Source organism: Protomyctophum bolini (assembly GCF_963924005.1).
Source record: "Protomyctophum bolini genome assembly, chromosome: 14".
NCBI lineage: Eukaryota > Metazoa > Chordata > Actinopteri > Myctophiformes > Myctophidae > Protomyctophum > Protomyctophum bolini.
In genome coordinates, this window is record NC_137875.1 from 36,165,348 (window position 1) to 36,284,582 (window position 119,235).

At 43.5% G+C, this 119,235-nt stretch overlaps 2 protein-coding genes across 5 annotated transcripts; one reads left to right on the forward strand and one right to left on the reverse strand.

Moving 5' to 3' along the window:
- Positions 1-4,354: 4,354 nt before the first annotated feature.
- Positions 4,355-68,153, reverse strand: ptpn20 (protein tyrosine phosphatase non-receptor type 20; the record flags this gene model as incomplete). The annotated part of the gene is made up of 47 exons (XM_080782984.1): positions 4,355-4,465; positions 4,834-4,896; positions 5,633-5,848; positions 6,527-6,861; positions 10,056-10,146; positions 10,993-11,141; positions 12,411-12,550; positions 14,547-14,632; positions 15,944-16,053; positions 17,071-17,620; positions 18,953-19,114; positions 20,697-20,758; positions 22,421-22,501; positions 23,078-23,115; positions 24,414-24,624; positions 25,639-25,813; positions 26,214-26,384; positions 31,730-31,891; positions 32,804-33,299; positions 34,234-34,910; positions 35,551-35,646; positions 36,175-36,389; positions 37,619-37,760; positions 38,652-38,737; positions 40,203-40,296; positions 41,391-41,498; positions 42,317-42,528; positions 43,256-43,372; positions 43,943-44,050; positions 44,649-44,726; positions 45,162-45,241; positions 45,792-46,116; positions 46,865-47,030; positions 47,763-47,948; positions 48,337-48,489; positions 49,078-49,216; positions 49,501-49,636; positions 50,719-50,893; positions 53,157-53,228; positions 53,664-53,826; positions 55,012-55,087; positions 55,282-55,371; positions 58,425-58,509; positions 59,784-59,963; positions 61,336-61,401; positions 65,970-66,133; positions 68,030-68,153. 47 exons carry the CDS (start codon positions 68,151-68,153, stop codon positions 4,355-4,357), a joined length of 7,722 nt encoding a protein of 2,573 aa, XP_080639110.1.
- A 17,933-nt stretch (positions 68,154-86,086) lies between these two features.
- On the forward strand, positions 86,087-117,564 carry mapk8a (mitogen-activated protein kinase 8a). 4 transcript variants are annotated; one of them, XR_013965302.1, is made up of 13 exons: positions 86,087-86,392; positions 92,809-92,981; positions 94,055-94,184; positions 94,634-94,692; positions 94,894-95,032; positions 100,880-101,045; positions 103,862-103,933; positions 106,688-106,885; positions 110,025-110,149; positions 110,532-110,595; positions 111,326-111,403; positions 112,349-115,997; positions 116,037-117,564. XR_013965302.1 is itself a non-coding variant. In XM_080782357.1 (12 exons), exons 1-12 carry the CDS (start codon positions 86,384-86,386, stop codon positions 112,555-112,557), a joined length of 1,422 nt encoding a protein of 473 aa, XP_080638483.1. In that variant the 5' UTR covers positions 86,087-86,383; the 3' UTR covers positions 112,558-117,564. The 4 variants fall into 4 exon arrangements, 3 of the variants coding, with proteins under 3 accessions (XP_080638483.1, XP_080638484.1, XP_080638485.1); XM_080782357.1 differs by having other exon boundaries at positions 112,349-117,564; XM_080782358.1 differs by having other exon boundaries at positions 106,688-106,870; positions 112,349-117,564.
- Positions 117,565-119,235: the final 1,671 nt, after the last annotated feature.

Here is a 119,235-nt window from a genome sequence, read left to right on the forward strand (position 1 = left end):
TACACAGGCTTTAAGTGGCAGAAAAGAAAAACAAACAATCACCTTGGGACAGATGGAACATCATGTTGTTGGTATTTGTAGTTTTTGTGATTTTCATTTATACAATCACATACTTATATTCATGCAATCCATATGTACACATTTGTAGTGTTACATGTGTCTTACGTCTGCTGTACAGTATGCTTGAATGTAAAGTGGAATGTAAAGTGTAATAATGTGTGCGAACTGAAGCGTGTGAATTTGTATGCACTGGATTGTTTCATTTATGTTTTCCATTCATATATATTTTTTATGTGGACTGTAATGTTTAATGTATAAATGCATTTGTTAATATTGTTTTAAGACTGGAGGACAGGAAGACTGCGGATCATAACAAATGACAAACTTTGCGGCTGTGAGAGATTTTAACAATAGCGTGGCGATATCACATTTTTCATCAAGTTATTCAATAACCCATCCATCCTGTCGCTGGAGACTTCGAAAGCGAAATGACACATCCTATAAAAACAAATTCAAGGAAATGACATAGTTATCGTTGAGCGATTAGGAGAATACTTGACAATTGAGGTCCACGGCCTGCTGTCATCGCAATAAATAGCCTATGCTGCTGACAGGCCACGCACACACGCACGCACTGCACACACGCACGCACGTACGCAAACACGCACGCACACAAACGCGTTTGTATTACTATACTTTTGAGGCCATCGACATTTTAGAACATAACATTTTATAAATGCCATAGAAAAGGTGCACAGGGGCAGGGGTGAGCAGAGAGAGAAGGAAGGAGGAAGAGTGAATGGGAGAAAGAGTAAATCTGCCCCGTGGTTTTCCCCAGCGTCGGGTTCGTGTGTGTGTGTGCGTGCGTGCGGAGCGGCGTGTTTCCTGGGGTTTCCATGCTGTCACACAAAGACCCCTGTGAGACCGGCTTATTTACCCTGCAGTAAAAACCCGAGAGGGAGTATACCCCGTAGTAAAAAAAAAAGTGGAGTGGGGGGCTCCTCTAGTGGAACTAGATTTAGGGCCGTGTCCGGCGCTCTGCTCTGTGCCATGCCGTCAGGGAAAACCCTACGGAATAAGAGCAGCACGCTCCTCCTCTGTTATGCAGCCTACAATTGGTTTGTACGGCGAGCTGTACTGTAACGTGTCACGTTTTTCCCCTCTATAGAAAAGAATATAGAAAAAGATTATTCTATATGTTTTTTTTTCTCCGTGACCCCCAATCTACTACAGTGTTTATTTAACCTGGAACCAACGCTGAGAACGAGTGGTTTAAAATAAATTGGTTCTCAAAGTGGGGTCCGGGGACCCTCAGGGGTCCTAGGGGGTCCACAGGTTAATTAGTTAATATAGTGTCACAATCATTGTGACCACGTTATTTTTTTTTAACTAAAATCTTTGCTTCTGGAGGTCCCCGGCAGAAAGTTCACTTTTATATGGGGGTCCGTGGCCAAATATATATATCAATTTGCGGATCCTTGGCCCAAAACAGTTTGAGAACCACTGGTTTAAATTCTGCTTAATTCTGTATAGGTGAAGAATTATACGCCAGTCTATCTTGTGTTCTGTTCACTATCAGAGCCTTCTAAAATGCTATTGCTTTCGACAAAAAGTAAATATATTTCAGAATAGTTTTTAATTAAAGAGAGAGAGGTATTACATTGTTCTCAGTCATCGGTTACATGGTCGCTATAGTACAGTGACGAGATATGAATTCAGCATAAAGGAGAGGTTGTGCAATTCAGCGTCGTTACATTTCAACTCCCGTTTATTGTATTAAGCACTTGTCAAGACTGTACAAGAATGAGCTTTTTTTCACAGGTGAATGCAAAGTGTGCGTCATAACTTTTGTGCGCGTCATCATTTTTGTCACAAAGAAAACCCATATCCTTGACCCACAGGATCAAACCAACATCTTCAGCGGGATCTCGAGTGGCTCTTTTTTTTAGACCAGGAAGGTCAACCACAGAACCTGTTCATAATGACCCGAAACTCTCCAGAACCTGCAACGTTCTGTGATGGTTTTGTGTTTTATGCACCCATTCGTATAACCAGAGGAACCACCGCTGACAGGACGACAGGTATACGTACTGTAATGCGAAAATAGACAATCTCATGCTTTGTATGTATATATGCTTGTAGATCGGCTATTTTCGCAATTTTAGAAAAAAAAAGGAAGAAAAACAAAAGACACAAGTATAAGATCTAAGTTTATAAGGGTTCCCAGAATTCAGGGTTCTTACCACCTCCTGAGCAGGGCCTGAATTATATGTTCTGAGAACCTTATCCGAAACCGAGCCCTAAGTGTATACGGAAACAAATAAAGATCCCGAGAAACATGTTGCACGGCACGCGGCGCGGCGCGGTCCGGTCCGCTTTAGGTCTTACGTAGTCAAAAAAGAGCCAAAGGAGAGCTCCTATACGGACCATTTGGAAGAGGAAGAAGAAGAAAAAGAAGAAGATGTGCTGGAAACCAATTGAGCTGAAAAGTGGTTTCATTTCATACACAGTACAGTACAGAGGCAGATGGCTGTACATTGGCCATAACACATGGCAAAGATAGACTCTTACTAGCATATCACAAACAGAGGTACCGTTATTACGAACATGTCATTGGGCAAAAGGCTCTCATTCTGAACCCCCCACCCAACCGTCCCGGAAAGCGGTGGAGAGTATTGCTTTGTTACATTCCACAGCTTGATCATGTCCAAATGTGCGACGTCTACAGTCATTAAGGAAATAAACTCCATGGCTAAAGGATAATCGTACTTTGAAAGACTGCATGCAGTAGCAGAAGAACGATGCAGCGGCACATTAGCAGCTAAAAAGTGTGCGTCTAAAGCCTGAGGTTGAAATCAGCAGCAGCAAATTTTCAATCTGTTCAGTCGGTAGATACATTATAGTACGCAGCTCTATCAATTTGTACATCATATACATACATATATACAGTGGCAATGACAAGATTGTGAGCCCCTTGCTGTTGTTTGTTTGTGCTCTTCACTGTGCTATACAGAAAGGTTGATGCAAAAAAAAAAAAAGAGAGGAAAAAAAAGTGACATCTTAACTAACCTCGCAATTATTTCGAGAGACCGGTTAAAGAGATTATCCCCCCGAAAATTGTGCTTGCCAACACGCCGTCTCCCGACTGGAAAAAATCTCCACTAGACCTTTGATCAAATCACAAAATTGTGCATTTTTGTAAATATTTGCTGTTGTACCACATCATCTGTATTACGACAGAATCGTCTAATAACAGATGTTTTAGTTTTTGTGCTATGGCGTTGTTGTGCGATATGATGATCGTCGTGTCTTACGGAAAAGGAAATGCAAGCGAAAGACAACTGGCAGCGATGGGGGTCACAACGTTGACATTGCCGCCGTTTACAAACAACTTATTACAGCAAGTAAAGTGAGAATCAATATTCCTCTGGCTCTGGTGGTCAATAAAAACTTGACCTTGTTTTAAAGTCTCCACCAAACAAGACCTCAGCTAAAAGCTGTGCATACCATCTAACCCAACTGGTTCCTACTCTCGAATCGGTTCCGTGGCCCACCTCCTCCGCCCCTCCTCCCCCCCCGGTGAAAGCGAGCCAGGGGTTACGTTCGGAGCCAGAGGTGCAACAAGTCTTTCCAAGGCACTTGATTCACTGTTCACTTCCATAGGTGACCGAAAATAAACGACAGTATCCTTTTGATTCCTTAATGCCCTTAATTATCTCCAGCGTATGAATGCACTTATTCTTAATGACATGTCGACACATGCTTCATCAAATCCCACTCATCGTCGTGTACTGAAACAGATTCGCGCTGTCGGTTTGCGATCCGTTTATGCTTGTGCACTTTGATGAGCGAGGTGACATTATTGCCCGATAAAAGATGCCCGCTGGTAAATATATATATTCTTTTTTTTTTTCCTTTTTTTTTATGATTACCAGTTTTTAAGATTTCATGCAATGTAGGTTGTTAAGAAATAAATACATCTTGCAAATGAAAAGACGGTGGAGAGTGGTAAAATAGATACATTTAAATAGAAACATAAATTATATATAAAAAAAAAGAGAAAGAAAGAAAAATGCTCGAAACAGAAGGCAAAGTCACTCAGCCCGAAAAGGCAACAAACTCAGTGATCTAAGTAAAATCGTTAACACAATCACAGCACTATAAATGATACGATAAGTGAATTCAGAATCCTGCTTCTTTCGCATGTCATTACGGATCCTGTGGATAACAGGGTGATAACACTGTCCATACTATAGCCCGGTCGACCTATTACCAACCCATGCAGTCATAGGGTTGACCACTGCGGCGTCACCACAGCCTGCAGTCCTTTAGTCTGTGCTGGAGCTGCGAACACTCACACTACTTTGTGGTCTCGGGGACTGTCCGGTTGCCATTGGTTTCCATGAAGCTGTAAAATCCCCTGTAAAACCTCCAACCAGACTTTGTAGCAGAAGAGGTACTGTTCCTGAAAGGACACGAGAGAAACAACGGCCGTTGTCTTACATCGTAATACGACGACGTCGCGAGAAAATAGCGGATCTATAAGCGCACATCGCGTCTTCGTTGCGACACAATTTACAATTTAGGCATTTAGCAGACGCTCTTAATCCAGAGTGATTTAAGAAGGAACAACATAATTATGGTAACAGATCAAATACATAGAAATAGCCATCAAGGATCATAAGGACACGTATAAGAATCTGTCTAACAGTAGAATATCTGTAAAATGGAAACTATGACGCGTTGTGAGCTTGTAGGTCTCCTATTTTACACTTGCCAAGGGTTGCATTTTATTTAAAAAAAAAGTGAAACAGTGCTGTGGCCGGTACTCACCTTGGTCTGAATCATCCCGTACCTCTGAAGTCTCATCTGTTTCACAATGTCAATCACGTTAATCTGGGGACACAGATGTATATATGTATGTTATGTACTGTATGTACATACGTACGTATTTATGCATGTACAGTATGTATACCACCCACCCCTCCCGAGCATGACATAAGAGAGAGCATGACGTATCTAAATGACCGTGAGTAACGGTCAGATCACACTCATGCAACGGACATATTTGAGGGGCGCTAGCCCTACAGGTTAAATGTTTGTTTTTAGTTCAATGTTTGTTTTAAAAACGCCATTGACAATGAAGGGACAATTTACATCATATTGTCCCTCATTACATCATAAATGATTGTCTCTTTATTGTTAATGGCATTTAATGTTTGTGTTGGCACCGTTTGTATTACATCACCATTACCATCACCTAATCAACATGAGTTAGACTTTAATACATTAGCGGCCCTCACTTCACACGGGTGTGATTTTGTATTATATACATCGTCTCTGTCGGGTGGAAATATATGCCCCAAAAGACTTTACTTTTCAGGATTCAAATACAAACAATATCCAAAATAGCAGATCGACAAGCCGAAAACCCTTTTTTTCCGAGCTTGTAGATCTGCTATTTCGGATACTTCCGTGTGACGCCCGTAGTATGATTAAGTATGGCGCTAACTTACCGTACGTAAAGGAAGAAAGAATAACCACACATACATAAAAAAATAGAATATGGAGATAAGAGGTTTCCTGGCCCACAGCGACACAGACAAGACACACATATGGCTCTCGCACTCACAGGCAAGTCGTTCTCGATGAGGCTGAGGATGATGTCGGTGCAGATGAGCACTCCGGCGCGTCCGATGCCGGCGCTGCAGTGCACGGTGACGGGGCCCTTGTGGTGCACGGCGCGCAGGTAGCGGATGAAGCGCACCAGCTGCTCCGAGCAGCGCGGCACGCCGTGGTCGGGCCAGCGCGTGAACTTCAGGTGACGCACAAAGTGGGTCTCGCCCGTCTGAAAAGGTTGAGAAAGAGCAAGTCGCTGGCTGGTACTTTTAACCCATTGAGGCCTGATACCACATTCTTCAAAATGTCTTCTAAATAACAGTTTTCTGAAAAACCTGACACAAATTCTGACCTGATGGGGGTGAATCTGGGGTAGAAGAGGAACGTTACATAGTGTAGCTTTAGTGTATTTATCAATTTCTACCTTTTGAGCTAATAGAGCCTGCCTGCTTGCTCATGGGATAAATGTAATCTTGCATGACCAGCAGAGACATTTAAAATGGCCAAAGCTTAGGACGACTTGCCACCATTTTTGCCACCATTATTTCCACTTTCCTCAGAAACTCGACTTCTAGTGACATCATCGATGGGGAATCCAACCTAATAGAAACTGCAGGCTTTCTATTCCTGAAAAGTTAACAATTCTATAATGGAAGCCATCGTTCTGACGATAATAAAAATAAAAATATATATATATTTTTAATCTTGTTTTTTTCCCTTGTTTTTCTGCCTGTGATGCTGTCACTGTGTTTCTGACCTTCCCACAGCCCTCCTATGAGACACAGACCGAGTAGATTTGTCTTCTTTTTTTTGCTATTTTATCATGAACAACAGTGAGGACCAATGATATGAAGACGGGTTGCAAAATGGTGAAGTGGTTCTAAAGGGCGATGCTTGTATGTCTCACCTCGGTCTCCACCATGCGTATGCTCTTGATGTAGAAGTACTCCAGACACTGGTGGTTGTCCAGGTGCAGCTTGTAGCGGCCCACCGTCAGCGGCGCGCTCATCCTCTCGGGCCAGTACTTGTGACACTTGACCCGGCCGCGCTCCACCTCCTGGGTCATCATGGCGATGACGTCCGACTTGTTCTCCCACACCATCTGCCAGAAGGCGGGCACGGTGGCGGGCAGCGGGCCCTGGCACGAGATGTAGGAGAACTCCTCGCCGCCCACCGGCATGCGGATGTAGCTGGCGTTGATGTAGTCCTGGCTCTCGCCCAGGGGAACGCGGGTCTTGTCGTCTGTTGCAAGCGGGAAATGCAAAGAGAGAGAGCAATGAGACCTGAGGTGGGGTCGATTCCACAAATGTCTTCTTATAAATCCTAACTTCCTAAGTGGTGCTCAAAGATGTTCATGTCAAGGACTGACAACATTGTAGGCTATGTATTAGCCGGCCGACCCCCATTTCCATATGTCGTTCTGGGGGGACCCCCCGCCCCCCAGAAGCAAAGATATGAGTTCAAAACGTTCGCTGTTAAAGGATATACATTCAAAGATTAGATTTTAACACATTGTCTCGATTTTTCAAATATAGCAGATCTACAAGCTCATAGAGCTTATATTATCCGCTCTTTTTCAATAGCCAAAGTTTAAACTAATGGTTAAAAGAGGGAAGGTAGACAGGAGAAAGAAAGAAAGAAAGAAAGAAAGACAAAACATTTACTGTATATGCTAAACGCGCAGGACAAAAATGTGTGCATTAGATTAAACCATGAAATGGAAGTAAACACATTTTTTATTTTTTTACTATAGAGAGGTTTCATATGTTTCTTAGAGGTTTCAAAATACACGATTTGGCGCATCTGTTAATCATAAACAAACCTCACAGGCAGACAATTGTTGCCCTGTTGTTGTTTGGCCCACAACAAGCTCAGCCATTCAACAGTACATGGTAAATAAAGCCAAGTCAACAAGCCTGGAGGAGCCGGGCAAAACAAGCTGGCGCAGTACAGAGGCTTGTTGACGAAGAGAGAGAGACAGAGAGAGAGAAAGAGACAGAGAGAGAGAGAGAGAGAGAGAGAGAGAGAGAGAGAGAGAGAGAGAGAGTCAGAGAGAGAGAGAGAGGTGATGCACTGAGGGAGGCCAGGAATGTTTTTCGGGGGGGGGGGGGAGTCTTCCTGCCCGCCGCATTTTGCGAGGTCAAAACAACACGCGTTCGGAAATGCTCCGTGGAAAATGAAGTAGTCAGGCGCTAATACGAATGGATCGCTGCGCTACTCCCAACACAGTGGACGCTGCTTCCTCCTGAAAGCACATGCACGCTCAAGGCGTTCTCTGGGGGAGCAGCCGAAAGGCATGCCGAGCAGATGGAGAGGTGTGTGTGGTGGGGCATTCTCTCTAGGGGACACTATCTTTGTCATCGCCCTATAGTCCATCTCAACTCTCTGACTCCCTCTCTCTGCCCAACAAGGAGCACTTAAAATGTTACGTAAGTTTGTGTGAATATAGTATACACATGTAGTATAGTAGTGGTGGAAAGTAGCTCGGGCCAGTATGGTGGTGGTATGTAAATAAGAACATTTACATAAGTGCAGTATTAACTACAATCTTGAGTTATCCGAGGACTTTCAATTTTCCAATTTGATACGAGGCAAATGTTGTACTTCTTACGCCACTATACAATTATTTGACACGTTTGGTTACTAGTCACGTTGCAAATTTAGAATATAAATACAAAACGCACATAAACCACAGTCCCTCAGGTCTTCTGTTTTCTGTTATCCCTACAAAACGGTAACCTGACTCTGCCAGATGGTGGCGGTACTGAGTACCGCCACGGCGGAGTCAGGTTAACACAACGGATTCTGGGGTTTAAGTGGTTAAGTGATAAATTATTATGAATTATTGTATCGTAAACTATACCCAGCATGCAGCACATACAGTACAGTAATTAAAATCAGCCCCACCTTAAAGTGATGAATGCATGACTAGTAATTATACAATCCAATAATATGATTATGAAACGGGCCATTCTGCATAATGAGCACTTTTACGTTTGGTACTCAAAGTATAGTATGATGCCAATACGTTTGTATTTGTATTTTTTTTTCTTTTTCTACTCAAGTCAAATTTTGAATGCAGGAGTATTTCTACATTGTGGTACTGCTACTATTAATTCAGTAAAAAAAAAAAACACCATTGTGTGTATGCAATGTGCATTACTGTATGTACACACTGTATGTAATTCTTATTTAACACGCACACACGCACACACGCACACATGCATGCACACACGAATCTCTACACATCCCATGTAATGTAAAGCCCATGTGTGTGTCAGTGATTACAGTAGTGCGTGCTTGTTCTTTCATGCTGCCAGGCTGTGGTGTCTCTGTTTACTCTTCTAGAAGCTGATCTGCAGACCTCTTATTAAACCGTAACAGAGCCTGCAATTAGCTTCCCAGACTACCGTATTTAGTGCCGTGGTAATGACCTGATAATTACGGCATAATGCTAACAGATGACACCATCGCACATTAACTAAAGGCGCGGGGCGGAATTATGAGCTATTGGTACATGGTAAATAAATGCTTGGCGCTACTGTTGGGGCATTGTTTGGTGTAAAATGAAAAAAATAAAAAAGTATTCTTGAAAATACCGTGAGTATTAAATCCTCGTATTCCTGTAAACAACAGAAACTAAGCCAGGTTAACCTGGCCATGCCAAGAAAAGTGTTTACAAAGGTACGGGCCCTATAAATGCCAGGTCTGTGAGTTTACGGCTTTTTACGAGCTCAAGAACAGCGGCCAAATACAAAGCAGTAGGGAAACATGTATTAAAGTATGGGTGCTAAAAGGCAGTGGTTCTCAAATTGGGGTCCGGGAATCCCCAGGGGGGGGTGGGGGAGCTCACAGCGCGCAATGTGAGCTTGTACACAATACATTTTTCAGATGGGGGTCAACAATACACATCAACTTAGGGGTCCTTGACATGAAAATGAAAATGTTTGAGAACCACTGTGAAACCTGTCCTGATATCACTCCCACTACTACTACCACTTGGGTCGTGGAAGTATTACATCTATTGAACATACCCATCTGTATTCCAAAAAGAAACAGCGATTCGGTCATGTACAGAATACGACTCTGTTTCGTTTATGATATTGAGTTACATTTGATAACATCTGTGGTTGGATTTGTACTTCTTCACCATCAGCTGATGCTTCATCAGCTATTGGTACATGGTGGTACAGATGAGTAACATCGTCCGGCCGATTTATTTGTTTATTTTTGGAACACAGTTCTTATATGACGCGATCTAAGATTTCTCTATTGGGACTCTTCTCAACAGAGTGTACATAACTCTGTGACGCAGGGCGTTGTCAGACTGCGGTGCTCTATAACATACACGGCCCGGCCGGGCCACATTGCGGACCCCACTTTCACTTTAAATGCAATGGAAGTTGAAACTGGACGGCAGATGGAATGACACTCACATGGTAGGATGTCCCTGTAGCGGTTCTTGTCTCTGTTCTCCGGGGCTTTGCCCACCAAACAGTTGTCAGCGGGTTTCAGATGTTCCAGAGCCTGCAACACACACACATTACATCATCATCCAACGCTCATTATACCACCCTTTCACAGGATATAGAGCAGTGGTTCCCATTGGTTTTTGCCCCGTGACACGCAAACTAGTGAAAATAGCAGATGTACAGTACAAGCCTTGTAGACCTGCTATTTTCACTACTTTGTAAACATTTGTTTTTTATTTTATGGATTTTGTTTGTGTGTTCATTCATGAAATTACTGTAAAAAAAAAGAGTTAAAAAAAAGAGATATAGTTTAACATGGTTTAATGTCGTTTACTGTAATCAGAATTGGATGTACATTGGATGTACAGTATGGGCTGTCAATGCCAGAAAGTAGTTTAGTAGGCGTTCCCGCGTAACTTCTGGGTATGTTGATGATGTCACGCGCATACCCTCAATTCCTTAGTTTCACAAACACAGGATATGATGTTATTACCCAAAGTGCCATATTGGTATCACTTTTTAATGTTAATGTTAGAACATTATCACTAAAAGATGTAATATTAACACAGAAGCGCTGCGCTAGAAGAGCCTGCAACAAAACATGACCTCATCATCACTCATCACAGCTGGTTTCAGATGAGACTGTCGCTGTGATGTAAGACAGATCATTTGACTCAATGTGTGTGTGTGTGTGTGTGTGTGTGTGTGTGTGTGCGTGCGTGCGTTGTGTGTGCAATGCCCCTACAACTATAGAATGTGACAAATGCACATTGGCGAGGACCATTAGCCGATCTTCAAGGTTGCGACACGTTGTGGCGTTCGCTTGTCGATCTGGTATTTAAAAAAAACAAACATCACTGTCCTAAAAAGCAGAATAAGGGGTCAGAGAGTATAGACCCACCATGAAGTCTTTGACCAGCTCCTGCTGGTCCAGCTGATGCTGCAGGATCTGGATGAGAGCCTTGACCCTGGAGCCTGAGTACTGGCTGCTCTTACACGGAGCGATCAGAGCCAGCGAGGCCAGCTCCTCCTCCGACACGATGGGAGGACCTGAGAGACAAGACCAAAAAGAACTCAGCCTGACACGTCTGACACTAGAGAGGAAAAATTTATATATATATATCGTCGATGTCGGGCGGGAAACCTCTTATCTCTGTATTGTAACTTTGTTGTGTGATTTCCGTAAATGAACGCCCTACTTGGATCATAGTGCGTCACAGAAAGTGCAGCAGACGTGCAAGCTCGAAAACGCAAGCGGGAAGCGACGCGTATTGAGCTTCTCGATCTGCTACTATTGCCGTTTTTTAATTTGTTTTTTTTAAATATATTTTTTATCCCACGATTTTGTAACCCATTTTTCACCCCTGTGTCAATCATCTACTGTGATCCTGGGCTCTACACACCCTCCGCCAACCTGGGGAGAGCAACGGACTTAACTCATGCTTCCTTCATGCTTGTGTCCAAGTTGCTCCTTTACACCTGACAGGGGGGAGTTTCCCTGGTTGGACGTAGCGCGTGGAAGGAACACGTTATTCCAACCAGTTCCTTTCCCCTCCATCAGGCGCCCCGGCTGGCCAGGGGGAGGCAGTTTAGAGACCAGGATTACTGCATGTTTTTGTGAGGGTACCTACCCTAGGGGACACGGGGAGAACATGCAAACTCCACACAGAAAGGCCCTTTCGCCGTTTTTTAATTTGAATCCTGAAAATCAACAGTTTTGGACATATGAGGCTTCCACCCCGACAGAGACAGAGAAATATTATACACAGTAGTATAAATATATACACTATTATACCACAGGTCGTTTCGCGGAAGCAATCTGATTGGTTGAAACAGCCTTCTAGCCGTGGGTTAAACCAGCACCATTCACCACCTAATCAAAACAAAGAATTCAGCTGCTTTGTTCTCCCAGAGCGCTAGCAAACTTGGTGGCTAGGCTAGCTAGTTTCTTGGGACATTAATTTGTGGTCGTAGTGACTACATCTGTCATTAAAAATATATATTTTTTCAGCGATTTTCTTAGTTTTAAGGGTAACTGTTGTATAATTGCAATATTACACTCGAGGGTGTGGTTTAACGTGATTATTGCCACTTCAGTGATGCTTGCAGAATTCGACTTCGTCTCGTTCCTGACCACCTCACTGTCGTGGCAATAATCACGCTAACCCACACCCTCTCGTGTAATATTGCTTAAGTATACTGGCATAGCAGAGTGGTGTAAAGACAGTGGTGACAACTCTGTTCACTCCAGTAGACCCCGTTTTATTACAGCAATTTCTGGGAAAAGATTCTGAAAAGATTGCACGCCAATAACTCTACCTGTCGGGGGCGTGCTCGTCTCCTGACCGTTGGGTTCGAAGGCGTCGTCGTCCTCGTCGCTGCTCCAGCCGTCAGACTGGTGGTTCCTAATGTCTTTGGGGGTTGGGGGCGGGTCCAAAAGCGTGGTCACAAACTGTTTCCTGGGGGATTCAGGGGGGCAGGGGGGTGAGACCTTCATGTGTGGGGAGAGGGGTTGATGATATCATGCAAGGCAGGGCTTCCATTCCCTGCGACCTTTCCACCTAAAATGCAGTATAGACGACAAGAAGCTAAGATAATCTGTGTGCTATTATAATCCTACCGTTTCTCGACGTCGTTGGGGGGCCGCCCGTGGGCCCAAATGGACCCTATGACTCTTGACAGTGTTCATTTAAGTTCCATTGTACACAGAGTAGGACCACAACACCACTTTTCAACCTATCCTCATATAATTGGTCCTCACTAATGTTCACCGATACTTGGTCTGTGTCTCACAGGGGGGCTGTGGGCAGTTCAGAAACCCGTCCACCAGATATTTTTTAAACAACATACAAACAATATTTCTTTAGGAATAGAAAGCCTGCATTTTCTATTAGCTTGGATCCCCCACCGATGATGTCACTGGTGAACGGGTTTCTGAATTTCCCACAGCCCTCCTATGAGACACAGACTGAGTAGAAAGAAATTGTGCTATTTTATCATTAGTGAGTTAGTTGAAAAGTGGTGAAGTGGTCCTTTAACACTGAGGATTTAATAGTGTAGATTGGGGTGCCAGAAAAGGGGGTCTGTGGCCTAATCCCTAATGCATGCCAAACTACGAGATCTTGAAATAAACGATACTGGGGGGACCCTACTCGACACTGAAATCCTCAGTGGTAATTTAACCGAGTTACAGATCTATTTGGACCCCTTGGTGGTCCCCGAACCAGACGTTGAGAACCAGTGTGCTAATGTCAAACTGTTGGCTAGCTAGCTACTGCTACAGCACGGCACTTCCTATGCTGTGGTGGAAAGTAACTCACTACATTTACTTAAGTACTGTACTTATAAGTACAACTTTGAGGTATTTGTACTTTACTTGATTGAGTATTTCCAATTTCCCTTGGAAATTTCACTTCTACTCCACTTTACATCTCAGAGCCAAGTATTATACTTTTACTAGTTACTTTGGAGATTTAGATTTGGATTAAAAAAAATACACTTCAACTCTATATACAATTTGGCCATTTGAAAAAAATATATATATGTACAAACTTGTATATTGGCTATTTTCAAACGAGTTCTTACACATTTCAACGTGTGAAATGGGGCATTCTGCAATATGAGTACTTTTAGTACTTTAAGTACATTTTGAATACATCTAAATTGCAGCATTGATACTATTACTTAAGTAAAACATTTGAGTACTTTTTCCACCACTGTTCCTACAGTATGTCGATGTGTGTTGGAGGAGGGTTCATAATAAACATAGCGTCACAAGAGAAAGACTGGTGTTTCATGTATGACTCTCTCATGCCCTCTGCTGGTACAAGGTGGTCTAAGTGCTATTTTTGGGGAGTTAGAATCAAAAGTAAGTAAAGTTCTATATTCTGATAATAATCATTGCTATAGAGCGTTTGTTTGTCTCCCCCATCACTTTAATAAACAAAATCCATTAAATTTCAGGTGGTGGGTAGGGTAGCCAATTTCATACAATCAAGGGAGAAAGAACCCATTTATCAGCCTTTTATAGTGTTCCAGTTTTGTCGGCTCATTTTCATCATCTCCAGTTTCACTCGTTTATTCTGTATCCTGTTTAAGTTCTCTCTCCTGAAAAGTAACGTTCTACTTATCAAAAGAGCTGGAGAGAGCAACCCCTCTCTATAGCAGCGATTACTGTAGCTATTTAACATTTATTTTAAGGTCACGTTCAACAATAGACTGAACCAAAACAAAGACAGACGGCAAGGAAGAGACTTGATTCATCCATCGTCGTGCGTCGGCACGTACCGCGCAACAGAAATAGCCGGCCTTACAAGCTCACAATGCGTCGCGTGGAGCTTGTAGATCGGCTATTTCCGGCACACACGACACTGGCGTCACGCGACGGGAGTATAAATTAAGCATAAGACAGGGAGGAGGAGGAGGAGGAGGAGGAGAGGAAAAAGGAGCTACTACCTGTCCGAAGCTCCATGCAATATGTCAGTGACACTGAGGGAAGGGCAGCAAGCTGGATGCGAGGGCGTGCTGTTGCAACTGGACGTCTAGTAGTTCACGGAAAGGCAAGGGAGAAGGAAGGAAAGCAGGGGGACACAGATAGACAGCAAGGGGTTAAAAGAGAAGAGGCAAGGAGCGGTTAGCATTTCTTGTACAAGGACAAGTTCAGTGTTATCCCACGTCGAGTTTCTGTTTTGTGTGTGTTGTGTAGTGGTGTGTGTGTGTGTGTGTGTGTGTGTGTGTGTGTGTGTGTGTGTGTGTGTGTGTGTGTGTGTACTTGTATGACTATAGCAGGGAGGGCCAAATGTCCCCAAGTATAGTGACCAAGTATATGACATTGGGCCAGATTCAATAAGGCTATATAAACCCATATTTTGCGCGCAAAGGAATTGTCCAAACTTCCCACGTTAGTAGTCTGATTCAGTAATGTTTTTGTACGTGCATTTTTCTTTCTCAAGTTGCAGACTTACATGGGACCACAGCTTGCTGTATGTCATTAGAATGCCTTATTCTAGACTACTAACGTGGGAAGTCTGTTAAATTCCTTTACACCCCATATATGGGTGTAAACGGCTTAGTGAATCAGGCCCATTGTAAGGACCATTTTCCTGGACCTCACCTGACACCAGAGTAATGGTTGTTATAGAGGGCATGCATAAAGTGAGTGGCACATCGAGTGGCAAGGTGAGTTCAACGTTGTTTAACGTCATTTAATGCAAAAAATGTTTGCCACTCAGTAGGCGTTCCTGCATAACTTCCTGGATATGATGATGATGTCACATGCATACCCTACCCGCTATTACATTTTTATCATATATTAGGAATATTACATATTTTATTCATTTTTTTTAAATTATTTTGAGTGAGGCTTAATATTAAGCAGAGCTTCAGCTTGGGGTAAGGAGTCGGACTAAGCATCTACAGTTTAGGTTTAGGGGTTGATGTTAAAGATGGAGTGCCGTGATTTTTGTGTTTTCTTCTCCCCAGTTTGTGTTTATGAGGTGACGGTAAACCCCTTGATGTGGTTTTATTTAGGGTTTCTTCCTGGAGGCTGAAACCTTGACAGTCAAAGAAAACAGTGATATAGTGACGTCACAATATCAGCTGTGGGCGAGGCTTCAGTTCAGGTGGATCACCACCCATCACCACCCACCAGGCAAACCAGTCACAGTGTACTTAAGGAACTGGTGGCGTGTCCACATAAAAACAACATTGAACAAATACTGTACACATTTTTGGAAAAAGATCTTCCTCCTTCTATAATAATATTACTAATACCTGATGATCATGTTTTAGGGTGGAAAAAAACGACCCTAATGTGTGTGTGTGTGTGTATAATGTGTGTGTCTGTGCGTTACCTGGTCGATGACACTCTCGTCCCTAACGACAGCCAGTCTGTGTCTGGGATGCGGGGCGGAGACCAGGAACACATCGTCCCCTGCGTTGATCCCATGGTCCGCGGTGGTATCTGGGCCAACGACATGGTGTGTGACATACAGTTATATTTCAGCACTATAATCTATCACATGAGAGCGTTATGCTGTCGGCGCAGAAACCTCGTATCTCGTATTCTAACTTTTGGTGGGTTTTTCATAAATTATTATATCATACAAAAGCATACTTTTTTTATCATAAGAAAAAAATCACCGTTCTGGACATAAAAGTTTTCCATCCGACAGCGATGATATGTTTATACCGTCTATAAATGTTTGCATTTCACATGGTTCAAGTACATAATGATCCTACCTTCAAAGCATGGGTAGTTAGATTGACCCACCAGTTTTGAAAATGAGACTAAATTAGCATTATTTTGATGTAAAAATCAAACCTCTGCATGTTAAATGCAGTGATTCAAAGTTCCACATGGGACTATACCTTTCTATCCCATGGACCACTGTATTTTTGCGTGAATGGTGTTAAATTCCTTCCTTTGTGTCCACCTGGACTCTCAATAATATACCACAGTAGAGATTAATGTTTTCTCTGTGCTGATTTAGCACTAATGTTAGTTTTGCTTATTTCTGTGATAGTTTTACCGTCTATTTTTAGCCTGGTGTAACCTTGTGATTAATGTTTTTTGTCTATTTTTGCTTTGTTCATGGTGTTTGTTTTGTGAGTATATTTTTGTCTTCATATTTTAGGACTAATGTTTCTTGTGTACTCCGGGAAGTACTCGAGCCTGATTTATACTAAGTTACTTGCGTGATGCTGCGCGCACACACGGAAATTACAATGCATCAACGTACGCTAGGGTTACGTAAATATTAATCATTTGAGTACTTGATTCCACCACTGATTATTGTCAGTAGTCAACAAGTCATTGTACTGCAGTCCTCTCAAAAAAGTAATACATGGGCTTCCATGTGAGCTATATAAGGCTTTTGCGGACATTCTTGCACCATATATGCTTAAAATGTATACTCTAGCTCTCAAAGATGGATCGCTGCCCCAGACACTTAAAAAAGTAATACATGGAGGCTCTCACCGTGGGGCCGCTCAACCGGATAGATCAGCAGCGCATCGGTCGAGGAGGATTCGGGGACGTGGTGTGGCGGCTGGTCGGCCATGATGCCACCGGAGGGGTAGGGGTAGGCCGTCATGTCTGTGGTGGCGGGGTAGGGGTAGGCCTGCGTGGTGTCTGCGCCCGCAGGGTAGGGGTAGGACTGCGTGGTGTCTGCGCCCGCTGGGTACGGGTAGGACTGCGTGGTGTCTGCGCCCGCTGGGTACGGGTAGGACTGCGTGGTGTCTGCGCCCGCTGGGTAGGGGTAAGACTGCGTGGTGTCTGCGCCCGCTGGGTAGGGGTAGGACTGCGTGGTGTCTGCGCCCGCTGGGTACGGGTAGGACTGCGTGGGGTCTGCGCCCGCAGGGTAGGGGTAGGCCTCCGTGGCGTCTTCGGCGCCCCCGGGGGGTTCCGAGTCGTAGCACGGGGGCTGCAGGATGTCCCTGCAGATGGTCAGCTGCACCGTGCCCTCGGCCTTACGCAGGATGTCCACCACCTTGCTGTGGCTCAGCCCCGACACGATCACTCCGTTCACCTGGCACGCACACACGCACGCACACACACACACACACACACACGCACACACACACACATCCACGATGAGGCTCTCGTGGGAACTGCCCATAAGTCTGACATCCCGTTAGTCCGACCTATGAGGTTGCCCATGTTGGTGCCTGATGCAACCTATACCTATTGATGCCTGTTGCAACCTATACATTGTTCTGCCTTTGACGCCGGTGCACTCTCTGTGTCTCATCAGCTATTGCTATACATGTAGCAACATAACTATTTAAAAAAAAGAATTAATCAGAATTTGAACGTTTTCAGAAACCTTAGGTCAGGCCCTTAGTGTGTCGCGGAGCTTTGGTGTGCCGTTTGATGTGTCCAGGTGTGCCGCCTGATTTGACCGAAATTAACACTATCCCTCCCCCGAAAACAATAGCTACTGAGCTGCAGGCTTCCTATTGTTGCGTCGTTGTTGTTGTAACACGTCTAATTAGACGTGTGACAACAACAACGGCGGAACAATAGACTCTGATGCAGTAAGCGTCGTTAACTTTATTAAAGCAAGACCACTGAAAAGCCGGCTGTTCGCCACACTGCGAGGAAATGGAGGCGGAACATCAAACTCTGCTGTTGCACACCGAAGTTCGATGGCTTTCAAGGGGAAAAGTTTTGTCGCGTGTATATGAACTGAGGGAGGAATTAAAGTGCTTTCTGTCCGCAGAGCAATCCAAATATGCCGAACTGTTTGCAAATGAGTACTGGTGTGCAAGATTAGCATACATGGCGGATATTTTATATTATTTTATTTTTTATTTATTTACAACAAGAAAATGCAAGGGTGAAATGAGAATATTCTTACAAGCACGGCAAAACTGAACACATTTCGGGAGAAACTCGCCATCTGGCGGCAGGCTGCAGGCAAGGGAAAGCTAGACATGTTTCCTTGCAGCAACGCTGGATACAAAGACAATCGTGAATTGTGTGGGGTCATTTCTGAGCATCTGGAAACTTTTTTCCAGATGCTCTGTCAAAAGTATTTTACTCTTTAATATATATATATATATATATATATATATATATATATATATATATATATATATATATATATATAATATACACCCCCCCCCCCGTATATCTAGGTGTGCCCCGAGATTTTTAGGCTATGAAAAGTGTTCCCTGGGACAAAAAAGGTTGGGAAACACTGCCCTAGAAGGCCTTCCCAGATTCGGCCCAATGGGTTAGGAAATATTGACCGAATGAAAAGTATTAAAAAGCGCTTCGACAAAAAAACCTCCTAACTCCACTTGAGCTAAATGTTTCTTTGGATTTTGGAGTTAGGTGTACTGTGGACTATAGTTACCTCCAGCAGAATGTCTCCTACTCTCAGCCTCCCGTCCAGCTGTGCCGCTCCACCGGAGCAGATCTCGTTGACACGGAGCATGCTGCCGTTGGTGCCTCCGACCAGAGAGAAGCCCAGGCCCCCTCCCTCTGCCTTGGTGAACTCCACCTGCATGATGCAACTCTGCAGTCGGAGGATTACAATTCAGCTTTGTTGTCACATCACAAAACAAAAGTGGGTGAAATTATTTTTTTGTGTGTCATTCTTTTCAAGACAAAAAAAAAGAAAGGGAAGAAGAGAGGCTGGAGGGGGGGAGGGGTGGTAACTTAAGGAAATGAAAGCAGGAAAGAATAACGTTTGAGCGCTTTAAGCGTTTGAACGAGGAAAGGGAATGAGAGGAATCATTTTGGGGGTTTGGAAGGGCTTAGCGTGTATGTCTGTAATGGAGACACATCCAAAAGTACAGTTTTTTCCCCTGCGATTAATATAACTAAATTATTAAGTGCTGTAATTATATATATATTTTAGAACAAGGACAATTTCTCACTGCAAATAAAATCATCAACCTGTTATGAATGAGGCATCACCAATTTAATAGTGATGTGTAATACTCGCAGGTGCATTTTCAAATAATTTATTTATTATTTGTCACAGTCTTAACATCTGAAAGTCTTGCACTTTTTGCATTTTTGTTTTTTCCAATGGGAAAAAGTGACACCTACTAGGCTAGTACCTATTATTTTTGTATTACCTCTGTCAAGCAACTGCATGGCCTATTGTATTTCTCATGTAAAAAGTCACAGAAACTGTACAGGTGACATAGAGATAGTTTTTCCAGGCAGCATTAGTGTTAACTGTAAATGCTAAGGCTGCCTGGTAAATGATCTCTACTTAACATTAGCTTTAACCATTGCATTGTTTGTCAGTATTCAATACGCAGAGATGGATGTAGATAGCCAGCTACATTGCTGGGGGTCCTAACCTATCTGTAGCGGAAAACAAAGTCATAAAATGAGTCCAGTCGCGTTGCCATGCAATGGAAAAGCTCCATCACACCAACACTCTCTCAATATTAGTTATTATTCAGCCCGTCCAGGCAGTAAACTGTATTCCAATAAATCCATAAATTCATAAATGAAGTGTAAAATAGTTCATTTGTAAACAGACAGGCACACATTAACCATGTCCAGCGATCTGCACGGACGCACACATGCACGCACGCACACACGGTTGCATGCACGCACGCACGCACGCACGCACGCGCACACACAATGACCCCCAGCTGAGAATGCAGGCGCAGATTGACACACGGTGTACAGACTCGAGTTACAGTGCGTTGTCATCAGAGAGTTCAAAGACAAAACAGTAGAAAAAAAAGCTAAGTGGGACAGACAGGGGAACTGGAGCCAAAAAAAAAGAAAAGAAGATCATCTCTATCGGGTGGAAACCTCATATGTACGTCTAAAAGTGTTACTTTTCAGGATTCACATCGAGAAATAGCAAAGAACAACAATTCCACAAGCTCCAAATGCCTCGTGTTGTGGATCTGCTACTTCGCATTGCTTTCGCGTGACGGCGTAGTGTGATCAAGTAGTAGTAGGGCGTTAATTTAATAAAACATTTTCAAATACGTACATAATATGTAGATAAGAGGTTTCTGGCCCCGATGGCGACGATATACAGTACAGTGTATAAAAAGAAAGAAGCCGTCGGGAGAGGTTGAAGTGTCAGAACAGAAAAACTGTGTTCCGACACTGTGACTTACGTCCTGTTCCGTGGCAGAGAGACGCTGTCTGAAAGTCCCCACGCTCCGACTCACCGCTTCAGCTGGAAAAAGAAAAGAAACAAACGGAGAGAGAGAGAGAGAGGATAGGTCATCAGCTGTGTTGTACAAAGTCTATACCGTTGCTGTCGGGCAGGCATCTCTTATCTCCATGTCTATCCATGTACTCAAGTATTTGTTACCGTCCACAAGCATTCAACACGTCACATCACTCAAACCCTTACACCTCATTTATTCAGCCCCGAAAACAGCCCGTTTACAAGCTCACCACACAAAAACAGCCGATCTACGCAACGTGTCGCACCTAATATAACTGGGAGATCTGCTATGTTTGGTGAAGCTGAAATGGGCTACAAATCAAGGAGGCTATAAAGAAAATAGCTGATCGACAGTAGCTCGTAGAATGGCTATTTTCAGCCCACGCAGGCCCCGCGTGCAACCAAGCATAACCTCTGGCTTTTTCTCCAACCCATCCGAAGAGGCAGACTGCTACTAAACAACGGCTCCCCGCGTTGAAGGCAGCGAGCGACATCTTTCCATACATCTAAAAAATATCCGTCGATGCATGCATGGCGGTCGCTGTCGTCGTCGACGTCGTCAGCCAATGGAAACTCACACTGACGTCCCTCCATTTGGGACAGAGACGACAGAGCGTTGTTGACGTGCGGCGGGCCTCTGCTGTGACAGCTGAACAACGCTGCTCTTTTCAGACAGACACTGTCCTACACGGCTTCGGCTGCCACCTAACTCGTACCTTCAATGTCACTAGGCAACTGACCTGCCTGACCCTATGCATGGACTACTGGTCGTACACCTGTGGACCGGTGCGCGCGCGTGTGTGTGTCTGTGTGTGTGTGTGTGTGTGTGTGTGTGTGTGTGTGTCTGTGTCTGTGTCTGTGTGTGTGTGTGTGTGTGTGTGTGTGTGTGCGTGCGCGTGTGGTTGATGCCATGCAGTCCAATACACCAGTGGAGGGCGGAAGGCTTGCTAATTATTAATCCCGCACAGAGACGAGACGAGAAGCGTCTGTCAGCGAACAGATCACACACATACACGGCCACGCACGCACACACACACACACACACACACGCTCTCTCTCTCAGATAGTACACAGCTGCAAAGAGATAGAGAGCCATCTTTCTTTCAGCACTCGGGTACAATTAAGTTCACACGGATGAAAGGCACGACAGAGGAAAAGGGAAGGGAGACCAGATCCTCCTCCTCCTCACCCCCCAGTGTTGTTTTTGGCAGCACATTTATTTCTATTTTAGTTTGGTCCTAGTCTTTGAAATGAAACTTCATTTAGTCATATTTTAGTCACCTGGAATGTTTTAGTGTTAGTCTAGTTTCAGTCGAGTAATTATCATAAGATTTTAGTCGTCGAATGTATTTTGGCTGGCCTTGATGCCGTCATAATGACCAATTTTTACACTTGCTGAAAATAGCCGATCTCACAACGCGTCGCAGTGAGCTTGTAGATTGGGTATTTTCAGCATGCAACTAATTGTAAAATGACTTATACTGGATCGCTTGTCCATTTGTCCCTTCCTAACATTTTAGTCTAGTTTTTATTTGTTGACGAAATCGTCAATATATTTAGTCTCAGTTTTAGTCATCACAGCTTCGTTTCCATGTAGTTTTCGTCAGTGAAAAAAGGTAGTCGACATTTTTCGTCTTAGTTTTAGTCGACGAAAACAACACTGCTCACCCCGCTCTGCTTCCTTCCCTGGATTGCTGCTGTCCTCGAAGCGAGTGAAGAACTTCCTGTCCTTCTTCCAATCGAACAAGCCTAGGGGAAAACACAACAAAAGGATGGTTTGACATATAAATGCCTTATTTATTGGCCATTTAAAATGATTCTTTCACGTTACAGGTGCAGATGGTGAACGAAATATGACCAACCGTCAACCGTCACACAAATGTGATCCGATCAAGAGCTGAAGGACATTTTCGGAATTCTTCAGTCAATGATTAAACGACTGTTATCACCCATTACCTATTATGACTCATTATTTTCGCATCCTTGACCATAAATAACTTGGTTGCCTGGCAGTCCACCAGTGCAACCAACAACAATGAGAGGTGGTTATATTGAACTAAAACGAACAAACTAACACAAACTAATTGTAATAATTATTTATGTATTATTATTATTAATAATAATAACAATAATAATACTACTACTAATAATAATACTAATAATACTAGTAATAATAATAATAAAAAATAAAAAAACAATGATGATGATGAAGATGATAATGGTACCGAAACAGTATTGTTTAAAGTGATCACGCGGCCTATAGTCGCTAGATTTCAAACATTTCTCTCACAAAATCTGGCAACACAACATGGGCGACACACTTACCATTCCACTTGGCCTTGGGGGTGACTGGCTGGTCCTCCCTGTCAGAAAGGAGGACACAACACATCAGCTGTAAACAGTCACATCCCCACCCCACATGTAACCCTTAAAGACCAGCTGAAAAGGACACTCTGTGTGTTAATATACAGTAGCTTCTCTTCTGTGGGTACATGTTGAACCCCGATTCGGGGTTACAGTAACAACCTCACTCAGCAGTGGCACTTGCCTTGTTGCCGTGCACGGTACGCGTGGCACTGCGAGGTGCGAGCACGGTGGTGTCAAAGCCCTTGCTGTGAGAACAGCTGAACAGGCTGTACTTTACTTCAGAACAGCAGGTAAAACACTCTGGCCTTTTGCACTTGCTTTGACATTTCGGAGCTTTCTTTAAAATTCTGAGCTTTCTTTAAAACGGCTTTGAAATTTCTGAGCCTTCTTTTTAAAACTGCTTTAGCCTTTTTGTCCTTTTTGCTCTAGTTATTTTTTTCTTTAGTATCTAGTTCTGTTTTTCCAGACCTTTTCTTGGAAAGGTTTGCTTTCATCCCCCCAAACGGTCCCACAGGGATCCCCCCCCCCCCCCCCCCCCGCTCGCTCACTTCAGCCAACACAGAGAGGCTGGCAGAACCTTCACTAAAACAGCCGGGACAACGCTCCACATGTCCCAGACTCTTCTCCCTTCTGGCTCCAAAGCCATGGAATGAACTTCCCACTGCAATCAGAACTGCAGACTCACTCCCAGCCTCCCGCTGTAGTCTGAAAACTCACCTCTTCAGACTGCATTTTAGCCCATAGCACTTGCCGTAGCACTTGCACTAGCTTCGACGACCTTACAGGCGTATTGCAAAGGCTAAACTTATGTAATTTAGATAACATTATAATGTAGACAAAGCACTCTATAGTGTATACTCAGAGTTTCATTGTACAGATATTCCACTGTTAGACGGATGTTGATATATTACCATGTGTTGTTCTTGCTTACTGTAAGTAAGTCTGGATTAACCCATTTTGGGCGGGAACCCCTTTTGGTGTTAGCATTATGTTATTCTTTAGCTATTGAAAAATAGCAGATCTACAAGCTCATAACAGGCCACCGAGTGGCGCGCTACGAGCTTGTCTGCTATTTTTGAAAAATCGAACGACTGACATAGAAACATGGCTTTTTCAGAAAACTGTCATTTTCAAACAGACATTTTTAGAATCTGATCTCAGGTCAAAATGGGTAAAATGGGTAAATTGTAAATTGAGTTTAAACCCTGAGGGGACGTCGGCACGGCATGCGGTCACGCTATGGTCGCAAGAAGCCATTTTTTGACGGCCTTTGACGTTGGGCCATATTATATACCTGAGGACTTTAAGCTTGACTTTGCGCGGGGCGATCTCGCAGGCTTTGACGGCGTCCTCCAGGGTCATGCCCAGCGTGCAGCGGCCACAGATGTACAGGATCTTGTCGTTGGGCCGGACGCTGCCTTCCTCGCTGGCCGGTGAGCCCGGGACCACCTCCAGACAGTAGATGCCCTGCCACTTGCTGCCTATGCCCCCCGTCAGCTTTATACCTACACACACACACGTATACGCACACGCATATGGATACACACACACACGCATGCACGCACACACGCACGCGCACGCACGCATGCACGCACACACGGACACAAACACACACGCGCACGCACGCCAAAGTAATCAAGAAATAAGGTAAATGGGGGAAACTGAAACTAAAGGTAAAAAAACTAAAATAACAAACAAACTTAAACTAACTAAAAAATGACGAACTAAACTCAAACTAAAACTAACTAAAATGACATAGAATTGCATGTAATATCATCATAGACTCATCTCACACCAGGCATTATTTCATCCTTATAGCTTATTTTCTATAAATCGAGGCTTTCCTCATAATACCTGAACAACTAAAAACTTCATACCAGAACTTGTCAATTCCTAAAACAGAAACGTCTGATGCACTTAGAAACTTAGAATAGGCACGCTGTGGTTCAAGGGGTTAAAACCAAGACTTCTCGTGCACTCATAGAACTAACACAAACTAAACAGAAACTAAATGAAGTCTCGAACGAATGAATATTTATATAATATATAAATACAATATAATACATATTATGTATTAGCTCCATCACACAGAGTATAAATGCGTCTAAAGCCATTAAGACCCGGAACGCTTCTGTGTCGCTTAAGCTTTTAACCACTTTAACAATAGCAGATCTACAAGCTCATAGTAAATCTGCTTTTTTTTTATCGTGAAAACGTGTGCAAATCTTTGAATATACTGTATATCCTTTCACAGCAAATGTTTTAACTCAAATCTTTTTCCTGGAACAACATATTTTCAGATGGGGTTCCGTGGCCAAATATATATATATAATTCTAGGGGTTCTTGACATGAAAAAGTTTGAGCACCACTGATGGTCTCAGGTCTTAGAGGGTCAAAGCAGCCGTGTGTAGTGGCGTGTGTGTGTGTGTGTGTGTGTGTGTGTGTGTGTGTGTGTGTGTGTGTGTATGTGTGTGTGTGTGTGTGTGTGTGTGCGTGACGCCTGGAACAGTGTGTATACCCAGCTGTCCTGAAGGGGTCTTGTACAGAACGATGTCGGGGAGGCTGTCACACGTGGGCCGCGCCACCAGGTTGGTGACCGCCCTGCCCAGGGTCATGCTCAGCCTCCTGGGAGACGAGCGCAGCACGGACATGGCCACGTCGTCCGTCACGTTGGTGACGTCGTGGCCATTTACCTGGAGACAGACAGACAGACAGACAGACAGACAGACAGACAGACAGACAGACAGACAGACAGACAGACAGACAGACAGAGACAGAGACAGAGAAAGACACACACACACACACACACACTTTGAAAGTATAATGTCTTTTTGAAAATGTTAATAAATATGTCAGTAATGCTATTTGTCATATCTGCACATATCTTCACAATCCTAAAAGCCGAACAGAAATAGAATGTGCCAGTCAAAGTGAGCAACGACAGGAACACAAATAAAGGGCACTATAAAGGCACTCGGGTAATCCCTTACTGTAAATCGCTCCGGATTAAGAGCATCAGAACACATTTGCCAAAAACTGTGTAATTTAATTGCACGATATTGAAAAACTGTGTGGTTTGTGCCGTGTGCGTACCATTATGAGCCTGTCTCCCGCCCGGATGCGTCCGTCCGTCTTGGCCGGGTTGTCCAGCACCTCCTGGATGTAGTAGCAGTTGTCCAGCTTGCTGCGCGTGATGGTGAAGCCGAAGCTGCCACTCCGGGACTTGTTCAGAACCACAGACAGTTCGAACTCCTTGATCAGTCCCTGCCAGTTGACGGAACAAACACAATCAATTAGCGACGCGCCGCCGTCACTGTACTCGTCGTCGTAGTCCTTAGTCGCCTCGTCCAGGATCATGTCGGACGTCAGGAGCTTGTAAATGAGCTGGCTGTAATCCTCGTCTAGCTCGTTGCTCAGATAGTCGGACCGGACCTCTCGTGCGCGAGGGGGAGGAGGCGCGCGACTTTTCTACGGTAGTCAGAGACAAGGGGTGGGGGTGGGGGGGGGGGGGGGGGAGGGGAGGGGGAGGTTGTTACGGCGGGGGTTGTGTGGGGTTGAGAACCACCGTCCTGTTCCGGTCAGAACAACCTCCTTTAATCCTTAGTCCCCTGTCGGGTGAACAAACAGACACAGTACAATTAGGGAGGCACCAAGGTTATTATAGTTCAACTGAGACTGACAAAGTAACAACAAAAAAAAAAAAAACTGAAAATACACGTGAGAAAACGTTTTTTTTTGTGAACTGAAATTTAAACGAGACATTGAAAAGAATGTAAATAACCAAAACGAAAACTATCGTATCTTTTTGTGTGTTTTCAAAACGAACTGCAACAAACTAAATCGTATACAGAGAAAATGTTCTCTTATGTGTTTTCATCTTATGTCACTGATGTCATACTGTACATAACCCTAGTTTTGTGGGTGGATATGAACGTTTTAACAGTTAACAGTTGTTTTAATGGTATGTTGTTTCATAAGTTGTATTACACAATAATACAAATACCCTATATTATATTATATTGAATTATAAAAAAAAACACAAAAACAAACAAAAAATAAGCCTAGAAAAATCTTTCAAACTGAACTGAAAGTGAAAACAAAATGGGGTGCTCTGTGGAGAGCCAGGTCAGTCATGGGCTGCAGGGGGCAGAAGGGGACTGTCTTTTAGAGGGGGCGCTATAGAGGCCCCTCAACATGCCATTCCAATTTGGGGTCGATTGGACAGTCAGTGCAGTCATGATATGGCATCCTTTCTATGAAATAGGCCCCGCCCACTCCACCAGAGTTTGGTGAAATACTGTAATCATAGTTCTACAAACAAACTGCTCGGTGTTGTGTAACACTCTTATCGCCCCAGACGGAGGTCTCCGCCTTATTAAATAATTATACGGCCATCGCCCAGGACGGAGATTCATCAAAATACGGAACATTACACCAGTCTACAGGCCGGGAGTGTCTATTGGGCAACATTCGATTCGTGTCGATTCAAAGTGGTCCAGCTCCATTTTAATGGATGGGATTAAAAATCTTAAAAACGTGAATAACTCTGAATCTAAATCAATCCTTCCAATTCTAACAAAAGATTGTTTGTGACGGCCCATCGCGGTGCCGTCGCTTGTCACGTTACAAGTAACCATACATCCGGTGGCTGTGGATCCTCTCGGGGGTCTTTATGGCTACATGCTATTATTTCCTATAGCACAACCAAGATGTCGTGTCACTTTGAAATGGGCTCTGAAGCTGCAAATCGCTGGGCGTACTGATTAATGGTTCCAAATGACGCGCTGGGCGAAAAGAGTGTTAAAATTAGGGGGCAGTCGGACAATGTGCTCATGTTTTTTTTCTTTGCTTCCCACACAAGATTTGGAAGCAAATTGTAGCCAATTGGTATGGAATATCAAAATCGGTCGAGCACATGACACCAGAAGTGTAGTGATTTTGTCTGAATTTTCCAGGATCTGTAGTGGAAAAAGTGTTTTGAAGAAATTGCAATTATGGCAGTTAGGCAGAAATGGGCGGGACCTATATGAGGAATTGCCTTATCATCCATGGAATCCAATTTTGATTGTACAATCTACAATTCAAATACCAAACGCAAAGCGGGCTGGTATAGCGCCACCATGAGGCCAAATTGAGACATTTGGGATGGGGCGTCATCCTTTCGCCTAACAAAATGTTGGCCGCTGATTAGTACAAGATTAGCTCTGGACAGACAGACAGACAGACATACAGAGTTTACAGACACACAGACAGACACACAGGGGCGAAAACATAAAACACAGTCAAAAGTAGGTCTACGCCGAATGCCATCACAATCACATGCGTAGGGGCACAGAGCCAAGTTATACATCATCACACGGCCCAGGGCTAATCATCTCTGTAGGCCATCTTATGCACCACACAAACAAACAAACATTATCCTTGTGCATTGCATTAGCGGTCGAGGACCATTCTCTCAAACACAACATCCCATAGCTCAGACAGTGACACGCAAGCTCACCAAACCCAATAAACTGTAGGCCTCGAAAGGCACCAAATTGGCTAGACAACACATCGAACACGCAAGGACAACCAAGGCAACAGTCTAAACACAGCAGTGAAGGTGAAGGTGTCAGCTGTCCGTTCATTTTGTGTTCTGCAAGCAGGCGGCGCTGCTCAAACCACTGTGCAACATTCAATGAAGGCCAGGCAGGCATTATACACAAGTACACGCAGGCTATATAAATATTAAATATAAATGGACGCTGTAAGCCATTATAGCCCATTTTACTTAGCAGCTAGCAATGCTGATTCAGCTGATTCAGCCAGGCTTATCATTTTTTGCCTAAGGGAGAAAAGAAAAGTCCTGCAACTTCACTCCGTAGTTGTCACATTCCAAAAAAAAAAGAGAGAAAAAACCCAGATTTGCAAGCTATCACAGCGTTGCGATGCAACGCATTGATAGTTTGTAGATCTGTCACCATTGCACGATGGAGTGAGTAAAATTAAACTTAATGTCACAGCAAACAAACACAGTTGTTGGTTCATAGAAATATGCAAGACAGCATTGGTGAAATAAACAGCATAGTATGCAACATTCAATGAAGGCCAGGCATCAAACACAAGTACACGCAGGCTATACAAATATAGATTAACACTGTAAGCCATACTGTATAGCCTATTTGACTTACCATTGCTGATATTATAAGTGCTTTCTCCTGCTTTTCTTGAAGGCAAAGTTCTTTATAAAGTCATTAAATCCAACTGACGCAACAGCTCATATTCAATGGACATGAAAGTTAACCCTCATTCATACTCCTTAAAATAGCAGATCTACAAGCTCGTAGCGTGCCACTCGGTGCCGCGCTACGAGCTTGTAGATCTGCTGCTGATGACAGTGTCACTCGCCGAAAATAATGGATCCACGTTGACCCGTCTTTACTTTTTACGTTGATCTTTTTCTTTTTTTTTCAGCAAGAGACACTCTCGTACGCCGGAGTAGGTAGAAACAAGCACCGGGTGGTTGTCATCAATGAAGTGAGCAATGCTGATCACGGATTCACGCTTATTTATTTTTTTGCCAAAGGGGAGAAAAAAAAAGTCCTGCAACTTCACACCGTAGTTGTTGCGAAAATTGTTTCCAAAAAGAACTGATCTATGAGCTATCACTGTGTCGTGGTGCAACCCGTTGACAGCTTGTAGATCTGTCCTTTTTTGGCAAGCAACACCGTTGCGCGACAGAGTGTAACTTATAAGCTCAACGATACAGCAAAACAAAACCAATCGATAGGTATATGTGCAAGAAAACATTTTTTTGTGAAATAAACATCATTGGGGAAGAGCCATCTTGATATACAAAGATAGGAGCCTCTGTAATTCCACATGCGTCATGTGTTTACTTCTGCCTGGGGTTAGTGACCTTAGCTATGCTACGAGGGCATAGCAAGAGTCAATGATACATATACTCCATACACTGAGCTGTATGTGTAGGCGACAGAAGCACGTCCGTATGACATCCGGCGATTTACCAGGCCTCTCTTTCTTCCTGTGAAGAAAGGTGCAATCCGGAAGGACGTTCGGACGGAGGTATAAATGCATGCACAAAAAAAGAAGAAGAAGGAAAGAAAAGAAAAAAATAGGTAGTTGTCGTTCACGGATTAGAGAAAAAAAAAGGAATGTCTTCCTCGTTCTACTGGCAGCGTGCACAAAACGGTTTGGCGCCCGATAGGTCCAGTGATTTTTTTTTTTGCGCGGTTAGCTCCGGAATCACGCACTCACTCAGACACACTCACACAAACACACACACACACACAGGGGCGAAAACAATCTAATGAGAAATGCAAAACTATAATAACCTTGGGATGCATCGATATATCGGCCGTACATTGTATCGGCCGATATTCGCCTTGTTGACTGCCATCGGCCTATATCGTAACAATAAGATGACATTCACAGGGGGGGGGGGGCAGTGCCGATGTGTAGGTAGTTGTATAAGCAGGCTTTGTCATGTGAAAGGTTATATTAAAGGTTGCTTCGTAAATTTGTATGGTTGGACTTGTGCACATTCAAAGATAGTGTGATGAATGGCTGAAAGGCATTCGTTATACAACGGTGTCACACAAAAATAGTGAAAATAGCCCATCTATAAGCTCACAATGCATCACATTGCGCCGTGTTGCAATGTTGTACAGCAGGTCTGCTAATTCCACTATTTTTGAAACTTATTGAAAATATTTGACATTTAATTTCCTCCTTTTTATTTTTTTCCCTTTTTTTTGCGATAATGACATGCCCAAATTGGGAATACCAGGATGAAGTGGTTAAAGGTGCTGTGAGTGATATTCTTTTGTTAAAATAAGTGTTAAATAATAGCCCTATATTCCGATAAAGAGTGTTTTGTTCAGTAACTGTGGTCTAGCTGTCCCTATCTCTCCAAACTAAACGGGACAAAAAATAAAATCAGTTTGGGATACCAATTTCATCCAATCAGTAGAGAGAAACATCCAAAATATATATATATATAGTTTATATGATATATGATATAGGAAAAACTATTGAAATTGGAAGTGAATTATTTATACATTTTAAAACCTGTGACTACACCAATAAAAACAAGTTTCTTATAATAAGCAGACTTGGCAATATATAAATAAAAAAGATAGATCGTTATAAATTTGCAGTAGACCACTTGAAGCTGATAGGCTATATTAGCGGGAGGGAGGGACCCTTTGTTTACTGAAAAAAAACACTCTTACTATCGGAATAAAAATAGAGCCAGAACACCTTTTGTCTTAAAAAATCTAAATCAAAAACACCACTAACAGCACCTTTAAATCGCTGGGTGGGAACCTCATTATGTCCAAAACTCTTACTTTCCAGGATTTAAATTCAAAAGCATAAAAAGTAGCAGATCCACGAGCTCAAACGGCTCTGCTTGGCGCAGCGTTTGGAGCTCGTGGATCTGCTACTTTCGATGCTTTTGTGGGGGGGGGGGGGGGGGGGGAATAACTCAAAAAGTAATAGAATATGGAGATGAGAGGTTTCCGACTCCGACGCGACAGCGACAAAATGCCATTGGGAAAAAAAATGCAGACAGGAAAAGGGACAATTTTAAACCTCGCGCAACTCGCCTTTCTGCGCTCCTCCTCCTCGTCTTCGTCGTCGTCGTAGTCCCTGTAGGTGATGGACTTCCTCGGTGGCTCCGGGGGCGGGGGCCGGTGGTTTTGGGTCAGGGGGGACGGCTGTGCCGGGGCGCGGGGGATGCTGCTGCAGTGGGTCCCCGAGGAGCTGACCTGTGTGGGTCACAGACAGAGAGTACACAATGGGCTCTATGCACACAGAATAACTCTTCCTACTTCCGGGACCGCTTCCCTATATACTTCCTTCACAGGTGTTACCAATGATACTAATTAAGGCTCTGTTCCATTTAGTGTGCAGTGGGTGTCAAACTTTTTTAATTTCAAGGACCCCCATAAATCACACATGTACACCCCCATTTGTACACTCTCACAGTGTTTTCACAGTGAGCCAATATGCCCAACAGGCAGCACTGACTCTGTTTGAACAGAATGGAACAGAGCCTTCAATAGTATCAGTGGTAGTAACACCTTTGAAGGAAGTAGGGAAGATGCACGTGTGTATATAGCCCGATTCTAATTATTTGACATAATCGCAAAAGAATATTTTTGCATAGATAGAGATGATAAATTCATCTGTTGAGAAAGATAGCTCACAACAGGCGACGCGTTGGGTTTGAGCTTGTAAATCGGCCATCACCCATACAAAGTATAATGCTATTAACTACCGTACATTGCCTGTTTTGACCATATCAGTACATTGATTTTGATCATTGCCTGTCATTTCTATGTATAAGTTATTGTCATATCTGCCCTACTGTGCAATTATTGTTTACAAAGCCTAAAAGGCAAAGAGACATTTTGATTATCATCTCAAATCTTGAAAAAAATCAAAAGTAACAAAAGTAGCAGATCTACATGCTCAAAGCGAGTCGCTTTACGCCGTGTTTCCAGCTTGTGGATCTGTTACTGTTAGTACTGGTGTGTGATGCTGTAGACCTGTAGTATGATGAAGTACAGTAGGAGATCAGTTTACCAAAACACAGAAAGTTTGAATATGGAGACAAGAGGTTAATGGACGACCGCCATGTTCAACGCCACGGTAAAAACCAACGAAAGGCAGCCTACCTGGGTGGTGATGATGGGTGGAGGAGGAGGCGGAGAAGGTGGCGGAGGCTTGCTGGCCTTGAAGACGGGCGAGTACTGGCCATACTGCTGGGCCTTGGGCGGCTGGGTGGTCAGAGCCAGAGGAGGCTGGGCTTTGGGGGGCGCCGCCATGGAGGGCCGCGGGTGCCCCAGGATCAGGGTGTCGGAGGAGAAGCTGGGGGGCATGAAGCCGGTGCGGCGGTGCGCGGGCGGCGTGAGCATGTGCCCGTGGAAGGAGTGACTGGGGCCTATGGTCGCGGCCGCCACGCCCGCGCAGTTGGGGGTGCGGGGAGGCGGGGTGGAGGAGGGGGCGTGGCCCAGCAGGTGACGAGGTCGTGTGGTGGTGGAGGTGGGCGGGGCGCTGTACGGAGGCTCCAGTGTGGAGCTGATGGTCATGTACTCCTCGTCGGCCAGGATGGTCAGCCCGTTTCCCATCAGGCAGTAGGTCAGACTGCCGTCCGCCTCCTCTCGGACGCCGCTGCAGGGAAGATTTCAAAAACCTTTTCATGTCAAGGTCCATTATTACTTACGTACTACTTAAGTACTGCGATCGGCTGGGTATGTACTATGTATGTACAGTATGTCGGTGTACTTTACTGGCCAATAAGGGACCACTGTTCTTGATGATGTTACTAAAGTACATTTCAAGGTATGTGTATGTATCTAGGACAGTCGTACCCAGACAGCAGCAGAGAGCTTTAGAACGTCAGGGCGCGCTCTGCTTGTGCACAAGTAGGCCATACATGGCCTCAAGGCTACATGGAAGAGTCAGCCGGCTCTTCCTAGATTAGACAATTTTGACTAGATTTTCAGGCTGCTATGTGGTCTTCAAATCCAGTAATATATACACTATCAGAGCAGTGGTCACCGAGTTATGGCCCTGTGAAGTGTTAAACACTGCTGTCACACTGCTGTAGTGCCCAAAATGTATGTGCAATTTAGGACTTTTGGTGTGACTATTCTCATGGAGCAATGTAGCCTGACACTCAGTCTGAGCAGTTTATGGGATGGCCGTTGTCAAAGCGGCGATTGGTTCATACTTCATACCAACAAATCAGAATAGTAGGAAAGCAGATGACGTTGTTGTCAATCATGAGGCTCTGGCTAACCCGTTTGCTAACCAAACAAACCACAGCCAACGAGCGCAACTAGCATGTAAACAAAAGCGGTAAAATATGTCGGATGATGATGTTTATAAAACATTTCTGTAAAGAAACTATTTATCATACACCGATTTAATAGCCAGATTGATACGGAAAAGTATTAGAAGGTGGTCTGGTGAATTATGAAAACGGTAGATATATGCGCTGTATTGTGCACGAGAGTGTGTTATGTCAAATACTTCAAACATCAGTGCAACCCCAGTGTAGTTAGCATTGTGAAATGTCCTCACGTGTGTGTGCGTGCATTACCTGGTGTACATAGGCTTCGCACCGGTCGTCGAGTTCGGACAGCCGTCCAAAAAATCAGCCGTGGTAGAGTACGCCGACCTGTTGAACTGCTCCCCTCCTCCTCCTCCTCCCCCCGTGACGTCGCTTCCTTCCTCCGGCGGCTCCCCCCCCACCCGGGCGACGCAGTGGTGGGGCGGGGTCATCAACGAGGTGGGCGGGGTCATCAACGAGGTGGGCGGGGTCATGGAAAAGCCCGACGGCGGCGCCGGGAGCATGGAAAAGGCGGACACCGGGGGCGTCGAACACGTCGAAGTAGGGGAGGCGGCGGGCGACACCGGCGACATGGGGGACGGCGGCGAGGGGGGAGGCGAGACGGGCGACGGGGGGGGCAGGCGAGGGGGGGACGGGGGAGCCCCCGGCGCAGGGGGGGGAGGGGGAGGAGGAGTGGCCCGGTCCACGTCCAGACGGAGGCGGAGGCACCCGGCCAGGGGCTTGGGGGGGGGGAGGTTGGGGGGTTTGGGGGGGGGCTGGACCACCGGCACCCAGTCGTCCTCGTCGTCCTCGTCCTCGTCCTCGTTGGCCAGGGAGTCGTTCAGGATGACGTCCTTCGTCATCAGCTTGAACAGCAGCTGGCTGTAGTCCTCGTCCAGGACGATGTCCAGAGACCGGGAGCGCAGCTCTCTGTTGGGACAGGGACTCTGCACGACAGCACGCACGCACACACACACAGACAGGCACACACACACACACACACACACACACAGGCACACACACAGACAGGCACACACACACACACACACACACACACACACAGACAGGCACACACACACACACACACACACACACACACCAGGGCATCTGGGTTAAGACTCAGTTATACTTGTCGACGTGTCGGTGTCGTTCTCAGTAAAACAGCAGATCTACAAGCTTGTATATCTGCTGTTCACAACATCCTATTGAGCCATTACTTAGTCTATTGATTGCTTATTGAAAAAATGCTTCAAAAGAAGCACGTTTTTAGGAGATTATTACTTGCGCAAGCAAAGCGTGCAAGTACTGCGATCGGCTGGGTATGTATGTTGGTCAATGGGTATGTGTGTATGACGGTGTCGTCCATCGGCCAATAAGGGACCACCATTGTTGATGACGTAACTATAGGTACGTTTGGCTGGGTATGACAGGCCCAGTTGGCTGGTCAGTTAAGCACAGTAATGCGACATCTGCGTTACACGTCTGAAAAGACCTTTAAACTGAAAGTCCAAATAAACAAATTAAGATATGCGTTTCTGCGTGCGTGCGCGCGCGCGCGTGTGTGTGTGCGTGCGTGCGTGCGCTCACCAGCAAGTCATCTAAATTGCCCAGTGATCTGGCACCTGGTCTACAGATGAGCAGGTGGACTTCAGATGGAGCGCCCCGGAGAAGAGTCAAGACCCTCTGAGACAACGACAACAAGACAGCAACAAAACAAGACAACGATACAACAATAAGACAGCAACGCCACAATAAGACACCACTACGATAAAGACAGTGAGACTGCGATAAGACAGTAAAACAATAAGAACACAGGAAAGACAATAATAAGACAGTCGTTTGACGGTATGAGAAAATGAAAAGATAGTAAGTCACAGTGAGTGTCCTGTTCCCATGTTTCTAGCTTTAAAAAAATGAAACAAGTCATGTATACATACTACAGTATATCTCTGCTGTCGGGCAGAAACCAACCATGTATTCTTTTTAAACAATACTGCCTCATTAACGTTGGTACAGTGACTTTAGACATTGTCAGAGACTTGCATGTGTCCTGACTCCTGATATTATCAGGGGGTGGGACTGCGACGCTCTATAGCACTGATTTATTAAAGAACCAGTGAACACCCTCTTGGAGTGAGTAATAGTGGCGCTCTCCATCTTCAAAGTTTCCCACCCCTGACTTACCCTACCTAAAACAGCACAGCTGTTTACCTGGTAGGAGAGGTCCCTGACGGCCTCTCCGTTGACAGAGATGATGATGTCTCCCTCTTGCAGGAGGCCGCTCTCGGCCGCCGGCTGGCCTTCGAACAGCCGCTTGATGCGGACCACGGTGCCGGTGTCCGGCCCCGACGTGATGTCAGAGATGTAGAAACTGAAGCCCAGTCCGGACGTTGGACTCTTAAACAGAACCACCTCCATGGTGTTTTCTAGAGATTAAAAACAAACAAACGACAAGCAGTGTTCAAAGACTGAAAGACTAAAGGACTAAGGTCAGAAGACCAAATAGGACTAAGACTAAATAGCGTGTTATTCAAAAGACTAAACTAAGGCTAAATTAACATTGCAATAAGACTAAGATGTTGATATTTAGTCGACATAAAGACTAGGACTAAGACTAAATGGTTATTCAAAAGACAAAGATTAAGACTAAATCAAAATCTGCTGAAAGTGTTTACACTGCAACAAAGTTGCATTGACAACTGCAAAAAGCTGTATCCGGCGGCGGAGATTTTTTGGGGGGGGATTGATTTCCCATTGCGGTCCCAATTAAGGCTCCAATCAGTGAAACAAATGGAAACAAAGTGGGCAGACAATGATTGTGTTTGTTTTTAGGTCTAGGTGACCGACTCCGATAGATCGCTGATTCTCAGACTTTGAAATTTCAAGGGAGTTTGATGTTGTCCCTGTGTCGGGCAGATGCCTCTTATCTCCATTTTGTTTTTTCAAATTAAAGGATCACTTCACCACTTTTCAACCCATCTTCATTGGTCCTCACTAATACCACCATTTCTTTCTACTCGGTCTGTGTCTCATGGGAGGCAGTTCAGAAACCCGTCTTCCAGTGTCATCATCGTTAGGCAGATAGATTGGTGAACCAATAAGAAGTCCCCCGCCGGCTGTCTCAGCCAGGAGATGGTTCCGCCGCCTCTATGCCCAGGAAAATCTCTCTTTCAGGCTATACTGAAGCCCTAACAGGTTGGTTTCCTCCGCTGTCACAGTGTGTGAAATACACTGCAAAGCAAGTCACCATATAATCCTTTTTACTGTACATAGATATAGGCCAAAGCATCTGTTGTGAACAAAGCTTCCTGGAGGAATGTACACAGCGAGGTACTGTATAGTCACATTGTTTGCATGAGGGTGTCTTCAGTGTCACCCTCCGACAGACTGGGCCAGTAAAGACACAGTGGATTTGTTAAGGGGGACACGCAGAGAGCTGAGACAGTCAACGGGGGCTGGCTCAAGTCCTCAAGGCTTCTCAGGGGGGAGAGAGAGGGAGGGACAGTGGGACACCGCACCAATCTGACAGCAACCACAGTGTAACTGTCACAAGACTCACGATCACCTCCGGGCAGTGTTTGTGTGTCTGTGTGTGTGTGTGTGTGTGTGTGTGTGTGTGTGTGCGGTGTGTGTGTGCGTGCGCGTGTGTACTTACCCTCATTCGCGAAGCTGTAGTCCTTGGATCTGGCACTCAAGGTCGTATCTATGGAGACCCTGGGCCTGGTGGGCTGCGATGGGGAGTCGGCCCCGGGCTCCAAGACCACCATGGGGTCCCTCTCAAGCAGCAAACTCACAACCTACAGGCACGCGCACGCACGCACACACACACACACACACACACACACACACACGCACGCACGCACGCAAAGACCGTGTATATAGATTCCCCAGCAAGTATTTTGCATCAATATATTCATACTATAGTTGACACTTCAACACAAGCTCGAGCTTTGAGCTCGTAGATCTGCTTCTAATGCATTTGAATTATGAAAAGTTTGAACAGTTTTGGACATATGAGGTTTACACCCGACAGAGACTATATATTTATGGTCTCGGACTGACTGACACTTTTAGCTTTCAACCCTGCTTCTGTGATTCTTTTGTATTTATTTTATTTACGCTGTCTGAATGTACTGTTTTTGTATATGTTCCAAATACAAAAATGTTGGGGTCCTTGACATGAAATAGTTTTTATGATTTATGAGTATTGAGTACAGTATGTGCTCGTGTGTATACTGTATGTGTACTGTATATACAGTAGTAGGTCATCCGGGAAAGGTCTGCTTTCTGCCCCTAAAACCCAAAAATAAACACAGGGAAGTAGCATTTTGTTATTATTATGCAGATATCTGGAACAGACTTCCAGGTCTGCTGCCACTCTTGTTTCTTCTGAAACACAACCAAAGCTGTGTCTGTTTGCTGTTACCTTTCTTTTTTTCCTTTATCTTCTGCACTGTAACTGTGTCCGATATTTTTTACTAATTTTGTTTCTGTGCCGTAATGTAATTGCGTTTCATTTGCTTGGTGTTCAATTCAAATGGTCTTTCCTTGCCTATACAGTAAGTGCATTGTGTCAATGTACTGCATGTGTATACAGTACATAGTGTTTTTCTGTGCATCTGTGTGCCTGTCAGTCTTTGTGTGTGTGTGTGTGTGTGTGTGTGTGTGTGTGTGTGCATGCGTGTTACCTCCCCAGTCTTCTTCAGGCATTCCACAGCCTGCTTGTGAGTCACGCCCCTCAGGTTGGATCCGTCAACCTCCAGCAGTCTGTCACCTGTCACGCAAGCACACACACACACACACACACACACACACACACACACACACACACACACACACACGCACACACACACACACACACACACACACACAATAATGTAACGTTATTAAATGCGATGCAATATGGTGCCTCCTTTTGCTTTGCCGTTCTTATTGGAGTTCAGAATAGCACTTCCTGTCAATTCAGTTCAATTCCAATGAGCTTTATTGGCATGAGAAAAACATATACAGCGATTGTATGCCTGTGCACATGTGCTTAAAATGACAGACATCAACAGACTTTGCTGCTCACATAAGCATACATGCCAATAGCTACACCAGAGCTCATAGTGTCTATAAGTATCTACCTGTAGTATGTTGTAGGCTATGCATATTATGGTTTAAGGCTGTAAACAATAAAAGGGTCATTTTGTGGTGAACCCCAAGGGGAAAATGTCTTCTCCAAGGGAGCAGTTTCGTTAGTGACGTACTCAGGGACACTTAAACCATGCGACACAAAGCCTGGAGGTGTCAGATGTGCGGGGCAGGAAGGTAGGACCCAAGTGCAAGACACTAAGACAGATAGGCGGAGGCAAAGGAGCTCAAATGCAAGAGAGTTTAATGACCAAAACTCACAAAAGTCCAGGACCAAACACGAAGAAAACACACTAGGAGAATACTCGGAACAAAGGAACAAGACTAAGAGCTTCACACTATGAACTGAACACTGGTGACTCACAACAATGACCTGACAAGGGAAAAGACAAAACCAGTATAAATACACAAAGACACAGGTGAACTCAACAGATAATTATCACAATGATTGGCTAAAAGGACTAACAAGACAAGGTGGAAACACTAGGGTAATCAAGGTACTGGTGAGACAACACAGTTAACATGAGCAACACAGGAAACACTAACAGACTGCAAAATAAAAGCACACAAGTGTAGAGTAAAACCAAAACCAAGAACCAGGAACATAACAAAAACACAACACATGTCACGGACCGTGACAGGAGGAGCCGAGGATCCAACCAGAGGCCTTCTGATTACCAGACAGCCTCCTCTCTAACTCCAGAGTCACCACCACCCCAATGTCACTATAGCAGAATATTAGCTGAACCATCTCTCTCTCTCTCTTCATCTCTCACAGAATAACTTTCGGGTGGAAACCTCATATGTCCAAGCTCAAAACGCGGCTGCACTTAGTAAGTCTCTCTGGATTGGACAGACTGCTTAAAAGCCTAAATTGTAAATTGTAGGTATAGCCTACAAAAGATGTCCGTGACTGTTTTCAAATTGCGTTGAGCCTGACTCTTCTTATACAGCTGACCAGATGTCAACGAGGGTTGTCACCCATACAGACTGTCATTTTTTTCAACATGTTTATTGATTTTTCTTTACGACAGTGTTCTCAAAAACAATAATTCACTTATATTTTTCCCATACAGACTGTTGATGATAAGTCATTAAAAGATTACCAATCTGAATGCGTCCAGTTTGCTCGGCTGCACCCCCAGACACCAGACTCTTGATGTAGATACCTCCGTAACGGACACTGGTGTTTATTCCTCCCTTTTAGAGAGAAACATTACAGCATGTCAGAAATTATTACTTTAACGTACATTACCTTTAAGTACTTACTGACGGGGGTTGGGGGGGGCACGGCCCACCAATGGTCCCCCGGCCCACAGGTTTAGAACCACTGCTTTTTAGACCAGTGGTTCTCAAAGTGGGGTCCGGGGACCCCCAGGGGTCCTTGGGGCGGTTCCACAAACAAAAACTAAAAGCAGGATCACAATCAGTTCAAATTGTATACGTTGAGTATTAAAAAAAATACTGCATTGTATTTACTTTTTCTCTTGTTTTTGAATGTCTGATTCTTGTATTTATATTTTTCGTTCATCTCCTATATTTCTGTGTTCAATTTGCAAAAAAAAGGAACAAACATTGAGTCATAAAAAATAGCTCATCTGCAAGCTCACACCGTGTCACTTTGTGCCACGCTGTGAGCTTGTACACCTGCTATTTTCTTTTCTTTTTCTTTTTGAGGGGCGCTATCCCCTCCTATGCCCAGCCTTGAGGCTTGAGGCTATGCCCAGCCTTGAGGCTGGGCATAGGATCGGCTGATGATTGACTGATCACCCCATAGCGATGATTCGATTGGCTGAGCAAAGTACATATTGAGGGCAGAATAGTGAATTAGATACGAAAAGCGATTGGCCCGGAATGACATTTGTTTTGCTTTGATTGGCTGTATGATGATAAGAGCGCCCCTCACTTCACACGGATGTGATTTTTTTTTTTATTCACCTTGAAATAATTTGGATACTTTTTTTTATGACTGAGAAAGGAGAGCTCAGCTCGTAGTCACGATGCCATAGAAAAAAAGGAAAATAAATGTGACTACAAGCTGTGCGACCTCTCTCCTTTCTCAGTCATAGTTTTATCTCCTGCGGTCAGCACCTCCCCACTTCTCGTGTGCGCTCCTACCTTTCTGTTTGTTCGGATACTTTTTTTAAAATATAAATCTTCTACTCTGGGGGGTCCCTCCCTGGCACAAAACATTTCCAGAGGGGAGGTCCGCGGCCAAAAACTTGCTGCTTTGAGCAGCACTGAGTCACAGTGATGATGACAAGGCTCTTTGGGTGAATTGTTCAGTGACTCACAGCGACGCTGATGCCCAGGCTGCCGTTGGCCTTCTTCAGCTCCACTTCTATCTGCTCCCCCGCTCGCTGCAGACTGCAGATGGAGGGAGACCTCGAACTGAATGGATCCTAAAAAACAGGAAAAAACAGCGTGCGTGTGTGTGTGTGTGCATGCGTACTCATTTCATGACGTATGCTCCAATAAAGACATTTTTAATTGAACAATAGTGATAGCAATTTGTCAGTTAACTGATTAGTTTAAAATATAGAAACAACAAATATCGTTGCTTCAACTATGAGGCGACATCCTTTCTGCATTTGCTTCTGTGGTGTTATCGCCTGTGGGGACCAGTAGTTAAATAGCATCACAATCATTTTAACCACTTTATTGATTTATACGTTGGCTATTGTAAAGCAGCAGATGTACAAGCAGTCAAGCACACAGTGAGCTTGTACATCTGCTTTTCTTTTCTATTTTTTTATATATATATGTTCTCTTCTGAGGGTCCCTGGCACAAAACATTGACACGAAAAAGTTTAAGAACCACTGCTTTAGAGAACATTAACCCATTTAGGCCTGACGTCGAAATATTTTTTTTCTTCTGAAAAACAGATGTTTCTATATCAGTGGTTCTCAATATTTCATGTCAAGGACCACAAAAATTATATGTAATAATGCCGCCGACCCCCCCACCTGAAAATATGTTGTTCAGGGACCCTCCAAAGCAAAGATTTGAGTTAAAAACTGAAACTCTTAAAATAATATATATTCAAAGATCTGAGGCACATTTTCACGATTTTTCAAAAATAGCTGTAGATCTGCTATTTTTCAATAGCTAAAGTATAACATAATGCTTCAAACACCAAAAGGGCTTCCCGGCCGCCCAGAATGGATACTTTTTTTTATTTTTTAAAGCACACGACACCGCGTGCGTAGCGTCTCTGACCTGCGCGTCCAGTATCCGCACCACGGGGATGTGCAGCCTCTTGCCGTGCTTGGGCGTGGCCATGTTGGAGAGCGCCAGGGCCTCCTCCAGCTCCTCCATGGCGGGACGGTACTCGGTGCCGCTCAGCGTGGTCTGAGAGCCGAAGCCCCTCTCCAGCGCCACGCCCAGGGTGCTCTGGCTCAGCAGAGACGACCTGCTGTCCCTGAAAGACTCTGAGATATGGGGGGGGGGGAATACTTAGTTTAGAGTACTAGTCATTGGTTAGACATGGGTTAAGGTTAGGTTTAGGTGTGCTGCTGCCCCGTGGGAGGTTAGGTTTAGGGTGAGGGTTTGAGATAGGTTGTAGTTGTATAGGACTAATGACTGGTCTAAACCAATGACTAGTCTAAACCAAAAGCTGTGTGCTTTGAGGACGAGGAGGAGGACTTCCAGTTCGATTCCGTTTTCAGAACTCGTATACTATACTCGTATTGGGGTTTTACTTCAGTAAGAATATCAATGCTGTGATATAGAAATACTCTGTTACAAGTTAAAAGTCCGGAATTCAAAATGGACTTGAGTAAGAGTGCAAAAGTATTGGCATCAAAATGTATTTAAAGTACCAAAAGTAGAAAGTACTCACTATGCGTGAGTGTTTTCAATGTATACTTTCTTTTTGGAAAATACCAGATCAACAAGCTCACAATGCGACACATTGTGAGCTTGTAGATCGGCTATTTTCAAACGGCCCAAATGTAGGGCCAGAAGTGGTTAGTGTATGTTTTGTAATCATAATAAAAAATCTACAAAGTAGCCTTTTTGCCGGCGACCACTCATCGCCATAGCATAGAGTAGACAATACATTGAAACCAACAGTTTTTCTAGGCTTTTGTATAAGCCTAGATCAGTGAGAAAGCAACAAGGAGCGGGGCCATACTCTACTCCACTGTGTGTACATACGTTTGGGTTGGGACACGATGAGCTCTATTTCGTCAGGGCTCTGCTGCAAGATGGCGGCCGCGTCGCTGAACGTCACCCCCTCCAGGCTGATCTTGTTGAGGGAGATCAGACGGCCACCTGGGAAATGAACCCATCGACACACAGACGTTTCAGTTAAAAAAAAAAGGACAAAATCTCCAGCAGGGGATTTCACTTAATAAAATAAAACACATTGAAGTCACCCTTTATGGTGCTTCTGTTGCGAGCAATATTTTTGGTTCTACAAGGCTGTGAAGCGTTATGCCTAATTTATGGTCAGTCGCGGGACCGCGTTGCATTGCCGGGAATAGCCGACCTACAAGGTGACGACAGCGCGTCATTTCCGCGCCACATCGTCAGCTTGTAGGCCGGCTTGTAGGCCGTACTTGTAAGTACGAATCTGGCTTCAAGGAGCCGGTAACAAACAAGCGTCTGTTTGCAATGGGCTATATGCATACACACCATTTTGGAAAGAATTTGGGCCACTTCCCTACTTCCTTCACAGGTGTTAGAGATGGTACTAATTAGTAATGAAGGCTCTGTTAACCGTTTTGGTAGCAGGGTGCTGCTATTGTGCATGTTGGCTCACTTTCCAGTGAGCCAACATGTAGAAGGAAGTATGAAAGCGGCCCGGAAGTAGGACGAGTTATTCTGTGTGTATCTCTGCACCTGGTCTGATTCGGCCATCTATGTACGCAGGCCCGTCAGGCACGATGGAGGCTATGAAGATCCCCAGGTCCAGCTTCCCCGTGTTGTCCTCTCCCACGATGATGAACCCTGAGAGAGAGGGAAGAAGACCCAACCAGGTGGTGAAAAAAAGCTCTCAATTGTTTTACTTATGTAAAAGCATCAACACTGCAATATAGAATAGAATACAAGTAAAAGTCCGGAATTCAAAATGTACTTGAGTAAAAGTATTGTCATCAAAATGTACTTAAAGTACTAAAAGTAAAAAGTACTCATTGTCCAGAATGTCTCATTTCAAGTTTTCAAAATGTATACACATAAACACACAATAAATTAAGTGGCTAATGTATGTTTTGTAATAATAATCCAAATCTACAAAGTAACTCGTAGTAACTAAAGTGTTCAAATAAATGTAGCGTAAAGTAAAAGTACAATATGTGGATCCCAGGTGTAGTGGAGTAGAAGTAAAAGTATTGGAAATTGGAAAGTACAAATACCTCATATTGTACAGTAAATAAGTAAATGCGTAAGTTACTTTAGACCACTCCTGTGCAGAAAGAAAAGGCTCCATACTACGTTTTTACTATATGCTTATTGTAAATCGCTCTGGATTTTTAAAAAGTGTCTGCTAAATGCCTTAAATTGTAACCAAAAAGTCACACAGATCTCAACCTCCATACATACGTACCAAAGCCTAATTTGGGGTCCTTCTTCAAGGTCACGCAGATTATCTCTCTCTCCGGCGAGGTCCTGGTCGGGGTGTCGACTGCGAGAGGCAGATGTTTCACATTTATGGCCGGTCCTATTTAATGTGCCGCTCTCTATCAAACACTTGTGATCACTTTAATGCACACCCCCCTCCACCCCCTGTTGGCTCATCTTGGGGACGAGCCAAAGTGCACAGCACAGTAAATCACTTTAAGGAAGGAAGGCTTGCAACTCACTTTTAATGCTGTGTATACTATAAATGTTTTTTTTTGTATACACAGTGAGTTGCGAGCCTTCTTTTCTTCAACTGCCTTCCATTAAAAGACAATCATATTACATTAAGACATCTATAGTTATGGGCGTTTCTATCTAGGAGAAAGGAAACGCATTACACTTAAATGATAGACAAAACAACTACGTACGGTCATAATACTTGTGTTCTGGAGATGACAAGCTATATCAGACGGTGGACCGACAGAGTACGTATACTCACTCCGAATGGAGGAGGAGGCCTCAGAGTCCTGCTTCTGTAGCGACACGCTGGACAGGATTCTAGGAATGGCCTCTGGAGTGCTACACCACATAACAACGATACAGAATTAACCAAACGCATGAGTTGCACCAAACATACAGCATGGAATCCATACTTTTTTTAGCTCAAGACCCAGAAGAGAAATCTGATGTATCCCTGGCCGTTATTCAAACTAGTCCCACTTATTGTGGCCAAAATAATTGCCATTAACGAAATGATCGCGACTAAATAAGCCTACAACTCTGGGGAGGAACATTAGCCAAAGTTGTAGATGTACTAGCTCTAACTTGTTGTGGGCTTCATAAGGAGAAGAGACTGGAGCAGCACGGACATTTAGGGCCTTTTATTTAGGTGCTAAGTATACAAACGACTAACGTTTCGACCTTGCGGTCTTCATCAGAGTCATTGTTGTGAGCTTGTTTACTATTTTTGGCAACGAGCAGTCCAAGTACAGAGCCAACTCATGACAATTCCACGATAAAGTAAAATCTCTGTGACGTGATCATCGTGAGCTTTCTTTGTTCGCTTAAACCACCATAATGCTTATCGTCCTGTCATGTCTCCTACTATAGCCTACATATTATGGACTACCTCCAACATGGCCCGTCCTTAGCCTCCGGGGGGTCTCCCGGGAGGCTGGCGCCGTCCAGCTCCGTGTCTTTGCTGGACAAGACGCGCTCCCGGCTGTGCTCCCTCCTCAGCTCCCTCTGCTGGCGGAGGCGCGCCTCCAGCTTGGCGGGCAGGTCGGTGCAGGACTTGGAGAGCGAGTCCTGGTGGGCGGCGACCCCCGCGCCCACGCCCGGCGCCAGGCCCGCCATGTTCAGCATGCCGTCTGAGCACGACAGGCGCTTCATCAGGCTGCTGTTCCGAGACTGGTAGAGGGCCATGTAGTTCATGCTGTCCATGTTGTTTTCATCTGCGACATCAAAGACCCAAAGCCAGGGAGAGGTCAGGGTAAGGTTTTCTTTCATTTCTAACTTGCCTGCATCTTCCACATCAAAGCAGCACTGTATAACTTTCTTTTATGTGTAATAATACAAATATATATGTCCAACCTGTAAGGTATAATATGCACTGCCAAGAATATTTAACCAAAATAGCCCTTTCATATTTACTTTATTTTTTTAATACAATATCACTTATACAATTGGGGGGTTGTGTTTTGTACTCCCTGCTCTTCTATTGCGAAATGTAGATCGTTTCAAATGTCATGTCTCGCCTAGACAGTCAGGATCTGACACATTTTTTTCCCTGATAGTCAGGATTCAATTTATCCCCTGAGCAAGAAGGGCAGGAGGCAGAGGCTCTATTAGCTCAATGGTAAAAATATCAGCACTTGTCTGCTGTGGTTGGATGGCACTTACACCCGTCTTTAAATGAGACCGTACAAGATAATATCTCGTCCGTACAAGATATTATCTTGTCCGTACAAGATAATAATTATCTTACAGACAAGATAAAATATATTTTGAATGCATGGCCATAGCAATGCATTTGATTCCTTTATTTATTTTTGTAATAAAAAAACCCCCAAAAAGAACCAACGGCGGGTGTTTTCAGAATAACAGAAAACAGAAAAGACACTATAGCATAGAGCCCTAGAGGGCTCCGCTCACCCATAATGGGGTTTAAATAAAGTGCCTGAGTGGTTAAATCTTTGGCACCTTGTTGGACCACGCTGTGGTTGAGCTGTCGCGACGTCATCTCGCTGTGGAACTTGTGCTGCGCCGAGCAGAGGCTGAGGATGTACTGTGCTATCTTAGAGCTCTCTGTCATGAAGCTGTGCTTCTTGCCGCTGGGCCCGCCGCTCTCGATGGTCACCTTACGCCGCTGCATTGGCAGGAGGGGCACACACACACACACACACACACACACACACACCAAGACAATTTACTCAGTTGTGTGAAGTAGCTAAGTACATTTACGTTAAGTACAGTAGGCCTACTTAAGTACAATTAGATACAATCAGGTCTATAGCAGTGAAGGTCTTAAGTACAATCGGGTCTATAGCAGTGAAGGTCTTAAGTACAATCAGGTCTATAGCAGTAAAGACTGTGTGATGGTTTGGACCTTGGTGGACATGGAGTCGGTCTATAGCAGGTTGTAGAATGGTTTTACCCTGGTGGACATGGAGTCAGTCTATAGCAGGTTGTAGAGTGGTTTTACCCTGGTGGATATGGAGTAGGGCATTAAGCAACTACCGGTAGTCGACAAGTTTACTAGTCGACTAGTTTACTAGTCAACTAGTAAATCCACTAGTCGACCTTGTTGGTACTAAAAAAAAGTGTTTTTTCCCCCCCGATTTTGTAGGCCTCAAGATCAGGTAGATTATAGTCACCAATGTACACAGTTTTCTTAAATGTACAAATATTTATAAAATAAATAAAAAAAATGTTTTTCTTTTTTTTTTACATAATACGGTAGGTAGTTCAACAACTAGTCGACTAGTAAACTAGGCAACTAGTCAGCTAGTAAAAATGACTAGAAGTGAATGCCCTAATATGGAGTCATAATATCAGAATCTATAGCAGTATAAAGCTTGTAGAATGTGTTTTTTTTTACCCCGGTAGATATGGAGTCCGTCTCCCTCCAGAGGAAGCGCCTGTTGACCACGCGGCCGTGGTTCTTCACCTCACACACCACGATGCCCTTGGCACAGATCCCCAGGAGCAGCTCTCCTATGACCGTCCTCTTCTCCCGGCCCACGCGGTGGAACATCACTCCGTACTCCGGTAACTGCTGGACAATCTACAGGAGGCAGGAGGACCATTATGCCAAAACATTTACGGTATAAGGAGTATTATGTGCATAACTATTGTTTATACGTGGGGTGGAAAGACCCGCGTGCCAAAAACTGTTACTTTGAAAGGATTCAAATCCGCGCCGCTCTTCGAGCGTGCAGATCTGCTATTTGTGATGCTTTAGTGTAGTATGATCAAGTAAGGGTGTGAATTTACAAAAAAATAAAACACAAAAAGTTATGGACATAAGAGGTTTCTGCCCGACAGCAACTATATGTGGCTGTTTGTGTATGTGTGTGTGTGTGTGTGTGTGTGTGTGTGTGTGTGTGTGTGTGTGTGTGTGTGTGTGTGTGTGTGTGTGTGTGTGTGTGTGCGTGCGTGCGTGCGCAGGCTACCTTTAGGAACTCTAGCTCGGCCTCCTCAGGAAGCATCTGGGCGTGACAGGCGTGTAGTCTTGGCAGTTCGTCCTTCAGGTTGGGGATGGCCATCCTCTCCAGCATCCTCCGGGACACGTAATGCTCCGCCTGGTAGTAGTTCTTACCGTACAGCTACACACAGGAACATAAATATAGCCTTTCATTTTTGATGCCATGGCGTTTGAACATTACAGCTTCATTGTCCTCTGCCTCCTCGTCTCTCACACCTAACGTCATGTCCTCTTTCACTACATCCAGTCTTACTCTATAGGCCTCCTGCTTGGCAGTTCCAACCCTCAACATCCTTCTACCGATATACTCACTATCCCCTCCTCTGTACTTGTCCAAACCATCTCAGTCTGGCCTCTCTGGCCTTATCTCCAAAACATCTGACATTTAAGTCTCTGCTACCTCCAGCTCTGCTTCCTGTCTTTTCCTCAGTGCGACTGTCTCTAAAACATACAACATAGCTGGTCTCACCACCGTCTTGTACTGTAACACCTTCCCTTTCATTCTTGCTGATACTTTCTTATCACACATCACACCTGGCACTTTTCTCCACCCACTCCAACCTATACTTGCACTCATTTCTTCACCTCTAAACAATAAACTTCTAATAAATGTCACCTCTAATTAATGACAAACAAATAAATACACAAATAAATAAATACTATTTTTTTTATTACTGCTGTATGTAATAATCAGTATACTGTACAGTACCTCAGGCATGTAATCCCCAAACTCGGCTTGCAGTGCGAGTGCGCCCATGAACAGACCCGTCTCGTCATTGCAGTGAATTCTGTCCTCCATGATATCCCTGCGCAGCTGTAAGTAATACTGGTGGCGAGTCAGTCTGTGTCTGGGAGACAGAAAGTTACATTTAGTCATGTTTTATCTTCTTTTGTCTAAATTAATGGTACAATTATGGTAGTTGTCGGGCAAAGGTAGCGACAATAGCCACTGTGAGCTTGTGGAGCTGCTATTTTTGCTCATTTCTTTTAATTTCAGAAGATTTCCCTTGTAATAGCAAGCCCAAAATAGGGGCGGCAGGTTGAAAGTTTTTCTGTGTGTTACCTATGATAATATTGTCGTTATTATTATGAAAACTAAAAAACTAAACAAAAAATAACTGTCACCACTTACAAAATTAAGGAAATGTCATCGACAAAGAATTTGACTCGTAGAAACAGCATAAACGGGGACATGTGCTCTTTTTTCCAACTGTCAGGAGCCACTTTGGAGATTTTGGTCTCATGGTCCAAAAAGAAATATTCATCATCTGTGAAATGACAACACAGAACACATTTCAGTTCAAAAATAAATATTCATCATCTGTGATATGACACCACAGAACACATTTCAGTCAAAAGCAAGACTTTTAAAAAGGCCGCTGCAGCTGCTGCTGAGTGGGTGGCATTCTAGGAAGGAGGGGTCATTAAAACCCTCATGCACACACAGAACGTATGAAGTTTTAAAACACCTGTGCGTATAATGTGCATACGATGACAAGCACAAATCAGGAGGGAGGGCAAGCTCCAAAAGTGGTATTTGGCATTTTGGTAGAGTGGCATTAGCCTGGCTCCAGCCCTGAATTGCTACCATTAAAAAAATATGTTCTGGTGATTCAGGTCTGGTGACGCTCCCTACGGCTACGTCAGTCTCCATCGAAAATCTGATCGCAGCAGCTGATTGGCCATCAGCCCCGTCACTCAACAGCGTCAAAGAACAAACATGGCTCCCCCCCACTGCAGGTAACTCGCGACCGTATCAATATGGCTATTAAATCGACCTATGATAAATAGTTTCTTTACAGAAACGATTTTAGGTTTTATAAACATCATCCTTCCGACATATTTTACCGCTTTTGTTTACATGCTAGTAGCGCTCGTTGGCTGTGTTTGTTTGGTTAGCAACCGGGTTAGCCATATAGCCACGTGATTGACAACAACGTCATCTGCTTTCATACTATTCTGATTTCCTTGGGTTTGAACCAATCGCCGAAGACTGCCGCTTTGACAACGCCCATCCCATAAACTGCTGCCGTGGGGAGGGCTTTCAGTCTGAATAATGAAGTGAAACGAAATGAAAAGTCAAACTGAGTGTCAGGCCAGAGTGGCATGCCAAAAATACCACTTTCAGTGCTTGCCCTTTATGGAAAACAGGTTTGGAGGTGGGTAAATAAAATGATCAAATGGAGAAGATGCAATAAGAAAGACTATAAATCAAACCAAGAGCAGCATACAGTACAGTACAGTAAAGAGTACAGTATATGCTCCTATACCGCCTAGAAAGGCTATAAAACAAACCAAAGCAGCACAGTACAGTACAGTACAGTACAGTACAGTACAGAGTATCTCCTACCGTCTAGAAAGGCAAGGCCAAAGTAGAAGTGCTCCACCAGGTTGGCGTGGGCGACCACCATGTCGAAGACGTCCCGCCCCCGGGAGGTGATGTCACAGCGCACCACCACCGTCTGTCCGGTGAGCAGCATGACGTTGATTTCCCGCTGAGCGGCGCCCGAACGCCCCTTCTTGGACTGTGGACACACCCAGAGACAGCCGCACATTGCAGTCCAGTCAGACAGTCAACCGTCTGCCACCAGTAAGGGCTGGCCTAGTACACACTACGTACTACAATCAATGGAACCCGGCTGCGGCGTGCAGGTTGTGCGTATAAGCTCTGTGCATTGTCCTCTGTGAGGACAAAAATACTGTAAATACGGAACTCCCCGCGGGACGGAAGAATTGCCGGTGCAGCCGACAGCTGCGTACGGTTCCGGTCCGTCCCCAGTGTAGCCCCCCCCCCCCCCCCCCGTGAGGACAGTTCCTTTGCTGTGTTGGCACCGAAGTTATGGATAATATGTACAGTAGCTCGTGGTGCAGAGGTGTGGCATTATTACTCAGCATGGAGACCACCACAGGGGGTGTGGTTACTCATATATACCTGGCAGTGGGTGATTGTGGCCAGGTGCGCAATGGGGAAAAGCCACACAGTTTTTCATGTGCTGTGCAGGTCGGTGTATAGTGTTATTTAGTTTAAAGAGTTTTCGTATATATTTATAACTATATATATAACTCAACCCAGTTGCCCATCGTAGTTAGCCTTGAACATTAAACCTGCCCCCAACCCTATAGGAACTATTAAAAAGCATTCTAAAAGACCCACCTTTTCACTGTAGATAAATCCTAGCTTCACTTGTAGTTCTGTGGGTTGTGTGTGTGTGTGTGTGTGTGTGTGTGTGTGTGTGTGTGTGTGTGTGTGTGTGTGTGTGTGTGTGTGTGTGTGTGTGTGTGTGTGTGTGTGTGTGTGTGTGTGTGTGTGTTTGGTTAGTTTCTTTAGTGGGGAAGCAGCATTTAGTTTTCAATATGTGCCACATATCTGGAACAAACTTCCTAGAAAACTGCAGGTCTGCTGCTACCACTCATTTTCACGTATTACTTTTAAAACATAACTAAATAACCTTTCTGTTTGCCGCTGCCTTTGATTGAGTTACTTTTCCTTTTCTTTTTCTCCTTTTGTTTTTTTGCATCCTAATGTCATTGCATAATTGTGTTTCCTTTGCTTGATGTTCAGTGTAAAGTGCATTGAATTGCCTTGTCGTTGAGATGTGCTATACGAATACAATGTCCATGCTTTGCCTTTCCTTCTACTGCCTCCTGTTGTGACTGAGTGGCCGCAGTTACAGTACATGCCGGCTGATCATTCCGAATAAATACTTCAGAATAAAATACTTCCGAAGTAATGTTTTTTGCTGCGAGTTTACATGGGAAATGGTCATTCCGAATGAGTGTTTACATGGACGGTGTCGTTGGTGTGATATAAGCCATGGCACATGTTATTTCACATGAAACTACACCATCTGTTGGACACATACAATATAGGCAGTTCATTCAGTAGAGTAGCCTATGTCGAAAGACCATACTTTGAAATCCCATCATTTCATTCTGCAGCAGCTTTGGGGCTGCTGGTTGGATAGGGGCGGGCATGTTATGTTTACCGTCTTTACGTTTTCACCCCCTGCGCGTCCCCTCGCTTTGTACTTTATTATCTACAGCACGGCCAGGGCACGCAAGACGCTGATTATTATTGTATCAAGGGTCGCTCGTTATTTTTGCGCGCCTCACAAGGCTATTGGATTCATTTGTGCTTCGTCTTTGCACAATGCACGTACATTGTGTAAGTAAGAGCTGATCTACAGGTTGACTAACGTGTCCCATCTGTGGTCTTGTACCTACATCACATAATGTATAACTTATCTGCACAATACACCATCGCTGCATCATCATGGCATGGCATTATATTCCGGCCGAAGTACTGTAGGCTACCAGAGAATACATTGGGTGTTTAATACTAGATTGATTGCAGCTGCTCATCAATGCAATTAAACTGCAAAGCCGTTATGTTTCATGACGTTTTGGTTGCAACTTATTGGAATAGACAAGTTATATAGCCTATAAAAGTTTAAGGGGATAGGATGGACATAATAGCGATAATAGCGTATTCTTGGGACTGTGACATCGGAAAGGTTTTTAAATCACATTGAGCATTTTCATTCGGATTGAAGTTTTTGTAGATGTTTACATGACAACGTTTAATAGGATTTAACTTCTATTCGGAATTAAGAGGGGGTTTCAGACCTCATGTAAACGTACTCACTGACAGCGTTTCTTGTTGCCAAAGTTGTTCTTTTGCTCTTCCCTTGGGCTGCGCCCCTGGATCAGTCTAATAACTGGATGCACTATGAATACAGAACCTTTGAACTCGTTTTGCATGGAAAAAGGTAATTTAACACATTTTACCACAAGCGATCCTGGGAGCTCCAGAATGACGGGCGGTTCTTCCGACATCCTGATGAACTCGGGACCCAAAGCCTGAGAACCAACGACAGAGATTCCAAGTTTAAAGTTTTCAAATAATTGCTGTGGCGTAAAGTGGAAGTAAAAAGTACTCAAAATTGGAAATACTCCAGTAAAGTAAAAGCACCTCAAAATTGTACTCAAGTAAAGTACTTGAGTAAATGTACTTCACACCACTCTTCCATCGCGACGCATTGTGAGCTTGCAGATCGGCTATTCTCAAATGGCCGAAACGTGCATATAGGCTTGAAGTGGTCAATGTATGTTTTGCAATACTAAATCAAAATCTGCAAACTAAAGTTTTCAAATAATTGTAGTGGAGTAAAAGTACAATATTTGCCTCTGAAATGTAGTGAAGTAGAAGTAAAAGTACAAAAATGTGAAGTACACAAATATCTCAAAATTGTACTCAAGTAAAGTACTTGAGTGAATGCACTTAGTTACTCTTACCTTGGCTTTCCTCTGGCTCAGGCTGAGCGAGGACTCGCTGAACGTGATGGAGGGACTCTGGGAGCGTCCGCTGGCCTTGGGGGACATGTCGTGGTGGTGGGGGCTCCGGCCCACCCAGCTGCTGCAGGTGCTGTCCCTGTGTGACCGCAGGTCACGAGGGAGTCTGGACGTCACCGAGGAGAGAGAGAGAGAGAGAGAGAGAGAGAGAGAGAGCTGGCGTGAGGTCATCGGTGGAACGATATTGATCATCTAGACCGGCGCCACCGTTCTCAAACATTTATGTTCTATGTACGTCATGACAGACCTCTTAAATTGATGCAGTGTTTGGGCCACAGACGACCTATTTGAGACAATTTGCGTTGTTAGATTAGATTTAGTGCACAGCTGCGTAATGCGGTGCAGAGGTAACAGTGGAGAGAGTGAAACAGTATGCTTTTCATATACAGTATGAGGTATATTCTCTTATTGAGCAAATTATAACTTCTATACAGAGGAATATTACAGTGAAATTAAACTGTTCCCCATTTTGCTGTGGACCCCCTGGGCCCCCTCAAAGGACCGCTGGGGGTCCCCGGACCCCACTTTGAGAACCACTGATTTATTAGGCAGCGTCACTTCCTCTCAGATCCTGACTTGACAAACGCAACGCACTCTCTCTCTCTCTCTCTCTCTCTCTCTCTCTCTCACACACATGCACGTAAGTGCGCATGCACAGCCACACAGCCACACAGCCACACACACACACACACACACACACACACACACACACACAGACACCACTGAAGATGTACTTGCTCAGCAAACAGCGAAGTGTACATCAATGATGCAGAGCATTGAGAGCAACCTCCTAGCACCAGATTATGTGGCTACGAATAGCATTTACACGGGTCTGATGGATGGCGTTACGAATGGTGTGTGTGTGTGTGTGTGTGTGTGTGTGTGTGTGTGTGTGTGTGTGTGTGTGTGTGTGTGTGTGTGTGCGTGTGTGCGAGTGAGTCCAGATTTGTATTGTTACATCTTCTATAGTACGAGCACACGAGAGGAAACATTCTTTTGGTTTTGTTTCCACAACATATCAGCAGCAGCAGGAGCAACGATAACAACAATAACAAAGAAATCCTGGTGAATTGCAGTAACAGAAAAGCAATTTTTGTGTTTTTGCTTTTGTAAATTAACGCCCTACTAGATTCACAATGAAGTAACACTACAGTTTTGGACATATGATGTTTCCACCTGACAGAGACGATAGTGTGGCACGTGCACGCATGCACTCGCACACACCCACATACCCATGCACGCACGCACACACACACACACACACACCGTGACACACGCACAGCACACGTACCTGTCTGAAGCAGTCGAGTATAAAGCTGAGGTAGAGCTCCTTGTTCTTTGTCTCCAAGGTCTCTGAGGTAAACTCCCTGCAAGAAACAAACACAGAAATACCCAAGCCTCTACAACTGTACGAACAAGAATAGAAAAGACTGCAGAAATACAGCGCACAAATAGAGCCTTTTATAAGAAGGTGGTTGAAAGAAATTGTTAAACGATGGTGAATTTTATGTATAGCCGAACCAGAAATCACTCAAACAATTATGGAGGACCGCCTGCTTACCTGACTTTGAGTCAGAGTCTGTGGAGTATCTTCTCCCTTCAGCTGCGCTCCCGCATCCCTCGCTGAACTCGGACAATGGCCCTCTCTTTCCTGTCAAACGGACAGAAGACTTTAGCTGAGGACGTCTCACAAACTCCTCTCTGTCCCCCTCTAGTGACCATGCATAGACATATAAGCCGTCTCAAAGAAATAGCAACCCATCCATATTATACGTCCTCCGTGACAAATGTCCAAAGGTCCCGATATAAGTATCCTGGTCCTGGTATAAGAATAACCACGCTTGATTGTACACGAACCTGCTCCATGAGGCTTGAGACAACGCTAGTGCTACACAGCTGTGATTAATTCCATCAGATTACTGAGCAGTTCAGTTGACAGTATTATGGAGCATGAAGGTGTTCTTAAGAAGTTTGTTTCGGATGTTGGAAGGTGATAGTCCATTTGGTTCCTAGAGTTCTGGGTCTGTGGCACAATGCATGCCAAACGGGGTCCTCGGGAAAAAATAAATAAATAAAAAAGAACCACTACCCTAAATGTTTGATGCGTGTTTCCTGTGCAGTTTGAGACTTTCCCCCGGCCTCCTTGCCACCACAGTATCAAGGGCAACACCACCAGGTTCATGAACGGCATGATGGTGGTTCCTTGAGGAACTGCTTTCTTGTTTTTTCTCGCACCTTAACTAATGTCCATATAACATATCACGTACAGTATATATCGCTATATGCTCCATACGCACCATTATGACTCACCTCTGAAACACACTGAATAGATATACAGTACAGTAACAACAAGTAACAAGTAACGGTAACAATCTACATATGTATTTACATATGTAAATATGTAGATAATTTATTGTCCCCCGTCTTCTTCCATTTCTCTTATGGAAATGCAAACGATCAATCGGCTGTTTTCAAATGGCCGAAAGGTATATAGTAGGGCTGAGGTGGTTAATGTATGTTTTCCTTTAAAATAAAATCTTTAAAATTGTACTTAAGTACAGTACTTAAGTAAATGTACTTAAGTACTTTCCACCACTGAGAAAGCCTTTTTGTTTTTACTGGCTCTCAGAGGAGTTTAATCCTGGCCTGGCTTGTATTGGGTTAAGACCTTATCCTAGTAACCTGTGCCTAGTCCAGACAAGAAGAAACAATGGTTTGAACTATTGGGGGTTGACACACTCTTCGAGGTCAGAAAATGTGGCAAAAAAACCCCAAAAAAAACAAGCAACTGCACTCAATCTGTATAGAATCTGCATAGGAGCTGCTCAAAATGTTACTTGCACAAATGTAGGCAGACAAGTAGAATAGAAAAGTGAAATTGATTCGTACGCCTTCTGCCTTCTGTGCAAATCGTTTCTAACGATCCTCCACCGTCCTTATTCGGCACATTCCCTATTGCTGCTAAAGAGATTCTATCATACCCACACTGCCCTGGCCGGTACTTTAACTAAATGTTTCATCTTATCTTATGTATTTTTCCCCCTCATGACATCCACTGTTATCATTATAATAATTATTATATTGGTATGATCCCATTTTCACCCAGTGCCAATGCCGCCCTAAGCTGTAATCCTGGGGCGCTACACTCACTCTGCCAACCTGGGGAGAGCCCCGAACAGAGATCATGCTTCCTTCAATGCATGAAGAGTGAGCAGGCCGCTTCTCATCACCTAACAGGAGGGGGAGTTTTCCCCGGGAGGACGTAGCGAGTGGAAGGAAGACGTTATTCCATTCCCCTCCATCAGGCTGACCGGGGGGTAGTATAGAGACATGGATCACTGCATGTTTTTTTTGTGAGGGTACCTTCCCTAGGGGACATGGGGAGAACATGCAAAGGCGACACAGAAAGGGCCTTTCTGGCCTGGGCCATGGCTCAGTGGTCCAGGCACCTTGGCTGGTAATCCAGTCTGGCAGTGTGCTGCGGGTTCTACTCCCGATCCCGACGGCCTTTACTGCATGTCTTCCCCCCCATCTCTCTCCTCATTTCCTGTCAGCCTACTGTCTGTCCCTCCATAAAAATATAAAATAAAGGCGAAAGAAAAAAAAAGGTTAAAAAAAAAAGAAGGGCCTTTCTGCCAACCCCACCCAGGGTATAGGCGCTGATGACGCAGAGGAGAGAACACGGCGCAATTCACACCGCGTCCCTGGTGGGAATCGAACCAAGGGCCTAGTGAGGCGACAGCGCTACCGACTGTGCCACCGTGCCCCTATTATTCATATCATTCATATATATTATTATCATTGTTATTATTATGATGTTATTATATTGTCGGGCAGAAATCTCAAATCTCTTGTATGATGAAGTAGGGGACATTCATTTAAGTTTGATATCATTTCGTTAAATCGTTAAATTCAGGGTTGGATTTTCTTTTGTCATCTTATACCGGTGGGGATAATGTTGCTCTTATGTTCATATTCTAACAGTTTTTTCTAACCATCTATAAATGCACCATGTAATGTAATGCACGTAACTCGAGAACCGCCCGCACCCCGTGGTGTCATGCTCGTAGAACGCAGTACCACGCCGTGGTACCAGTCATTTTTTGACGTGCGCGCGCAGGGACGGAACGGAAATGGTGCATGTGCGTGCACCCTAGAGCGCGTCATCCTAGGTTCAAGAGAAGACGCACCTAATCAACCTCGCGTCACCAGACTTTCCAAGACGCACCAAGTACCCAGTGGTCTAGGTCAATGACATTAAATCGCATGTTTGAATAAGTAAAGTAATCCACGGTGACTCACACCGTTGAGTCCACACAGAGGTTTGATGCGCGTACTCTCGGCTTTCACTTTAACTGATAAACTGCGCTGCAGTATCCTAATCTGATCCCTGGTCAGCCAGTCACAGCAGCACTTGATAATTTCTAGCAGTCAGAGAGAGCTCCGCGGGCATCTGCTGTTTTCACACCTACTGCAGCCAGCAAACGATGATTTGTTGTGTCTTAGCTTGTCTTGACAGCGTGATTGAGTTGAGAGAACAACTGCAGAATGGTCATTGCGGCGAGAGGCAAGCATGGCAGCCAATACGCAATGACGATTGCGCAATCGTCACGCGACGTCACATGCTCCATCCCTGATGATGTCATGTGATGTCACGTTGCACGATAGCTGTGTTGAATGTAAACATGCCATGTGAGCTCTTACCGTGTCCATGTAGTCTCTCTCTGATCATCTGGCTCCTGCCACTCAGATGAACATTGTTGTTGTCTGGAAGAGAGCCGGCTTCCATCTACCAGGAAGAAAGTCTCAATCAGTTTCATTGTCACTTTCGGCCGACACAGCCTGAATTTTCATTTCGTTTTACTTCATTATGCAGACTGAAAGCCATCCTCACGGCAGCCGTTTCTGCGATGGACGTGTCTTTGGCGATTGGTTCACACCAAACAATCAAAATAGTAACAAAGCAGATGACGTCGTTGTCAATGCGGATAACCCATAGACTAGAGTATTAAAAGGATAGAGACTGAACCGGAACGATAGCCACGCCAATTAACACCGCCATAGACATGAATGGCCAGAACATGTCCCTTCCATGATATATACTTGGCATACAAGGGAGCAAGTCAACATACCATTCTCCACAACTCATGGTTGTGCTTGTCACATTTTTTTTTAAACAGACACGTTAAAAAGAGGCAAAAGAAAAAAAGAAGTAGGGCATACAAATAGGGCATAATACAGACAGGACAGAAAGACATGCAGACAAACAGACAGCCAGAAAGCTGGGCATGAAAAAAAAAGGCCTGGAGATAATGCTCAATTCGTACGAGAGTGACGCTTGGCTAAAATAGCAGATCTACAAGCTCACAAATCACACAAATGCTTCATCAACACCCATTATGAGGAGGATTCCATGTTGTAATGAGTGTGAAAGGAGTGTGAAATGAGTGAGTTGAAAACGGCAGTGTTTTCAACTAATAATTGGTCCGCCCGATGGCAAAGTGCTTGTTCTTGATGCTATCGCTGAGCGAATGAAAGAAATGCCAAACCAACTTTAACCACTTTAACCCCATTATGGTCAATTATGGCGTCCACCTCAGGGCTCTATAGGCCTACTACTGGTGTCTTGTCTGTGTTCTATATTGTGGGGTCCCCAGATGACAGTAGAGTCATCATTTAAGGGACTTTTAAGACCGCTTTAAAACCTAAAAGACAAATAATTGCAAAAAGTATTTCTGCATCAAACGTAATCAACAAATGGACAAACACTGACCAAATTGTCAAATAATATAAGAAAGGGGTGAAACAGCCGATCTACAAGCTCACAACACCTCACGCGTTGAGTTCTTGTAGAGCTTGTAGATCTGCTATTTTCACAATATTTATCTGTGGAACCGAGTCAAACTAAAATGTCCCTAGTTCAAATAGGATTATTTTGAGGGCGTCACGGCCTGAAAAGGTTGAGAACCACAGAAGTAGGCTATACATGCAGACTACACAGACGGACAGACGGACGGACGGACAGACAGACAGACAGACAGACAGACAGACAGACAGACTCACAGACTCATGGAAGACCTCCTCCACCAGTTGCCTGATGACTTTGGTCGGGGACGGCAGGAGCGAGGCCTTGTGCTGCGACTCGCACGCCTCCAGGAGGTTGCCCAGGCTGACCCGGCGGTGGGCCTGGTCTTCACACATGCTCAGCAGCAGGCTGTTCAAGTGGTCACTCAGCTGCACTGGCTTTAATTAAGAGCGGGGGGGGGGTCAAAAGTCAAAAGTGGTGGCGGCGGTGTCGTTGACAATGGCCGTGGCAAGCAAATGCAGTTGATCTCTATACGAATCGATGTAATTGATCGTGGAAAGAAATCTGAGAATAATCCAAGATTTTGAGGAGAAAGTGATTTTTCCATCATTTAGAAAGATAGTGAAAATAGCCAATCTCACAATGCATCGTGAACTTGTACATTCATTATTTTCATTCATCACATTGCACGCTTTAGTTGATAATTACAAAGAAATCTATATAATTGTTTTGGTGTCGATTTGTTTTACACAGGTTTAATGTTTGTCTTTAGTTCAATATTTGACGCATGAAGGCAAAATGTACTTCATAATAAGTCATTTAGGTCAATTGTCTCTTTATTGTAAATGGCGTTTTATGTTTGTGTTTGCACCCTTTGTTTTACATCACCATTACATCACCATATCATGGCGAAAGCCCCCACCCCCACTCAGAAACGTGCCTGCACAGCCAAGTATTATCATTTGTTTTACACAGGTTTAATGTTTGTCTTTAGTTCAATATTTGACGCATGAAGGCAAAATGTACTTCATAATAAGTCATTTAGGTCAATTGTCTCTTTATTGTAAATGGCGTTTTATGTTTGTGTTTGCACCCTTTGTTTTACATCACCATTACATCACCATATCATGGCCCAAGCCCCCACCCCCACTCAGAAACGTGCCTGCACAGCCAAGTATTATCAATCTTACTTGTGATGTGATGTCTTCTTAACCCCCCCCCCCCCCCCCCCCCCCCCCACCTCTCTTTTCTTTTTCTTTGATGTTGCAAGAAAGATGTATTGGCGCTGCACTGCGGCGACATGGGCATAAGGGCTATGCTTGCATGTGGGCCCTTTTGTCTAAGACACATTTCTTCCTTGGGAGAATAATAATAAAGAACCTTGAACCTTGATGAGTTAGACTTTAATATATTAGCGCCCCTCACTTCACACGGGTGTGATTTATTTTAGTTCAATTTGTTTTAAAAATGCCATTGACAACGAAGGGAACATTTACATCATCTTGTCCCTAACACAAACTAATTAAATGCCATTAACAATAAAGATAATGTAATGCGAGTTCAGAAGAATCAGAATCAGAAGCCTTTATTTGCCATGCATGTAAACATGTTAGGGATTTGTTTTGGCAGTACAGTTACAGAATGCAGCGCAGTTACCACAGCTGCCAAGGACGGCGCTATATTGGATGGCATGTGTGTGTGTGTGTGTGTGTGTGTGTGTGTGTGTGTGTGTGTGGTGTGTGTGGTGTGTGTGTGTGTGTGTGTGTGTGTGTGTGTGTGTGTGAGAGCACGTGCATGCGCAGCACCTACCTGGTTCTGAGGTAGGTGGTAGTCAACCGACCAGTAGAGAGTCATCCCCAGTGAATACACTAGCATCTGAAGAGCAAAACAATGAAAACATTACATAATTACATTAATCCTGTAAAAACCGGATTAATTTCTACTTGCAAAAAAACCCGATTTGAACCTTACTACTACTTTTTACTACTAAAACTTATCAGAGGAAATTATGTAAAACAAATTATATATATATATATATATATTTATTTATTTATTTTGCAAATTGTGTAATATGTATAATATGCAAATGTATAATACTTATTAAAATAATAATAATAAATTAATAATTTACATTTGGGGGATATCTTTCACAATAATGAATAAAACATGTTCTAGTCATTCTAATGATCACAAAAAAACATATTACAGTTATTTTACTTACTTTTATTAGGTTTAAAGGTCAAAGGTCATAGGTTCAAAAGTCCAGAGATTTTTTATTTGTGTGAATTTCAGCCTCTGTGGGGGGTATTTATATGCAAATATCATGACCAATGGCATTGCAATGGTATTGCAATGAACATCAATGATGACATTTAGGTGAAAAATGTTGTAGTATTGCAACGCTGGGTGTTACAGGGTTAATTAAGTCGAATTAAATGCACTTTAGCTGTTTTTTATATTTCTTAACATGCTGCTCAGTTTTAATGCACTACACTTTAGGATTTTATGCTTATTCTTCTTTTATTGATAGGTTTTATATACACTGCTGGTCCTGAGTACGATTTTCATTTTATATGTGTGCAAAACAATGACAAATAAAGTGAACCTTGATCTTATATGTTTTAACTTATTAACCCATTCTGACCGGGAACCCATTTTGGTGTTAGCATCATGTTATGCTTTAGATATTGAAAAATAGCAGATCTACAAGCTCATAGCGCGCCACTGAGTGGCGCGCTACGAGCTTGTAGGTCTGCTATTTTTGAAAAATCGAAGAACGACTGACATTTTTAGAATCTGATCTCAGGTCAGAATGGGTTAATCAGACCCAGTGTGTGTCCAGTGGAAACCTCGTATGAATCTGATCTCAGGTCAGAATGGGTTAACTTATGAAAACGTGTCGCTTCTCTCTGCGTTTCGATCCGCTACTTCTGAGGCTTTCGTGTGACGCTCTAGGATGATCTAGTTTGTGTCCGGGTGGCTCAGTCAGTCGGTAGAAGAGCTCTCGCCTTTGGATCGCGAGATCATGGGTTCGATCACGGTCACCGCCAACTCAGCGTATGAGTAGCACAGTTTGGGTGCGGCAAGTCGTGCGGGAAGTACTGGGAGCTGATGCTAGGTGTGGCGCTCCATCCACAGCATTCCATCTCCCAGGGGTCTAGCGCATTGTTACGCCGTGTTACCGGCTGAAACCGACAATAAGCCACTCCTGACCTTCTTCTAATTCTTCTTCTTCTAGTATGATCAAGTAGGGCATTCATTTTACGAAAAAACACAAAAAGTTTAAACATGGAGATTAGGGGTTTCTGCCCGACAGCAACGACGTTCAAAGAAAAGAAAAAATTACAAACATAGCCGTTTAACGTCCGTATTCTAGGGCAAACATTTGACCCGGTCCTAAAAAAAAAACGATCTACAAGCTCTCAAGGAGGTACGGGGAGGTTGTGCATGCATTTGTGGATCAGCTATTTTGAGCTTGTACAAGAGATTTGGTGCAGAGGGAAAAAGGGAGGGGACCGAGTAGGGAACCCTGTGGGACCTCGGTCAATTAAGTATATATAGGGTTTAAATCGTTAAGTTGTTAAGGAACTACTAAGTAATGCATGGATGCATTTATTTGAGTTTAAAGTGAGGAAACGCGTGTGAGACATCACAGTTTCAATCATTTCCAATAGCACTTTAAGCCTACCATTTACAATGACAACAATTTAGGTATTTTGCAGAGGCTCTTATCCAGAGCAAGGTAAACTCATATATCAAATGCATAGAGACAGCGTAGTGCCTCCGTAAACTAGGATCACTGGTCAACCGAGAACCTATAGCGTCAGTACTATCAAACAAATTATTACTATTCATATAATGAAAATATAGGATACCAGGTAGATAATGAACCTAGCATACGTCTCTGTCTAATAACATGCCATCAAAATTATTATTAGCAAATGACCATGGAAATATCTGAATGATCGTCACACCCAAAGATTCACAGCCCTATACGGTACGGTACAGTACAGTACAGTCTGGTACGGTACAGTATGGTACAGCACAGTACCGTATGATACCGCACAGTACAGTATGGTCATTGGTTCAGTATGAGTAGAACTGTACAGTACAGTACAGTATACACTTCAATGCACAGCAATGGGTGCCCCTATGTATGTCTCCATGCATGTCTGTCCACTTCAGTACAGTATGACCATTGCAGCAGCAATCTCTCTACAGTACAGTACAGCCATTGACCACTGCGGCAGCAATGTTACAGACAATAAACCATGTCGTTAAACAAAAGAAATGCCACCTTATTTCCAACTACTTCCCGTCTGCATTTACACCCCATTATCCATGTGACATCAATCACACTCATTACTCACACCCTTGCTCACTACAAATAGCAGTGCAACATCGCAAGGGTGACAACATCGCGGGGGAGCCAACGACACATGGCGCTAGCATTGTAGTCTTCGCGATGGAAAAACAAATAGAGCTCAAGTGGTTAATACAGTTCAGCAGAGTGGTTCTCAAAGTGGGACCCCTGTCCTTTGGGGGGTTCCAGGGGGTCCCTATTAAAAGCACAAAACAGTATGAGAACCACTGCCCTATCAGCCGTGGTGGAAAGCAACGAATTACATTTACTACTAAGTACTGTACTTATGTACAATTTAGAGGTATTTGTTCTTTACTTGAGTATGTTGCATTTTCAGTACTTTTACTTCTACTCCACTACATCCCAGAGGCAAATATTGTACTTTTACTCTTTATTTGACAACTTTAGTTAATAGTTACTTTGTACATTTTGATTATTATTACAAAACATGCATTAACCACTTCAGCCCTATACACATTTTGGCCATTTGAAAATAGCCAATCTACAAGCTCACAAGCTTGGAATGGGACATTCTACATAATGAGTACTTTGTGCATTTGGTACTTATTTTTTAAGAGTATCTCCACATTGCAGTATTGATACTTTTACTTAAGTAACAAATGTGAGTACTTTTTCCCACCACTGTCCTATCAGCCCTTCAACTAGTCTCGTGTTGCCAGACTGTTGCCTCTCGCACTTTTTAAATGCTTCCGTCATACAGTCTGGAGCAACGGAAGCTTTATCATGAGTCAAATATAAAGCGGAAGTGGAGCATCCTCCTCCCAACTTCCGTTTCGTCTTTACAGTTGCGCAAATTTATCCTAGTATATAAATAGAAATCATCTAAGCATATATAGCTTGCTGCTTAGCAGATATGGAAATAAATAAAATATAAGCTCTGAAGATATTTTAATTTAAAATATATCTGTGTGAACGGAAATGACAAACAGATTACTCAGCTTTGGGGAGGTGCAGTTCCAGACTCCATATAGCATTCGGGAGATTGTGGAAGTGGAATAGTTGTCTGGCTACGCGAGACTACACCTCAACTAAACCCTCTACACTGCAGCAGCATGCAGGGTAGTAATTACTTCACTCAACCACCGGGTGGCATTGTTACACTTCTTAGGTACATCCTTTTAACTCTTGAGAACGTCCTCCTGGGAATTTCAAACATGGGCTAGCCTGCAGTCTGCAGTGCTTCTCCTCTCTGCAAACACACACTGGCAATAATGCACACTGGAAACAGCCTCGTTGCAACTACGTCCATGCTGTTACGTTTGGTCGTAATATGCCTTTGTCTGTTCTTGATACATGTGTGAGTCGGAGCCATCGAGCAGCGTGTGTATGTCTATGTTGTTGCTTCTAGAATATGTCAACAAAGCAAGAAGGGTTTGTTTTATGTTTTACACTGTTAGTGCAGTGGTTTCCCGGACGTTTCCAGGCTCGAGACCCAGTAGAGATGTCTCCCCCCCCGGGACCCCAAAAACATACACAAATACATCACGAATTAACCACTTAAGCCCTATAGTGAATAAATCTACAAGCTCACAATGTGTTGCAATGCTTAATACATCTGCTATTATAGATCTGCTATTTCCACTATATTTATTTATTTAATGACAGTATTTTGATATCTTTTTTATAATGTTTTGTTTATCAGGCTATAATAAAACAAATTGTATGGACAAAAATAAACATATTTACTTACTAAAAACGGGTCCTGAGGTGGTGGGTTTAGTTTAGTATGCACTGACCCTCTCTATGGCAGGTTCGGTTGAGTTGTTTTAGTATAGTATAGTATAGTATAGTATAGTATGCACTGACCCTCTCTATGGCAGGTTTGGTAGTTGTTTTAGTTTAGTGTAGTATAGTTTAGTATGCACTGACCCTCTCTATGGCAGGTTCGGTTGAGTTGTTTTAGTATAGTATAGTATAGTATGCACTGACCCTCTCTATGGTAGGTTTGGTAGAGTTGTTTTAGTTTAGTGTAGTATAGTTTAGTATGCACTGACCCTCTCTATGGCAGGTTTGGTAGTGTTGTTTTAGTTTAGTGTAGTATAGTTTAGTATGCACTGACCCTCTCTATGGCAGGTTTGGTTGAGTTGGCACGGCCCTGCAGCATCTCCGGAGCGGTGAAGGTGGACACGTCGTTGGATAGGGCACAGTTCTTAAACGCTAAGGTACCAGTGGCTGACAGCAGCAGGGAGGCGGGGCTTATGATGTTGTACATACTGTTGTGACCTATAAACAAACAAACAAACAAACAAAACAGGAAGTATTTAATTATTTCTTGACTTGCTTGACTTTCTTCTATAGCAACATCACGTTCTGTGAGACAAGATTGTGTATTGGGGATGCTCGTGTGGTGTTGATGAATTGAATACACTAGCCCTTACCCGTTGTGAGATATTGCCCCCCAGGGGGGCACTGCGCCCTGGGTGCGTTTTCGCATTTTTTATTCACTAATAAATGCATTATTAATTTATAATGTGTTAAATTGGTCTTCGTTAAGACCTCCATATTATTATGGTCAATGCCTGTGTGAAAAGTGGGAGCGATTGGTGCAGGCGGTGAGGAGCTACGGCAGTGTTTCTGACACACATTCAGACAGACAGACATTCAGACAGACATTGACTGAATCATAGTATGAGATTATAGTATGAGATTATAGTATGAGATGATGATGATGATGATGATGATGATGTCCCCAGGACTTGTTTGTATTATCCCTTTAGCCTTAATGTCTGACTGTACTACGTGCTGTTTACATTTCTGACTGATAAAGAATTCAATCCAATCAATCAAATCATTCCATCATATTATTTGTGTGCCGATATGATCCTGTAGCTTCTGTTAATGTAACACTATGTTAACTACATAGTGTATAAGGGTTGGCTATTGCCTACAATTTACGCCATACGATAGCCACCACTATACAGAGGCCACGATACGATTCACATCGCGATATGCGTTGATTTCAAATGATGACCGTGTCCTACTGAATTTACTACAAGAACTCTTCTTTATTATTTTCTTTAAGAGCAAAGTAAAATATTTACGTGTTGCCCACATTGAAGCACTTACACTTTAGGCCCACAGAGATTTTAGGATTAAAATAAAGATTAGGTATGTACTCCCAGAGTTCTAATTAATGAATGCAAATAAAATATTATCTTTTTTTATTTTTCGGCTTAAGTCTCACACACACAAACACATTATTTAGCAAAGCTGTATCACACACAGCCTATCCCGCTGTATCAATATGGTAGCCTCTGTATCGATATGCATATCGGCAAGGAATACGATACAGTGATAATATTTCTGTATTGATGTTGTTTTGGAGCACAGCCTTAATAGTGTATTGGGCCCTACTGTATAGCAAAGTGTGTTAATAAAAGGTCAAAATCAGTTTGCAAGCTCACAACTATGGAAGCATTCCAATGCTTCCATACACGTTGCATATTGAAGGGGGGGAAAAAAGAAATGTGGTATGATCAAGTAGGGCGTTGATTTAGGGGGTAAAAAACTAAAAGTTAGAACATGGAGAGGTTTCTGCCCGGCAGCGATGATAAGACGCTGTAGATACATAACTACACAGTGCATTGTGTCCAGGGGTTGACAGTTGACACTAAGGTCTCAGAGGATTGCCCATCAGGCAAGTACACTAACAGGTCATGTTCTACTTTCCCAAAGGCCATGCCCACTTGCCCGAAAAGTCAATCGTCCAAATTATAGGTAAAATTTGAATTATTGTTCAATTTCACACCTACATAGCTATGAACCACACTTGTTATTTTATAGTTTTAAGTGTAGCAATAGATGTAAACAAACATTCCACAGACCAGAAGACGCTCTGGCCACGTTCAGCTACGTGTTTAGACAGATATCTCTGGTTGTGTTTATAGACGGTTGCGTCCCCTCTCAGACGAGCAATTGCCCAGTCGGTCAGGCAACCTGAAAGCAAACTCCCAAATGTTTTTATTTACCTGCCAGGGGCAGGCGGGCAACCCTTAGTGTCAACGCCTGAGTGTCCTGGCTCTATAAGACGCCGTAGAAACATAACCACACACAGTGCATTGTGTCCTGGCTCTATGGTACGATGGTGTAAACATGGGTTTGGGACATGACATGAGTTACCCCTATAGGAGACGTCCACCAGAGTCTCTGCAGTACCCAGCAGTAAGGACCAGATCTCGTCCTCCACTAGAGGTCCCCCCCGAGCCTCCAAGACTTCTGCTAATGTCACGAATGTGCTGCTCATTCTGCGCACGCTCCACGCACACACCTATAAAGGATGGACAGACAGACAGACAGACAGACAGAGAGACAGAGAGAGAAGTTGAACTACAATTATTTGCTTTGCTCAGAATGGGATTCAGTTGTCTTTTATCGTGTATGAAAAGCAGGAGAGGAAACTATTTCACTTAGGCCTCACTCACACGCCTATACATCTAGCATACAACAATGTTGCATGGTAGATGTAAACAAAGGGTAAGTGTCATGGCCGCAGCAATGCATTTCCAATGGAAGTCACATGGTTTGACACAACATTTTTGTTGTACGGCTTTCGGCTGTGTTTCAACCGCCCCCCTCCCCTTCATACAACAAAAATGTTGTGTCAAACCATGTGACTCCCATTGGAAATTAATTGCGAGCTTGCAACAGTAAACAAGTCTCATGCATCAGCTATACAACAATCTGTTGTGACCGTGTGAGTGAAGCCTTAGCCTACTGTATTATGACACCACATCATTGCTTCATCGTGCATCACAATCAGTAAGGCGACTATTCAAGCTCAAATCCGTAAACCTGTGTCCTACACCTGGGATCCAGGGCCTGCAGATCTCTTAACGCCTGCCACTTAACCAAGAGGGAAAGTATAATTATTTGAGCTTCAGGCAGTACTACCTGCCAACCAGTAGGTGTCCGACTCCTACATGCCTCAAAGGAAGAGCAGGGAGACCCTGGTTGTGGGTTCAAATTCACCCTGGTGCTTTGTCTGGCGACTATGTGAACACAATGGGCTCTATGCACACAGAGTAACTCTTCCTACTTCCGGACAAGGAAGCTCTGAGAAGGAAGGGAAGTGGACTGGTCACGTGACTGGGCTGCGCCATGACACTTTCATGGACACTTTCATGGGAGCCAAACTCACACCGGAAGTGCAATGAATACATGGCAGTGAATGGAGCCGGCTGGACCAGCTCATAACAAACATAATCAAGACATATCACAGGTTGTTTTCTAATCACTTACTTTTCGATGTGCACAGAGTGCACAGTATATCATTTTATCTGAGGAGCTAAACAGCAGCAGGTATCGTTTCTGGCTCTGAAGTATCGCGATATTTGGCTGCCAGACAGGAAACAGTCACGTGACCACTTCACTTCCTTCTCAGAGCTTCCTTGCTTCCGGACTAGGGAAAATAAAGAGGAAGGTGCACGGAGGTGTGGCCCGGTCTCCTGCGGGAGGTTTGCACATGTGCAGTGTAAACAGGAACTGCGATGATGGAGTGTTCCAGCAGAGGTGCTAGATAGAAAGCTCAAACCTTGTGATGTAAATAATGAGATTCAGAACAGTTGAGAATTAAACAGCAGTCACCCTTCCCTGACTGAGTCAGAGCTCCAAAATTGGTGGGAAAAAACTAGACCTATATTAAATTGTTTATAGGATAAATACAAGTAAATTAATACATTTCATATTTTTGATTATTTTGCATATTTTCCTACATAATGCCTCATTTGCATAAAAGGGGCCTTTGAGACCCACTGGTGTAGCAACATTTTTACAGTGAGCCAACATGAACAATAGCAGCAGCAGCCTGATTCGGTTTGACAAGAATGGAACTCAGCTGTTCCATTCTTGTGCCTTGCCTTCGTTAGTATAAGCGGTAACACCTGTGAAGGAAGTAGGGAAGTGGCCCAAGTTCTTTCCAAAATGGCATGAGTGGGAGGAAAAGGGGGTACACAATAATTGGCTACTAACCACTGCTGTATATGGCGGAAACCTCTTATCTCATACTGTATTTTAACTTTTTGCGTTTTTTTCTTTTGTAAATTAACACCCTACATGGAAAAATTAAAAAATTAAAAAAAATTGAATCCTGAAAAGTAACAGTTTTTGGACATATGAGGTTTCCACCCGGCAAGAGACAATATGCAAATTCACAGTGACAAATATACCGCAAAGGAGTGCACGGACCAAATTAATTATTAATTAATAGTTATATTGCATTTACATAATCTCCCGTAGGCCTACGGACTGGCTATGATCATCTTTTATTCATTCAAGTAAGTTACCGGATTGCAGCTTTATATTTTTTTTGAAATAAATAAATACAAATAAATCTCTGTTTGCTGGAGACCATGCTTATGCAACACTCTCTTCTCAAGTCTCTCCCCTTTCTCTTCATTCAAATCAACACTTTTTAGGCCCCGGCCCGGGCAGTAAAGGATCTCTTGTTTCTGCCATCTTTAGTGCAACAACAACCCCATTAGGAGTAATCTGTATTCACGGCAGTTTTCGCAAAGCGGTACTTCTGAGAAATCTCTCTGAAAAAGCCCCGGCTAGATTGGATTCACCTTATGTTCAATAAGTGTGTCTCCCTCCCACTCACACGCCTCTCACACATGATCTCCTAATAGGCTTTCCTTCTCTGACCCAGTGAGATCCAACTGTAACAGTCCTGCGCGCCTCAAGCGTGACTCTGGGCTGTATAGCCACCGCTACTGGCGTCATGATCCCATAGTCTATACGCTGTGATGTAATCTTTGTTCATTTGACTCTGAATGTATATTTCGTCGCTGCCGGGCAGAAACCTCCTATCTCCGTAATTCTGTCTAACTATTTGTGTTTTTTCATAAATCAATGCCCTACTACTTGATCACACTACAGCGTCACAGGAAAGCATCAAAAGTAGCACGCTTCAAGCTTGTCGATATGCTACTTTGGTTGTTTTTGAATATTTAATCCTGTGAAAAGTGTGATTAGTAAAGTTCTGGACAACATGACGTTTCCACCCAACAGAGACGATATATTTGATACATTTTGGATACACTCAGAGTGATATTAACCCTGAGCATTTTTCAGTGTATCCTATTCATTCAATATGTGCACTATTACATGGTTTACTATTGCATTGTTATTGCAGCATTAATAGGAATCATTCTTGGTACAATGCAACATTGCCGTTAGCCAATGACTTTGGTATGAACTATGAATACGTGTTTGTTTGTCTGTCATAAACCATTTGCCTAATGAAGACCTACGGAACATTGCCCTTGTAGTAATAAAAGGTTGTTGTTTTTGGTAACTATAACTCAACCTGCTGATATTTCACCTTTCTCTGATTTCTATATCTTTATCCAGCACCTGTCCTAAAGTAGGTATACGATTGTTTCTTTTTTTCTTCTTTAGTTTTTTGCACGATAAAAGCAAAAAGTAACAGTATTAAAAGACAAAAATAAACGTAAGACATGGCAAACATGTACCTTGTGTGCAGTCGAATGTGTGCGAGCATGTGTGAGTGTGAGTGTGTGTGTGTGTGTGTGTGTGTGTCTGTGTGTGTGTGTGTGTGTGAGTGTGCGTGTGTATACATGTGTCTGTGTATGTGTGTGCAGAAGAAAGGCTACATTATAATATATAAAAAAGGTAGAAGCAAGCAGAGAGGCTTGATTCATCAGGCTGGCCCTCAATCTATGTTTAAAGTTACTGAGTGAAGAAGAGGAGTTTGGCAACTTGGCAATAAGTATGTGTATTCCAGAGTAAAGAACCTATGTCTTTAAAGATGTGCACACAACCTCCTCATGAACTATATGTACTACATGGATGTACATACAGTACACTACTGTGACCATTTGAATCTCCTTTGTGCATCATCATCAAATGTTATTTAATGTTATTTTAATAAAAAGAAGGAAGTTGTCGTTGGGTACAAAAACACTTTCTACCTTTTGAGTATTTACTTTCTATTTTGGATGGTGCACCTTTCAGCATATTACGTAAGTCATTTAGTGTGAATGCACACAACAACAGAATATTGTTGAAACACATTCATCAGCAAAATGGCTGTCCAAGCACTGATTACTGTGTGTGCTGAGAAAGACTCTTTTCCTGAATGTTGTCAATGTCTGTATAGGATGGAATAATCAGGACTAAAATGTGGCCAGATCCACACTTCATCCAAAATATTACCATCATTTTAGAAGATTATAGTACAAATACAGACCCTCCTGAGTCCCTTGCCCAAGGGCAATTCATCCCTAGCAATACTTGTAATAGTTAGGGGGAAATTAGCAAATGTTGTGGCAAATCTGCAAAGAAGACGCTTACCACTAGCTTTCTTCACAGATGTGTTCATAAAGATGTCTACTATCACAGAAAGAATTGTTCCAAGCCAATTCACTTGGGAAACTTTGTGGGAGCCAATCAAAGTTGGGGTGCCCGGAGAGCCTTCGGACTAAAAGAACGACATTTAAAAATTGGCCAATATGAGCATGTGACGTGTGTAAATACGGTTTTTTGGGGTGCTGAATCCGTTCATTTTCAGTAAAAATGACTTCCTAGCCATAAACTCTGCCATGCCTGCTTTTGTATGCTCCAGACATGTGTAATAACTAATAATCCATTTTATGCATATCTCAATGGATGTTTATGGTCTTTTCTCGTTTTCTTTTCTGCTTGTGTGTTGGGAGTGGGGGAGCATATTAAACAATAAAAAGCATTTTGAATTGAAACTACAGTAACTGTTGAAACAGAAGTAGATGGGCAATCTTTAATGGATTTAACTGAATTATTATTTTCTTTTCAGAATCAGAATCTTTATTTCATACACATAATTAACAGTAAAATAAGGGTGAAATTAATGTGCCAGGGCTCCCCGGACTGTCAGTTCATTAATACAAAAAACAGAATATAGTGATATCATAGTGCCACTATGATATCACTATATTAAAAAAGATCAACACAAAAAACTAAGGTGCTAAAAAGAAAGCATGCTTTTGTAAACAATAAATACAAATGAATGAATAAACATACAACTATCTCTACTCTTCCAACTCCCTGGCATCTCCCTCACTGCTTGTCATCTAGCTTGTTGTTCTTGCTAAATTTGCCACGGCGGTTACAGTACCACAAGCAGAAATGCACTTCACTCCTTGATTTTTTTACAGTAGGACCCGAGTGTGTACACTCCACCTCACAGTTCCAATTGACTAACTTCAGAAGATAAGTCTGGTGTGATGGGGTCTGTTGACGTAACAGGGTCTTCTTGGCAGCAGCCCATCTCTGGTCTGGACATAAGCTCAGAGAGAGTGCTATATGCTCATGTTTTCTGGTTCGATACTCCCAGTAGTAGTTCTGCAAGACTGACAAAGTGGAGAGGGCTTATGGACCAAGCCAACAAGGAGGACATCATCACAGCCAGCTGTGAACTATTCGAGTCCATGTTCCATGGGAAATCGCACAAAGGTTTTTGGGGACTGGAGGTTTGACATCTTCAACAAGCGTGGGAGTATCAAACCAGAAAAACTGCCCCCGACAACAGGAGCCGCAGCACAGCACTCTCTCTGAGCTTATATCCAGACTAGAGATTGGCAGCTTCCATTCATACTCCAGTAGATACTGGAGTTAGTCAGTTGCAACTGTGAAGGGACTGTACATACTCAGGTCCTGCTGTACAATTCAAGGAGTGAAGTGCATTTCTGCTTGTGGTACTGTAACCGCCATGGCAAAGTTTGCAAGAATAACAAGCTAGAGCAGTGAGGGAGATGACATGGAGTTGGAAGAGTAGAGATAGTTGCATGTTTATTCATATTTGTATTTATCGTTTACTTCATGTGACCACCACGCTCTGACTGTAGGTGCGCTACCCGTTCAAACGCTATCTGATGAAGGCTGGATAGCCGAAATGTTTTTTTTATATGTTTATTGTTGATATTTTTATATAGTGATATAGAGCCATATTCTGTTTATTTGTTTATTAATGAACTGAAAGTCTGAGGAGCCCTGGCAAATAAATGTCACCCTTATTTTAGGCCTACTGTTAATAATTGTTAAGGTGTGACAATAGTCTTTCTGATTCTGAAAAGAATAAATCAGTTAAAGATCTAGTATCTACTTCTCTTTTAACAGTTAGTTTCAATTAAGATGCATTTGTGATATATTCATGATTTTAATATGCCCCCCCCCCCCCCCCCACCCCCGCGCGCGCACACACACACACACACACAGTTATTATGCATGTCTGGGACATACAAAAGCAGGCATGGGAGCAAAAGCAGGCGATTCTATGGCATGGGAGTCATTTTTACTGAAAACGAATGTTTGGAATGGATTCAGCACCCCAAAAAACCCTATTTACACAACTCACAAGCTCATAATGGGCAATTTTTAAATGTCCTGCTTTTAGCCTAGGCCCTCTCTCTTTTTGCAAGGCTTTTCCTTTCACTCATCCCCATACAGGCAATCAATTTCAACATCAATATTAATGTTCTTACTTGTGTTTCTACACACGTGGTTTACGTTGCCCATGTTGATGGCCTATGTGTGTAAAACCACCAGACAGCTCAAGCAACGAATCAGTGAACATGAGAGCTCCATTCGGAGAAACAACCATGATTAAGCTATTACTGTCCATTTCAATGATTCTAAACATGACATTTCCTCGTTTTATGGATATACAAGTCTGCCTGCCCAGAAGAGGTGGTAACCATGATCTTTTACTCAAACAGTGTGAAGCATATTGGATTCATATACTCTACAAACCATTCACCCTAAACGGCTCAATGATGAATTGATTACTAAACGTTATAATTTCGTTATAATTTTAGGGTTATTATTACTTTTCAGTGCCCCATTTTGCACCCTCCTTCCCCTAAGCACTTTAGTTCAACTTCTTGCCTGTTCATTTATCATTTTTATCCCACGATTTTGCAACAGTTTTTTCACCCAGTGCCAATTATGTAATGTAATCCTGGGCACTACACTTCCTCTGCCAACCTGGGGGGAGGGGGGGGGGGGCAGCGGACTGACCTCATGCCTCCTTCTATGCATGAGGAGTCCAAGGTGCTTCTTTTCACCTGACAGGGGGGGGAATTTCCCCGGCCGGACGTAGCGCGTCGAACACGTTATTCCGACCAGGTTCCTTTCCCCTCCATCAGGCGCCCCGGCTGGCCAGGGGGAAGGTAGTTTTGGAGACCAGGATTACTGCATGTTTTTGTGAGGGAACCTACGCTAGGGGACACGGGGAGAACATGCAAACTCCACACAGAAAGGCACTTTTGCCAACCCCACCTCGGGTATGGGAACTGATGACGCGGAGGAGGGAACACGCCCCCAGCACCCACAGCGTCCCCAGCGGGAATCGAACCCAGGACCTTCTAGCTGTGAGGCGACAGCACTACCGACTGTGCCACCATGCCCCTAAATGTCCGCCAAATATGACGTAAATGTGTGGCAACACAAACATTAAATGCCATAGACACTGATAAGATACCAGCGTTTTAGGTACCGTAGCTTTTCCGATACTGGTATCAGTATCGGAACAACAACAAACAAACAAACAAAAACATATCACATACACAAGGTTTTTGTCCGTTTGGCTTTCTCAAAGCACCTGGTCTCACAGGGAGAGCACGATGGATGAAAGGAAATGAGAAATCTTGTAGTGCACAACAGTAGTGAAGGCAGGATGCATTCATCAATATATCACTGTCTATAGGTGCAGCACAAAGAATTAATAAAAAACGTTATACTTTGAACCTATCAAATGGAAAATGTTGCTGTCGGTCAGAAACCTCTTATCTCCATATTTTAACTGTGTATGTTTTTTCATAAATTAATAATGCCCTATATCACACAACAGTGTCATACAAAATGAGTGAAAACGGCTGATATTCGTCACACAGCGACACATTGTGCAGTTTTTGCCATCTTTGAATTTGAACCCTGAAAAGTAACAGTTTTTATGAGGGTTCCACCCGACAGTAACAAAATGCAAATGTATGCAGTTGTAGCAGCTCTTCCCAGTCGATAACTGAACAAGAGTCCTTATTGAATGTTAATAAAGTTAACACAGTCAATGGGTTTTCATCGCCTGATATACGCTTCATATTTCCACTTGGATACAAATGTGACTGGCTTCGTCTTTAAAATCAAATTACCCATGCATTTGATTCGGACAAATAAATGTTTCTGTGTCCTCTTACACCAGTACAGATACATTATGGACTATAACTGTTATTAGCTATTTGAGAAATGATTTGTTTCCCACGGTAACAGTAGTGAAGTCTTTTGTAGTCCGTCCATGTGCACGCACACACAGTCACACAGTCACACAGTCACACACACACACACACACACACGTCACGTGACATGCATTAGACCGGATTCAATTCTTTACCTATAGCCCTCGAAATATTTACTTACTGCCTTACGACACTTGGACTGTGGACAGCATGACAATAAGTAGTGTAATACTAATAAAAAAAGCTCACACAACATTGATCGCCTAGTCGAAGTTATGAATACAAAAGACACAGGGGAAGGCAGTGGAGGCATAGCAGTAAAGATACTGGCTATGAGGTTTGGGGTGGCTCCATAAACATTGCAGGACTTGTATTGTATGAATGCCCTATTTCAGATCTACAAGCCCACATAGCACCTTGTAGCTCATGCAGCATACAGTCACAGATCTTCAATAGAAACTCAAGTAGCAGCTCAAATAGCAGATCTACAAGCTCACAAGTGCCACAGAAGTAAGTAAGCCTTGCCGAGCCATGAGTCCCATAAGGGTAGGAGCCTATCTCCTGTTTCTGTAGCGTGAGGCAGCTTGATGTACAAGTACACCCCCTGGACATGACGCTAGTGTGTCACAGGGATTTACCCCCAATCCAACCCTTGATGCTGAGTGCCAAGCAGGGAGGCACTGGGTCCCATTTTTCATAGTCTTTGGTATGACCCAGCCAGGGGTCGAGCCCTGACATCCCAGTCCCAGGGCGGACACTCTAACCACAAGGCCACTGAGCTGGTCACAGAAGTACCTCCACTAAAATAAAATTCACATACCGGTATATATATTTATACTTTTGGAAATATAAAAAAAAGGTGCTGTGGCAGCTATACTGATAAATGCTGGTGTATAATATACCACACATTTTTTTTAGGATCCTAAATATAGCGTAAATATACTGACCTTCTATTTTTTTTACTTTACTATTATTATTATTGTATGAAGTGAGCCAAACACAAACAAGTTTTACTCTTATGTACAAGATGTGCACAAGATGTAAGTCTGAATACAGAAGTCAATCGGGGCTGCGATGAGGCGGACATTTTTGCCCAAATTTGGAGTCATAAAACATGCAATAGAAATAACGGTGATGGGTCGCACACACCAAGAACTGCTTTAGTTTTTATTCTTGCATAGTGAATAATAGACAAACGTTTCGGCTATCCAGCCTTCATCAGTGATGAAGGCTGGATAGCCGAAACGTTTGTCCAGCGTTTGGCCGAAACGTTTGTCCAGCGTTTGGCCGAAACGTTTGTCGAGCGTTCATCAGTGATGAAGTCTGGATAGCCAAAACGTTTGTCCAGCGTTTGTCCAGCCTTCATCAGTGATGAAGGCTATAGATAGCCTGAAACGTTTGTCCAGTGTTTGTCCAGCCTTCATCAGTGATGAAGGCTAGATAGCCTGAAACGTTTGCCTATTATTCACTATGCAAGAATAAAAACTAAAGCAGTTCTTAGTGTGTGCGACCAATCACCGTTATTTCTATTGCATGATTTGAACGGGTAACGCGCCATGAGTCCGAGCGCGGTGGTCACAAAAGAAAGGTGAGTCATACAACATAGAATAGATGACTGCAGGACACAGGCTGGTCACATGAAGTCCGAGATCCCGTTCCCAAGTTGCATCTTTTAAATTATTCTTTAGTTTGAAATGTTTTCAAATTGTCCAAAATAGGGACGCCATGCAGGGTTCATTCATGGTTAAATCAGTTATCGACTGTCGGTGGGGAAAGCAAACAGCTCTGCATTGGAAGTTGTGCTGTTGTCACAGTACTGGAGTATATAGTGCATGGGAACATTATACACTCCTTGAGGCAAATCCTTGAGGCAAAGTCCTTACATTTTACCAGCTGTACAGTATGTATGCTTGACTAGCCAGGTTAAGACACTGTATCCGTCTGCAAGATATATGAGCCATTTACTTGACTTTTTGACTACATTAGAATATTGGCAATTGTGCAGCCCAAATGCCCAATGTGTGCCAATTTCTAACTTCTTTTGGGCACGTCATCTTAGGCGAAAAGTTATACAAATTGCCCAGAAATAGCCTCACGTTGTGGATAGTCTGTTTTAGATATCTAAAATGTTCAAACCGATTAGAATTTATTTAGCACTTTTTTATGTAATCTCAGCCAAGACATCAATAATCAGGGGGCTAGGGGCCGGCCTCTCCAGAATCAGGATCAGCATCGGGCCCCAGAATCAGCCATCTGTCTCTCTATCTATGACTTGATGTATGACTAAAGACTAAACCCCAGCAATACAGGACATGAGAAGCTTTTGGTTGCTAGCTACCTTATGTCATTCATTCTAGTCTATTTGGATAAACACTTCTAGGTATACCTTCATTCATAGAATAGTGTCTACTAAAGCATTGAATAAACACTTCTAGGTATACCTTCGTAGAATAGTGTAAATACTAAATACTAAGTGTGTGTTGCCTCACTTGTGACTTGTGAGCGGAAGGAAGTGCTGATTGGCTGGAGCTATAGTCTGGCAAAAGATAATTCTGTCACTAATCTTCTTGACCAGTGGCAGTGACCACTCTTACCTAAGCGATTCTTCCAGTGAGCGAAGGTAAACAGACGGTAATTAACTTCTCACTATAGCAACACCAACGCACTTCCAATGTAAATGTATGGTAGCTTAGTAAGACCAAATAACTGGCAGCAGGCAATTTGTAGCAGGTGCATTCTAATTAAGGTCCCACTGTGAAGATTTGTTTTTCTTTTTTCTTTTTTTTACAGGAGCAGTATGTCTGTCCACTAACTAGAACTCTTTTCCATAAGCTACTGTCTTGTCATGTAGGCAACACTATTCCAGTCTCACTTCCGTTTCACTGTCAGTGTGCTGGATGCAATGCACATGGTGTACATTACATTGGCTCTCCATTTACATTATGGGTCAGACTCACGGAATGTACATTTCTTCAGCAATTAAATCAACTGGAAAACGAATGGTATTTGCATAAATATATTAAATCTGTACTTCCAAGAGTAGCATTCATATTTACATCATACATACATACATCAGACCATTCACATAGAACTTCTCCAGTTCCCTAAAGTCAACTAAAGAAAGCAGCCAATTTGCATGGAGCAGTATGTGTTCCCAGCCACTTATGAACACAACACAAGCCAGTTAATTGCTACACACAGTCACCAATATGACCATTAATTAATGCCACAATGTATTGGACCTATGGTATAGGTCTACACTGTATTCCTGTGAACTTAGGGAGAGGTGAACCTTAAAAAGCATTGGGTCCCTGGCCCATTTATAACAACTAAAAGTGAATACATGTACATTAGGTTTTTAGTTTTGGTTTTTTTTACAGTCACCTACAATATCAACATAGCTCCATATCCATAGGCTATACTACGTATACTACTAGCTAGGCCTACTTATACTATACGACTACTACACCAACTACTACCAACAATAACTATACAACCACAACTGCTACTATACTGCCACTACTGCTGCTGCTGCTACTACTCCTGTAGCGTGCTAACATGGTCACTCACAGTGCATACTGTATAGGCATTTACAATAAAGGAAAGCACCGACTGATATTGCCATGTATTATATCCTTCTTACAAACAGCAACGGTTGTGAAAACTCGAAGCCCCATTGTTATGTTCTCCCCCGGTGATATTGTTTTATATTTTGTCAGAATGTTTAAACACGTGATCATTCGGGAATCGGTATAGTAGGAGGATATAGGCTGGTGGTGGTGGTGATAATCCGGTGATGAATATAGCTGCAGATCTTTTTTTTCCCCCCTTCTTCTTCTTCTATCTATCTTCCCCCCCTCCCCGTGTATAAAGTATTCTGGCAAAACTGACACATCACAAACTTAGCAGCACAATAAAGAATAAAACTACAAGGCACAATTACACCGAGACACGGGGGATGTGTATAATAACAAAGCACAGCAGCGGATAGCTCGTACAGTGCAGGTGTTTGTTACCTGGTAGCATACGTCTAGCTATATGTGAAGAATGTGCTCCCTCTGTGTCTTCAGCAGCAGCGACTCCCACCTCGGATCAATGCATGTTGTTTTGGCGTCCTCGCTGTAACCAGGGGCCGCTCATCCACTCCTGCAGGTAATAACCCATCATGACTGACACGAACTGCATGCTGTCCCGTCATGGTGTGTTGGTGGTGCGTGTGTGTGTGTGCTATTCTAACCCGCTGCGGTTCCAAGCAACCGTCCGAAACTTTTTTTTTTCTCCTCCTCCCCCCCCTCCTCTCTCTCCCTCTCTCATATAATTGGCACTATTCTTAGTCTTCTTTCTAAATACTTAATTGGATTAAACTGCACGGTTTTGTGACACAAGCGACAGGTCAGAGTGGCGCTAGCCGCCCAATAGCGGGTGGGGTGAAGATCTTTGTGCGGTGATCAGCCCCACGGCTCTCTCCCCTACACCGATTTACCTAATCCGTGTGACGCCCAAGCAGGGTCCCTGCTTGTACCTGCGGGGATAGGATAGATAGGAGCGGCTCGGACTACTGGAGGAGAGGGCTCTGCTGCTACGGTTAAAAAAAAATCGGGAAGGACAAACGGGGGCTCGAGTCGAAGCCCGCCCGGGACCCGCGCTGGAAACCGCCGCTACACGCCTAAATAGCCCTGATACCGTCCAATACACACAGATCGAGGGCTAGGTCTCCCATAATGATCATAACGCTCCGGGCTCTCTTGGAACACGGGGTAAGGAACCGTAGTAAGCCTGTGAAGTGATCCTGCTGCGGAACTTGACGGGACGCTTATCCATCCCGACGCCGCCTCGGTTTCGGTCGCTCTCCGTATAGGCCCCGGGGTGTCTGCGCACACCACGGAGAGCCGCCCGCCGGTGTTGTTTCACCAAGATAAGGAGAAATTACATTCCTGTGCTGTCAGCACAGCGGGGTCTTAACCTAGAGAATTGAAAAGTATATCTCGGTGCCAAATTAAAACGCCTAATTTCCCCCCAGCCCAATGTCCTTTATCCAATCACGTGCCTATCTTTGCAGGGCATGGATCTGAGGGGAAGCCTTATTTTTGTAGCTCTCTTCTTCGAATTGACGCTTTGCTTGAACTCTAGGTGGTAGCGTATAGTAGCTATGGTATGGATTTCTGCAGAGAGGGCGATGCATGTGGGTGATTCGACTACTATTCAGCATGGACAGAAAGTATATTGCATGCATAGCTTATCAAGCTATAAATCCAATATGCCAAAGCAAAGCCCATGGCTATACCCGCCTATCCTTTGTGGTTAAATGCTATGCGGCTGGCATAGCGTTAAAGTACATTTTGAAAGCTTTGATGATAAAATGCAGGGGTTATTTTCTAGAACCTGACAATATTCCAAAATAGTAGCCTACCAATTAGATTCTATAATAGTTCTACCTTGGTTTGTCATGGATGGAGAGAAACATATATATTTCCCACACAAATACAGTACTTACCTTAATTTACTACATAACATGATAATATATGGTAATATAATGCTCCCTGCATTATATTATCATAATAAATTATATTAATATTTTTCTGTAAATGTATCTGATTCATTAGGGAAACACTTGTTGTTACTGTATGTTATGTCGATCATTCAAGTGCCCTTAAATTCTCACATATTCTGCATTTGTCATTCATATGTGACTGAAATGAAATACAAATTCACGATGAAATTAAATATTGCTTTAACCACTTAAACCCCATCATTATTCTGGGGGAGAAAAAAAACGTTTGCAGAAAATAGCAGATCTACAAGCGAGCATTGCATAATATGCAACTTTGTCCTGTTTGTTGTGTAACAAAGAAATAACTACATTACATATGTAGCAGCAGTTATCGACCACTGGGGTAGTGGTGCATGGTGTTTACCTGCAGAAAAACACTGTCCTCTTGCTGTATTTGGGTGTTTATATATATGGTTTGATTTGGTAGCCCAAAAAACCCAAATATATAGTGAGAGGACATGCAGTGTGTGTTTCTGGGGGAAACACCACCACACTCCATGCAGTGGCTAATAACTGCTATAGAGCAATGGTTTTCAACCAGTGGTCTGGGGACCACCAGTGGTCCTTGAGGGAGTTCCAGGTGGTCACCAGTTAAACTAAAATGGTAACCGAATGGACCCATAGATCTTTAACCCTTATGGGTCCATTCTTCGTTCCTAGTCTCACCTATGGTCATGAAGTGTGGGTCATGACTGAAAGAATAAGCGGCCGAAATGAGTTTTCTTTGACGGGTGGCTGGCATCTCTCTTAGAGGTGAGAAGTTCAGTCACGCGAGGGAGACTCGGAGTAGAGCCGCTGCTTATTCACCTGGAAAGGAGCCATGCCGCTTAGGTGGTTCGGACTTCGGACATTGGTTAGGATGCCTCTCGAGCGTCTCCCTAGGGAGGTCCTCGATGCACGTCCCTCTGGGAGGAGACCTAGGGGCAGACCAAGGGGCAGATGGAGGGATTACATCGAGTCGATGTAATCAGGCCAGTGACTCACTGGCGTTCCAAGGCCAGTGAGTCACTGGCCTTGGAACACCTCGGGATCCCCCAGGAGGAAGTTACTAATGTTGCTCTGCAGAGGAATGTCTGGAGCTCTCTGGCGGAGCTGTTGCCCCCACGACCTGACTACGGATAAGCGGTTGAAGATGGATGGATGGATGGATGGATGGGTCCATTTGGTTTCATTTTACGCTCTCAAGAGTTAAATTAATGTTAAACGTCTGCGATACTTAATTTAAAAGAAGTCTACACTATAGTGCAGTGGTTCTCAAACTGTGGTGCGCGGGCGCCTTTCCGCCTTAGGGGATGCGCAACATGAAAAAGCTAATGGTGGTGCTATGGTGTTATTTTAAATATATTAACATATTATGCCAATATATGGCAAGTATATATGCAGAATATATAGCCTATGCTGCATACAGTATATGCCGTGTTCAGGTTCATGAAGGAAATGTATATCATGTAAAGCATGGAATTGTGAATAACAAAATATTCTTTAGTTTTGGGTCTGAGAGGCTAATGTCGTCAAATGGTGGTCCGTGGCTCAAATACAAACAAAATAAACAAACAATGGACCTTGACATGAAAAGGGGTTGAAAACCACTGGTTTAGAGGGAAATGATGACAATGAATGTATATCGTTATGTTTTGTTATGTAAAAGGAAAAAATAAAATCCACTATAGACTAGAGCCCTGAGGGACTGCAGTCAACCAATAATAAGGTTTAAAGTGGTGGTTCTGAAAGTGGGGTCCGGGGACCCCTGGGGATCCCCAGCTACATTTCTTATAAAAAACACTTAAACCCCATCTGGTCACATTTAGAATTTTCATATATATATATATATATATATATATTTTTTTTTTTTAAATAATAAATTAAATAATCATTTAACCACTTTATCCATATTTTATATGTTGGCTATCTATATTAAAACCATAGAAGATCTACAAGCTCAAGTTAAACACTTTTGGAAAAATCTTGAAATCATTTTTTCACCTGGCATAAAACATTTTCAGATGTGCGTCTGTGGCCTGGTGGTCCTTGATGGAAAAAGGGTAACAGTCCGACACACAATATATCTGACACCCTATATACCCATACCCTAATTTAACCCTAACTGCACGCGGAAGCCATGAATGGCACGGGTGAGTCCGACATATGTGGCCTAACATCGGACTAAGGTATGCCACCCAGTAGTCAGTTTAGGCCTACTATCTGCAAGGGAGATGATCAATACAGAGGCCCCTTTCTTTCTTTCTTTACCATTACACAGGGACATGCAGTCTTGCCAAGAAACATTCAAACAAAATGATATGCAAAGCGAAACATAATCCCACAATTCTCTTCCAATAATTATTTATCATTGGCGGTTGTAATCAAGACGTTATTAAATCGCCCATGCCTATTACAACGCCGTATATCACGCCAGTTAACTGTAGTATAGCATTTTAAAAAACCAAGAGATGTTGAAGTCTGCACGTTTTAAAGCACACTGTTTGTGGACATTTCGCCCAGTCTTCTTTACCCCATGGAGACTTGAATTCATGGGTATTTTTGAGCAAACCCTCCTATATGTCCGGCTTGAGGGTTTGTGTAAACACAAACATTGTCTTAACACAAACATTAAATGCCATTGACAATGAATGGCCAGCTAGCTTTAAGTTTGTGTAAACAAAACACAAACATTCAATGCCATTGACAATGAATGGCCAGATTTTGTAAACACAAACATTGAATGCCATCACATTGAATGGCCAGCTTTGATTGTTGGTGTAAACACAAACATTGTGTAAATTCAAACATTGAAGACGAAGGTGAGGACGCAAATTGTGATTGGCCGGAATGAGATGATGTATGACATACAAGGGCAACTGGAGGCCCGGGGGCCACATGAGGCCCTCACATTCTCTTAATGCGGCCCTCAGGTTGATACCAGAATACTGATAAGATTAGTAGCTAAATGGGTAGTATTAAAATGTTATCGTCTTTTTTCATGTCCAATGCATTTGTATTAATACATAAAGTTAAAGGACCACTACACCACTTTTATATCTTCATATAATAGGTCCTCACTAATAATCATGAAAAAAATGGTGCAATTTTTTTCTACTCTGTGTCTCATAGGAGGGCTGTGGGCAATTTAGAAACTGTCCTCCAGTGACATCATCGATGGGGAATACAAGCTAATATAAACTGCAGGCTTTCTAGTCCTATAAAAAGTTGCAATGCAAAAAGCATGCATCGTTCTCACAATAATGAAAATCTAAACATTTTTGTAAAAAAATCTTGTTTAAAAGAAAACCTGCCTAATGATGTCGTCACTGGAGGACGGTTTCTAAACTGCCCACAGCCCTCCTATGAGACACAGACTGAGTAGAAAGAAATCGTGCCATTTTATCATGATATTAGCGAGGACCTATATGAAGATACTGTAGGTTGAAAAGTGGTGAAGTGGTCCTTTAACAACTATAATTAAAGGAATTTTGAAATTAAATAAAAATGTTACTTTTCAGGATTCCAATTCAGAAATAGCAAAAATTAATTCAGGATTTTAATTCAATAGCAAAAATATTTTTGCTACAACAGTAATATGCAATCTCTGGAGTGAGTGGGGAAATATTGTGGCCCTCTCCACCGTCAAAGTTTCCCACCCCTGATGTATGGTGATAAGAGCGCCCCTCACTTCACACGGGTGTGATTTTTTAGTTTTTGTTGCATTCCGAATCCTAAACCAATAATTTGACGACCAAGAGTGATTCCCTATAGAATAGAAAATATAAATAGAAAAAACGGAATAAAAATACATAGGAAAAAAAAGGTAATTTTGGGGGTGAACTATATGACCTTTAACACCAATACATGGTTCTCAAACCTTTTTGTGCCATACAAGGACCCCCAAATTAATCTGTATTTGGCCACAAAAAATCCTGGGGACCCCCTGGAACCCCCTCTAATTTCTCTAAATGCTAATTTAGAGAACCACCACTAATCTACATAATACGAGGTTGCCTTCATTTGTCTTTGCACTTCTAGTTTCTTCTTATAAATGGCATTCAGGTACGTTTTGTGAGCATAATGCAATAACATATCAAGTAAATCCCTTCTAACCTATACTATTAGGATATTATTAGGCCTATTATATAATAGCAATAATCTATCTATCTATGCCAACTGCCACAAAAAGAAGAAGAATAATCTATCTATCTATCTATCTATCTGATGTAGATAGGTGGGTAGACGAAGAAGACACAGTAGGAGGAAGTGGGTGGGTGTGTCGGTGTGTGTTTGCCTCTACGGTGTTTGCGTGGACGCATCGTGACGTGTCTCTTTGCACGCATGCCCTCTGCAGTCAGGCAGTGCTTTGCTTTTTGCGCGTCGTCCGGGGCCTTGCTGTGTGTGCCGTCCTGTCAGAGCAGAGCAGAGAGACACAGGGAGAGAGAGAGAGAGAGATAGAGAGAGAGAGAGCGCTGTGGATGGAAAACGTATTGCGAGTAGATTTTTTGGTGAGGTCATGTTTTTAAGCCGAACGACAGCAGCGGAGGAGACGTAAGATCATTCTTCTTCATCATCATCGGCCCACAACAACAGTCTCGTTTTATTTTGTCCTTCAAAGAGCCGTTATCCGCCATCATCGGACCGCATAGAGAAGAGAGAGAGCGAGCGAGAGAGAGCGAGAGAGAGACACACCACCATACGGCGTTTGGTTTGATGACAGAGGTAAAAGAGATCGTCGCTATTACGGGTTATTGTTGTAGCCTTGGTTGGGGGAGGGTCGCGGTGTGTGTGTGCGTGCGTTTGCTACTTGCCGATGCGTTTGTTGTCTTCTTAGGGGGGGGGGTTACATTGTAGCGAGAACGATTATAGCCTTAAATGCCGTCATATCATTGTAATTACGACGTAATAACGCACATAATGTATAGGATACACTGTAAAAGCCCTCGATGTTAATGTAACTCAGAGGAGTGTACGAAATGGAACCAAATGGACCCTTTACGGGTCCATTTGGTTCCATCGTACACCCCTCGGAGTTGTTAGCCTACATTGTTGCAATAACGTCGTCAACCTATATGTGCACGGATCGGATATACGTACGAATCCCACCATCTTGCGTTTTTTCTTCCAAACGTGAATTATTATGTTTTTCTTTTTTAATTGTACAATGATGAATGATTCCATAGCCAGGCGGAAAAAAAATGTACCTGCTGCGCCAGCCCACTGTCGTCAGAAAGCATGAAGGGTCGTGTGTTTTCCAAGGTTAAGACATTTAGCAGCAGCAGAAGGAAAATAAATCAATCGATATTGATCCTCTGGGATTTATGGTTATATATGTTGTACCGGTAAGGTTTCAATGGTATACCCCCACCCCCCACGGCCCACCCCCTGATTCCATTCAAGGCCGTATAGTGGGCCATAGCCTTTAATTATCTGCTTCTAATTCACATGCATGCAGAAAGCCGTTTTATTCAATATACAGAGGCATATATGTGAGTAATACTGGAAACTATGCAAATCACGTGTTGAAATGTAATTGTAATTTTATTAGAAGACATGTTATTGTATCATGCCACTGGCATCATTGTCCATTGACTGCATGCTAAAACTGAACGTGAAAGCATTAGCCTGCTATTTTAGGGCGAGGAGTAGGGTCTGATACTGCCTTGTTAAACCCCGTTCATTAAAATGATAGGCTAATCTGGCCGATAGCAAGCTTCATTAGACAAAACCCAAGCCGCCGGGGCAATTAAAGGCCAGTGCACTGGAGGACTAGGTCAACACTAGAGTCCTTCTATAATGCTGAGAGGAAAGGAAGCGGAGAGAGAGAGGAGGTGCTGCTGCGTCTGGAAGCTTTGTGAGGCGTCTAGATTTCTCCTATCAGCCTCTGGGCCCGGGGCACTGCAGGGCCGGTTCTATAGCCTGCCCCACTATAGGGTGGGCAGGGCGAATATATAGAGGCGGCCCTGCACGGGGTCAAATCCCCATAACCCCTGAAATGCATAGAAAACTATGCTGGATGCATATCAGTTTATCTAGTATCTATCTTCTCCTTCTTTGACCATATAGCAACAGTAAACCCAATTTCCATATCAGCCGTCATCCCGTCAGTTAACAGCATTTATGGCAAACGGTGTTCAGGTGGGTCTAAATTTCTCTAAAAAAAATGCTGCTCACCCAATCAGAAATCATGTATGATAAATGGTGTATATATATATTCCATCCTCATACCTTTTGATTGGGTGGGCAGGACGCACATTTGGGTGGGCTCTGCCCACCCACCCCTGCCCCCCTAGAACTGGCCCTGGCCCGGGGCCCCACTGTTGGGCCGTGAGGATACCACAAGTCTCTCTAGGCGTCTAGGTCGTCCTCAGACGAGCCCTCCATCATCGCTTCCAGTCACCCCGGTTCTCCATGCTTGGAGTACATCCACGGATGTTAATGTGGGACGTCCTCTTGATCTAGGCCCTTCTGTTGGTTCCCACAGCAGCTGGCTGGCAGTCCTTGATGTCTTTGAAAATGGCAGTCCTTGGTGTCCTGCTATAGACTCATTCTCCTGGCTGCTATTTTCTGTCTCACCCTTTGGTATTCCCCCATACAGGATCTTGTTGATAGCATACACTCTTGCTGATCTGTTAAGTATACTGCACGCAACATTCTGGTGTAGAACCCGTCTAGAAACTTCTCCAGGGTTGGCTTCACGGTCCAGCCATATAGAAGAACAAACAGACTATATACTGTTGCATAGAAGAAGCTGAGTTTGATTAGACGGGGGAGGTTGGAGTTCCATACACTGCAGGTCATTCTGTTCAGGGCCCTCCATGCAAGGGTCTTCCTCACGTCCAGATCTTGCTCGGTTGAGTTGACCCATGACTTCCTTCAGAGCAGTGCCTTCTGTTGTTGTCAGAGGTGGATGTTCCGGTGAGATGCTATAGGTGATACCCTCATTTTTCTTGGCATTCAGCTGGAGGCCAACCGTGGCACACTGTATCTCGGCTCTGTTCAGGAGGTCCTGTGCTACTCCTGCGCAGGCTGATGTCATCCGTATAGTCCAGATCTACTACTGTGGTCTCAGCCTCCTTGGTGTTAGAGTGAAGCCAAGATCCAGCTGCTCTTGTCCACTGATGGCCTTCCTGAGTGCATACTCCAGGACTATGATGAAGAGGAAGGGGGCTATAGGGTGTTCCCTTGCAGTACCCCAGCAAAGATAAACAGCGCAAGCTATTGCTAACATAAGCCGTTTCTTACAATGGAGGTCTGCGAGCAAGTAAACCGGATGTGAAAACATGGTAATCTGCCCAATTCTGGCTGCATGGCGCAGTTAACTATAACTATCACCACAGCAGTTAACTTGCAAAAAGTGGTTAAAATAAACATGCTCTGAAAATAATAATGCACGTGGCCCAAAATGCACGCTGTCGCTGTCACGAAAAGGTTGAGAACCACCGATCTAGAATGTCCTTGTTGATGCCGTTTCTTCTGAACTGACTGATTGGCTGCAGGGAACACTATATAACAGGTGCTGCATAGGCTCTATATGCACATACGCCATTTTGGAAATAGCTCTACCTACTTCGGACTTCCTTCACATCTGTTACCGATGATACTAATTAAGGCTCTGTTCCATTTTTTGATACAGTGGTTCTCAAATCTTTTAATTTCAAGGAACCCCATAACATGGATCCGTAAGGGGCCCCTACATACAGGGCCATTTGGAATCCATTCAAGGAGGAGACTTTGAGACCCAAGGGTGTTTCCAGTGAGCCAACATGCACAATAGCAGGCAGCACCATTGACCAGCATGGAACAGAGCCTTAAGCCAAACTCCAATACCCAAAATCTCGGCCACTCGCTCACTCACACTCGATCACTCCAGCATGGCAAATTACGGTGGAATTGGTGACCTGTCTAAATATGTGAACATCTTGTGGACTTCACACAACTTACATGGAGGTCTTTAAAAATGTGGCCTGAATACCGTTAATAATAACTCTGCTAATGAACAAACTGCAATAATTTACATTCAGACACCGACATTGTTATGTGACGTCGACACGATTGTCACATATTTCAGCAGGTCACCAATTTCACTGTAACACCACCGTGCTGGAGTGAGCGACTGTGAGTGAATGAGTGGCCGAGATTTGGGGGTATTGGAATTTGGCTTTAATTAGTATCATTGGCAACAACCTGTGAAGTAAGTCAGAAAAGGCCCGGAAGTAGGAAGAGTTATTTCCAAAATGGCGTATGTGCATAGAGCCTATTGGCAGACCACTGGCGTGTTTACTGCATCCCCCTGTAAACCTGCACAGCACACTTTATGGAATCACCACTCAAAGTGTTCCATGTCTTTTTACAGGGGCTGTTGTATCTGTTTTAGTGGTGCTGTTGCATCTGCCTAACATTATGCACTGAGCACAACAACTAGTTGTTATACAACCAGGGGGTATTATGAATTGTATATGTTGTTGCTGCTGTCAAGCTAGAGACCTTGTATCTTTCTTAACCTTTACTGGTTTTCTTTGTAATTTAATGCCCCACTTCGCTACTACAGTAGACAAAAGTAGCAATATTATTTTTTATAGGGCGAAAGTCTTTCTGTATGTGTGTGTGTGTGTGTGTGTGTGTGTGTGTGTGTTTTCTTTAGAAATATTTAACCAATAAAAAAGTACTGAAGTAGTAACAAGAGCTGGTGATGGTGGTGACTAAATTCAATAACTACATTGGATCCACTGAAACACAGGCTTCCTTTTTTTAAATTCCTGAAAACCAGAGAGTGATATAACTGCTGGGATGAGTTCAAAGAACCCCCCCCCCCCCCCATGTTGACATTGTGACAACCCTCCTGAGCGCCATGCTAACACAGTGATATTAATGACACTGTCCTGTTATCCACTCTAATGCGTTATGAACTTACGACTCAACTTACGACTCAACCTCTTCTCATGTAACTCATAAAACAAGACTTAGTGTATATAGTATAGTGCAATGCAGTGCAGTGAATCTCAAAGTGGGGTCCAGCAAAAGTAGTTAATATTATAGCATCACAATCATTCTAACCAACCTTATACATATATGTACTAATATGTCGGCTAATCAAAAACAGCAGATCTACTATTTTGCTATTTTTGAAATCTCAAAAACGCTAGGAAAATTGTACATTCCTTAATTTTACATAAATATTTTCTTCTGGGGGTCCTGGCTGGCTGTCATTTTCAAATGGTGTGTGTGTGTGTGTGTGTGTGTGTGTGTGTGTGTCAAAATGCATATACATTTGGGGGTCCTTGACACGAAAAAGATATAGAACGCCTAGTGCATATATGTCAAACTCAAGGCCCGGGAATGAATTATCTTTGGCCCGCGGGATGATATTTAATTAGTATTAGAACTGGCCCTCTGGTATATTGCACGGACCACCATAATACTAATAAGTCCCACAATGCACGGCGAGTGCATTGTGGGTCACGTATCGAGGGCCCGCAAGCGCAAGCATGCGTCTTCTCTTCACTATTGATCAGCAGTGAAAGTATATCATTTGTGGTCAACTTTCAGCTACCCCTCTCCCCAAAAATGGCCCGTGTGTTGAAACACAGTCCGGCCCTCGACTTGTACCAATTTCTAATGTATTTGAGTTTGACATCCCTGCCCTAGTGTGTAGTGGAGCGTGTCTATTTTGATGTTGTTGTGAGGGACTGACACACTGTGTCTCAGAGAGAGAGAGATGCATGCGTGTTTGTGACGTTGGAGGAGCAGAAGGGGAACACTGACACGTCTCACTGTGGCGATTCTTCCGTTCCTCATATGGACTGTGTTTTGTATAGCGAGACAGAGAGATATGATGGCGAGTCCTGATTATTACATAAGCTCTGTTTGGCTTCCTGCAAGGGGAAGGCAGCAAGATAAAATGACCGTAGTGATGTGGTTAATTCCTATAGGCCCGGTCAAATGGAAAAGTGCAGACCTTTTCAGATGTGGGTCCGCGGCCGAATACATTTTGGGGGTTCATGACACGAAAACGTAGCACTGGCATATAGGAAACGTAGAAAATAGTCACTTATTCACACAAAATAATAGCCGATCTACAAGCTCACATGGAAAGGGGGGGCATTTAAATGAGCATCTCTTTGCTTTGTGTTCCTATATATGTGGACCCTCCCAGCCCTCCCTCCCTCCTTCCCGGTATAACTTGACCCACTTAACATGTGCCTGTGTGGAAGACCTGCCTGCAGCGATAACAGGGCCTGGACTGGAGTCCTGGGCCGGGGTCCAAAAACGTGCAAGCGGTCACCGGTCGGTCAGTCAGTCAGGCACACAGGCTATAGGAATCTTCACCAGCAGCAGTCCAGGCAGGCGCTTTTGGTCTCCAATGTGATGACAGAGGGATATTCTGAGCCTTGTGTCGCACAAAAGCACCGAAAGTAGCATATCCGCAAGCTCGAAATTCGCACCGCGTTTAGAGCTTTTGGATGCCTATGAAAACCTCATTATGTCCAAAGGTTTTGGACATATGAGGTTTTCACCCAGATAGAGCGATATATCAAATCTTCCACCTCGGGTCTGGTTTGCTGAGTTGGTTTGCAGTGGATCTATTCTGCAGCGGTCGCCTGAAGAGTGAATGTCAGCAGCAGTCTTTTAACCCATTTAGGCCTGACGTCAAAATTAAAAAAAAATCTTCTAAATCCTGAAAAAACCTAATGTTTCCATGCTCAATATTTCATGTCAAGGACCACAAAAATTATATGTAATATGCCTCTGTCCCCCCATCTGAAAATATGTTGTTCCAGGGACCCCCAGAAGCAAAGATTTGCTTTAAAATGTTCACTCTGTAATAATATATATTCAAAGGCACATTTTCACGATAAAAAAAAAGATCAGACCTACAAGCTCGTTGCGCGCCACTCGGTGGCACGCTATGAGCTTGTAGATCTGCTATTTTTCAATAGCTAAAGTATAACATAATGCTTAGTTAAAACACCAAAAGGGGTTCCCGCCCAAAATGGGTTAACACCTCATTTAAATGCTTTCTTAGGAGCACCAAGGGAGCCTCGCCATTTTATCGTGAGTCTTGGGTCGCGATTTCGAAACACAATTCGTTGACAATTCACTTTACTTGTGTCCATCTTTGTCCCTTGTTCCCACAGAGAACATTTGTGGATGCGCAGAAAGCAGTAATTGAAGACCACCTCGCCACCATGAACAAGAACAAAAGAGAACGGGAGTTCTACAGCATCGACGTAGGGGACTCGACGTTCTGTGTGCTGAAACGCTACCAGAACCTCAGGCCCATAGGCTCAGGAGCACAGGGAATCGTATGGTAAGCAACGCACCCTCGACCATCCACAGTCAGTCTTCGTCTCCGTGCCAAAATAATATTGGCGATATTGTTTACCGTGCATCTGCACAGCATCAGCGGGATTCGTGCTAATAAATAATTATCTCATTTCATTAATCTTTAAGACGTTTTGATCATTCCGTCCTCGTGCAAATTTCATTGGTTCCAGCATGCAAATGTTTTTTAATTTAAACTTGTGAGCAAGGGTCAGAATAGGACTGGGCAAAATATGTTGATAATATATTGATACTGTGATTGTGACTAGATACCATCTGTGATGGCATCTATCAGGATAAGTGTTTTCCTGGTTTTACAACGCATTCTCACTCTAACTTTTTTGGAGAGTTACAATTCTCTACGATAACTCGAACGACGCCGAGTCAGCTGAAGCAGACTTCACGGTCACAACGCTTGGCAAGGCGACTCGCTTGGCGGGTGCCTCCTGTGGCTCAAGTCCGCTTTAGACCGTGCGCCTCCGTCGCTTTAAATGTTTGGGAGCCCGGGACGGCACTGTTTGACGCCATGATATGCATTTTTGGGGAGTGACAGTGTGTTGGGTTTTAATGGCTGCATTATGGCCGAGTGATGCCCTTTCTCTGAACTCTCTGTTCTCGCTGTATATTATTAGCCTTTTTGCTGGTGACTAGCCTTGGGAACCAACAGTTCCCGAGCCATGTGGCCCACACAAGTCAGGAGCCTATCTCCTGTTTCTGTAGTGTGATGCAGCTTAAGTACACACCCTGGACATGACGCTACAATAGCATGAAACCAACGCCGACCTCACCGTCTTAAAGCGAACACGCATTCTGGACGGGAACCCCTTTTGGTGTTTTAACTAAGTATTATGTTATACTTTAGCTATTTTTTTTTTATCGTGAAAATGCGGCACAAATCTTTGAATCTATATTCTTTCAGAAGACTAAATGGGTTAATAATGTCTCTGTATGTTTCATGGTTATGTCATCATAAAGCCATTGTGCAGTTGAACTGTAAAAATGCATATGGCACTACTGTACTCCTGCATTTCCCATACTCATGTCCTTTTCTTCCCCCAGCTCTGCATACGACCACAATCTCGAAAGAAACGTTGCCATCAAGAAGCTGAGTCGGCCCTTCCAGAATCAGACCCATGCCAAGAGGGCGTACAGAGAACTAGTGCTTATGAAATGTGTCAATCATAAAAATGTACGTTGGGTGAAACTGCTAACACAGAACTACAGTCATTTAGTGTTTTGTCGCTGTAGGGCAGAAACCCTGCATCTCCATATTTGAGCTTGCATGTTTTTTCGCACATTAATGCCCTACTTCATCATACAAGAATCTTGCACAAAATGTCAAGAAATAGTCAAGGAATGGCTTTGGACAAAAACTTTTCTGCCCTACAGCAGCGATCTATGAAATGTGTCAATCATCAGGGTTCAATTTGAGAAAATAAATGAATAACCATTTACCATTTTAGCCCCATGTACTTCTTTGTATGACAGCGAAATTAAATAGCGAAAATAGCCATTCTACGAACTCACACGTTGTTGTTAGCTTTAACATTTTAAGATGCTCTGATATATCTAATTATCACACTGTATGAACAAATCATAACAACGTTATGCTGACATGCATGTCTTGTGTTTCCACAGATTATTGGTCTATTAAATGTATTTACTCCACAAAAAACATTAGAAGAATTTCAAGACGTGTAAGTAACTCTTGGTCTGTGTACGCGTGTGTGTGTACGTGTGTGTGTGTGCGTGCGTGTGTGTGCGTGCGTGCGTATGTGTGTGTATCGGCTGCAAGCGTGTCTCTGTGTACAATTATTCTGCTTGCTTGAAAATATGCACATACTAAAACAATGTGCTGTGTGCATGCATCTGCGTGTGTGTGTGTATGCATGTTCCAGATACATAGTGATGGAGCTGATGGATGCCAACCTGTGCCAGGTGATTCAGATGGAGCTGGACCACGAGAGGCTGTCCTACCTGCTGTACCAGATGCTGTGTGGCATCAAGCACCTCCACGCGGCGGGCATCATTCACAGGGTAGGGCACCATTCACCTCCTCCATGCTGTGGGCATCATTCACAGGGTAGGGCACCATTCACCACCTCCATGCTGTGGGCATCTTTCACAGGGTAGGGCACCATTCACCTCCTCCATGCTGTGGGCATCATTCACAGGGTAGGGCACCATTCACCTCCTCCATGCTGTGGGCATCATTCACAGGGTAGGGCACCATTCACCTCCTCCATGCTGTGGGCATCTTTCCCAGGGCACCCGCTTCGAATGCTATCAACGCACAATGACCAGTAGGTTACTCATCAAGACATGCAATTGAGCCAGTAGGTTCTACTGGAGCCTACTTACAACGTCTCCATTGTATGCTCCATGGTAGCATCATTCACATGGTACCATCATTCACATGGTACCATCATTCACATGGTAGCATCATTCACAGGGTTGCATCATTCACATGGCTTGCATCATTCACATGGTACCATCATTCACATGGTAGCATCATTCACATGGTAGCATCATTCACAGGGTTGCATCATTCACAGGGTTGCATCACTCACATGGCTTGCATCATTCACAGGGTTGCATCATTCACATGGTAGCATCATTCACATGGTAGCAGCATTCACATGGTACCATCATTCACATGGTAGCATCATTCACAGGGTTGCATCAATCACATGGTACCATCATTCACATGGTACCATCATTCACATGGTAGCATCAATCACATGGTACCATCATTCACATGGTACCATCATTCACATGGTAGCATCATTCACAGGGTTTCATCATTCACAGGGTTTCATCATTCACATGGTAGCAGCATTCACAGGGTTGCATCATTCACAGGGTTGCATCATTCACAGGGTTGCATCATTCACAGGGTTGCATCATTCACAGGGTTGCATCATTCACAGGGTTTCATCATTCACAGGGTTTCATCATTCACATGGTAGCAGCATTCACAGGGTTGCATCATTCACAGGGTTGCATCATTCACAGGGTTTCATCATTCACAGGGTTTCATCATTCACAGGGTTTCATCATTCACATGGTAGCAGCATTCACAGGGTTTCATCATTCACAGGGTTTCATCATTCACATGGTAGCAGCATTCACAGGGTTTCATCATTCACAGGGTTTCATCATTCACATGGTAGCAGCATTCACAGGGTTTCATCATTCACAGGGTTTCATCATTCACATGGTAGCAGCATTCACAGGGTTGCATCATTCACAGGGTTGCATCAATCACATGGTAGCATCATTCACAGGGTTGCATCATTCACATGGTAGCAGCATTCACAGGGTTTCATCATTCACAGGGTTTCATCATTCACATGGTAGCAGCATTCACAGGGTTTCATCATTCACAGGGTTTCATCATTCACATGGTAGCATCATTCACAGGGTTGCATCATTCACAGGGTTGCATCAATCACATGGTACCATCATTCACAGGGTACCATCATCCACATGGTACCATCATTCACATGGTACCATCATTCACAGGGTTGCATCATTCACAGGGTTTCATCATTCACATGGTAGCATCATTCACAGGGTTGCATCATTCACAGGGTTGCATCAATCACATGGTAGCATCATTCACAGGGTTGCATCATTCACAGGGTTGCACTATTCTGACATTCCCAACATAAGGATGCCAGGGTAAAAGTGGTTAAAGGGATATTTCACTTTCAAACAAAAATAAACAAAATGAATTAGAAAAGTAATGATAAAAGTGAAATATCCCTTTAACCAATTTACTTATACAAATTAAATTGGTTAATGCGTCCGTTTCACTTTTTTATTTTTCCTGTGCAAAACAACAACAACACAGCACCTGACACTATAGTGAAAGGATGGCCAGATTGCTGGAATGACGACATTCAACTAGGTTAGAAGAAATACAGATAAAACCTCAAAGGAATACCTGGAAAAATGTGCTCCTCGGATCACAGCTCTCCGCCAGGCCAGTCCATCTGAGACAATCCTGGGATGAAATATGAAAAAAAAAAAAAGTCTGTTTTGATGACTATATAGATATTTGCGTGTTGGATCTGTAGGAGCAATATGCTTTGTGAAAATTGGCCTCCTGGTGGCGCTATAGCAGGCCAATGTGAAGAACTTGGGGCAGAGGTCCTGCTCTGGCCTCCAGGGAGTTTCACGCCAATTAGTATTCGCTGTACACACGAATGGACGGAAGGACGGGGGGACAAAACATTCTCCGCCGGAGCCAATTAAACCAATGGACTTGCCATGTTTTCTATCTCGGCTCTCCGTAAAAAAAACCAGACCTAGAGCTGCATGACTCATTACATGACGCACACTAGTGTACATGCAGGCAACACTGCATGAATGTAAATTCAGTTATATCAAAGTAAGCAGGGCAGACATTCCTTGCAGCAGCACTCGCTAGAACAAACATGTTGCATTTATGGTGTTTGAGAGCCCATGCATGGATGATGAACAGGGGCGGATTTAGCAATTACAGTATGTTTTAACAGCGGAGCGACAGCCAGAAGTGAATTATTTTGCCGAGACCCGGCAACTACTGGAGATAGCTGGCTATAGCGGGCGAACGGGCGATGGTCGAAAAGTGGGCGGAGGAACATCGGCCGAAAAGATAAAAATAATTCAACTTTTGGGGGACATCGTCCGGCGATAGTGGGCGATTAGGCGATAGCCAATGAAATTCATGTGTCGCTCGCCGTTGTTCTCCCGCTGTTAAAACTAGTGATGCACCGAATGTTCGGCCACAGAAAATATTCGGCCACAGAAAATATTCGGCCGAAAATGACTAAACAGTCTTTTGCCATAATCAGGTAGCTTTAATAATAATCATGACAGCAATGGTAGGAAAAAAAGATATATAATATTAATCATATTCGGCCAACTGTTTCCTATATTCGCTATTCGGTTTCGGCCAAGAACTTCCCTTTTGGTGCATCCCTAGTTAAAACGCACTGTTAGGGACTCGAGGCAAAGCTCAACTTTGTGTTCTCAGTCCTGGGGACTGATTTCAGTCCTGAGGATTTCATAGGGGTCATTTAATGGCATCAGTGTAGATTTTCTAAAAGTCATTTTCAGTCTCGGGATTCTTTTTGGCTTTAAGCCCTGCAAACCCTTCACTTGCTACCCTAGGAACAATGTGGGACTGGGAACCCTGGGAACCCAGGTAGCATAGGAGCATACTTTGTATCACAAACACTAAATAGAATCCTCATTGCAATACTGTACCACTCTGTAGGCAACTTTGGCCAGCATGAGATAGTTAATTAGCCTACTCACCACTGCTGCTATGGAGGATTTAATGTTCTATGGCAGTGTATGGGACTGCCACTTAACATCAAGATAAACCGCAGCCAATGAAGACAGAGTCGAAGGTGGAATTGACTGTTTTACTTCATGACAAAGCGGTGAAAGCTGCAAAAATAATAAAACAATACATTCAGAGTTGTTCTTAATTGACAGCATTCCAATCATCTCACAACTAAATAAACCCAGGTAATTAACAATCATACACACACTAGCTAAACCACATACACTCATCAGTGTTGATTAGTAGGATGACATACACCTGAGGCTAGGCTAGGCTATGTTATGTTCTGCAGACAACAGTAAACATTTGTCAAAAACGTTTCCAAATACAAAATAAACATAACAAAATACCACAAAATTGTACAGAAAGTTAGCATATCTAACATCAACTGCAACTTACAGCATTGCCTCTCAAAAGCTTCCAAGTTGGTAGATGTTTTCTTTTCTTAGGCTTACTGCTCTGAACAGTGTGTGTTTACTCTCTGCACTGCTGCATCAAAGATGGTGCTCACAGGAAGTGACTCTCATTATATACTGATTTCTTCAAAATAAAAGCACATGTACACAGGATGACAATAAAGTAGTTGCAGGCTTTTCTAAAGCGGACAGAAATACCAACATTGCTTAGAATTGCCTTAAAGGCAAGACAGAGGATGAAAGAGAACACACTTGCTCCAGAGTTTGTAGGCCTACATTGTTTTGTTCACACTTGACAAGTGTCAAGATGGCCTCAATAGAACTCACGTTTCCTCTAAAAAATGTGTGCTTTTCAAAATAAGAGTCTCTTTTGGAAATGTTCATTAGTCAACAACACTTGTTTTATTTTGAAAATCGACTTACTGGATGGAAGTAGTGCGGGTGAAACTATTTCACATTGGGGAGAAATAAACTGGAATGGTTGATTGTCAGGGGGTCCCCTATGCCTCTGGGCTCCACGCAAATGGCCTGGTGTGTGTGGCGTGGTCCCTCTGATGAGGAATAGACTGACAGCATGGCACTATGTGGGTCTACGTAGATGGCAGTACTGTGTGTGATGTGGACGAGTATTGACATGTAACAATTCGACTATCATGTTAACAAATAGTGACAGCTTCCTACATAATTAAAGGAATATAGTGATTTTCTGACTCGTAGAAACAGGTCCTGCTGATAGGCCAACATGTGACACGTGTGAGCCTGTAGATTGGCTATTTGTTTGGTGTAGAGGGGTGAAAAGGAGTGGGTATTGATGTGCACACAGCTGCCATCTTGCCAGCAAGGTGCTAACAAGGTGCAACTTCCCATATACAGCCCATTCATCCAAACAGAACAGTCCTATCTAATTGTATTAAATAACGTCAAACTCACCAACATTATTTGCAGCTGTACGGAAAGCTTGAATTATCCTCTTTCTATCTACGGTGGATTTTTATGAAACAAACACTTTGCAGATAGTAATTACGATAATTCAAGCTTTTCGTACAGCTGCAATGTTGGTGAGTTTGACATTATTTAATACAATTAAATAGGACCTTTCTGTTTGGATGAATGGGCTGTCTATGGGAAGTTGCACCTAGGCAGCACCTTGCTGGCAAGATGGCAGCCGTATGCATATCATCAATAGACCCCCGGGCCATGAAACATATAGGATTTAAGTGATTAAACTCCTCCATACTTCTCCTCTGACCTGCAGTAGTTTGAGATAAAACAGGGGAGCTCTAATTAGCAGTCTCCTCACGATACTCTCCCGTGGATGAACTCACTTCAAAGATATACATGTTAAACCGCGTCATCATGTTGGCTTAAGAACTCATTTAATGAGCCGTATAATAATTAAGTTCTCCCTTTGCAGCAGAGCTTTGGAATTCACACCGCTCACCGCAAACGCGCTGGTGGTGGTGTGCACTGGAGAATTAATTAACCCACAAATAGTAACCTACAACAGGGGTCTTCAACAGGGGTCCTCTCAGTCCTCAGAGGGGTCCTCAGAGTTAATACAGGATGGCTGCCAAATCTGCATGTGATATAAACCTTTTTGAGCGGTGCAGCCACTCCATTGAGTGTCCCTGGCTGGCTGGGTCCTTGACTGGCTGGCTGGGTCCGTCCGAGCACGGAAATGCGTTTTTTCACCACCAAGTGTCACTGTTGTGCAGCCTAACACACACACAAACACACACACACACACACACACACACACACACAGGGACGTACGGACGGACATTTCTGGTTGTAGGAGTGGTTGCACCACTCAAAAATAGCCATTCTACAAGCTCACAATGCCTCGAACTGCGAGGCGGCGTGAGCTTGAAGTACGATTGGCGATATAACTGTCTGTAAAAATAGAAAAATATGCATTAACATGAATCCAACACAACGCTACACAGTGACAGTGCTGTCGAACAACTCTATGGAGCCATCTATGAAATCCATGAGAAAGTTTAATTATATAGTGGGGGTGGGGGAACCTGAGATGAAGCAGGGGCCTGCTTCATTTCTCTCTCAGCCTAGGGGTTCCTTGGCCTCAAAATGACCCTCTTCTTGGCCTGTGTTTCCTTCCTTCCTCCACAGGACCTGAAGCCCAGTAACATAGTGGTGAAGTCAGACTGCACACTGAAGATCCTGGACTTTGGCCTGGCTCGGACCGCCGCCACCGGCCTGCTGATGACGCCCTACGTGGTGACGCGATACTACCGAGCCCCCGAGGTCATCCTGGGCATGGGCTACCAGGCCAACGGTCAGTAGAGCCGCCTGTCTGGTGTCTGGTGTCTGGTGTCTGGCGCTGCAATTCTGTTTAGCCCTTTAGGCTTCGTAATCCAAAATGACCCAGGGCAGATATGACAAATGAATATACACAAAAGAAATGACTGAGGATTGTGTAATAATTGTGACAGGCCTATAGTCACTGGTTGTCAACCTGTGAGTGTGGGGGGTCAGATGGGTGGGCCAGTCGGGTGGGTTAAGTCACCAAAGCTTTCAACATTTTCAAGCGAGTCCTGATCCCTGAAAGGTTGACAACTATACTGTTGAAAGTGATGTGTATGGGTTCAAACAAAAAGGGGGTTTAGAAACAAAGGGTTAAAGCTCTATATTCCGTTTGTTCAGTAATGGGAGTCTCTCTTTAGTAAGCAGAAAATAATCAATGTAATCCAATCAGGAGTTAAAGATCAATTTCACTTGTTTATCTCCCGATTGGATGAAATTGGTATCCTGAATAAAATATTTTCTAGTTCACTAAATGGCTGCAGAGATGAGATGGGGAGACCCCTGTTACTGAACAAACACTCAATAGAGAGCTATGTACAGTGACACTTAAAAGAAACTAACTTACAGCACCTTTAATCTACTTAAGTTACATTTAAATTGTGACCACAAATCCATCAAATGTTTATCTAATATAGTGAAAATAGGTTTCATGATCCACATATTTATTCTTAAGTAGCATGGTGCTTCTGTGCATAACTGGATTTGGTTGTTATGAGATTATTGCTTCCCGAACTAACCCCTTCTATGCTCTACCTTCTTCTCAACTCGTACATGGTACAATCCTGTGTTAACTAGACAACTCGTACATGGTACAATCCTGTGTTAACTAGACAACTCGTACATGGTGCAATCCTGTGTTAACTAGACAACTCGTACATGGTGCAATCCTGTGTTAACTAGACAACTCGTACATGGTGCAATCCTGTGTTACGTAGACGATATTCAGCCACTCGATGCAGCCCTTTTACAATACCTCTGTTGCTTTGGCAGCAAAGGCAACAATCATGTAGTCATGACATTGTAACACAGTGGCTGCCTTAAACGATTATTTCTTTAGTGTAAAATAAAAGTACATGAAAACAGATGGATAATGGCTGCCATAAGAGCTAAGAGCTAAACATTCTGGAGTTTGGACATCCTGGCAAAAATATTTCAATTATTATAATCTTTTTACAATCCATAGTGTACTTTTATCGCACACCTTTGTAAAGAAAGGGTGGATGCATTATTTCCTTGTTTTCATGAAAATGTTGTCTATATAAACGGAGGATTTTACGCTGTACTTCTCTCTTTGTTCACGTCTCGTCCACTGCGCTAGTGGACATTTGGTCAGTGGGCTGCATACTGGCCGAAATGGTTCGCCATAAAATCCTTTTCCCGGGAAGGGACTGTATCCTTGCATCATTCTCCCTAAAAAAACGAAAAAAAAAACGCTTCTAATCGTAACGCTTTCTTATTTATACGTTCCTTGTTAACATTCTCTGTTGAAACGCTGTGCTGGTTCCAATCTGTGCGGTGCTTTGCATTTGGCAACGGCGCCAAGATGAGACTGTAAGATCTTTCCTCTGGATGGCAATCAATTCTTGGCACGGGGGAGGGGCAACAGAAAACGCTCGCCAGGTTTTTCAGGCAATCACTACTAACTAAAAGAGGTCAATATAATACTCCTCCTTCAAGAGTGAGTTTTAGGACAGTCATGGGCTATGATCTTTCTGCAACAAGTCATCGTTCATCTTCATTCCCCCACCCCCCCCCACCCCTAACACCCATGGGGGGAATCTTCCTTCTCACATCTGACATAAGCCTCCAGCTGCTGCTGCGGCTGCTGCTGCATGCTGTCTGCTTTCAATTTTCATCCACGCTGCATACTTTCTTTTGGCTCTTTTTGACTACTTTCAGAACTATAAGGGCCTATTCATACTCCTATTTTAGAGCCGTATAAAAGTCGGTTCGGCTCTGTAGAGCCTACAATGTGACGTCATTTGAGGTTCGGGGGGCGGGTTCCGTCCTAAAGTCGTCTCTTCGGTGCTACTGAAAATTTCTGACGAGCTGAAATCATTTCGGCACTACAGCGCTGAAACAGCGGTAAGAATCGGCCCTATGTTCCGTGTCATCTAATGCAGGAGTCTTCAGCAGAGGGTCCGGGACCCCTATAGGGGCGGTCCTCAGAGTTAGCCTACTTTGTGTGATAGGAACTATTTTTATTTTATTTTTTACGTTAATCACTTAAACCATAGCATCACTTTTCTGGGGGGAACATTAGCCGAGAATAGCACATCTACAAGCGAATAAGTTAGCTTGTAGATCTGCTAATAAAGGGTAAAAAAAAACACATACCGGTAGCTGATCTACAAGCACCCGACGTGTTGCGTTGATGTTGTGCGCCGTTTTCTCTTTTTCTGCATAGATTATTTCCATGACTTCCACCTCTTCCCCCTTCTTTCAGGTTTGGTTCTGGTTATAATGGAAACGTAAAAAAAAAAGAAAGAATCACGATCACTGAATTGTTATTTTTCAGGTTATAATATGGAAAGGTTCTGGGTATAATAGGTTAACCTTTTGTAGTTCCAAAAGAGCCGTTTTTCCTCATCCACGCCGCACCATCTTTCTTTGTTTTCGTTGTGTTTGACTTTTGTATTTATTTCCTTTTGTGTGTGTGTGTGTGTGTGTGTGTGTGTGTGTGTGTGTGTGTGTGTCTGTGGTCTGCATGCTCTCCCTCCCTCCTCCTCCTCCTGTCATCATCATCATCATCATCATCATCACCACTCCTCCCGGTCATCCGTGCAGTGGACGTATGGTCAGTTGGGTGCATTGTGGCCGAGATGATCCGGGGGAGCGTGTTATTCCCCGGCACTGATCGTATCCTTCTCCCACCCACCCACCCACCCGTCAGTCACTTCATCCTGGGTGAAGTGATCCGCCACACCCTCCCCTCCCCTCCCCTCCACACCCCTCCCCTCCCCACCACACCCACCCTCCCCTCCCCACCCTTATCAGTTGCCATCTGATCCATCCCCAGAGTTACAGTGGTGGAAAAAAGTACTCACATTCTAAAAAAAACGTCTTCTACATCCAGACAGTTTTCTGAAAAAGCTTGTGTTTCTATGTCAGTCGTCGTTCTTCTTCGATTTTTCAAAAATAGCAGACCTACAAGCTCGTAGCGCGCCACTCGGTGGCACGCTATGACAGTTTTCTGAAAAACCTCGTGTTTCTATGTCAGTTGGTTCTCAAGTTTTTCACGTCAAGGAACCCAAAAACTATATATATATATAACAGCGGATTCGACCGTTATAATCTCCGTATTGAATAGGCGAAATCATCCGTTATCAGCACCTTTCAATATAGGGCTAATATGGCCATACTGGCATACACTCACCCTTGGCTGAACCTGTCATTTCCAACTCTATTGTCGGCGCATGGAAACTAGGGGCTACTAACGTATACTATTCTCTGCCTAACTCGGACGGCGCCGAGTCGGCTCTGGTGGCCGCCGCAACGCTCGGCACGGCGACTCAGCTCGGCTAGCGCCTCGCTCGGCGGTGCCTCACGTGGCTCAAGGCCACCAGACGCGGCGCGCCTCCGGCATTGACAATCAGTGACATTATCACCCGTCACAATAGGTGATAATGACATACTGAAACAGTGAGTATGCCAGTATGGCCATATTGGCCCTATTGAAAGGTGCTGAGAACGGATGACTTCGCCTATTCAATACAGAGATAAAGGTCGATTGGGGTGATGTATAATTGGCTGCCCACCACCATCTGAATATGTAGTTCCATAGGTACCCCCCATATGAATATGTAGTTCCATAGGTACCCCCCATATGAATATGTAGTTCCATAGGTACCCCCCACCATCTGAATATGTAGTTCCATAGGTACCCCCCATATGAATATGTAGTTCCATAGGTACCCCCCATATGAATATGTAGTTCCATAGGTACCCCCCACCATCTGAATATGTAGTTCCATAGGTACCCCCCACCATCTGAATATGTAGTTCCATAGGTACCCCCCACCATCTGAATATGTAGTTCCATAGGTACCCCCCACCATCTGAATATGTAGTTCCATAGGTACCCCCCACCATCTGAATATGTAGTTCCATAGGTACCCCCCACCATCTGAATATGTAGTTCCATAGGTACCCCCCAGACCACCATCTGAATATGTAGTTCCATAGGTACCCCCCAGAAGCAAAGAGTTGAGTTAAATCGTTCGCCCTGAAAGAATATATATTCCAAATTTGTGCCACATTTTCACCCAAAATGGGTTAAGTAAAAGCATCAATACTGCAATGCAGAACCACTGCTTATGCAGAATGTTCTATTTCAAGTTTTCAAAATGTATAAAGATATTTTGAAAATAGCTGACGATTCGTTTCCGATTACTGGGGTCACGATTCGATTCAAAATCGGATTCTCAAACCAAAAACGTTTTTTTTCCCAGATTCAAAACGATTCTCTATTCAAAATGATTCTCGATTCAATACATAGGATATCGTCACACTCTACTCCAGCCAACTGAAGTGACTATACTACAGTATAACTTGAAAATGACTGAAGACATGATGTTTACTGTGATTAGGGTAAGCTTACCATTCATATCACAAACACCATGTAGTGAAAACTCCTGTAACTCTAACCAGAAGATTCGATATTCTAATTTGAATCGATTTGTTTTTATACCCCTACTCCCAACCCTCTGCTGCCCCCATATCACCTTATGAACACCAGAATAATATCGTTGTGGTCAGGGCAGAAACCGCCTATCTCCATATTCTACCTTTTGTTTTGTAAATTAACGCCTCACTTGATCACACTACAGCAGTGTCACACAGACGCATCAAAAGAAGCAGATCGGCGAGTGCGAAGCGACGCATTTTGAGCTCGTCTATCTGATACTTTTGCTGCCATTTTTTAATTTTGAATCCTGAAAAGTAACAGTTTCGGACATGTGAGGTTTCCACCCGACAGAGATGAGGACCACTGCATAGTAGAATTTAAAAGGGATGTCTTCTAGAGAATACTACTAGATAGTTATGGTTTGAGTCGACAGTTATAGAGGAAGTTTGTGCTTTATCACTACAGATCATGTGGATTTTAAAGCTGCAGTCCATAATCCAGGCCATTTTGGCAGTGTGACACCCGCACACAACCAAGCATGAAATGACGTGTCTTCTCCACTAGTCCCTCCCTAACGTTTTACTCTAGTTTTTATTTGATGACGAAATTAATTGTCAATATATTTATATGGTATTTATTTAGTCCTGGTTTTAGTCACTATTTATAGTCTTCATTTAGTTTTCAAATACGTTTTTTTTTAAATGAAAAAGGTAGTCGACGGATTCTAAACGAATGGCGTCAAATGGTTATGGGGGTCCGTGGCCTCCATGGGACATCAAACTCGGGGTCCTTGAAATGAAAAAGTATAGATTGGTCAATGTCACATTCACTATAAGAACAGTTATGGACTGCAGCTTTAAGTACTTGTCTTTGTTTGCGGATGAGAAGCGATGTCTGCATACATGTACTTGTATACGTCCAGTGTGTGCACTGTGCCGTAGTGTCTCTGTGTGGTACTACGTTTTCCCTAACGCCGCCCGCCTCAGACATCGACCAGTGGAACAAAGTGATAGAGCAGCTGGGGACTCCGTCTCAGGAGTTCCTGATGAAGCTCAACCAATCGGTGAGGACGTACGTGGAGAACAGGCCGCGCTACGCCGGCTACACCTTCGAGAAGCTCTTCCCCGACGTGCTCTTCCCCGCCGACTCCGAACACAACAAACTGAAAGGTATCTCAGTTAAAGGTATTTTTGCGCTCTCTAGTTTTGTGGCAGAAACGTCTCACCCTCCACTTTCTAACTTTTTGTGTTATTTTATTATCACTTTTGAGTGGTGCAACCACTCCAAGGAACAGCAATGTCCGTGTCTATGTGTCCGCCTATGTGTTGTTCACCTGTGTGACGTTAATGAGCACCAGTATCGAGACTATTAGTACCAGTAGGGGGCGCTGTTGTGCCAGAAACGGAGAGAGAGAGTGAGTGCTGCACTGTTGCCCGCTAATGAGAGAAAGAGAGAGGGGGTGGGGGGGGAGTTGCACCACTCAGTTCAAACGGGTGTGATTTTCTTTTTATGAATGCCCTATTTGATCATACTACACACAAATGCATCAAAGCTTGCTACCATGTTCTTGAATCCTGAAAAGTTATACAGTAATCTTGGACGTTGAGTGCGGAGTCGTCTTCGCGTTTGAGTAAATGCAACCCGATATGGACAGAATAGTAAATCCACGTCCCCCCCCCAGATGTATGTACTGTATGTATGTACTATCCCAGTATGTATTTAATTCAGTCTGACCAGGAGCAAGGGATAAAACATATCCCCGCTGGCCCTACAAATCAATGACAAGACAGATATCAAAAGCACAGGCATGGATTTTCTAGTAAATCCAACCCTGTGTATATACATGCGCTGTATATATATCGATCGCACGTTTTTGGGTGAAACAAGCATGCTGATATATGTCTGAAAATGTAGATGATAATTTGTTCATCACATAATAAGTACCCATGACCTTATTTATTGACAACGACATTTGCATTTTTATTCAACACTCCGAAGTCCCACAGGAGTTATTGTATTCAGGGCTCCACCATTTTGTCTCCACTAGCGTGTGACAAATACAACTATAATGTCTCACATATCGGGGTTTTTCTTTTCAGCATGAAATCAATTTCAGTAAAATAATTTACTTCCGTGAAATCGGTAAAATGCAGCCCCAGGTCCATAGATTACAATTATTTACACAATGATAATTTAGCCATTTAGCGGGCACTTCTTATCCAGAGTGCGATATCAGCGTAAACAGAGTAAGCGTGAACTGTAGTCAAAGAACTGCGAGGTAAATAGTGACAGAAGTAGAGTGCTGCTGAGAGAACGTTGTGGCGGGGTCAGAAACTAGGATACCAGGTAAACAATGAATCTAGCATCTTGTCTAAACGACACGCAAGCGTGCAACGTCCATGCAATGTCAAAGACCTTCTAAACATTTGTGGTCAAGAAAGACGAAATAATATATGTAACCAATCTATATCTCACACTGAGTATAGCCTATATAACTAGCATCTTTCAAAGGTATAGCAAGACGGGATACAACAAGTAGAGTGGTTCAAGGTTCAAGGTTATTCGTTTCCCCGAGGAAGAAATGTGTCTTAGACAAAAGGGCCCTTATGTCCATGTCGCCGCAGTGCAGCGCCAATACATCTTTCTTGCATCAAAGAAAAAGAAAACAGAAGGGGGGGAGGGGGGGCATAGAGGGGGCGGGGGGGGGGAGTGTAAGAAGACATCACATCACATTTCAAGTAAGATTGATAATACTCGGCTGTGCAGGCACGTTTCTGGGTGGGGGTGGCGGGGGCTTGGGCCAGGCACAAAGAAGCTCTCCTCCCATGCATACCATGGAAAGGGATGAGCTGCGCGCGGGGGGGGGGGGGGGGAGTGCTAGGGGGTGAGGCGGGGTCTGAAGATGAGAGATTTCAGTCCGCGGCGATCAATTTGGAACAGTAAAGAGGAACTCCCCCCAGTTGAACAAAATGGTATAGTCCCACTGGAATTTCGCCACCGGCGTTGACACAAAAACACTAATGTCATGTTATTCTAATTGGCGTGGCTTGCCAATGGGCAAGGCACCTTCTTCCACTCTGCGTTTCTTTGGGCTCCAAACAACACCAGTGCCAATTCAATTCAATGGTATGTATTGGATTGAGAAAACAAAGGTTTACATTGCCAAAGCAAATAATGTCTCTGTCTGGAAACTTCACATGTCCAAAACTGTGACTTTTCAGGGTTCAGAATTCGAAAAAGTAGCAGATCTGTTACTTTTGATGCTTTTTGTGTGATGCTGTAGTACTCTTTTAAAACAGGCCTGAAAACGTTCCTGTTTCGGAAGGCGTTCTCGTGTTAAATTGTTGTCGTTTTTGCACTTGATTATTTTTATTTTTGATAACCCTATTTTAACCTGTGATTGATTATATGTTTTAACCATGTAGCATTCTGAGATTCCCTGTGATTATATTTATTATTATTATTATTATTAGTACTAGTAGTAGGGCATGAACGCAAACAGTTTGAATATGGAGATGGAGAAGTTTCTGCCTTACTGCAATGAAATGTGAAACAAAAAACCCAAAGTGTCTCCTCAGCCATGAATTCTACCATAGCCTCCATGGTCACCCCCGCTTCGAATGTTATCAACCCATAATCACCTTTAAGGTTACTTATCACTCAAATGCAATGGCGCCAGCAGGCTCGCCTGGAGTGTACTGCATGTGCTGCTGTGATTAGGAAACACGGAAATCACTGCCGCCGAAGTGAAAACATTGTGAAAATGACTTGCCTTGCCGGTTAAGACTGATATGAGGTTACGGGATTTACGTGGCTGGTTAAGAATGAGGTTAGGCTTAATGTTAGTCGGCTCCAGGCGAGCCTGCTGGCTCAATTGCATTCGAGTGATAAGCTAATCTACTGGTGATTATCGGGTTGATTTTCATACGAATCCGTTGCTATGGTAGATCATGTTCGAAGGCTGCATTTCCTCCATGTTTTGACGTGCCGTCGTACTTTTCCTTAATTGGAATGTTGCCGAGCTCGGCAGCCATGGCTCTATAGGTTGAGCAGAGGTCACTCCACGCCGTGTAGGCCTTGCCCATTTTAGCTGCGCACCGATTGGTTGTTCCGACATGTAAGCCCACAGGGCTCTCGCCTGCATTTACTGGTCAGCCGCCATGTAAACCCTAAAGGGTGATATGACAGCCGACCAATCGGAAACAAGCTTATTACCCTACTCTGTCCACCACCGATAATATAAAAGTGTCAGGATTTAGAAGACGTTCAAAAGGTTGACGCCCGCCGTCTTACTGTACATGCGTCTGCTGTGTCTCCCTGCAGCGAGCCAAGCCAGAGACCTCTTGTCCAAGATGCTCGTCATCGACGCCTCCAAGCGCATCTCTGTGGACGAGGCCCTGAAGCACCCCTACATCAACGTGTGGTACGACCCAGCTGAGGTGGAGGCGGTGAGTGAATCAGCCAATGGATAATAATAATAATAAAAAAGAAAGAAATGACTCAAGCCATTATATCGGCTTGCATTCCATTCCCTTGCATATTGTACTCACGTTTGCAGTCATGGTGTGGGAGAGGAGAGCGGGCTTGGTGTCCCACTGGCCGTGGTCCAGTCTCCCATTGGCTTAGATGCCAGCCAATCGTGAAAATCTCACCACTAGACCACGTGACTAGACTAGAAAGTCCCATCATTGATCGGGAAAAAAAGTGTATCACACATATTGTTGATACATGATTCTATATAGGGTTACGTTAACATTATAATGAACCGTGTGAACCGTGTCTTGCGTCGATCTATGTTTTCACCTCTCTCTCTCTCTCCCTCTGTCTCAGCCTCCTCCGAAGATCACAGACAAACAGCTGGATGAGAGAGAGCACACCGTAGAAGAATGGAAAGGTTAGACAATTAAGACTAAAAAGGATAACACAAAAAAAAGACTTTGTTTCCATTGTGGTCCCACCATGCATTCAAATCATCTGAGAAGGTTTTGGTGACTTATGTCACTATTTACTGTACCTTGTTGTTTATCGACTACACAACAGCTCTGCTTATTGTGATCTCGCACGTCACGCTGCAGAAGATGCATCTGCTAGATGCCTAAATTGTAAGCTGTCGCACATTTTCTGAAATACAACCTCGACTCTAAACCTGCTTGACATCCATCGCCATCGACCAACAAACTGTTTATTGGGAGTGAAGCGGCTACATGATCCGCTGGCGAGCGTCATCTCTCAATTCCGCACTCGCGTCTCAAGTTTGCCAAGCATACTGTAATGACCTGTAATAGAGGAAGTCTGGTCATGGATATCTGACGGCTACAAACGGAAGCCCAGACAGACATTATGCCTATTCAATTTCTGGGGGCGAACATGCAACATAGCCAATCTACAAGGTCACTGCGTGTTGTGAGCCTTCATACCGGATATTTTCAGTGAAAACGGGAGGGCCCTGGGGGACTCTGATTATCGTCGCCCTCGGGGGAGCTTGTAGATCTGCTATTATTTATTTATTTGAATCCTGAAAAGTAACAGTTTTAGACATAATGAGGTTTTCACCCGACAGAGATGATTATAGAGTGTAAAGAATGTGAGACTTGACTCTTTGTTTTGTGTTCTTGCCTCGACAGACCTGATCTACAAGGAAGTGTATGAGTGGGAGGAGTATACGAAGAACGGTGTGATCAGGGGCCAGCCGTCTCCTTTAGGTGAGTAATAGAGAACGGTGTGGTCAGGGGCCAGCCTTAGGTGAGTCAGGTGAGTTAGGTGGCACGGAGTCAATTAGGGGAAAAGTTTGAAGAAATGTAAAAGATATTCAAAAGACGTTTTTAAAATCGGCCTCAAGTCTAAACTAGCTAGTTTTACACGGCCTCGTTGTGCGACAAAGTTTAACATGACGCTTTATTTTATTTTAAATGCATTAAACATGAACATCACATTCTCAATTATTCGATTTAATTAATTAAAAAACGATCGATTGAATAATGCAGGTGTATCAGTGCATGGATCAAAGTGCTGATGCTTTGAATTCTACAGTCTTTTATGGAATTGGAATCGTGACTCGTGGACCAAAAATAGACGATCTGCTATTTTCAGTTATTAGTTATTTTAAAAAACTGAAAAAGTAATTGAATTGGTTAACTAGCTGTTCAGAAGCATCTTCCATAATGGTCTTGAATATTTCCCCAAAATCAAAATGTTAAAGCCTAAATCTGCAATGTCTTCAACTGGAAAGTATAACATAGGTTTAGAAAAGTATGATAAAAATCATCATGACGATTCTACATATTACGCTAATTGTTTAGGCAACACAAATCACAGATTGGGGCCTAAAAAGAAAAAAGAAAAAAATCACACCCGTGTGAACTGAGTGGTGCAACTCTCCTCTCCCTCATCTCCTCTCTCTCTCTCATTAGAAGGCAACAGTGCAGCACTAATACTATCTCTCTCTCTGGCAAACAGCGCCCCTACTACTGGTACTCAGTCATACTCGTGCTCATTAATACATACATACACAGGTGAACACGTGAACACATAGGTGAACACACGGACATCGCTGGTTGTAGGAGTGGCTGCACCGCTCAAAAAAAAAGCTTTTCCGTCGTGCCGTTGTATGTTGCTTTAAACCATGCGTCGTGTTTCCCGCAGCACAGGTGCAGCAGTGATCGACCGCTCGCCGCCGCAGCAGGCCGCCGCCTCCTCGTCCTCGTCCTCTTCCTCGGCCAACGACGTCTCGTCCATGTCCACGGAGCCCAGCGAGCCGTGCACTGACCCCGCCTCCTCCGCCATGAGCGCCTCGGACACGGACAGCAACCTGGACACTCACACCACCACCCTGGGAGCGCTGGGCTGCTGCAGATAACACCCACACCGTCATCACACTCAGCGCACACACACACACACACACATACATAGAGTCACACACACACACACACACACACACACACACACACACACACACACACACACACACACACACACACACACACACACTAAAGGCCTAGTCATACTCCAGTTTTCGGTGATGAGGTGACCACCGAAAAGTGACGCATCCCCTAGAGTTGGTTTCCCGAAAAGACCCGAAACAGAAATTAGATATTCGCCCGGGACCCAAAAATAGTGAAAATAGCCGATTTCGGCTACTTTCACTACTTCTTAAATAATTGTTCTCATTTATGTAATTCTTTGATTTTTTTTCTTTCATTTCTTTCGTGACATCACTGAAAAGATCTTGTTGTTAATTCATGAAAAGTTTAGCTTTTGTTGGGAATGTTTTTTGAAAATGTTTTGAAATGATAATTAAAAACCAAATGTATAGGAAACAGAACACTAAGAAAATGTGTTCACCTTTGTTTGGGTTGTCACTTCATCACCTATAAACGTGGAGTATGACTAGACCTCACCACATTGCTTACACTTAAGAAGATCAAACGAGCGGCCATGCTCCGTTCTGTTCTCACCCGTGCACTTTGTTTTGGAGCAGCGGCGAGTGTCACGGGGATAAGGATTTAGGCCGATGGGAATTGTCAAGTTGGTTTGCGGTAAAATCCTCAGTGGTCATTAAAAAAACCCGAAAAAAACAACGTAGCTGATTTTCAACCTAAATGCCCCTGTTCCGACGTAAGGATATCAATCATATCATATCAATCAGTCATGCAGAAAGCAGACGTTATTTTCAACCACATAGTGTGGCAGAAACAAATGCTATTGTATTGTTGTATTTCTCCACGAAATATCGACTTTGTTACACGATTACTTGCCGAATAATCTCCCGAATTACGAAAGGATAAATGAACGCTGAGGATTTTGGCTGTGTTCGTAGAACTATGCTTTTCATGTACAGTTAGTTTTTAATTCCCCCAAACTCCCCCCCCCCCCCCACCCCCACACTGCTGTAAATGATTGTTTAAAAATGTTATTATTTTTCTTGGCAAAGAATCCGAATGTCTCGATGTGAATTTGTGACGTATGCGATAATGCGATGGAAGGCAGGTTTTTTTGATTGACGACCCATTGCTGTTTTTTAAGCTACACAGTGGATTTACGTTGCTGTTAGCATTACAACATGAATTATGTTTAATATGTTTTTTTGAAATGTTAATTTAGCATTTTCTTTTTTCGTTTTTTAAATTTGTTTTTCAGACATTTTGAATGACTTGTATGAACTAATTATTCTGTTATAAGCTCCAGTTAGTCCAGAATGCAAACCTCCCCCTTGTGGATTTTAGTGCAAATGAAAAACATTTTTCTTTTCACTATTGTCCCCTCGTTCTTGTGGAAAGTACACATTAGTACATCAACATTATACCTTATTTATTAATGCCAGGTCTAAGGATACACGATATATCGTCATCATCGGTATATAAAGATGCTAATTACTACTGGTGGAAACTGGTATTGAATTGCAATATTGGTACCGGTATCGATATTGGATCGATACAAACATGAAAAAATATGTTATGGTTATCGGCCGAAATGTCAATATTGTGCCTCCCTAGCTAGGTCACCTCTAGGTCACCTCTGAATATCGTCAGTCGGGTGGAAACCTCATATGTCCAAAACTCTTACTTTTCAGCATTCAAAAGCATCGAAAGCAGCAGGTCGACAAAGCTGACAATGCGTCGCGTTCGAGCTTGAAGATCTGCTACTTTTGTGTGATGCTGTAATATGATCAAGTATGGCATTAATTTAAATGCCATGAAAGAAACACAAAGTTAAAATACGGAGGTTTTCTGCTCGAAAAGCAACGATATTATAACGGGAAAGTGAACATTTGATTGTCACTCAGCTATATTCTAATCGCCTCGGTCACGTAATTTCAGTTGTATACCACAACATATTGTGTAATGATTTGATGCATTTGGTATGATTTGTGCTTATTATTTATTTATTTGGCTGTATTCTGGACGAGAAAGAAAGAAACAGTGTAAATGTTGACATAGAGAAGTTTAGTGGTGCTAGAACAAAAAAAAGAAAGTCCTTCAGTGTTCATTTATCGATTTGTAACTTTGAGAAGGTTACGCTCTCAAGAGTTCAATGAACACCGAGGACTTTACAGTGTAGTTAATAGGGTGTTACTTGGGGACTCGGTCTGAATAAGTCACTTTGGCCCCTTTGAGAAGGTTCTTGCAGGCCTTTTTTTTAATTTAACGTGATTTTATTTAAGTGCCCTTACTCCATTCAGTGACGTTATATAAAGCCTGATTTATACTTCGTCGTATGACGGTTCCCCCCCCCCCCCCCCCTGGGGTCTGTACCTGCCCCCTCCTCCCTCCCCCCCTCTACACCAAATCGCTTTCGCCCCGGAAATAGCCAATCGGCTGCTTTCGGCACACGACACTTGTCCTATGACGGAGTATAACTAGAGCATAAGTAAGCCCTCTCCGATGCAGATGCTACTTGTAGTGCATCGTTCTTAGGTCTACCTCACACACACACACACACACACACGCAGCCACGCTAACATACACACAACATGCTTCTGGAGATATGTACATTACAGCACACATCATCCAAAAGAACTGCGGGGGGGGGAAGAGAAAAAAAAAAGATGTTTATTTTTTTCTCTCTGTATTTGTGTATTTATTTATTTATTTATTTCACGCTGGGAGGTGGCTATTGTATGTAATGTACATTTCTTTCAAAAGTACTATTTATATGCATATTTCTTTTTTGTTTTTGTTTCTTTTGATTTTTCTGTGCAATATGATTTGTAGCATAGAATGGGTAGTTGGTGATTGATGTGTGTACATTTGAACCGTAGAGACGTACGTATGTATGTATGTTTTGATTTTTATTATTTTGTTTCCCCCGAGAGAGTCAAGAAGACAGTTTGGTACCTGCCCACATGTTTACCTTTGGATGTATTTGATGGCTCAATTCCAAATCTTTCCCGGTGCCCCCTTCTCACGGCGCGGTCTCCCTTACTTCTAGCCAATCAGTGAACCCTTAGTAGGCTATACCACAGTGGTGGACAAAGTACAGTACAGTACAGTACCAGTACACCTGGTCAAGTGTTACTCGACTAACCGTAGTAAACGTTGTACGGCAGTGCGTGCTTTTAGAAATACGAATAATAGCACAAATCAGAAAGTGCATTTTCTTTTGAATGTCAAAGCATTGCTGTGTTGACATTTTTTAAATCTTCCCAAAAAGAAATATCAACAATTGTACAAGAAAACAAAACATAAAAAAAAAAAAAAACCCAGATCTGCTACTTTCACTATAGTTTAAATAGGGCTTAATTGGCTAATTCAAATGAATTCTCTTTCCCTTTTCCCTAGAAATGTAGTGGAGTGAAAAGTGCAATATTTCGTCTTTGAAAATGTATTGGAGTTTGAGTCATCATAAGTATCCAAAAAAAAAGAAAAAAAAGTACAGTACATACTCAAGTTAAATATACGGTCCACCACTGTTTCCTATATAGGCTGCATCTCAACAGTCCAATGTGGCTGCCTCTCCTAATGGTCTCCTTCCTCCATTTCCTCCAAATAAAAAGGTTAGGATAGTTTAAAAAAAAGCTTCACGATTAATGCATGGTAAATCTGGTTTAGTGTATTAGGTGCATTACTGAGTAAAGGAGAGCGAGCCTTTCAACACTATTTGACCGTAATTCAAACGGTGGCCATTTTGCTTTTACTTCTTAGGTCTACTCGGGGGAGTGGGGGGGAAAACAACCCAGCCACCCGCGTGCATATCGAGCAAAGGGGGCAAAATGGCCGCCCGTGCGAATAATGGGGATGATGCTCTATTATATCATCTGTGTCGGGTGGAAACCTCACACGTCTCAAAAAAACTGTTACTTTTCAGGATTTAAATTAAAAAAAACATAAAAAGTAGCAGATCTGCCAGCTCAAAACGCACCGCTTCACGTCTCAAAGCTTGCAGATCTGCTACTTTGGATGCTTGTGTGTGACGCCGTAGCATGATCAATCAAGTAGGGCGTTAATTTACCCCCCAAAGAAAGGGGGTTAAAATATGGATATAAGAGGTTTCTGCCCGACAGCGACGATAGTCTTCTGTGGATTTGGCCAAACGCTACAGCAGCACTACAAAGGCTTGAACGCAGCGATTCCCAACCGGCGGGCTGTGAGGTGTCATTGCGGGGAGACCACCCCCCCCCCCAAGTCATTGGAAAAACACTTTTCATCTGGATGATAGCATTATAGCATTAGTATTAAAAAAAGGTATATGAAATTTAAATGTCATGGTATTTCTTTTTGTTTCCCATTTTGACCTGAGATCAGATTCTAAAAATGTCTTCTACATCCTGACAGTTTTCTGAAAAAGCTATGTTTCTATGTCAGCGGTTCTTCGATTTAAAAAAAAATAGCAGACCTATACGAGCTCGTAGCGCACCACTCGGTGGCGTACTATGAGCTTGTAGATCTGCTATTTTTCAATAGCTAAAGCATAACGTAATGCCAACACCAAAAGGGGTTCCCGCCCAAAATGGGAAAAATGAGTTGTCATTGTGATACAGATACATAGGATAACGCCCATAAGTTAGTTCTTATAGTTCCATTGATCCCGAGATGGATCGATTTGATTGACCAGTAAAAATATAAACACGCTCAGTGAAAATGTATCGGATGGGTGGTCCCCCGCAATCTCCTTCAAGATGTTCAAGTGGGCCCCTGATCCAGAAAAAGGTTGGGGTTTGGGGACCGCGGCTTTTTTAACCGTCAAAATGTGGTGCTGCTTTGGTAGAGTTTGCTGGTATTAAGGCCAACCGTGCCATGTTTAGCCTCGGGATGTGAAAATTGCCTCACTAACAGAACAAAAACGATATAAATAAATGTACATCAAGAACGGGCACTGTGTCTGTGAACCTTCGACTCCTGCAAATAAAAAAAGGGTTGAATTTTAATGTTACAATGTGGTTCTTTTTATTCCCAACGCAACATTGTCTTTGCAAGAACACCAGACAAAAAGTGCATAATGATGAATGATTATTACTATTTTCATTTATTATTTTTTTATTTTTTACTATGGATAGTATGCAGGTAAAACTATGTCATATATTTATCATAAATAAGACCTTTTCCCAGACTGTTGTCTTCTCGGACAGTGGCTCTCAACCTGGGGGGTGTCTCCAGTTAAAATGTGATTATTTTGGCGCGGCGCGGCCTGTTTAAGTTGAGAACCTCTGGACTTAAGACTGTGGCTCTCAACGTGGTGGGGTTCGGGGACCTCCAGGTGTTTTAGATGAATATAACGTAGTTAAAATATCAAAATGTGTAGGCCTAAATAAATACTGAATCAAGCAACTTAAAAACTGTCCAGGGTGCCCACGAAAGAGTCTAGACGATGATGAAATGACCCAAAACCTTTTTGAAAGTGAAATATCCCTTTCAAAACACGGAACCAAAATGGAACCTGTTCGGGCGGCGGTAACCTAGAATAGAAAGTGTACAAATGGAACCAAGTTTCCATTTTCGGTTCCATGTCACCATTCTCAAGCCCTCATTCATCAACGCGATTTACAATTTTACACAACAAAAAATGGCCGTACGCCAAAATCACCGCAAAATGAAGAGACATTGGAGACTGCTGGAGGTGCAGGGTGAAGTCTCCCAACTACGTGCGAGCAGAGGTAACTTTTGTATTGGCATTCCATCATATAACTCTATGCTTTCCATACGTTGTTTGGTCGTATTCTGGTTGTTCATGTTGTCAAATCAGGGCATTTCGAGAATATTTAAGCTTGTGTTGGTTAAATGACTGTATAGGTTTCAGCCGTGACATTTATCAAAAATAGCAAATATACGCTAGGATCACTTGATAAATGCCATGTTGACGTGGGCGTACGCCAAAAACCACGCTGGAATTTAAGGCAGAATATACACTCCATTGATAAATGAGGGCCTCAGAGTTGCATGAACTACATTGATGGTTTTACTGTTTAGATCGGGGTCCCAAAAATGGTATCAAATGGGGGGGGGGGGGGGGGGGATAATATTATCATATTATCAAAATGAAACCCAAGCGGTTGAGAATCACTGGTCTGGGTCAACAAACAAAGTGGTCGGGTTACATGATGATATACGACGTTGCAGAACAGTTGAAGAGAGATTCTATGGAATGAACAAGGTGTTATTGAAGGAGAGAAAGTTCTAGTTTTGGCACCAGCACTTGGCCCGGCCGGGAGGGGAGGGGGGAGGGGGTACTAGGCACTAGATGGCCGAGCTACACAGAGGGGCACAACAGCAAGAAGTAGATACTGCACTGGAGGTATTGTCGTCTTCTTTGGAGCGTTTCGGGGGCTTCACCGACCCCCCCTCTTCCAGGCATCCTGTTCCGTTCCCCCCGGGTTCTCCTCCCTTTGGTCAGATCAGTGGTTCTCAGCGAGGTCTATAGGGTCCCTCAGGGTTCCTTGAGAGGGGTTCCAAATGGACCCCATTACAGATCTGTAACTCTGAGAGCGCACAAACAAATGGACCCTTTACGGCAGTGGTTTCCCCCCCCCCCCCGGGTCCCCCAGATTATTAGCTTACATTTGTGCAACATTGTTTTCTCACTCTGCAGCACTGCAGTAAAC

What these genes read in the sequence shown, in the direction of transcription:
- mapk8a (XM_080782357.1), top strand. An exon ending in CGGCGGGCATCATTCACAGG is followed by an intron (nt 95,033 to 100,879) that starts GTAGGGCACCAT and finishes CTTCCTCCACAG; the next exon opens with GACCTGAAGCCCAGTAACAT. An exon ending in GAAAGGTATCTCAGTTAAAG is followed by an intron (nt 106,886 to 110,024) that starts GTATTTTTGCGC and finishes GTCTCCCTGCAG; the next exon opens with CGAGCCAAGCCAGAGACCTC.